We start from the raw sequence: 144179 nt of genomic DNA, 5'->3' as shown, positions 1-144179 counted from the left end.
GTTCCGTAAGAATTGATGAGTCCTTATTTGATAAAACAATAAATGGATTACAATTATATTTAGTACCTTATAAACTTATTGTCATAAACATACTTAGTTTCATTACAATATATTATTTCGTGTCCGAGCAATTAACATTAAAATTAACCCAATGCACTAATGTATAGTGCAATATATATTTAACCAAAACGGCTTAAAATATTGGGTATTTGATGAAAACGTCAGAGAATCGCGAAACTGTATACTAAGGCTATAAGCTTTAGACCAAGGTCTAGAGCAATTTCATTCAAATGTTAATTATTATCTGTAAATATTCTCCCTTAATTACAAGAATATATCTCACATATTGAACGATGTTTTCAGTAAAAAGTTAGCCATACCCACTGAGGTACACAATTGAGTATCTATGGACTTGTAAACTTAAGGACAAAGTTTATGCATATGTTAAACCTTTGTTATATCGACGAGTTTCTGAGATATATAATTTCCTAATTTTCATAAACTGTCAAATTTTGTCAAATTTTATGGATATATCTAGTACAGAAATATATGTACAGTTCCAAGTGTTTTGAGCTCATTAAATACGCTGAATAGACACTTGAGGGTGGTATGTATCGATTTCGACAACTTTTGTGTCTGATTTGCTATATCTCAAATGCACTAAATTGATTATTTTACCAATGGATGGCTTAAGTAATCTTTACCCCACGTTGTATAAGTGCGATTAGTAGGGATGGCAAAAATAATTATTAATCGATTAATGGATCAAAAGATTAATTGCAAGAACAAAAATTAACTTCATTTAATTTCAAGATATTAATCGATTAATAGCCCTTTCGATTATTCTTGTTTTTAATGTTAAAATAACGAAATAACTTCATTTAATTTTTTTATTGATTATAAACTGACATAATAAATAAATATGTTATTTGATTTCAAGTTTTCTGAGTTTTGTAGGGTAAAATGGAAATACAGATTTAAATATAAACGAGAGCAGATCTTACAAAACCATTAATGTTTCATGAACTATGATCACAAATCGATTCAAAATCGATCTTGTATCTAGGGCAACAAAACCACTGTAAGCCAGTGTAATTTATTAAAATTCCTTACCTTCTACAAACTTAAATGGCAAATTGCCCTATCATTATACTCTCGCAACCTGTTGCTACAGAGTATAATAGTTTTGTTCACCTAACGGTTGTTTGTATCACCTAAAACTAATCGAGTTAGATATAGGGTTATGTATATATAAATGATCAGGATGAAGAGACTAGTTGAAATCTGGGTGACTGTCTGTCCGTCCGTCCGTTCGTCCGTCTGTGCAAGCTGTAGCTTGAGTAAAAATTGAGATATCTTTATAAAACTTGGTACTCATGTTTTTTGGTACCGTAAGACGGTTGGTATTGCAGATGGGCGTAATCGGATCACTGCCACGCCCAAAAAACGCATATTTCCCATGTAAATTCCATTTGATTCTTTCACTTTTCGTTATGCAAATCAAGCAACATTGTTTGTATCGGGGTAAAACTTTGCGTGAATAATGCGTTTAAAGTATACCCCTTGTGACCGAAAATTTTCTAAATCCAACCAAAAGCCCCTAGGTACTGAATATGTAGACCCCAGTGCCTATAGTTGACTTTTTACCGAAAATATCGGTTAATGTGTAAGATATATAATTGAGATTCATATAATTCATATAATAAAAAAAAGGAAACTCTCAATAATAATATGTTTTTGTGTCAAAAATTAGTTAAATCGGATCAATACTTCCTTTACTATAAAATTTTGCCAGCACCTGAAGTATTTTCCCGGGCTTTGATCCTTTCAAGTTCAGAGAGTATAAGATGTTTTGTTGTTTTCATTTTTCTGTTATTCTCTCTGCTTTTATCGTATTGCTCAGGGTCTGTGGTCACGCCGAAAAATATTTCTAGTGGACGTTTTTTTGTTTCAGAATGTATTGCATAATTATACTCGCAGACAGCTCTATCCAATAGTACGTCCCATGTTCGATGTACCTGCTTTATTTTTTAGCATCTCATAATTTCTAAAAGAGTGGAATGAAATCTTTCAACTTGTTCGTTTACATAACTCTTGTAGGGCGAGTCCTTAAAAACATTTACACCTAGCTGGTCTTTCATCATAAAAGTAATAGTTGCAGAATTTCCTTATCAACTATAACGCACTTGGGTTTGCCATAATAAAACAATATGTCATACAAAGATTTTCTTATATCTTCTATTCGATTATTCTTGCTTGTGCAAGCTTTATAAATTTATCTATTGCTGTTAAGACGAATTTTTTTTAGTTGAGAATATTTTTATGTGAAGTTTATGTCCTGGGAACTCAATGTTTCCAATTATTTTCACTTAAATTTTAACATATATTTGGGAATTTGGTGTGGTCGCTCCGGTTTTTAACTCGGATTTGTCGCGTTTGCTTTCTACTAGGCGTCTTGCAACTGATGTGGACACCTTCTACCGCGTTTACCTAACAAGACTGCAATTCATCTATTGTCCAACGAAGTTGAACTTCAAAATTTTCTAACTCAATTCATTGGTTCCTGCTCGGGCGCGAGTTAATTTTAAAGAAATTATGTTTTACTTTATTGAGTACAAAATAATTTCTTAAATTTACTTTAATCTAGCAGTATGTCAACGGCAGAGGCGTCGGAATTATAGGCGGCAGAGTTGGGCGGATATTCAATAGTCAGCAGAACTTGTAGTTTATGCGTTGTTAATGTCGATTGATTCTGACTGATGAAGTGACTGTTTGTGTATACTCAATGGTCAGTAGAAATATCGAGAGATAGAGAGGAATGTTGTTGAACTTTAATAATGTTGGAATGAATATTGCTACATTGTTGCAATTAGTTGTGATACATTGTTGCAATGAATATTACAATACTATGTTAAGATAAATATTTTTTGTGTTAACTGGTATGTGTGGTCAAAAATTACAGAAGGGCATACATATATGAGGGATCAGCTATTGTCGACAGCTGCAACACATACATGTGTATATACTTATACCATATACCGTTTTTATGTAGGTATGTACTTTCATTACGTGATTAAAAGACATTTTACATAGTTTTGACTTCTGGCAGATGTGGCTGATTCGAATCTATATGGTTGTAGTCTTATAATCCCTATCATAGGATTACATTTTACACTTGAATATTATGGCCTTTATATTTGTTCATTTCACTGTTGACTCACCTTTCCAGTGTAATGTTCCCAGTGTAATGTTCCCAGATTGTTGTTTTTTTATTTTTGAGTATATTTACACAAGAATACATGCACGTATACGTACATATGTATACTATGTGTATGTCAATTAGTAAAAATATATAATATATTGTACATACGCACATACACGAATATGCACATATTTAGTTAATATTGAACAATACAATTACAATTGCAAAGGAATATCGGAAAGTATCCGCAACGCGTGGTGGACGAAATGACCAATCTGGCACGGATTAATTCACATTTTCAATTTTTAAATTGCGCTAATATTTTTTTAAAATTCGATGGACACTGCAACTGTTAACAATTTTTGCTTTGTTTTTATACTATCGCAACCTGTTGCTACAGAGTATAATAGTTTTGTTCACCTAACGGTTGTTTGTATCACCTAAAACTAATCGAGTTAGATATAGGCGTATATATATATATAAATGATCAGGATGAAGAGACGAGTTAAAATCCCGGTGACTGTCTGTCCGTCCGTCCGTCCGTGCAAGCTCTAACTTGAGAAAAAATTGAGATATCTTTATGAATCTTGGTAGACATGTTTCTTGGTACCGTGAGACGGTTGGTATTGCAGATGGGCGTAATCGGACCACTGCCACGCCCACAAAACGCCATTAATCAAAAACAAATAAATTGCCATAACTAAGCTCCGCAATAAGATACAAAACTGTTATTTGGTACACAGGATCACACTTTGGAGGGGCATATGCAGTTAAATTTTTTTTAAAAGTGGGTGTGGTCACCCCCTAATAGGTTTAATGTGCATAAACTGCTAATGCTATAATAACAAAACTCACTGGGAACAAATGTTTTTAGAACCTCTACCCACAGTGTGAAAATAGTTGAAATCGGGTGGCAATTCCGCCCACTCCCCATATAACGGTACTGTTAAAAACTACTAAGCCAGAGACATTAATTTTTTTCTCTGGGATGGTATGAGATGACTTTAAAGGAACCGCGTTCAAAATTAGACAGTGGGCGTGGCACAGCCCACTTTTTAAGGAAAACCCATATCTTGAGGTCTGTTTAACCGATTTCAACAAAATTCGGTACATAACATATTTCTATGTTATAGTGCGAAAATGGGCGAAATCGGGCTACAACCACGCCTATTTCTCATATAACACCATTTTCAATTCCATCTGATTCTTTCACTTTCCACTATGCATATCAAGGAACAATAATTATATCGGGGTAAAACTTTGCGTGAATAATACGTTTAAAGTATGCCACCTTGTGACCAAAAATTGTCTAAATCGATCCAGAACTGTTCAAGCCCCTAAATACTAAATATGTGGACCCCAGTGCCTATAGTTGACCTTCCACCGAGAATATCAGTCAACCCACAAAGAAATCCCAAACGAGTATACCATTTGACTTTGCGAGAGTATAAAAATTTCGGTCACATGCGAACTTAGCCCTTCCTTACTTGTTCTCTTTATATTCGCTGAAAGCTTTGACGTATGGCGTGGCAAGTGTATGCATATATTTTTCTGCCTTTTTTCGGTAACAAGGGTATATTTGGAAAATATATAATTATGTTAAATTTTTGGTGATATTAGTGTGATAATTAAAAGAAACAGGTGTGTATTTGCTTAATAAATTGTTTCTGTGCAATCTTCCAGACAATGTGCAATTTTTTGTGTACGTCGATCTTCCATGGCGTAAATGTTATGTTGATTTCGGCGGATGGGGCTAATTATTGTTTGTGAAGTTAGCATCATCTATTCTGAATAAAACTGTTAGAGAACAGTATTTGCAGAGCGAAACAAGGAGTGGTTGGACGGAAATTTTGTACTGCCTGACCAAAAGTAAGTATGTAATCGGGACGTCCAGCTAAGTCATTTGAAGACTGCAAGACGCACACTTAAGTATGAAAGGTTAGCGCAATTGTTGACGTAAGTCCGTGTAAAAAGTTGATGGTAGCCGGTAGTCTATACATCAGTGGAATTGTTGACGTAAGTCCGTGTAAAAAGTTGATGGTAGCCGGTAGTCTATACATCAGTGGAAAGTTAAGTGCTGGGCAATTAGTTTCTATGGTTGATTCTAATCTAGAAGTGGATACTGAAGCTTATTTTGCGCTCTATGACCAGTAAATATGCAGTGAATACGGAAACTTTTTGCACTTACACTGCAGAACCTGCAGACATATTTGTTAGCACATATTCGTGGTTCTACATACCTACATCTGTCCATAAAATTTTAATTCATGGAGCAGATATAATAGAAAACCAATCACTTCCAACTGGGATGATTTCAGAAGTTGCGCTAGAGTGGCGCACAAAATTTTTTTGTTACTTCCGGCAACATTAATGGACATCCTGAAAGATCTTTTGTACTCATGATTCGTTTCTTTAGACCCACTAATCTCATCGAAATTCACAACATCATCAAAACGTTCAAACAGAAATATTAAATTAGTCGAAGATGGGAAATTGTTACAGCTGAAAAGAACATTTCGTGCAACTGACCTTCCGATACTTCTGACTCCGAATAAGTCTTAAGTGTAAGCGTAAATTATTATTTAAAAAAATAAAACTTTTCTACAAAAAAATATTCGGCATTCATATTTTTAAAATACCTCCATACATCAGTAAAGTGAATGGACAATTGAAATGTTTCACTCCACCCTTTCAGAAACCAGCGTAGTTCAAACATAAAGCACCCACCACTCATTTCACGTACTTTTGGTGTGTGGATAGAAAATCAATATACTCCTTTGACAAAACATTTAGAAACAAACCATTACCCGCAATTTTTTATAATTAATTAATAACCCAACGATTACCCTCCTCCCGCCCAACCGCCGCGAGGGGCGCAATCCGCATACGAGCGGAATTAGCCGAGTCAGAAAAGGCAAGAGAGTTTTTAAGTGTTGAGATCTAAAACTGCTCAACTACAGAAACAAAAATTTCAACAGCCAAGATTTAAAGTTACAATATAATAAATTGTTACAATTTCATTTATTAAGAGAAAACAATAGTCTTTTTAATTTTGAAAAGTGAGTCAGGTAAGTCAAATGTTCGGGAATGAAAATTAAATTCATGACATATACGGCGGCATGGTTCGTTTAGTTCAAAATTTGATCTACAGGATTTTAACCGTAAAGGTCTAAACTGCCCCGAAAAGCGAACCGGGATATTAAATTTGATTTCAGACAGGAGAAAAGAACTGCAAACTGTTCCAATCAAAATTTTCACTAAGAATATTATGCTAAGCATTTCCCTACGACTAGAAAGTGTAGGTAGATTAATAAGTTTTAAACGACTAGTGTATGGAGGTAGACTTACCCTAGAATCCCATCGGAAATGCGCTAAGGCGAAAAGTAAAAATTGTTTTTGAACAGACTCTAACTTGTCAGAACGGATTTAAATTCTTTAGACCAACGTTTAACAAAACTGAAGACAGCTTTTGCTTTCAAGACCATGGTATCAATATGAAGACTAAAATTAAGCTAAGGGTCCATATTAACTCCCAAATCAACATAGTTAAAAACTTGCTCTAGAATATGGTGTTTTATTACATAAGAAGAGTGGTGCACAGATTTACGGGAAAAGCACATCATCTTACATTTATTGAGATTCAATGTCTTTTGCAGCCAAAAATTCATTCCATTTAAGAAGAAAAAGTTCTTAGTTTGGAAATTATGAAGGATCTTCATCTTCACAATACCAACTATTTGAAAACATTAAAAAGTAAGGATGGGCTAAGGATGTAAGCGAATATTTCATACTCTTGCAAATTCCCAGGATCAAAGCTGGTGAAATATTTTCAATAATACAAATACAAATATTTTTTTTCGAATATATTCATTGGTGCTTGACTTTAAACTGAAAAGTGTAAGAATCATATGGAAATTAAAGTTGTTGTAAAGTATATGGGAAGTAGGCGTGGTTGTAGTTCGGTTTCGCCCATTTTCGCACTGTAATATAGAAACGTCATGTTTGAAATTGATCGAATGGGTGCTTAGATATGGTTTTTCAATTTAATGTGGGCGGTGCCACGGCCATCGTTAAAACCGGCTACTTTCGGCTCCTATAAAGCCTTTTTGTTAGCAAAACCGTTATATGGAGAGTGGGTGGGGTTAATATCCTGAAATACCCACATTGAAGGGGTCAATAACCCTGTTCAGACAAATCCGGCACACAAACGGGGACGTTTATTTTTGACAACGGGGGTGTTAATATTCACAATATTTAAGTTACAGCTGACGCTAACATTGTAGTTAGCATTAACATTTCAATAATAGCTGACGTATCACATTACCTCAATTGTGGCAGAAACAGCAATGATAATTTCGACAGCAGGAAATTATCATCCTGCATAAACCACATAAAGTGTAATTTCCAGGAATTCAACAAACGCCACATGTACTCGTAGATTAAGTGAAATTAATAAACCGAAAATTTATATTATACTCATAAAATTATATTGAAAATTATACAACTAACATTGTCTTTAGAAATAGATTAAATATATTAATCAACAAGTAAGAAGAAGCTAAGTTCGGATGTAACCGAACATTTTATACTCTCGCAAAGTCAAATGGTATACTCGTTTTAGATTTATTTGTGGATCTTGTCGTCTTGTTCTATGTTGGCCGATATTTTCGGTAACAAGTCAACTATAGGCAATCGGGTCTACATATTCAGTACCTAGGGCTTCAACAGTTTTGGTTCAATTTAGATAATTTTTGGTCACAAGGTAGCATACTTTAAACGTATTATTCACGCAAAGTTTTTCGCCGATATAATCATTGTTGCTTAATTTGCATACTGGAATGTGAAAAAATCAGATGGAATTTAAAATGATGTTATATGGGAAATAGGCGTGGTTGTAATCCGATTTCGCCCATTTTCGTACTATAACATAGAAACATTATATGAGAAGAATATTATGTACCGAATTTGGTTGAAATCGGTTGGGTTTCCGTCTAAAAGTGGGCGGAGCCTCGCCCACTGTCTAATTTTGAACGCTTCCTATAAAGTTGCCTCATACCACCCCAGAGATAAAATTTTAAGTCTCTGGCGGGTATAGCGCTTGATTTATCGCGCTTTAAGTAGTTTTTAACAGTACCGTTATATGGGGAGTAGGCGGGGTTGTCATCCGATTTCATCCATTTTTACACCGTCGATAGAGATGCTAAAAAAATTTATTCCCAGCGAATTTTGTTAATATAGCTTTAGTGGTATATGAGATATGCATATTAAACTTATTATGGGGCGGGACCACGCCTACTTTAAAAATTTTTTAACTGCAGATGCCCCTTCCTAATGTGATCCCGTCTTCCCGAGTCTTGTATCTTGTTGTGAAGCTTAGTTATGGCAATTTATTATTATTTTTTGATTAATGGCGTTTTATGGGCGTGGCAGTGGTCCGATTACGCTCATCTGCAATACAAACCATCTTACGGTACCAAGAAACATGTCTACCAAGTTTCATAAAGATATCTCAATTTTTACTCAAGTTAGAGCTTGCACGGACGGACAGACGGACGGACGGACGGACGGACAGACAGTCACCCGGATTTCAACTCGTCTCTTCATCCTGATCATTTATATATATATAACCCTATATCTAACTCGATTAGTTTTAGGTGATACAAACAACCGTAGGTGAACAAAACTATTATACTCTGTAGCAACAGGTTGCGAGAGTATAAAAAGATGTATCAGCTAAACAGCTGTAGTGCCAACAAATGGCCCATTTTTCACTCAGAGATTAAATTAAAAATTTCAGACATATATAAATTTATACGCATTCTTCAAAAAACCTCAGCGGCCTATAACTTATTTGGAAGCATCTGCGGTTAAATCAAATTCTTTTTTATAATCAGTAGGTATATTGTAAAATTGTATATTTGGAAGTTTGAGTACTTTAATTTATTAAATGCTGGTTTAGCTTCATAATTTATTTGCACATATTTGAATTTTCACAGAAACGCTTTTTGATAATCTTCATTTTTTACCTGGAAGTTATAAATTGTTATGGACCAACTAATGTCGTTAGGAAAATGGCTGGTCCATTTTTTATACCGAATTGAATTCTATTGAACTTTGTTTGATGTCACATTCCTTCAAAAGAATTTGATAGAAACCCCTTTTAAAATCAATTTCATTGTCTAAGCTGTTTTTATTAATGTAGCTGTCGTTAGTAACTATTATTTTCCAAGATATGAAAAGTGGGGAGTGATGGTAATAAGAAAAATTTTAATTTTAAATACACTGGTTTACAGTAATTTTGCGACTGTGGTGTTAGAGGCTGTTTGTTGCTAATTTTGAGTTGCTAAAACCGAAAATTATAGTAAAAATATCTTAACACGGAGGATTTTTCGTGTTGTAATCAAGGGATGTAAGGGTCAAACCACAACTGTTTACTAAAATAACAAAAATAGCTGCACGTGATGCACAATTTTTGAACTCAAATTTGTAATCAGGACACCTCAAATACCCCCACAGACCTCTTAGCACATCAGTCGCAAACTTTTGCTTCAGATTTGTTGAGTAGTGTTGTTAACCCAAAACAAATTTTTTCTTGGTCCGTATGATCTTACATTATTGTGAGGTTACTTATTTACTACTGAATGCAAAAATTACTTTAATCTAAAAAGTTAACTTAATTTATATGTGCCACAGTTGGTGGATTCCTGGAAGTTCCACTTTATGTGGCGTGTGCAGGATGATCATTTCGAGTTGTCGAAATTAGTATTGCTGTGTCTGATACAATTGTACTTGTAGTAATGTGATACGTCATATTTTTATACTCTCGCAACTTGTTGCTACAGAGTATAATAGTTTTGTTCACCTAACGATTGTTTGTATCACCTAAAACTAATCGAGTTAGATATAGGGTTATATATATATAAATGATCAGGATGAAGAGACGAGTTGAAATCCGGGTGACTGTCTGTCCGTCCGTCCGTCTGTCCGTCCGTCTGTCCGTCTGTCCGTCTGTCCGTCCGTCCGTGCAAGCTCTAACTTGAGTAAAAATTGAGATATCTTTATGAAACTTGGTAGACATGTTTCATGGTACTGTGAGACGGTTGGTATTGCAGATGGGCGTAATCGGACCACTGCCACGCCCACAAAACGCCATTAATCAAAAACAAATAACTTGCCATAACTAAGCTCCGCAATAAGATACAAGACTGTTATTTGGTACACAGGATCACATTAGGGAGGGGCATCTGCAGTTAAAATTTGCTTTTAAAAAGTGGGCGTGGTCCCGCCTCTAATAGGTTTAACGTGCATATCTCCTAAACCGCTAATGCTATAATAACAAAATTCACTGGAAGCAAATGTTTTTAGCACTTCTATTGACGGTGTGAAAATAGTTGAAATCGGGTGGCAACTCCGCCCACTCCCCATATAACGGTACTGTTAAAAACTACTAAAAGCGCGATAAATCAAGCACTAAACACGCCAGAGACATTAAATTTTATCTCTGAAATGGTATAAGATGACTTTATAGGAACCGCGTTCAAAATTAGACAGCGGGCGTGGCACAGCCCACTTTTTAAGGAAAACCCATATCTTGAGGTCTGTTTAACCGATTTCAACCAAATTCGGTGCGTAACGTTCTTTTCATGTTTCTATGTCATAGTGCGAAAATGGGCGAAATCGGACTACAACCACGCTTACTTCCCATGTAACACTATTTTCAATTCCATCTGATTCTTTCACTTTCCACTATGCAAATCAGGTAACAATGATTATATCGGGGTAAAACTTTGCGTGAGTAATGCAATTATCAGTATGCCACCTTGCGGCCAAAAATTGTCTAAATCGAACCAAAACTGTTCAAACCCCTAAGTACTAAATATGTGGACCCCAGTGCCTATAGTTGACCTTCTACCGAAAATATCAGTCAATCCACAAAGAAATCTCAAACGAGTATACCATTTGACTTTGCGAGAGTATAAAATGTTCGGTTATATCCGAACTTAGCCCTTCCTTACTTGTTCATTATTGAAATGTTAATGTTAACTAAAATGTTAGCTTCAGCTATAAATGTAAATAAGATGAATGTTAACTTACATTCTAACTTGTGATTGTGTACTGCATATGTAAGTATAAAGCGAACCATAAAAAGTGAACCTGGCTGAATTTGGCTAAGTTTAACAGCTTGACCTTACGCCTGACATACACCTACATTTTTGTGTTGTAAATTGTGAATGCAGATGTGTCAATACATTTGGTTGGACAACATTATGACATTTCGACCTTCTCTTTTTTGTTTCCCATCGAATATTTGCTTTGCACCAATAGCGTTAGCGCCAACGTCAGCGCCACCCGCTGCTGAATCCAGTTGTAAGTCGTTCACAACTGGTTGCGCTGCATGTTTAATGACTGCTTACAAATCTAACACCGCACAAATACACTAATACATATTAATACATATCATGCATCTGAAGCCCTGAATGCTATACATTCTCGTCTGTAATGCAAGTGCAGCACATGGAAATGCCGTGCGGCGTGCAACGTGCAACAAACTCGTGAGTAAACATTTTGACGATTCGCAAGACTCGAACCGATTCAACAGCCTCTTCTTCATTCACCTCAGAGTCAGCACAATAACAGGGTATAAAACCAAAACGGCAATGTATTGTGGTCTTACAGTTACATGTTTTTTTTATATAAGCATCGGCGTATGTGGAAAATCTCGGTGGGTGCATACTCAGATCAAGAAATAAATGTTTGTCCTCAAAAGTTGATTGATGATCGGTAAATTTGAATTTGGGCCGGTCATTTTATTACGAAATTGTTCAGTTCATTATATAATCTGACACGCAAGAATAATTTCAAATTTCTAAATACTTTTAGAGACTTCTATATACATTTAGATATTATGATTTAAAATTAGTCCTTACTTCATTTATATAAACTTTGGAGTTTAATACTTTTAATTATTCAAAATATACGTATTTCCAATATATAAGAAAACTCACAGCGTGCGATGAATGACTGTAAAAAATATATTAAATGTATGATTATAAAATATATATTTGAATTCGTTGTATTTTACTCTTTCATATATAAGTATATTTCTTTAGCAGTTGGGTGAGAAGAATATACATACATACCATATGTATATGGTATATGTACTATTGATCTTGTAACTTAACATCTACGTATAAGTAAAATAATTTCAGATGTTCCTGAACAAGAATTGCATTTCATATCTATTGAGGGAAGAAAAATATTACTGCTCATGTAGCTTTTATAGTTTTAATACGGAATTTATTTGTTTGTAGCTAAGTATATTTGATCGACCCCTAAATCGCCGCCTATGCCTAACAGTAGGATTATTCATGTAAGTACATATATATGTATGTGCTATATCAAAGTGACAGCAACAACAGTGGCAAACGCTATTAACATTAGCATTAGCGGCAATAATTGTGAAACTGTTTTTTTATACCCTGAACAGGGTATATTAATTTTGCCACGAAGTTTGTAACACCCAGAAGGAAACGTCGGAGACCATATAAAGTATATATATAAATGATCACCGTGACGAGCTGAGTTGATTTAGCTATGTCCGTCTGTCTGTCCGTCCGTCTGTATATACGCGATCTAGTCCCTCAGTTGAGATATCGATCAGAAATTTTGCACCTGTACTTTTCTCACAAAGAAGCTGCTCATTTGTCGGAACCGCCGATATCGGATCACTATAGCATATAGCTGCCATACAAACTGAACAATCGGAATCAAGTGCCATACAAACTGAACAATCGGAATCAAGTGCTTGTATGGAAAACTCATCAAATTGTATGGATCGGATGACTATAGCATATAGCTGCCATATTAACTGAACGATCGGAGTAAAGTGTTTGCATGGAACATTTTTTTATTTGACGAGATATCTTCACGAAATTAGGCACGAGTTATTGCTTAAGGCAACAAATTATTCTCCACAAAAATTGGTCAGATCAGATCACTATATCATATAGCTGTCATACAAATTGAACGTTCGGAATCAAGTTCTTGTAAGGGGCCTTTGTTTTTGTGAAGGGTATTATAGCTTCGGCGCAACCGAAGTTAACGTTTTTTCTTGTTTAAATAATATTTTAATACTTTTTTATCTATTATTATACATATATTGTTGTCTGCATTGGTATGCTTGGTCTACTATAGGGAATATTATGCTGATACGTGAAATTGTTTTTTGTTTTAATTTTCCACTTTGACATAGCTTAAGACATCTCCACGTCATGAAAGAGAGTGGATTTGCCCAAACGTAGCGGTGACTGGCAATATTTCTACACTTGTCGCCTCGACTGCCTTTTACTTGCGGTTACCTTGGCCTGCTGTGGACCTGCGAGCACAATCTTCATCATCTTCTCAACCAATAACAACAATATCTAGTAACTACTCTACAAGTACCAGTACACAACATTTTTACAGCTCTGACCATTTCCTTAGTATGTGTACGTATAAGGTAATGCTCACATTCTAATAAAGATGAGGATAATCAATTCATTGGCAGCATATTTAAAGCGCGGGAAAAATTGTAAATCGTTTTATAAACTGTATGAGCATTTAATTTATGCCTAGTTATAAATATGAAACTTTAATAAATTTTTGAACAAAGTTAATCTTATTTAATAGCACATATTTTAAATGAGCGATGTAAAGTTTTTGACTTTATTCGAATTAGTCACATTTTGCTTTCACACAAACCCTCAAACGATTCGGCCTTTGATCAATTACAGTACGCACAGTTTCTATCAGTATTGCTCAAACTCTTCAACTCTGATAACAAAATTTAGTCCAATGATTTTAAATCTAGATTTTAAGCAGGCCAATCAACTGCAGTTATGAAACCAGCAATATTGCTCTTAAGACACTGCTGATGGTTTTTGCATTGTATGCTACAATAGAACTTTGCTGGAATATTCAATGCTCTTCATCAAAGAGATTATTGCTTAACTGTTTTACCAAGCCTTTTAAAACATTCTGTTGATACACTTTTGCCCCAGTTTTAACCAATTTTCAAGGAAGTGAAGATGTGTAACACCTTTACAAGAGACTCCCCACCAAACCGGCAGCTGGATAGTGACTAGTGAACCCTTGGAATAAGGTGGCCCCAATATGTTTCAAGCGAATATCACCAGTTGACCGACGGTAGTCTATCACAAGGAGATCATCTCGACTAAGTATTGACAGAGATCTGGTCGATATATCCATTTAATAGTGTATCGATATATATCCAGTTAATACAAAAAACGGTAACAGTTAATATGTAATGAGGTACACGCAAAAGCAACAACAAAGTTATCGAGTTTATTTAATACTAAAGATTATGTGGATACCTCATTAAATTGGTTATTCATTCTGTTTCATGCTACCACGTTTTGTTTTATACCATTTAGACCAGATACACTGTGAATTATTCATATGGCAAATCAAGTTAAAAAATAAAAAAATATTTTTCTTTAATTGTTTTTCAAAACTTCATATTTGAAATAAGTTATGGATAGATCAAGGTTCAAAACTAAGAGGATACTAAATGTTTTTTTCGCGGAAAGAATTTTTTCATCAAAGAAAGACGCGCATCACAATTTTGCTTGCGATAGAGTACATGATAGCTCAGGGTTGTAACGCAAGTGCTGCTAGTTTGTTTGAATAACTGAAGTAGTTTGTTCGATTCACTACTATTAAAAAAACGCGACATTTTAGTATTTCCACTTATGTGGTTGAAACTGTACTACTGTGTAAATCAGGCAAAATGTTTATCGACAAGGCATCAAAAGAAACACCTATGCAGGTGTACATGTACATAGTATTTACATATGTGTAACTTGCTTTTTAATGTTGTAACTTGGCATATGTTAATTTTGATAATATGCTCATATACATTCTTGATCTTATTACTTATAATCATAAATTAAGTAATTACAAGAAGGTTATTGAAATGTTGTACTATATACATTCTTACTGTTTAAGTACTTTGACTAAATGGTTTCGAAAACAAACTAACGGTGACCCTAATGTATAGAAACAGTTGTACGTATTTATGTGGATGTGTGTGTATAAATGCCGGGGCATACGATCATGACTATGCCGTTTAGTAGCACAACCTCCGTTGAAATCATCATCGTTTTTCGGGCCTATAATAGTGCACTTGCACTGTCCCAAATGACCGAGCGCTGTGTATTCATATGTACTTATGCATGTCCGTGTAGACGTATGCATGGATATTTGTACGTAAATAAGTATATGTATATGAATATATGCGCAATATCCCTATGGTAAATTAAATAATTGAGCACTGACCATGATGAGAACGTGTAATGGCTTTTATTAACTCTTATTGAAACATTCTGTTGTATACATTAATATTTTTTTCTTCACAGATAACTGTAGTTTACGATCAAAAATATAGTCCACTAAAAAGTATTTTGTAATTAGTACAAGTAAAGTCATTCAGATTAGTTTAATCCAGTTGTTAACTAGAAGGAAATGAGTTGAATTTACGTCATAAATTTCCAGACCGAATTTATTATTTCTTTGTTAAGTTCGATTTTAGTCAAGAATATCTAGTCATAGTCATGAAATTTTCTTCTTGATTTGGAGAGTTTATTGAAATGCATATGTGTGTACATATGTCTGTGTTCATTTCTGTCTGTAGCGAGGACACTATTTTGAATATTGAATTCACCAATTACTATTATTCAATATTCCTAAATATTAAGCCAAATATCTTTTGAGAAATATGCTGAAAGCGTTATGGCTAACGGATTTATAATACACAAGAATGAATGAAATAAAGATTACAACAGTTTTGTTACGTCACTTTTTTGGAAGAAGTTGTTTCCTGCCCAACTCGTTTACACTTACAATGAAACTTTGACAATCATTCTCGCTCTCATAAAGTAAGTAATTCAAATAATATTATTTACTTTTTCTGAAATTAGTCGAATTATTTTATTTGTTAATTTAATTCATTATATTGGAATAAAAGTTACTAAACATATTTTCTGTGAAAGTGTTCTATGGAAGCAACTGAGAAAACATTTCTGCAGGGATAGTTTGCTAACATATTAGCATACATACATATATAGTCGATTATATCGACATTCAACTGAACTGAAGAAGTGCTCTCGGTGAAGACTCACTAACTGACAGTGGTTTACGGTGATATGCATTTGAAGAAGCTACCAATATAGTCGTAACATAGCGAACCGACGTGCACTATTCTCGAACTCGTTGCAACAACTTACTACACTTCACAACGTGGTCATTGCAGTATGAACACAATCTTTAATGATCGTGAGTAATTTACAAGCATGTGGTCGTCACCCGTTGAAGCCACTACTGCCGATGCCATTGGGAAAGCCTAACAAATACATTTTCAGAGATTCCGCTTTTTGCGCTACATTTGTATGTACATGGGTATATACATACATACATATATCGTATATAGATATATGCATGTGTTTATAGCCATAGCTCTGCATACATATTTACATGAGTATAAGTACATATATAAATTTTGTAAGTATTTACCCATCCCAATAACATCAATAATGTTTGACATCAAAATGAATTACTGTAATAGTTTGAGTTTGTTTAGTTCTCGGAGATTTGGTACGTAAATATTAGACTATTGGTGCGCAACTAAATTCCCGCTTTTTGTCAATAGATGGTTCCAGCGGTGAGTGGTAATCGATTTTGATATATTCAAAACGTGAGAAACTTAAACTAGACATTTGAAAAAGAAACTGCGTTTCCACAGTAGTGACTTTACTTGTGTCATTTACTTTTGGTTATTCGAATTTGTCCGATTTTTTAACCAATAATCATCATTTGCGGGTAGTGTTGATTTCCTCCTTTCAGTCAACGAAATAGGCGACTGAAGCACATCGGAGGTGCTGCCCCAATTCAGGCAACGTGCCGTGATTGGTTTCGTCGCTTCAAAGACGACGATACTAATATTAACGACCATGTGCGTGAGGGAAGGGCAAAAACCTTCGAAGACGATTAATAAGAGACGGATAAAGTGATTCTGCTGCATGACAATGCTCGGCCTCACGCTGTCAAACCCGTTAAAACCTACCTAGAAACGCTTAAATGGGAAGTCCTTTCCCATATACAGCACCGTCCGTTATTACTTGTTCCGTTCGATGGCACATGATCTAGCTCAGAAGCAGTTCCATTCACAAGACGATATCGACGGCTTGATTAGCATCACGAGATGAACAGTTTTACCGTAATAGTATTCGAGCTTTGCCAGAAGGATGGGAAAAAGTTGTGACTAACGATGGGCAATACTTTGAATAATTCATTTGTAACCATTTCCAAAACAGCGAGAGCTTAGTTGCGCACCTAATAATTATAGGTATACTAAGTAAAGACACTTGAAGCATATTCATATGTGCATACCTAAGTATGTCATTTATGGTAATATTGAATGTGCGAATGTAATGCTGAACCTTTCTCTTTCACCAGTAGAAATATTTACCGATACCTTATTTATAAAGGATTTGAAATTTCGAATTATTTTATATATATATATTAGGTATTCGTCGACAAAGGTATGAGTGATGTCAATCGCATTTATAGGAGAGGAAAATTCCTGGAAAGAGAAGTCCGGAGAATTCAACATTACACATCGATGGTTCCAGAGCCAAACAGAGAGAGATAGTTTACAAGCGTCAATTATATAATGTGCCAACAAAGTTAAGATTGATTTTGTGTTGGTCTTAATGTGCAAGTTACTTATGGAACTGAACTATTTACGTGATGGTACAGTTATGAACTGTGTGTGTATCAAGTATAGGGATTCCACTTTATCTGTTGGTATACCATATGTTAGGGTGTATCACCAACTAGGAAAAGTGGAAAATTGTTAACTATTTAAGGATATGATAACTGTCTTCATTTCACAGACTCGCTTCTGCTCTCTTTTTATACTCTCGCAACCTGTTGCTACAGAGTATAATAGTTTTGTTCACCTAACGGTTGTTTGTATCACCTAAAACTAATCGAGTTAGATATAGGGTTATATATATATAAATGCCCAAGATGAAGAGACGAGTTGAAACCCGGGTGACTGTCTGTCCGTCCGTCCGTCTGTCCGTCCGTGCAAGCTCTAACTTGAGTAAAAATTGAGATATCTTTATGAAACTTTGTAGACATGTTTCTTGGTGCCGTGAGACGGTTGATATTGCAGATAGGCGTAATCGGAGCACTGCCACGCCCACAAAACGCCATTAATCAAAAACAAATAAATTGCCATAACTAGGCTCCATAACAAGATACAAGACTCTTATTTGGTACACAGGATTACATTAGGGAGGGGCATCTGCAGTTAAAATTTTTTTTTTAAAGTGGGCGTGATCCCGCCTCTAATAGGTTTAATGTACATATCTCCTAAACCGCTCACGTTCTAACAACAAAATTCACTGGAAGCAAATGTTTTTAGCGCTTCTATTGACGGTGTGAAAACAGTTGAAATAATGTGGCAACTCCGCCCACTCCCCATATAACGGTACTGTTAAAAACTACTAAAAGCGCGATAAATCAAGCACTAAACACGCCAGAGACATTAAATTTTATCTCTGGGATGGTATGAAATGACTTTCTAGGAACCGCGTGGCACAGCCCACTTTTAGGTGAAAACTCATATCTTGGGATCTGCTTAACCGATTTCAACCAAATTTGGTGCATAAGAAAAATATTAAAGGAACGATATTTCTATGTTATGGTGTGAAAATGGGCGAAATCGGACTACAACCTACGCCTATTTCCCATATAACGCCATTTTCAATTCCATCTGATTCTTTCACTTTCCACTATGCATATCAAGCAACAATGATTATATCGGGGTAAAACTTTGCGTGAATAATACGTTTAAAGTATGCCACCTTGTGACCAAAAATTGTCTAAATCGAACCAAAACTGTTCAAACCCCTAAGTACTAAATATGTCGACCCCAGTGCCTATAGTTGACCTTCTACCGAAAATATCAGCCAATCCACAAAGAAATCTCAAACGAGTATACCATTTGACTTTGCAAGAGTATAAATTGTTTGGTGACATCCGAACTTAGCCCTTCCTTACTTGTCTTCTTGTACTTTTAAAATTAAGGACATAAAATCAATTCTAGTAATTTATTCAATAGACAACAAAAACTAAGGATAACAGTAACTTTTTTTAACTCGTAAAAAATAATCTCTCCATTAAGAAAGAATTATAACACAATTGCCCCATTAAATAGTGAAAAGTATTATCTATCTTCTTACTTTTTAGCAATTCCTTTCGTCGTACATGATTTTCAAAAATAAGACAATACCAATATCTTTATAGTACGTTTAGACTTAATATAAAATTATAATTGAGTCGCATTCAAGTGTTCGCTTCAAGTCTTCATATAAGTGGATATTTGAATATCATAGATCAATTTACAGAGTAGCTAAAACTGACTTTAAATAAAAACAAGAAAAACCATTAACTTTGTTTGCACCGAACCTAGATTACCTTTCAAAAATAAAGAAGTTTCCATTCAAGAACTTGATTTTGATTGTTCAGTTTGTATGACAACTTGTGATATAGTGGTCCAATCTGGAAAATTGCATCAGATACTTAGGTATTTTCCATGCCCAATTTCGTGAAAGTATCTCATCAAATAAAAAAGTTGTATATACAACAACTTGATTTTGATCGTGCACTTTGTGTGGTAGCTATATGCTACAGTAGTCCGATCTAAAAAATTTCTTCAGGTTAACTTGGACAATATTCTATACCAAATTTCATGAAGATATTTTGTCAAGCAAAAAAGATATCGGCGCTTCTGAGAAATGAGCAGCTTTTTTGGGTAGAAAAGGACGTTTGAAAAATTTCTGAGCGATATAGACGGATAGACGGACAGACATGGCTAAATCGACTCATATCGTCATGCTGTCTCGGACGTTTCCTTCTAGCTGTTACAAACTCCGTGTCAAACTCAATATACCCTGTCCTAAACATTAATAACAAATTATCGAAATCGAATCAAAAGGCTGCATCACTAAACGTTAAAGTCATAAACACATACTTACTTTTTATAGCACTAGCAGTGTTGTTGTGAACAATGGTCAATGCCAAATAAAAAGCTGAAAAAGTTGATGGTTGCTGCTATTTACAGTGATGTCATTTATTTTGCTACAGTAGTTAACGACTTTTTTTGTTCCCCGCTGTTGAAATGGGGATAATCTATCGATCCTGCAATACGTTGAAGATTAAGATTGCACGTTGCAAAGCTCATACCATTTGAGATTTTACCTATTTCATCAAGTACAGAATTCACATACATTTTTAAAGACCAATAGAGATGAAAGCTTTCAGCAAGCCAGACACCGAGTCATACGACTACCTAATCCAGCGCATCAGTCAAATGGTCAACCATTCATTCGTAAAGCATGTTTTCAAATGCCACCTAGTTGTTGTAGCTGGGCAGTTGTGCATAGTATTGTATTGGATAATACAGAAGCTAAAAGCCAAAGGTGGGTTGAAGAAGAGACAAGCCACGAAACTAAAAATCACTGCTGACGCTTTTCAAGCCCGAGAGCGTCCATCGCATGTCCATACGACTCTCTGCCCTGAATCGCATTGCACAAACGTGCATTTAGTACACGTCGGTGCCCAGCCTAGTCGCACTGCTGCTTAGAGCGCTTTTTTTATTTTGTGCCTCATAGCGTCAGCGGTTGTAGCTACCTCCGTTGATTTGCATTTGCAACCTTACAACGTGCAATGCTGTGGCACGACATGCCGCAGTAATGTGGTGTAAGGAAGTTACAGCACACCGCAAATTGAAGTAATCCACTCCTTAAAACCGCTACCAACGACTCTTTCACAGCTAAGGTACAAACTTGCAACTGTTAAGCTCTGTAAGCGCTGTATTTTTTCACCAATTCACTAACTACAGTGGCCAGCCTGAATATTTTGATTTTTTTTGTTCAAATACTTTGTCTCTCAAAGTCTCTCGCCATTCGACGAAAATTCGTGCGCCTCATAGTTTGTTTTCAGGGTGCAATGCTGCTTAGAATGACATAACGTTGACCTCGGCTCTGCTACTTTGGTTTAGGCCAAATAGCCGTTCAAACTCATTTCAAGCAAGCCTTTGTAGGCGAGAAGATGCAAGGCCACAACTCAGTCATTTCACTTGTTTGTTAGAAACACTTGTTGCCTGCTTTACATGGATTTATGGTTTTATTGTAATATGTGTTTATAAGCACATACAAGGAATCTTATTTAATTATGAAATATTCCAGAGATTGTGGTATTAAGTAGACATATAAATAGGACACCGTTTTTTGCATTTCCATCACACATTATTGTATCATAACAAATGTATGTGAAGGTCACTTAAACAGAAAAACTCCTATTTCACAAATTCTTCTTCCGAATTAACAAAATATGTTTATTTTTTTTATTTACTTCAGGGATGGGCTGAACAAGTTTCTTCACATTTATCCAGTAATAAATATTAGTTCAATAAAAAATGTTCTTCTCTGTCATAATTTTATCAATGAGCAGCACCTATTTTGTGAAATATTGTAAGATTTTTCCATAGATCTTGCGTTGGTTAGATAAGGATAACCAAATAAACAAATACCATATTAACTAGATGAAATAACAATTCATGAGAAATATAACATCTAAACTAATGTACTAATAGCTTCCTATACTTTTTTCTCTTTGATCTATAAGAAATCTCTCAAAGTTGCAATCGATAGTGACTTGACTAATTTTTTCTGGTCGTTAGAATGTTAACAGCAACTTAACAGAAACAAAAGACTTAGGCCACATACTTTGGATTAATACACTAGCACCTACAGCGTTTCTATTGAAAAGTTCTACAATGGGCACCTGAAAATAGGTAAAAAGTGGGTGTGTCCTTTCCTAACTAATATCAGGATTTTCAAACATCTGGTTGACTTTACTGCTTATACTCGTATATTGGTGATGTTATGTGAGGTGCCTTAAGGGGTTACATGGGTTTCACGGCTTCAAAAAACCAAAAGATTTTTTATTAACTTATTTAATTCTAAAACACCTATAGAATGTTGTCCTAAATGCTCAAGTTGATGCCAGTAATAGTTTTAGAGATACAGCTTTGAAAAGTTGCGCGCTCGAGGTCAGCTGTATGGTCACTTAAAACTTTAAACGCGTTTTTCTCGAAACTGTGTTTTCAAAGTCGGTTGTCAAGATTTCTCGTGAACTACTCAACCGATCTTGATTAAATTTTATACAGGTATTTGAGATACAATTAACTCGTGCTTGGACGAAGGATTTTTTTTTTCAATTACAACTATTTTAAAAAAAGATATGTCGAGCAAATTTGATCGAAATTTTCATTTTGTTTGAAAAAGGTCTACGAAAATTCTAATTTGAACTTTTTATTTTCCTTCGTTCAAGCGCGAGTTTATGATCTTAACTAAAAACATATGTTTTTTTCATTTTAGATGATCCTGTCAGGAGTTATGCTGACAACGCGGACGAAACTTTTTTTCGTGGGGTCACCGGAAATGACGTTATAATGAGTAACGAGTCGTAATTTTTTTTTTTTTGAAAATCTTAGAAAATATTATTTAAATGTGTATCTTTAAGACAGAAAAAAGTTTGAATTAAATAAATAATTTTTTATATAAAAAAAAAAATTATTCAAAATAGGCATATTTATTACCCGACGAAACCCATGTAATCCCTTAATGAAACTCAAAGAGCATCTGTTTCTGTTAGCAATATATAGTATTGCCAATAATAGATAAAATCGGGTCAATACTACCCCTATCTTCCATATACATTTGAAGGTATTTCCCGGCTTTGATCCTTGCGAGTTGCAGGAGTATGAAATGTTCGGTTACACCCGAACTTAGCCCTTCCTTACTTGTTAAATATTATTATCGTTGAAAAAGTAATTAAATACATTTTCTTCGGTGTGATAATTAAATACTAAGCGTTGAGAAACTTAATCGAAACTATAACTTTTTTGAATTTAAAATATGTACTCGTATATAGTATGTATTTATGATAACGGTTATTTCAAAGTAATGTAATGTATGTTTATTTAAGTGCGTTACTAAAATCAGAAAATTACTTTTAATGTGATGTAAAGCATAATAATACTTATCAAAAGAAAGCGGTTAATAACTTTTTTAGGAAATCCGACCATTGATTCCTTATAATATATTTGGCATATAGTTTTAGTCAAATATGTAGTACACCGTTGAAATAAGAATATGATAAGTTTTTATCTCTTCATAAATTTACTTGCAGTAACTAAAAGTAATTTTTTGGAATAAAGGCAAATTCTAAATTCGAAAGTATTTTTATTTCGGAGACTAACTTGTTGATAATTAATTGCATATATGTTTTTAAATAGTTTAATATAAAATTATTAACGCAATAACATTAACGAATTGCAACAAAATTCCACATTTGGGATTAGGAAAAGGTGTGTATCGGTTTCTTTCATTCCAAAATAACTTTTAGTATGTATCCATACTAACTTAGTTTTTCATTTGGCAATAGCTTGAGTAGCTAAAATAATAAAATTAGTTAGCAAATTAAATCTTATTTAAAAGTATAAAGTTTAAAAATATAAATACGTATCGGATTCGTCACATACAAATCAAATAAGTTTTTAAATTAATGTGGTCCTTTGCTGAAAATGTAAAAACAAATCTGGAATATTTATTTAGTTTATGTTATGTATTTATGGAATATTGGTTGTTTTAATTTCATAAGTCTGAATGGGTATATACCAATTCTCGTTTACGAATATTGACATGACTAGAGATTATATACTGGTTTGCTTATTCCATTATAAGTACAATATGATGTTTGCAATTAAGTATACAGAAGTAGATAAAACTCATGATTTTTGGACGATAACAAATAAACGGTGCTTGGAACCTCTTCTCTAAACCACGTTGGTGCTTAACGGCTGTGTAGCGGACCTAATAGCAATAATACCTGTACAAAGTTTGTACTCTTTCATATATCTACATTCATACTCATATGTTCCATTTGAATATAAAACAACTGTGGATGTGTGTGCTATTATGTAGATGTTTGTTTGCCGTTTTATAGAAAGTGGTAGTTTACGGAGGTAGAAATAATTTGGTCTTGTACATTTATTCTCACTTGGACTTTAATTTGCCACTTAAATATCGCTCGAGCATGCACGCGCAAGTGTACAGAGCATAACGAAAACTTTTCACTCCACACCTCACCTCTGGTAATGCGTCCTCGACGCCTTCGATGCCATAAGAAGGCGACAATAATAACGCACAGTGTATACAACTCGGCTGCACCGAATCGGTGGTTCCGACATCAGAGCAGGTTCTTGGTGAGAAAAGATATCTCATAAACTGAAAGAACACGGACTAGTCGCGTATATAGAGACAGATGAACATGGCTAAATCGACTCAGCTCACAGGTTGGTCATTTATTTATTTTTTTCTATTTTTAAGTAAAAATTTAAAAAAATGTTTTTCATTATTACGACTACTCGTTTCAGGGTTTATCATCGAGATTTTGTTGAGGTACAATTTTATTTACTATAAATTAGCAACAATATGTGTATAATACCAGCGGTTATGATCAACTACAGTTATTAAATTCAGTGACTCTATTTTTAAAAGAACTCTTTTACGAGTTAAAAATGTTTCCAGTTGTGGCAATTATGTATAAATGGAATAGAAAATAAATGCGAGCACACGATATTTGTTGCATACTGAAACACTATGCATCGGCGAATCCGATTGTGACCGAAACAATTTTTAAGATAATAATCGGTGCAGTATTTGTTGTCATTTTGTGGGCAGCAAGCGTGGAAACAGTTGGAAAATCTCATGCCACATTTACTATAACTGCAAATACATATATAGATACATATGTACAATGTATGGAGCTGAGTATATGAACGGGTATACACCTGTATAAACACACATGCATCAATTTGCAAGTATGTTCACACATACTTATGTTGCGCCCAATACACGCATATATATGCATAAGCGCATATCGTGCAGATGAAAAGCATAACGCCACACATGCATTCCCACACGCCATACATACGGACATGTGTGTGGGAAGTAAAGAGCGTTAAATTTTAGTCGTTGGCGACAAAAGTCAATAAACGGCACAGAGGAGCACACTAGCGGTTGGCACAAAAATAAATCACTGAAATAATAATGCAGTAACAATGCATTCGGCTAATGAGACAAATAAGTGACTCTGTAGGAGATTGGCCAAAGTTTCCGTTTTTGTATGGAGTGACTCAAATGCGGATTTTCGATTTGTCTACATAGTACATGCATACATATTTACATATATACTCATATGTGTGCTTGTCGTTCGTATTTTCGTGCTTCTGAAGCTTTCTTTAGTTTCGTTGAAACAAAAAAGATCGGGTGCATTTAGGCGACAGTTTGACGCCTGTCGGACTTTTTAAAAGAAAGATGCAGTCAATCAAATACTTCCGAAATTTTCTAAGCTCACGAAACGAGTTGATTTTGAGCACGATTGCTTCACAGACGTTGCGATACTACAAACACATTTGAGTATGTTTATTTACAAATGCATATACATATACATATGTACATATGTGTATGCAACTAATATGACCTAGCAGTTGTACATATACAGGTTGGTTAAAAAATTGGTTGGTCTCCCCAAGAAATAGCACCATTAACTCCAAATTTTTTTTCTCAAGTTGGTACATCTGTCGTGAGAACACATGCAAAGTTACAAGTCATTCTGTCAATTAATTTTTTGTTTACAAGCCATTTGAAGTTGACGTGTCAGAGTATTTTTTTAATATGGAAAAAATTCAATATCGCACAGTGATTAGACTCTTTGTTGTTTGTTTAAAAGCAAACGAAATTTTTAATTTTTTAAACTATTGTGAGGAGTGTATAAGAAGTTCTCACCTTCAAAACACACCGTTGAATTTTGGGCTAGTTTGAAGACGTTCCACGCTAAGGACGACCAAAAACCGCAACCACACCAGAAATCATTGATCAAGTTCATAATATTGTTAGTGAAGATCCAAGAACGAGTACTTCATATTTTACATGGAGAATTACATAAGAAAAAGCTGTTTGGAAAGTTAGTGCCGCACGCGTTAACAATTCAACAAAAACTGAATCGAAAACAAATTTCTTAGCATAATTTGGAGCGTTTTAAGCAGAATAAAACCGATTTCTTGCGTCGTTTTATAACTACGGATGGGAGTTGGATCTACTATCATGATCCTAAATTGAAACAAGATCGTTTAAAGTGGACTGAAACTGTTGTTGGTTGGTGAAGTCACAACGATCAGCAAATAAGGTTATGGCATCATTTTTTTGGATCAGCTGGATGAACTTAAGTATATTTTAACTATCACAAAATTCAACGAATTAAAGTACGAACTGATTGAGCATCATCAGGTGAATACGGACCTGATTTTACTCCCAGCGACTACTACCTTTTCAGAAGCCTGAAACAATTCGTTGGTGGCAAGCGTTTTTCGTCGAATGAAGAAGCTACTACAGCCGTAGACGAGTATTTTGCAGAGCTTCCGGAAATTTGAGGATCATTGGAATAAGAGTATTGAAGTTATATTGATTGATATTGTTATATATTGAAAATATATTTCGTACCAATCTTTTCTCATTTCGAGCGCTTTGCAACCACCCTGTAAATATATGGTACATAGTACATATGTATATACTGTACATAATTTTTTTCAGATCGTGCCTTTTTAAGAGGTGATCTACTGAATGAAATGTTTAAAGTTATTCAAGTCTTGAGGAGTCAACTAAAATTTATGTTAAAGAATTTGTTGGTTGGTTAAAAGGGGAAATATAATAAATGTCTGATTATAAGTAGCGGGATTTAAGCCATAAATAGGCTCATTGTGCACCCAACTTATTATAAGCATGATTCACCAGCTTGTAAGTTTTTCGAAATCAAATTATTTGACTTAGTAGAAGACACTTTTATATGTTTCAATGTTTGCAAAAACTTTTCCGATTTTGTCTTGAAGTCTTAGTGGTGATATATCCGCTCAGCAAACTTTTACATTAAATTTCGTATCTCTCATACTGTTTGCCTTATGCCAATGCCTTCCTCACCCCCTCTTCAACATTGCTTGATAGTTTTCTATCAAGGATTAGGCCTAAGAACTTCATCCTTTCGACAGGGTGAAGTCGATAGGCCCCCAATAAGGTAGGGGTGCTTTTGAGATTTATACCTCCTCGTAAATAAAACCAATTCAGTTGTATTTGGGTTAACAGCTAAGCCGCTTCTTTCTGCCCAGCTAGCAACCACATTAAGGTACCCTTGTTTTAATTCATATCTGGTAACAGGAATTTTATTTCAACTATGAGAGCAACATCACATCCTCGTCCCTCAAGTTCTTTCAATAGGTCATTTACCACTAGAATCCAGAGTAAGGGAGACAAAATCCCACCCCGCAGAGTGCCATGATATTTCTATCGCAAAGAAGACAATATATAAGATGCTTAAGGTTCCTTTTATCCTTAGACCTATGCAGAGCACTAATGACCGCTTCCGGCTGCACATTGGTGAAAGCTCCCTCAATGTCGAAAAATGTCCTCACCGCATATTCCTTATACAAGAGGGCTCCTTTCAGCCATGACACCATGGCGTGCAGAGCAGTGTCTACCGACCTGCCTTTGCTAAAGGCGTTCTGAGCCCCCAATGTCCCTCAATATGCTGCCATTAGCCTTTCTTGCGTCTTCAACAGAAACGAAGAGAGGCTAATAGGCCTGAAATCCTTGACATTCACATGAGAGCTCTTATCGGCCTTCAGGATGAACGCCGCCTTTACCTGTCTCCAAGCCCTGAGAATATGGCCTAAGCTAATATAGTTCACGTAGATAACGGCCAACCAACTGCATTACACTATTACCGTCCGTTGAAGTTGCACAGATATGATGCCATCAGGTCCCGGAGACTTGAATGGTTTGATCGAATTTAACGCCCATAAGAGGTGGTGCTCGTCCAGAAGATCCAAGAAGGCTGTACCGTCCTCCCAGGGGCACTTCCTCTGTGGATTCGTTCCTTGAAATGCGAACGCCTAAGAGTAGTTTTAACGACTGCTCGCTGTTCAAAGTCCAGTCAACATTCTCATTTATAAGAAAACTCATAGAAGTAGGTTTTTTCTTGAGATTGCGCCTAAACCTTGAGAAATCGTGACAACCTTCTACGCATTCGAAGAAGGATCTCTATGAAAATCTCTTGGCCTTCATTATTTCCGACTTGTATATAGCAAGTCCGGTCTCATACAGCGCCCAGTCGCTGCTAGCACCGCTTTTGCGGGCTTTATAGTACAGTCTTCTACTTGAAGATCCAATCTCTGATAGTCTCGATATCCACCAAATCCAAACGCTACACTGAAGAATTTAACATACTCATCAATCGCGATGGGTGTGAGTACTGAGTCGCGACCGAGCGACTTTCTATTCGATAATAATTGCGCAAATTATTTTTCCTTATAAGTGTTAGTGCATTTTCTTCTCTCGAAACTAATATTTCAAATGCAGCGTAATGGTTTTCATTTGATTTTTCAGTAATAATTACAATGCGGGAAATAAATTTAACCTCTAACCGATTATGGTTATTCAGAGCACAACATTCAAATTACTGCAATTACCACACTAGTGAAATGTACTGATTCTTCAACAACTATAAATTACTCTACTCGTCTATACTATATGTTGCCATATTTAAAAATATGGAACACATAAGTAAACCATTGGGAAATACAAAGAACGTTTATTTTGGTAAATCCCAAGAGAAAAATCTCATGATCTGTAATTACGTACTTGTTATTAATCACAAAGCAATAACATAAACTCGATTACTATTAACTATTGTAAATCAAATGCAGAGTCAGTTAACCGCCCTGAAGACCCCTTTGTAAGGTAAACAACGACCTTGTATAAAATTTTTGTAATACCTTTTTAAATTTTCCTGCGGTGTATTTATTTTACCATCTACTTCTTTATTTTGACGAGTTGTTGAGAAAATAGTGGCAAGTAAATTGCAGTCGAAGTGACACTATACGAGTACTTCAACAGTGAGGCGAGTTGTCCACTGCGATCGCAGTGAAAACATTATACATAACATACTTGTACTTACGGACAATATTCAGCAGTCGCTATGGTCGGTGGCATCAGTTAATGATAATGTTTTTAAGTAACACACGACCGTTCCACCTTCAACAAAGTACTGCATATAAAAAAGTACGCTTTAAAGTATTGCAAGCCTTACAGTCGACTAAAGCTGGTTGTTCAGCTCCAAAGAAGGTGAGGTCACAACGATCAGAAAAATAGGTTATGGTATCAATTTTTTGGTGCCTTTAAGATGTGCCACCTAATAACCGAAAATTGTTTAAATCGAATTACCCCGAGGTACCGAATATGTGGACCACAATTCCTATAGCGATAAAATACTTTCCTGATTATACTATGCCCTATGACTCTGATCAATACTCCCCTTTGCCCCCTCTTATTGTTAATATAAAGTTTTGCCAACGTTTGAAAGTAAGTCCCCGGTTTTCTTCCTTACCAAGTTGCCAGAGTATAAAATGTTCGGTTACATCTGAACTTAGCCCTTCCTTACTTGTTTTATCTAAACTTATGACTTATTATATTAACTTAAAGCTAATTTTAATATTTTGAGTGACCTACCTTAGCATTCACTACATATTGTACGCGGTTTTTCATGGAATACACCAACTTTGGTAGGTCATATACCAATGCGATCGTATGCCACTCTTACAGTATGGCAAACTTCAGTGCTGTCAGGGCTCCTTTTTTGAAACTTTTTTCTTTAGGTAAGCCCACAAATTTTCGATGGGGTTAAGATTAGAGATCGGGGCCTGGGGTATCAATGACCTTGCCACAGTTATAAAGAAGCCAAGTCTGTACCTGAAGCTCTTTATGCTTTGAATCATTGTCGTAATAAAATTTGAGTGTTAGCTTTTGCTTGCTAAAAAATTCAAATTTCATTGGGCTTGTCTTCAAACTTGTATCCAAAATTTGGAGATACTGTGCTATATTCATAATGTTCTTTATGAACGACAAGTTTAGTACTTCTCGGCTGGAGATACAGCCCCAAATCATTCTGAGAGTTTTCCAAATTTTACTGTTTACATGTCTCAGAATGGCTTGGCGTACAGTCTCGTGTGACACAACCAAGTCACATTCTTGCTTAAGCTCCTGTGCAACAGTTCTCTTTTTTTTTTTTTTCTACGTGACATATGACATTGTAACCTATTTTTCGTGATACAGAAGAGATATCGACCAGCTCTGCTACGGATTTGCCCAACTTGTAATTGTAGAAAATAAATAGGACTACCACAAATGTTAATTTTTTATCGAGCATTTTTAAACAATAGACTTTTACGATTAATATATGCTCACAACAAAGTGTCACGATTAATACTGTATATAACTTATAGTAATCTAAATGAAATTCGGGAGCGTCTTTAAATGCTAATTGTCTGTCTTTGTGCCGAAAATTGTTATAATCTTCTCTTAGCCCCATATCTCTAACATAGTGTTTTCCGACTTTGCAGTTGACTTTAAACAGTTTTTTAAGTGCCAAACCCCAACCCCTAATATAACGGTGCCCTTGCCTCCAGTTACTTTTCCCTTGTATACACAATATTTTAAATTTCGTTCCTGTGGTTGTGTTTCTATATCATTTATCTCAATAGAAATACGAGTATATCACATTATATCATATGATAATTCAACTTATGGTATCTTCGAAAAGCACTAATATGATAAATATACAGGTTGGTTGAGAAGTTTCTGCACTCGAAATGAAAAATTACTCTTTTTAGTACGAAATAAATTTTTTTATTCAATATAATCTCCCTTAACTTCAATACACCCTTCCCAGTAATCCTCCAATAAGTTTATGCCATGCCTATAATGACTTTCCCGACTACCCGTCAATGCTCAAGCAATTCGCACTTTAATTCGTTGAATTTGTCATTGTTAAAACACTTTTGTGAGTAGGTACATTGTCGTGATGAAAAATGATTTTTTTTGTACTACTCACTCTCAAACATTTTTTCATATAGATTATCCAAAAGGCTGCAATTATATTCATATTTGATTGTTTTACTTTTCTGCAGATAATCAATTAACAAATTTCCTTTTGCATCCCATAAAACTGATGCCATAACCTTATTCGCTGTAAACGTTCTTAGTTAAATCAAGGTGGTAGATCCATTGTTATAAAACGACGCAAGAAATCGGTTTTATTCTGCTTACAACGCTCCAAATTATACTGAGAAATTTGGTTTCGATACAGTTTTTGTTGTATTGTTAACGTGTGCGGCACTAACATTGCAAACAGCTTTTTAATATGTAATTCTCCATGTAAAATATGAAGTATTCGTTGGTCTGAGATGCCTATGGCATTAGCAATTTTAAGCGTGATACTTGGATCTTCACTAACAATATTAAGAACTTGTTCAATGACTTCTGGTGTGGTTACGGTTTTTGGTTGTTCTTCGCGTGGATCATCTTAAAGCCTAGTACGACCACATTTAAATTCACCAGCCCAAAATTCAACGGTACGTTTTGAAAGTGAGGACTCCTTATACACTTCCAACATCTTTGCTTTTAAACCTTTCAAAACAAAGAATCTAATCACTGCGCGATATTAAATATTTTCCATAATAAAAAAATACTTTACAAATACAAAGAATTAATTAACAGAATGACTTGTAACTTTGCATGTGTTCTCACGACAGATTTACCAACTTGAGAAAAGAATTGGAGCTAGTAGTGCTATTTCTTGGTGAGAGAGCATAAACTTTTCAATCAACCGGTTAATGGGAAGTAGGCGAGGTTATAGAACATTTTGCCCATTTCCACATAACATAGGAATATCAAGATAATACAAGTATTACGCCGAGGTATGGGATTTTAATTCTTACACCGATTTCTTTGTGGCCTTTGAGCACCATCTTATTGTGAAATTTAATACTTTTCACGTATTTACTTAGTAAGTTATCGTTTTTATACTCTGAACAGAATTTATTTAGTTTGCGTCGAAGTTTCTAACACCCAGCAAGAAAGGCTGGAAACCCTATAAAATATAAACAAATATAAATATTCAGTGTGACGAGCTGAGTCGATTTAGCCATGTCCGTCTGTCTCTAACGGTTGATCTAAATAGAGGTACTTTTTTCAATAGCCTTTTTTGGCAGATCACGCGTGAGTCGTGTCAAGCTGTTATGTTATTTTCGTTTAGTATTGTTTGGCATTTCATCATGGAAAGACTTAGCCTAAACAACGTTTACAAATCGTTCAACTTTACGAAAATTCACGTTCTGTAAAGAATCTGTTTGGAGCCAAATATATGTAAACAAGCAAAATTGCCACATTTGGGACGAAGAACATCCTGAAGAGATTCAAGAGCTGCCATTTCACCCTAAAGAAACAACGTGGTTTGTGGGCCGGTGGAACCATCGGTCCATATTTCTTCCTGAAATTAAAGCTCGTGATCTCAGCGACAATTGGTTTCAATAAGACGGCGCGGATAATTTTCGTTTTGGACGGCCGATCAAGATCTTAGGATACCTATCACACTGTTAGACTTGTCTATGCGGACAATCTCGCTTCGATTCAGGCCTTGGAGCAAAACATCACGCGTGTCATTCGCCAGTTACCAGTCGAAATACTGGAACGTGTCATAAAAAATTAGACTCAAGGGATGGACCATCTGAGATATAGCCGCGATCTACATTTGAAAGATATAATTTTCAAAAAACCAATGTTAAAGAATGCATTTCGAATGATGATAAACATTCCCCATTAAATTTGAATTTTCTGTGTTTTTTTTCTTTAAAAAAGTAGGGAACCTCGAAATGGATCACCCTATATATAGGCAAAATTTTGCGCACGTCCATTTCTCCTCATTTTTCGGAACCGCCAATATCGGAGCACTATAGGACATACTTGCCATACCTCCTGAACGATCAAAATCAAGTTCTTGCATGGAAAACACCGAAATTTGACATGGATTTTTGTCTAAGGCAACGGTACAATCTCTGAATTGTCCAGATTTGATCACTATAGCTCCCATGAAACCGACCGATTAAAATCAAGTTCTTGTATGGAAACTTTTTTATTTGTGAAATGTATTCTAGCTTCGGTGCAACGTTAACGTGTTTTCTTGTTGTTAATAGTTTTCAACATAATGGTTACATTGGGATTGGTCGGGGGGTCGGGGTTATCTTCCGATTTTCCCATTTTCACACTATCCCAGGATGTGCTGATTGGATTTATATTCAGCATGTTTGTTTGATATAAGTTTAGGGGTTTGTGAGATATTTACATACATTAAGCCTGTTAAGCGTTGGGGCCATCCCCACTTTTTAAAAGTTTATCTCAAATTGGAGATAAGTTACAGCACTTTATAACTTTCCTATTAATGCATTTTGAGGCCATCGACAAAACCGACCTTTACTGGTGCCGTGTACTAAGTATCTTCAAAAGATCCTAATTTTTTCTCAAGTTATCGCATGCATGAACTAACGGACAGTTGAACGGACGGATAGACAATCGGAAGTTTGAAATTATTATGTGAGGTGCTTAAAGCCTAGTACGACCACATTTAAATTCACCAGCCCAAAATTAAGTTTAGGGGTTTGTGAGATATTTACATACATTAAGCCTGTTAAGCGTTGGGGCCACCCCACTTTTTAAAAGTTTATCTTAAATTGGAGATAAGTTACAGCACTTTATAACTTTCCTATTAATGCATTTTGAGGCCATCGACAAAACCGTCAAAAGACCATCAAAAAATCCTAATTTTTTCTCAAGTTATCGCATGCATGAACTAACGGACAGTTGAACGGACGGATAGACAATCGGAAGTTTGAAATTATTATGTGAGGTGCATGGATTTAAAAGTAGCATTGGTATAAGGTCAAACGAAAGTCCGAAAGCCTCTATATTAGGTATATGCGGCCTAAGAAAAGTATTGATTCGACGTTACCATTTTCGACATACGGTTATATTATTTCCGGAAAATATTCTTTGTGAATTTCCGATTTTGATCATTTTTGGACGTGGTGTGGAATACCTTGTGCACCATTTTGGTTCAAGTTTCGCTTAAAGATGGGAGTTTGAGGCGTGACACCCCTATTGTTTTACACCAATTCCTATGAAATCCTTAGGCAGTGAAATTTAATGCTTTAACGTCTGTATTAATTTATTGAGTTTTCAAACTTTTAGTAGTTTTCAGCATTTCCGTTATATGGGGAGTGAGTGCTTTGTTATATGATCCGATAGACACCGATCTTTCACAAATACAAAAGATTCCTTACAAAAACTGGATTCTGATTTTTCAGTTTGTATGACAGCTAAATACCGTAGTTATCCGATCTGAACAATTTCTTCGGACATTGCATTATTGCTTTAGAAAATAACCCTTGCCGAAATTCGTGAAGATATTTCGTCAAATGAAAATTTTTTTTATGAAAGCACTTGGTTCCGATTGTTCAGTTTGTATGGCAGGTATATGCTATAGTTATCCGATCTGAACAATTTCTTTGGCCGTTCTTTCTTAATGACTAATTCACGTATACCATATACAGACAAACGGACATGGCTAAATTGACGCAGCTCGTCACGCTGTTCATTTATACATATACTTGTATATATTTTATAGGGTCTCCGACGTTTCTGGGTGTTACAAACATCATGGCAAAGTTAATATATGTGCATATACATATATATACATATATCTTTGTTATTCTTACATATGTAAATATATACACGGGTACACAAATATGTGTTCGTTTGAAAATGGGATGGTACGAAATAGGATTGGCCTTTAAGGCCCAGTATGTGGTGATTGTTTGAAATAATAACAGTATCTTGTCAGCAAAGCAAACACCTACGTGCTGTCACTACAGCAACAAACATCTCCGGAGCCCCATTCATATCACACGCGCCAATCAACAGCTAAGCCTACTTGATATTTACTGATATTGTTTATAAATATAGCTCACAAATGATTGTAAGGGCCTTAAATACCCTGCAGTCAAATCAACTAATATTAAACTACTTTGCAACTAGTCAACCAACTAGGCGTTTTAAATACATACAAAAAGTGGTACTTTTTTTTATATATAATATAAGAGGTGACAAGAGGGACAAAAAGTGGTACTTTTTTTTTATATATAAGAGGTGAGAATTGTCATATTTTGCTCAGGTATCCGACCAATTCATTCCACTTCAAAAAAGAGGTAAACAATTCTAGTTGGATTATAGAGCAAAATAAAAGATTGCTTTAATTTTAATTTTTAGTTGCAAGTTGCAACTGGTATATTTCCCCACTTGTCTGATGCTTCAATGCTGGGTATCTAAGTTCATATCAGAATATATTATATGTATATCCATAAAGAAAATGACAGTAGGAATTTGTGCGAAAGACTTACTTTCTCAACGTGAGAAATTTTGATATGATAAGTTATCTTGTATTGAAGAAATTATAATAATTTTGGCACTTATATAGTCTTTAATATATTATTACCTATTTGTATTTTGCTTTCGTGAGTGGAGTACGCTTATACCAAGTAAAATATTTAAAAGTTATTACTTTTCATTTATACATTTTATTTACTTCTTCAATGAAATGCAATAATGAGAGGATATTTAATTTATTTTTGATTCTTTATATCATTTATTTTTTTGCATTTGTATACATATATTAATGTATAACAGCAGTTTGCCAGTTGGATACTGTCGAGTCTTACATATATGTAAAATTCTTAAGTATACATACAACAATAGTACTTGCGCATACTTACATACAAGTATGTAAGTGTATCCATGAAAATTGTGTACATTGCAATCGCAATTGTTGCCTCAAATTAGACGCACCTTGAATAATTTTTGAGCAATGTTGGACGCTATGAGGTGTGTCACATTTCGAAACTTATCTTCAATGCAAAATTATCGATCGCTTGGCATCGCCAACTGTATTCCACGTTGCTTCCGATGGTCTCTCGCAACATCTTGCAACTGGGACTACAATAGTTTTGATCTCCTAACGGATGTTTTGTAACTCCCTAAACTTATCGAGATAGATATGATCAGGATAAAAATTGAGACATCATGAAAAAAACTTGTTAAATATGATCCTTCTCACTCAAAAAAGATTAGCTTTAAATATGGGCGCAATTGGAACATTGCCACATTCACAAAATCCCGTTAATAAAAATAAAAGTGCTATAATTAAGCTGCAAATTAGGAAACAAAACTAACATACATACAAGTATATGTCGGGTTTTCCAATTGAAACGATATGATTTTTAAGTGTCGTCTCCGTCATTTTAAATACGTGAAGATCTGTAATTTTCTTTCATTGTAGTCAGTAATGTTTACATTTTTACATGGAAAGATATACGCAAGAACAACGTTTACAAATTATTAAATTTTATTATCAACATAATCGTTCTCTAATTGCAATTATTTTAAGAAAATCATCTTCTCGGATGAGGCTCACTTTCATCTGAGTGGTGCGGTAAATAAACAAAACTGACGATTCTGGTGCGAAGAAAATCCATATATTATTCATGAACAACTATTACATTTACCTAAATTGATTGTTTGGTGTGGTTATTGGTCCGGTGGAATCATCGGTCTGTATTTCGCAATGAAGCTAGTGACACCGTTACTGTCAATGGAGAGCGGTATAGATCGATGATAACCAACTTTTTATGGCCGCAATTGGAAGAAGTTGATCTTGACAACATCTGGTTCCAACAAGACGGGGCATCTACCGAATTATTACGAGAAAAGTTTGGAGATTTGATAAGTAGCTGAGAAGCATTAAATTTTATAGTACGAAACGGTTGCAGAGGCCTCATTTTGGAAATTGGTCAGTGAGCGTGGCACCAACTACTTGTAAATTAAATTTAATATCGCAGGAGCTATTTAAAGTTTTGTGTATAACATGGTTCCGACATTTTTCATAAATTCCATATGAATCTTTCAATAAAGAGATCGGAATAAAACTTTGCAAAAATATAGCGTTTAAGATACACTATCTCTCAATCAAAAATCATCTCAACAAAATCGGAGTATACATTTTAAAATCTCCAAATATCGAATAAGTCAACTTCAGTACCTATATCTGACTTAATGCTAAAAATAGCGGTCAACCTTTGAGACATATTATTGAAATTCAGAGATCGTCTTTTCCTGATAATGAATAGTTCCTCTGGCCCTCAGAAACCTAAAATAAACATTTTCTACGGCTTTGATACAAATTGGAATTATAGGAAATTTTAATATTTCTCCAATCACTAAAGGTTCAAGGGGTGTATTTTAGCTCTTTGTAGACTTTTTTTCTTGTCGGTGCCGACTATGTCCAGTAATCTTAAAGCGTCTTCGTCCGATTCATTCCGATTGAACAAAGCAGGCTTGTTTAACTTTTTTAGTCTTAAATCCATTTTGTCTCTGTGAAAATATCTTAATTTATTGAACCTGCTTGTTTCAACCCTAACAATAAGGAGATACGTTCCTCTATATAAGTCTGTTAGATCTTTTGTTTTAAAGCGGCAAGGCATTATCTAGTGGATTTGTACGATTACAGAGTTTAAGTTCGTATTTATTTCTTGTGCTCTCTACTTCTTGCTTTACCATAAAAATCCCCAGATCTTTGTGAATATTTTCATTACGAATGTACCATGGTAAACTAACATTGATATAATAAAGAGGTTCCAGTTTAAAATTCTGAGAGCTATATCGGTTTCACCAATGCTAAGTTAAGAATTTTTATTTAAAAGCCAGTACAAATTTGCTGCTCTTATTTTCATGGTAATTATTTTTATGGATATATGTTTTTTTCATGTGAGCCTTCTATTTAAGTGAATGCCTAGATAAATTACATCACTTGCTTGTGGTACTAATCAGTGGCGTAGCTACCTTAGTGGCACCCGGTGCGGAAATTGATGATGTCACCTCAAGGAAAGTAAAAAGCAATAAATGTTATATGATAAAGGACATGGATCATTTATTATTTATAAAATTGTAGAAATAACAAAACACAATAATTACTAACACAGAAAAGGGATTGTTATAAAATTAAAATTTCTTCTTTCTAGCTTTAAATTTTGTATTGCCTCGTGTACGATGGCTAATATACCAAGACTGCTATGGTGCGATTGGGTCATTGTTGCCCGCAAATAGTTATACCCTGAACAGGGTATATTAAGTTTGCCACGAAGTTTGTAACACCCAGAAGGAAACGTCGGAGACCCTATAAAATGTATACATAAATGATCAGCATGATGAGCTGAGTTGATTTAGCCATGTCCGTCTGTCCGTCTATCCGTCTGTCTGTATATATACAAACTAGTCCCTCAGTTTTTATGCTATCGATCTGAAATTTTGCACCTGTCCTTTTCTAACAAAGAAACTCTTTCATTTGGCGAGGTATCTTCATGAAATTTAGCGTGTATTATTTAAGGCATTAATCCAATCCCCGAAGAAATTGTATAGATCGGATGACTATAGCATATAGCTGCCATACAAACTGAACAATCGGAATCAAGTGCTTGTATGGGAAACACTTTCATTTGACGAGATATCTTCATGAAATTTGACACGGATTATTATTTGAGGCAACAATGTAATCTCCGAAGAAATTATTCAGATCGGATGACTACATGGATTATTATTTAAGGTAACAATGGAATCTCCGAAGAAATTGTATAGATCGGATGACTATAGCAAATAGCTGCTATACAAACTGAACGATCGGAATCAAGTGCTTGTATGGAAAACTTGACGAAATTTGGCATGACGAAATTTGGCATGAGTTATTTTCTAAAGCAAGAATATAATCTCCGAAAAAATTGTTTAGATCGGATCGCTATGTCATATAGCTATCATATAAACTGAACGATCGGAGTAAAGTGCCTGCATGGAAAATTTTTATATTTTTTTTGCCGATTCACGAAAATAGATCTGAATCAAGTTATTTGAAGGAACCTTTGTATCTGTATTTTAAATAAGATTATAATGATTTATTTAATTGGAAAGATAATAATGTTTTAATTTTATACAAAAGGCCTTCATGTCACACCTTATCGAATGCCTGAGCTACATCGAGGAATTTTGCTGAACAATACCCTCTGTACTCGAATGACTTTCTTATTTCGATAGTAATTCTATTTACTTGTCTTTTTGTTGAACTATTCTAAAAACTACGATTAATTTGTTTGCTATTTACTATAGTTTCAAAAGTTTTGCTATACCAAAGGATTTAAAAGAATTTTTAATGCCATAATTTAAAAAACTTGACTTTCTTATTTCGATAGTAATTCTATTTACTTGTCTTTTTGTTGAACTATTCTAAAAACTACGATTAATTTGTTTGCTATTTACTATAGTTTCAAAAGTTTTGCTATATCAAAGGATTTAAAAGAATTTTTAATGCCATAATTTAAAAAACTGGCATTTATGTATTATTATGTTAGGTAACACCAGGGTCATTATGTGATAAAGATCTAGCACCTAAGTTAAACTTACTAAAGCCAAATTAGAGTATTCAAATAAGAAACCTACATAAGAATAGGAATATCTCAAATAGATTGCTAGTTAGCATATTTGCTACATAATGAAGATAACCCTTGGTGCGAAAAGCAATAGTACTTGTCTCTAATTTAGTAGTGGTAACCCCATCAACCCACTATGTACGTGCCCTCAGGGCGATATGAACACTAGCCACGCAATGAAGGAGCGTGAGTTTGCTGGCCGGCTTTGCAGGCATTACATGATAACTGCAGTCTGTTAATCAAAGTAACTGCAATAAACCAACGCTTCTTTCCAGATATCCACTGTCCGCTGCCAGTCACGAGTCAAACGCGCGAGCATTGACTGTTATTTGTATGGTATTTATAGGTTTAATGCGATCACAAGTGCATGACGTGATTGGCCGCTAATTTCGCAACAATTTTGGAAGCTGCTATTATCTCCACAGCTGCTGTTTTGTTCCTGCTTCTAAGCTACTTCGCCAATAAGTCTAAATATGTTTTTGTTTTACTAATGTATGGCGGTATGTGCAATTTATAGTCGTGTGTGAGCTTATAACCTCGTTTGGAGCGGAAGTTTTCGGCTGATTATTTGTAACTCACCTCACGTATAGTAATTGTCTCAATCAGTTTTGTTAGATCGATTATACACGAGCGCAATGCCCGTTGATTGTCGTCGCTTAGTGCGATATTCTCGTAGTTTTAGCTGGCGGATGGTTACTAAGAATACTTTCACGAAAGGGAATGCTCCGTTTATTAATGATGACAATCACACATATAAATATATGTTTGTATATGTATATATATGTATAGATATGTACATGTGTATAAAAATCAGCACACTTTTCTGATAAAAATCGATTAAACTTGTACCATCCACATATATGTATACATGTATACATTTATATATTTATACCCTGAACAAGTTTGCCACGAAGTTTGTAACACCCAGAAGGAAACGTCGGAGACAATAAAAAACAAACAAAATTGATCAGCATGATGAGCTGTGTTGATTTAGCCATGTCCGTCTGTCTGTATGTATATATACGAAATAGTCCCTCATTTTTTTAACTATTGATCTGAAATTTTTCACCTGTCCTTTCCTCACTTAGAAGCTGCTCATTTGTCGGAACCGCCGATATCGGATCACTATAATATAAAGCTGCCATACAATCTGAACAATCGGAATCAAGCGAAATTTGGCATGGATCATTATTTAAGGCAGAAATGGAATGACCAAAGAAATTGATTAGATCAGGTCACTATAGCATTTAGCTGCCATATTAACTGAACAATCGGAATAAAGTGCTTGCATGGAAAGCCTTTTCATTTGATGAGATATTTTCACGAAATTTGCCATGCTAAGGCAATAATGTAATCTCCGAAGAAATTGTTCAGATCAGATCACTATATCATATAGCTGCCATACAAACTGAACGATCGAAATCAAGTTCTTGGAAGGACCTTTTGTATTTGTGATATATGGTATACGTTAACAAGATTAAGAAAGCATGTTTTATTTTACCGAATTTGGTTTGGGAATTTTGAGCAAAACGTAAAATTCGAAAGCTCAATAAAGCTCATTCTTGAGCTCATGCTGGTATCAAAAATTAATGAAAACGTCACGCCTTGTATTTCATTTTTGTGAGGTCTGATAGCAGGAAAGAAAAGTATGGAGCGATATCTGGCGTATTCCATTTGATATATGTACAATTTGGAGAACCAACTATCTCAGTGAACTTCATTTTATGCTCATCCAAAATCATGTTGAGGAACTCTCATGTTATCATCCCTAACATCCTTGGATGTCCACTCGTTCATCCTCTTCGGTAAATGTTAAAAACATCTTTCACACTTTCATCGAATAATGAATGTTGAATTCTTTCGCAATATTTTTATACTCTTGCAACATGTTGCTACAGAGTGTAGTAGCTTTGTTCTCCTAACGGTTGTTTGTATCACCTAAAACTATTCGAGTTAGATATAGGGTTATGTATATTAAATGATCATGATGACAAGACGAGTTCAAATCTGGGTGACTGTTTGTCTGTCCATCTGCCTTGCGTAAAAATTAAGATATTTTAATGAAACCTGGTGCACATATTCCTTGCCACCCAAGGAAGATTGGTATTGCAAATGGCCGGAATCGGACCATTGCCACGCCCGCAGAACTCAATCAAACGGAATATTTTAAAGTGCCATAACCAAGCCGCAAATTAAGACGCAAAACTGTAATTTGGTACAAGAGATCGCAGTAGCCAGGGACACCTGTTGGCTCCGCCCCTTAAATGGTTTAATGTTCATATTCAAACCGCTTAAGATATATCAACTTTACTTACTGAGAAGAAGTGATTTTATCACCCCTTTAAACTCGGTGAAAATGGGAAAAATCAGAAAGTAACCACGGCCACTCCGCATATAACAGTTATGTTGAAAACTACTATTGATAATAATAATAATAAATGAGCCACAAACATTAAATTTCACTACCAGGATGGTAGAGAAAGGCTCTTTAGGATCTGTTATGAAAATTGGACAATTAGCGTGGCACCGTCCGCCTTAGTTGAAATCCTATATCTCAGGAACTACTCAACTGATTTCAGCCAACTTTGATGTGTCTGGTAACCCCAATATTCCTATTATCAAAATAAAACTCTGCAGAATAGTGCCTTCAAGATATTTCATCTTACGCCCAAAAATTGTAAAATTCCCACTATAACTTGTGCCAAAAATGGGTAAAAGCAGTTCAGCACTTCCCTTAGCCCTCATATACCTAACCTAAATTTTCGAACCTCCTTCACTTTATGTCGCAGCTATCGGTCAATATGTAAGAAATCTGAATGAAATTAAGAAATAATCTATTTTTAATAACAGAGTATCCTCTTTCCTTATACTTTCCTTAGTTTGATATAACATAAAGTTTGGCCAAAATCTGAAGGTGTTCCTCCGCCTTTGTTCCTTGCAAGTTGCAATAGTAAAAAATGTTCGGTTACACCCAAACTTAGCCCTTTTTACTTCTTAAATACAAGTATAAAGTTTTGTCAATACCTGACAATATTTCACTGTCTTGGAGACACATAAATTTCAGGAATATAGCCCTTCCTTACTTGTTTTTTTTTTGTTATTTTATTATTGAGATCGCATTGGAAAAACATGTTGACGGATTTTGGGAATTTATGTTGATAAAACTCAAGTGAGTTGTTTGTATGATAGTTCGAACTATTACGTCTCGTTAAAAAATAGTTCCTACGAAGGTTATTGGCCCTCGAATGTTAAAAAGATGAAGTTAGCGGGCTAATAGCAATAGGTTGTAAGTTTTTTGGTTTAGTTCCATGAACGTATAGAATCAACATGCTCAATAAAGCTTTTAATGCTTTATACAAGTATAAGATAAATTGTATAATGTTTTTGTTCTTGGATGGAAATTAGCTGGACCATCTTGTCTTTCAGCCTTGATTCAAAACTTCACATGGCTTAACGGTAAAATGAGTCAGAACGCAGTATGTTAGGACTACATGTAGCCGTACCACTGTGGCCACATGCAAACTAAGGAACCAGACCTCTTTGTTCTCCGAAGTGATATTTTAAGTTAAAGTAATATCCCAACAAACAACCTATGAAAGGAAATCTAAAAAAATTAGTTTTTAAGGAGAAACATACATAGATACATTTCCTATAACCTTAGTTATATGCAAAGTTATGCTTTTGTATACGCAGCACACTCGTAGCTTAGTGGTGGAATACACGCGTTTTAAGTGCTTTCATATTGTTGAATTTGAAAACAAAAATATTACTCTTATGCAGTTTTGTGATAATTAACACTCTGCATTTTGCAACTGCCGAAGCACACTCGAATTTGGTTGCAATGCTTTGTGATATGCCGCGTTATGTACAAAAATATATGTGTGTACTCGTACTTACATTTATTCTTAATAACATAGCTGTACCGAAGTCCCCTTTGAAAATAGCCGATATATTTTTATACTCTCGGAACATGTTGCTACAGAGTATAATAGTTTTGCTCGCCTAACGGATATCAATAGAGTTATGTATGTATAAATTATCAAGAGGGTGAGACAAGTTGAATTCTGGTGGCTTTCTGTCTATCCATTAGCCCGTGCAAGCGATAACTTGAGTAATAATTGAGATTTCCTAACAAAACTTAATACATGTATCATTGGCATCAAAGATGGGCCGAATCGGACCATTGCCACGCCATTAACCCAAAATCTAAAAAGTATTGTAACTAAGGTCCACCTTAAGATAAAAAATTGTAATTTGACATTATACATCGAAGTGTGGAGAGGTATCTATAGATTGGAAGCTTTTTAAAAGTAAGTGTTACGCTTAAAGTACATATCTGCATCCACCAGACTTGCTGAGGATAATTCTCGCAAGCATCTCTTCGGGCTATGAGAAAATGGGTGAAATCGGGTAATAACCACGCCTCCTAACCATACTAAAAGTGCGATAACTCACTAAATAAATATGTCGAAAGCATTAAAAGTTAACCCAATATCGTATGGAAAGGTTTCACGGTAGCCGGTATAAAAATTGGATAATGGGGTGAAAATCGTATACCAATTTATTTGAGCTGTTTATTATACGTTATAAAAATGGGCTAAATCGGGATAACACCACGCCTATATATAGGAATATCCAAATTTTATATATTCATACGATCTTTCACTATGTACTATATAAATCGAGATTCAAAGACGTTATCGAAATAAAACTTTTAAGGTATGCGATCTCACGTCCAAAAATTGTCGCAATCGAACAATAACTTTTTACATACCACTTCTTTAATACCGATCATGTGGACCCCAGTGGTTCTGGCTGACGTTTTATCGAAAATATCAGTTCATCTATGAGGTACCTTATTGAGTAGTGTTGAATATGAATCGAATTAGTTTGGACCTTGTCTTAAACCACATATTCCTAATATAATAACTTCCGATTATTCGGTTGACGTTTTCCTTATATACCCAAATTTGTATGTATGTATATAATTTAGCCCTTTTGCTTAACTTTATATCACATACATACATATATAACATTTGAGTTAATTACATTGATTTTAACAAAAATATTTTGGGCACGAAGCAAAAGATAGTAATGAAAGTTAATAAGTCTACGACTTAACATATAACACAATTTACATAAGTTAATAAGATACCAAGTTTGATTGTTTGTTATCTACTCCGTTTCTACGAATAATGAATGTAAAATTCTTAAGCAATAATTTTTATACTCTTGCAATATGTTGCTACAAAGTATAACAGTTTTGTTCACCTAACAGTTGTTTGTATCACCTAAAAATAATATATATAGATTTGGGGGTACATACATATGTTATATATAAGTGATCAGGATGACGGGATGAGTAGGAAACTGTCTATCTGTCCGTTCGACCGTCTGTGCAAGCGATAACTAGAGTAAAAGTTGAGATATCTTAATGAAACTTGCTACACGTGTTCCTTAGCAAAAAAGTGAGAACGAATTTGTAGATGGACATAATCGGACCACTGTCACGCTCCCAAAACGTCATTAATCGAAAACTTATACGTTTTATGTGCATCCTCCTCCTAAACCACTAAAGCTACTATAACTAAATTCGCTAATAGCAAATTCTATAGGAACCCTTATCGACTGTAGGAAAAGGGATGAAATCGGATTATAATCCTGTCCTCTCTCCATATAACAATTTTGTTAAAAACTACTAAAAGCGCGATAAATCAATAATTAAAGTGCCAGAGAAATTAAATTTTAAACCTGGGATGATATATGAGGGCTTTAGAGGTATCAATGTTATATTAATTTAATAGACGTGGCGTCGCCCACATTTAAGTCAAAACCCATACCTCGGGACCTACGGTACTGATTTCAAATTCAAATTTGGCAGGTCTGGTGGTTATCCTGACCTTCCTACATTTCACTATGAAATCGGACTATAATCACGCTACTTCCCATATAACTCGATTGAACATTCCATCTGATTATTTAACATTCGAGTATACAAATTAAAAACCAAGCAATGTATCCAGAATAGACTTTACACAAATAATGCCTTTAAGGTGTCATACCTTATGATCCAAAATTGTCAAAATCATGCCACAACTGTTCAAGCCCCCAGCTACCGAAAGATGGACCTCAGTTCCTATTGCGAACTTTTTATCGAAAATGTTGGTCAATCAGTGAAATACGTTATTATAATTCGGAAAAAGTATTTTCCTGATAATATTATGCTTGTATGTCAAAAAGGGATTGAACCGGATAAATACATCCTTTAGCTCCCATATTCCTAATATAAAGATTTTCACACATCCGTCTGACTTTACTCCTTATATATTGGTTATGGTAAGTGAGGTACGGCAATGAAACTCAGAGAGCATTGTCGTAAAGCCAAAAATTTATCAAATTAGGTCAAGACTACCGCTATCTCCCATATACGTAATACGTAACGTAAGTTGCAAGAGTATGAAATGTTCGGTAACATCCTAACGTAGCCCTTACTTAACGCTTCTTTACTAGTTCTTGTTGCATATTTTCACCAATAAAGTATTTAATGAATATTATACTTATAAATCTGATGTTTGGTATCGTCCTGCACAACTATGAACCGCTAAAACTCGATTCGCTAAAATTAGAGAGTAGCAAATCGAACAAACTTCATCCGCTGTTTAATAGATTGGCAGCACTTGCAGTGCACTCTTTCGGTAATATGTCTTTTGACGCATGTGCGATGATGTTTCGCTTATTTCTTTGTTGGAGATATGATTTTTTCCACATTAAACAATAATTTAGTAACCCTTTGGTAGATGCTTCACGGTTCTTTTACAATTATATTTCACTTGAACTATTAAATTTTGATTTTGAAATTCACGCACTTTGTTCACCTGAAAGTAAAGAAGGTAAGCAGTTACGTACAAGTATATCAAAATTATGTTTATTTTAAATAATCTGAAGCTGCTATAACCAATAAGAGTAGCATTGTACATTTCCCTCAGTTCCTAAATACCGATTATGAGGATATCTGCACTTCTTGTGTCCAATATATTTATTTAATATAATGTTAATGTCTCAATAATTAATTCATCAAACTAGGATCTTTTGTTCAAATTTGTTTTGAAATGTTAGGTTTGGTTAAAAGGTCGATCATTTCAAAAAAGTAGACTAATGTTCCCACTTGAACCAATAAAAACGCCAATACGTTTTTATGTCTAAAAACTCCTAAGTATCATGAAAAACCTCATAAATTGAAAAAGTGCATGTCTGACAATATGACAATGTCCTTTAAAAACTCTTATAATAGTTGCAAGATGATAAGAGCAAATTGTTCAGTGGGCATCTCGCGTTGTCCTATAGGCCAGAGGTATCTCGCAGATTGAACACTAGATCGCAAAAGGACAACGGAGTTCGTTGACAATCCGATGCAATTGGAAAATGGATGCCCTTACTTTCTCATCGTTAGCACAGTTACAATTCCAGCCATTATTAATGGTGTTTCCTTTCGCAGTGAATGCTCGTCTCTCCAAAAGAGGCTGGCCCCTCTACTTGAAAAACTCTACAGTGATTTGGTAACCTGAAATTATGCTTCAAGAAGAGCTCTTTAGAGATAAACCCGCTTTCAATCATTCCTCTTAGTTTCGATCGATCTGTGAAAAAGAACCCCACGTCTACTTCCCATATAACACTCTAAATGCTCTTAGTGCATTTTCATTCACAAGAATCTAACATCGATAGTGTCACTGGTATGCAGGGTTGCCAGAACTTTTTGACAAAAAAGGGTAACGAGCAAGAAAAAATGGCAAAACAGGTTAAATCAATATATTATATTTAAGGCTAAAAGTCTTACCATAAAAGGACGGTACCATATATGTTTAAGGAGCAAGTTAAAACTAATGTAATACTAGCAAAAGGATTTACGCCTAGTACAATTTTGAAATCTCGAACATCTGCCCAAAATTCCATTGTTGAGTTTACGTATGAATGTACCATACATGTGTTGGCAAAATTAATATATTACTCCATTGCAATTCTATCGCAGTTATTTCGTCAGCCTCAGTTTTCAAAATTTTCTTGTTCTATGTAAATAAATATTCGAAAATGAATATTTCGCTTAACAGCATCTGATGCACTATCGATTGAAAAAAATTGTATATTTGTTAAAGTGGCAATGTTAATCGGTAAAAGTTGGCGTAATTGTTCTATTAAATAATAGAAAATTGCAAAAAAATTTTCATTTTTAATTTTTTTCCGTTTTTATGTCAATACCATTTTCACATTTTGTTGTTTTAATAAAATTTTCAAAAACTAGTGAAAATTTAATGCAAATTTATTTGTGTGGTTAATTATTTTTTTATAAAACTCGCTTCTATTTTTTCTTTTAAGTTTCCTAAAAGGTCCAAAGAAGGTAAAAGAGGCTAGATAATTTGAAGTAGTAGCAATAATAAACGCGGAATTTTTCTGGCTAAACCCAAAAAATAAAAGCTAAATCTAGCCATAAATAGGCTAACAAGGCAACCCTGCTGATATGTTATGCAACTCTTCCCTAAATATGTAGTCGAAGTCGGTTCATCTAGACTGGTCTTATATCTTATACATCGTTCATTATATGAGTTAATTGATGGGAATTAATGATTTTTGTGAATGTTATGGCATTTCTTGGTTGCAATGTGTCCGAAGTACATATAACATAAATTTTTTGGAAATGCGATAGTAGACGGACAGCCAGACTGATAAGTCTAGACTCTAGAGCGATTCGTCTCATGTTTTTTTTTTCTTACCATTTACTGTATACTAAGCAATGTATATGTGAACAAAAAAGGCGTTTGCGGAAGCTCTCCATTTTAAACTTTTCAATAACAAAAAAAACCGAAAATTTTTCAATTTGGGCTTATTGACAACTACTGGATGATAACCGTTATAGAAGTAAGTTTCTTCTCTCAACAACACATTCTGTTGCAAATTTCTACTAATAGGAAGTTCCAGTACGTTATGCTTACAGAATTGTATGTTTGTATTACTGCCAAATGACATTTTAAAGGGTAAACTTTCCAGATTCATGCTCTCTGAATCAACCATACCAATGGTTATAAGTAGGTATATACAACATATCAACAACTTTATGCAAATAGATGTATACGTTATTACTCTTTTATGGACCGATTTTCAAACCCTACACATAAGAGAAAACTATGAAGAGAAAATTTTAATTTGAAAATGAATATCTCTCGTAAGTTCATCAGTTTATTTTACCGGAAACGGAAACTCAAAGGCACAGCTTCACCCAACCCATGAAGCACCCAGGCTGCTCTCGGGCAGACAAAACGGGGTAGTTCAATTGATACCTGGTAAGGGGCGCAATGGCTTGTTGAGTGGGTAGAGTGTGGGTCCAGCGGGTTGTTGCAAGCTGTGGTCACTATTTGTACATTTGGTATGTGTTAGTTGTATATTATTCGTTGAGATGTAGAGAAAGAGGTGAGAAAACAGAGAGAACGCGTTATAAAAAAGAGTAAAGAGTCGCAACTGTTCTTAAACATGTGTTATGAGCAACGTAAGCTAAGTAAGTATTCACGTTTGCTTACTTTTTTAGATTGAATGTCACATTCAGTTAACTTAGGCTTATACATATATACATATGTATATGTTAATATGAATGAATATGTGTTTTTATGTACATATGAATATTGTGTGTATGAAATGAGAAATTCAAGCGTGTGAAGTGGAAGAATGTGGCTGGCACTCTCATTTAAACGTTCTCTTGTACTTTCTTTCAATTCTGCCGTCTTTCAGTCGGCTTTGAGAAACTTGATAAATCTTATAGGAGTAGGTTAGCTAAATTACGCCGTAGAACATATCCCACATATACGAGCATGAGCATTCATATGTGTGTAAGGAGATTTTGGAAGCTGCATTCTCGGAGATAGAGCAAGTCGAAAGAACATAAGCATATACGTGAATACATACATGACAACTTTTGCGTACTCAGCAATATCCACACATATATGTATGTATACCTGTATATATGTATACATGCCATATGTACATAAATATATTCATATATATTTGATTACCAACATGTAGGTTTGTATTTGTTGTTTAGCGGAGAGGCTTATTTATATCAATTTGCCGGACAGTTGGGAATAAGTTACTTATGTAAAATTTGAATCCGTTCTATTTGTATGTGTTTAATATTAATATTTTTATACACATATATACGTACATGCCTTACATAATAAATATACAGGTATCGACATTTAATCTACATACATATTTGTTTATAATTGTTGTATGTAGACATGGAAAATAATTTAAAGCTATTTAAATTAAATCGAAGCAGCAAAATTGTTTTAGCATCGCCAAGTGAAAGAGGTAATCAAATATAGCGCTAAATATGGAGAATTTTACATAATTTTTACAACTGTATATTAACAGGAATATATACATACCTCCAACTACAACATGGATACCAAAGGTTATACATATGCTCTTAAAATTAATTTACAATTTTCGTTCAACGCATGTAAATTTTATCACAACATACATATGTGTGCACATGGTATGTTAATTAGTACACTTATGTACTTTTATAGTCTTGCAACATGATGCTACAGAGTATAATAGCTTTGTTCAGCTAACGGTTGTTTGTACCACCTAAAACTAATCGAGATAGATATAGGGTTATGTATATATTGTATAAATGATCAGGATTGCGAGACGAAATGAATTCCAAGTGATTGTCTGTCTGTCCGTCGCCAGTGCAAGCTGTAACTTGAGTGAAAATTGAGATATCGTAATGAAACTGGGTACATGAGTTCCTTGAAATAAAGAATGGATGAGCTCGCAGATGGGTGTAATCGGACTACTGAGACGCCCACAAAACACCACTAAACGAAAACCCATAAAGGATATAACTAAGCACTAGATTAAGATACAAAACTCTAATTTGGCACGGGTGATCGCAGTAGCAAGAAGCACCTGTGAGCTAAGCATCTCCCTCTAAGAGATCTAGTGCACATATCTCCTAAACCACTTAAGATACAATAACCAAATTCGCTTCGGATAAATTGCTAAAGCTATTCTACCGACATTTTAAAAATGGATGTAATCAGATGATAACCCCGCCCACTTTCCATATAACGATTTTGTTAAAAACCTACAAACGTTTGATAAAATAATAAATATATACCTCAGAAAGCTTTAGAGCTACCGTGCAATCTTTATGAAACTTGGTAGACATGTTTCTTGGTACCGTGAGACGGGCGTAATCGGACCACTGCCATGCCCACAAAATGCCATTAATCAAAAACAAATAAATTGCCATAACTAAGCTCCCTAATAAGATACTAGACTGTTACTTGGTACACAGAAACACATTAGGGAGGGGCATCTGCAGTTAAAATCTGTTTTTTAAAGTGGGCGTGGTCCCACCCTTAAAAGGTTTAATGTGCATATCTCCTAAGCCGCTAATGCTATAATAACAAAATTTACTGGAAGTAAATGTTTTTAGAACTTCTACCTACAGTGTGAAAATAGTTGAAATCGGGAGGCAACTCCGCCCACTCCCCATATAACGGTACTGTTAAAAACTCCTAAAAGTGCGATAAATCAAGCACTAAACACGTCAGAGACATTAAATTTTATCTCTGGGATGGTATGAGATGACTTTATAGGAACCGCGTTCAAAATTAGACAGCGTTCAAATTTCAACTAAATTCGGTGCATAACGTTCTTTTCATATTTCTATGTTAAAGTGCGAAAATGGGCGAAATCGGACAACAACCACGCCTATTTCCCATATAACACCATTTTCAATTCCATCTGATTCTTTAACTTTCCACTATGCATATCAAGCAACAATGATTATATCGGGGTAAAACTTTGCGTGAATAATACGTTTAAAGTATGCCATCTTGTGACTAAAAATTGTCTAAATCGAACCAAAACTGTTCAAGCCCCTAAGTACTAAATATGTGGACCCCAGTGCCTATAGTTGACCTTCTACCGAAAATATCAGTCAATCCACAATGAAATCTCAAACGAGTATACCATTTGACTTTGCGAGAGTATAAAATTTTCGGTTACATCCGTACTTAGTCCTTCCTTACTTGTTATATATATGCACGTACATATTTTTATATTTCTGTATATACCAATATATGTATATTAAGATGTCTCACATTTGCATGCATTTCTTGATGCGTTCATATATAATACTTGAGAATATATATGTATATGTACATATATATGTATGTAAATATCCTCAAAGTGCAATAACAACCAGCTAACGTATCCATGTGTGTACGATTGTTGTTGCTAGTGTCATTGGCAAAGTTGAGGTCAGACCTGCTACGCAAGGTGCGGCAATCGTAAAAGAGCATTGTCAAAGCAATAAGTAAACAAGCTACGCTAGAAACGAAATATTGAACGATCATACATTTATGTATGTATATATCTATTATGTACCCTTCTAACATACTGTTCATTCATACATGTATATATATACATATTTAGATCTACATGCGAGGGATTTAAACGCATATATAACAACATCAATAACTACAACTCTGCGGCCTTTTGTTGCCAACAACACCGTTTGCCACATGCATAGCCTCTTGTGCACGTTCGTAAAGTACATACATACATTTCCATATATAGTACATGTGTACATATATATATGCATACATCCGAAGACGTACTACCACAAAGCACGCCTGTAGATTTGTTTGAACTCGTACATGTGTTGCTGAGCAGACGACACAAATCGTCCTCCGCTTTCCGTTCTCCGGACGCCGACTGACGAACACTTACGCACACAAATAGTCCATTTACTCACTCCAGTCAAAAGTAACAACGCATCCACAATATAGATTGTGTGGTGGCGCAACCGAACGCTTATACTCCACACCTCTTTATTTCATTCTTGTTTTTGTTGTTTCCGTGAACAACACATCCCCCTCATACACCAAATAGCTCTAACCATAACGCACCAGTCCGCTCTTTATCTTACCACTACACTCCTTCGCATCTTACTCCAATGTTACCGAAACGAAACGCAACTGTGCTCATGAGAAACCCCTGTTGCTGCCTTTGCTGCTGCCCAAGTGCTTTTACCAACTCCGTTGTTATAGGCATCGTTGCCGTTGTCGTCGACGTCGTAGTTGTCGTCATCGCCACCGTCACCGTCACCATCTCCACCAACACAACACAATTGTTGACGCCGCCGCGCCACTTTATCACGGTGTTTGTGGTGAGCGTGAGTGAGCAAGCAAGTATGGCCAAGCAGTCAGTCAGCCCTAAGTACATATGTGCATACTCACATACATACATACAAATGTATGTATGTCTGTTATTATTTAACTCGTGAGTGGCGAGTGGCGACTTTCGAGTCAAGTCGATTTCAACCGAGCTGAAAGGTCGGCCGGTTGGCTAGTCGACGATGGAGGAGAAGTGAGCAAAGCTAAAACTAACAAAGAAAGCCAAGCGCGACAGAATGACAGAGCCAGTAGCCGTATGAATGGTAAATGGTAAATGGACGGATGCGACTAATGTGAGTTTATTAGTTAGACGCACACGGACTGTCGCGTTGTGAGGACGTGCTTTCTTGCAAAATAGTTCTGATTAGTGAAGTTTTTTATATATTTGTGTATTTTTGCAATAACGTGTATTTCAATGTTACTGTCACATACACATTTGTACGTACAAATCAAAAAAGGGTTGTTATCAGTGAATAAGTGTTGCCTCAGTTATTCCACATACCTTCGGAAAATTTTCAATAAATTATGCTTACAAATTGAACACAAACAAGTCAAACGTCGCATCAAAAATTAAAAAAAAAGTAAATAAACAATTTGCGCTCTAAAACCGCCGCGAGAACTAATTGAGCATTTATCTACCTGTAGCGGAAATGTTTACACTGTTATCAGTTATTTCTTTGTCCAGTTGTGTATAAAAGTCTTAATAACTTTAGCGGCAGAAATAAACAAACATATTACACACCGCATATGAATCGGACACAGAGAGGCGGCAATTGAACAAATTAGTGGTGCGACTGAATAGTGACATAAATCCACCCACTAAGAATACAAAAATACTCGTTTGTTTATGTATGTAAGTATGTATGTACATACATATGAACGTAACTTGAGCTACTGTACACATGGATACCTACAAACATATGAGCACAAATACCTTCTTATGGGACAATGTGGCGGTAAATAACGTACCACCCTTATCCCGCCGCATCTAACTAACTGAGCGACAAAGTCGTCAATCAGCTGCTTATCCATTCCCGTCGCTAAAGCAGTGGCACTGTCTGCATACTACCATCAGTCCTAAAGTCGACTTCACCACCAACGTCACCTCCATCCGCCAGCATACGGGGGCCGTTACCGCCGTCGCCGATGACACAAACAACGTAACCAATAAACCAAAATCGAATTTTTAAATTGGCATCAAAGTGTAAAAACCGTTAGATAAAATTGAATTATCCCAATGTGTGTGGCCACAGTCACTCGCAGGACATCGGCGCGCAAGGACGCACTCATACTCGCACTTGCACGCAGGAAGTGCAAAAGCGAAAGGCATACGAGTTTGTAGTAGTGTTCTCTTCAACATTAGCAATCAGTGACCGGTAACTGTTTTATTTAACTCTCTCACTCGTTCGCTCCCTTACAAGTGATTCAGGGAAGTATTCTAATTGGAATCCAATTGTCGAATTAGAAAAGACGAACACCTAAATGTGTGACAAAAAATATATATTGAAATCAACAACATACCAAACCATAAAAAAGTGTAATGAAAACACACATACAAAAGTTAATGCGCGTTAATACAAAATTACAATAACAAAATTACTGAAAAACTGAAACAGAAATGGAGTTTCCAGAGCTGCAATAACATTCCGCAAATGTCGACATCTCCAGGATGAAACATATGTATATAAAACAAATTGCATTTGCTCTATTTTGTTAAAAAGTGTATAAGGTTCCTATCGTTAATTAAAAATATTTAAAAAATTATTGTGATTATTTACATACAAGTATATGTGCGTATGTACATAAAGCTGAGCAAGTGCATGTTTTAACGAAAATCAAAATATTAACACTGTGGGTATGTTAAGTTCTTAAAAAATATCAAATAAAGTATAAATCAGCTCTTTATTACGAAAAGCTGAAAGTCAAGTGTTGGTGTGTTAAATCCGAATGTGGATCGGTACAACAAAGGTCTACGAATGAACTTAACGCGGCACATAGCTAATATTGTAGACTGATTCCTTTTAATATATTTACATATCACGTCGTGCATATGTGAGTTGAAAAACGCATCGCAGAAACTAAAATATTGTAGCCGCGGCCGAAGTGCCTCTTGATGTGGATAAACTCCTCGTCAGGCTTCCATAAACCCTACTAATTGCTAACTCAGGAAAGATGAGAATTAAAATGCCCGCCGTCAGAATTGCCCAAGGTGAGTGAATAACGACTGTAAGACTTTCTCTTTTCACATTTTATCCTCGTGAAATTATTCTCGTAACGCTTTACTAATTAGTTGGCCAAAATATCCGTTTTTATGCCCACGGTTTTTATTATATAATGTTGATTGTTGAAAAAGTATATTGTTATTCTTGAATGAATTCTGTAAAGCTTATGCATATAACCATCACTCTAATATTAACATCCATGCCATTAATATGTTAATGACATTAATATTAATTACATAATCAAAAATAATAATAATTAAATAAATTAAAGTGTTTTGTATGCCATGCCGCAATTTAACAGGTGTTGCTTTTAACAGACTTTTTATTTTTGATCATTAATAATTAGAATTAATGAAACAGTGTGACCGATCCATTGAAACCCTTATTTTCCTTCATAAATCTATAAACTTTTCCCAAAAATTTAAATTAATGATTCTGTATTATTAGCACCGATACTCCAAATATGAATCCTCTCAATCATCAATAGACTTACATATGGACGCATTTTTGAAAAATATAAGTGTTTGCCAAAAATTTTAACGCCAGGTTATTATTGTACCTGGTAATTTGTTTTTAGTTATGAAGCGATAAGATTTGCAAAAAGTAATTGCTATAGTATAATTGTCAAAATACAATAAATGTTATCATTTATTTACTTAAGAATTTCTCACTATGTTAATAAAGATTTATTTGAACAAGTAATAATACATACTTAAACATACATATATATTAGGGTGGGTAAAAAATCCGAATGTCATTATTTAGCTTCATTCTCTATAAGATTGGCTCAATGAAAAAACATCATTTTATATCGCAAAGTTCATAGTCTTGTAGGAAATTTACTGCTCTACAAAAATGGTATTTTTTTCTCTTTTTTGTAATTTCCTTTGATAAGCATTGATCTTTGACGATGAATATCTCGTAACCGCTTAACTTAATCAAAAAATTATCCAGATAATATTTGTAGAGTAGAAAATTTCCTACAAGAATATGAGCTTGCAATTTAAAATAATTCCTTTTTCATTGAGAAATTCAAAATAGAGAAAGAAATTTTCTTCAAAATAGTCAAACTTCAACCATTAATATCTCTTAAACGGTTAAGGTACTGAAAAACCGTTAGAGAAAACCCGTTTGTAGAGCATTTAATATCCTTAAAAATCTATGAACCGAGATCTTTTTTCGAGAAGTTTTAAGCGAAATATGCAATCTTCTGTCTGATAATAAAAAAAGTGGAAACTGTTTGGAGAAGGTTACAATTAAAAGCTCATGCTTTGATAGTCTTTAGATGCGTCTATCAACTTGTTTTTCAGAGTACGCAGTTAAAAGTTCATCGATGTATACTTCCCATTTCAATATTTTAGTTTTTAGAATATTTGAGATCTCGAAAATAAATCTTATACCAAAGGAAAGTATCTGAAAATCACGAAAAGTCTCATAACTATCAAAATTTTACCTCATTATGTTCTATAGCTTTTTAAAATAAACCCTCGCCCTTTTTCTGTCCTCATACATAATGATAACGTACTTTATGAAGTATTGAAAGCAGTCGGTAAGGGTTCAAATAAAAAATCACATCAGTAAATTCATAAAATGCACACGATAAATTTGTAAATACTACGGACAAACGTAACTACAAGCAAATTAAAGCATGATTAACAATTTTAATAGAAAATTTGGAAGTGTTTATTAAGTAAATATATACTTTTTGAAACGTTCACTACTTATCAATACTTATCACTGGCATTGCTTATCATATATCTTGCAGTCATTCTCGTAAGTAAGTATACACTTCAATTTGGACGTTGTAGGGAAGTTTTTTTCTAATGCACAGCTTACGTGCCACGTTTTGTCCGGAGTATACTTCTATTGTGTTCAGCCTGATCCACCTTAAAAGATGATATTGTTTATATATTTCAATAATGTTAAAAGTCAAAACAGTTCATTAATAAAAATATATATTTCTAAACATAATCATATTATTTTGGGTAAAATTCTAAGTGCAAAATTCATAATTTTTTCCATTGACAAATTTTTGTATCAATCATTTTCAAAATTAGACCTCAAGTTTACAATCCTTTGGATTCTTATACCAACAATATCGTTTTCGCCTTTATTCGTTAATTTTATTTGATTATTTATTATAATAGTATTTCATGTTCACCTTAGCCACAGCAACGCGTGGCCCGATCTACTTATACATACATACATATATATTTTTGATACTATATTGTTCGATATACATATAAGCCCATTACTCTCCATTTCTTGAATTAAGTCTAAAAAGTCCTTAAAATGAGGTATTTACTATTAATTAAAATTCAAAGAAATAATTCGGAGCTATGGTTCAAAAGAAATCGACAACAAGTATTTGAACTGAATTATTGTTCGCACGAACATATTAGCCAAATTTAACCAATTCTCAAAAATTAGGCAATATATGTACGTTATACCGACCGAAGGCCTCATTAATATGACACATTAAAAGCTAGCATTGATTCTTTAATTCTATTTATAAAATATTATATATATGACGATTTTTTAAAATAATCAAAATTATTTATTGCAGTCATTTTTAATTTAAATACATACTTACCAGTACTTAAAATTTAATTTCAAATGTTAAAATTAATTAAGTATATTTAACGGCTCGTTCTAATTTGAAAGGCTAAAACAGCTAACGAAGGCAACCCTAATACTTTACGTAGGACCTTTAACATATCTTAACACATATTGTACATATATGTAAGTATGTATGTACTCGTATTCATATACAAACACACACTCATACACATATATAAATATATATAACTCTCGAACTCTTTCTTTTATATATATATGCATATGATATTTACCGGTTCGGAGACCCAGGTTTCGAAAATAATTATTATGTTACATTATTAATTCTTGTCTTCTGAACGCACTTGTCCATTTAATTGAACGCCTTATCAGGTTGTGTTATTCTTTGATTGCTTTTGTACGTTTTAAAAAAACGTGTTAACATATCGACTAAGAACCGAAAATTGATATCGGAAACGGTGTTCTGAAAATATTAACTACCAAAAAGTGTCGAAATTTCCAAAACGATCAATAAACAACATACACACAACATATTACTTTTTTAAAATCATCATCAGAGTCTCAAAAATTAAGCTATTAAAGTTTCATAGGTTTGTTAGTAGATTTTAAAATCTTCTCAGTTTAAACTTAGGAATTCTCGCTATTCTCCATCCGGTATAAAAAATATATATATTATAAATTTCTTACATTGTTTTTGATTTAGTTTGTTTATAAAATTCTAAGTGACTAAACATTTCTGAAAAAAACCTTTTAAAACCTTAACACAAGTTTATACAAATTATTGCTTTATCGAACGCTCCTATGTATGGTATGTATGTCGCTTGCTTCTGTGCAACTGTTCTTGCCCATGCCAATTTTTGTAAACATGATTAAAAGTAAAAAATTATGAGAAAGTAAAAAATGGACTTTGAACCTTTATCTAAGAAAGTGCCGCTTTTTCGAAATTAAAATTAAAGGTATTTTAGCTCGAATCTTTGGAACGGATGCTTCGTACGATATCGGTTGCTTTAGATATGATTGAATCTACAAGTTACAAAAACATGGACTTTGAACAAAAACATAAAAATGTCCAGTTTTTTCAATTGTCTGTAATCATATGCGAATTTACTTTAGTAAAGTTCTTAAATAAAAGAATTTTAATATTTATGAATTTCATAACTAGATAATCTTGAAAACGCGCATATGAGAGCATTAATCATAGAGAAACTTAATACCCATAACTAAACCCAGCGATATAATTAAAGTACCAACGACTTTGCAAGTCATAATTTTAATTATATAAGAGTGCACCTCACGGTCTCGAACTCTTTCTTATTTATGCTTTGTCCTCATAAAGCATATATCCTCACAAATCGGCTACAGCTGATTCGGCTTAAATATTATATTATTACCTATTCATTAACATAAATGTGTGTGTACTTACATACATACATACTTGTAAGCACAGGTGCAATCGGAAATTTTGCGAAATATAAGACAATATTATAAGTACGTTTGTATGTAAGTTTGGATATTTTTGTATTGACAAGAAATTACAAATTTAATTTGATTATCGACCAAACCGTGGTCATTAGCATGTAGTAATATTTTGAGTCCTGAAAATTTATTTCCATTCAATAAGGATATCACCATGGAAACTCGGCTGTTTATTGATTAAGTATAACACTGCGGAAAGCCGCAAGGATAAAAACAGCAATGATACGATTGTAGCTATTGACCCAAGGTTGCTTTGGAAATTGCCAACAGCTGGAAAATGTTCTAATTGTTTGTAAAAAATAACAACACTACTCATAACAACCACAGCCAATACATAAGTACGTGTAAACAGACTAAGAAGGAAGCTACCCTACAAGAACAGTGACTGACTGATCATATGACAGCCACAGCTGAAAAAATTTAGTCAGCGCGCAGAATAAAGTTTCTATCATTTTCTTAAGAGCCTTGTGCAAAAACTGATGTAATCAAACGTATGTGTGTGAGTTTGCTTCTCTCTTTAACGCATGGGTATTCGGAATTGATTCTCTATATATCTATACTGCTCACTCTCATGTCTTTTTCTGAGTCATTGCTGACTATAAATCCATCATAGCTGAAAATTGTCAGTTATGACTGAAACGCAATCATAACTGCAATTTCTCAGTTATGACTGTATATCTATCACAAGTGAAAAATTCTTTTGCGCAGTAGATAATAGAGTTTTTATTGCATGAATAAATTCAAAATTTTAATTAAAATTAGTTATAATAATATACATAAATATAAAAAAGGAGTGTAACAAAAGTATAATTAAATAATAAATTATGAAAAGAAATTTTCACTTAATTCCATGCTTGCTCCTCTCAAAAGATCTGCTGTACATGTTTTTCCAGTTCATGAATATTTCGAACTGTTTAAAAATGCCTAAATAAAAATGAAAATTAACAAAAAATATAATTTTATTGTAAACTTAATAATAACTTACGTATATTATATTTGAGAACTCCTTAGTTATTTATTTATTTTTAATATAACAAAAATTGTTATTGCACAGAAGCACACAACACTTTTGGTTTATCGCACGAAATTACAGCTACATAAGTATTTCTCAACTTCTAGAAACTTGTATGGAAATGTATGTTGTCTCCTTTCGAAGTATACAGAATTTGCTTTTGGAAAAATTGTAAACATTGACAGTCATTTTACTGTTCATTTGACTGTCAGCACTGACATAATAAATGTGAAAATGAACCCATCAGCAATTTCTTGTAGGGTAAAGACTCCCATCAAATTCAGGCACACATTTCGGACTAGGTTTTTGCGCTTATTTATATACAGCCCTACATGCATACATAATTCTACTATTTCATCCGAAATCACGGATGTGTCTGTATATGTAAATATTAAGCACTGTGAAATTTGTATGGGTAAATGCATTATGCGATAAATAATAAACTTACGAAAAATACAAGCCTGTCTTAAAAGCGCACCAACAGTGTCTATCAAACTAAGCCAACAGTCAGCAGGCAGCAAAAGCAAAGATTTTGGCGGTACGATCCTGAAGGATGCATACGGGTAAAAATGGACAAAGCCAAATAATCATATGCCAGAAACGAAAAAATTTACATAAAAAACTCACCGGGAGAGACATTTTCAATTTAATTTAGTTTTTTCGTACAAAAACCATAAAGAGTTTATTTGTAGAAAAAATTTGTATGAATTTCAATATGTGCAAGCACACATATTAAGTACATATGGATGTATGTATTTGTCATAATACATGACACGTAATATTCACAAATACGCACACAGTTTGATATGACGATGCAATAATGGGCAAGGATGACATCCATTCGCAGCCTGCTCTCCACCCCGGCGTTATTCGCAATACTCCAAGTAGTGGTGGCAATGGTGTCTGCTTCTGCTTCTGGCAGCATAATCAGCCACAATAGCGCAAAGGGAATTACTTCCGCTGCGGCGACGCGGTGGCTCGCTGGGCTGGCAGGCTGGTTGGCTGGCTGGCAACCCAGCACCAAGTCAACAACTGCATTTACGAGAGTTAGGCTGCGATTGTTTTTTACTTTCCTTTGTTTTAAGCATCCCTTTTGTTAAAGTTTAGTATATGTTTTTGGTGAGCAGCTGAGTACAATCTTTTTGTTTACACATTATTTTATTTCAAGCTACCGCAACGTACATCTCATATCCCATATGTACGCGCTAAATTATAGAAGAGTATTTGTTAATCCACTCCTACCGAAAGCTACATACAAATTCATACAATTAAAATTCCACAAGTATCGAGATTACGTATAAAATTAAAAATTACAAAAGTTAAACCCGTATTAGACAAAAATCGAAAGAATATATATAGTGATAATTTATATATTTAAAATAACATTTATAGTAAGAAAATTATAGTAATTTATAAGTTCACATTTTATTTAAAACACATATTTTTATGTTTAATATAATCAAATATGTGTATATCCATATGGTTTTTACCTTGAATTTGTGATCTAGGTAGGTAGGTAGAGTCGCTGTCTAACGACGCACCTAGGCCTTTAGGAGGCCCATTGTGATACCACCGGGACTAATGTTCCCTCACTTTATCGTCTCCTCTCTGAACCAACCTGTGCTCCTGATGAAGTACAAATAATTTTATATTAGCAACTTCTGATACGTCGTCAAGGAATCCACGACCGATAGTTGCGATTCTTTTCCTGTATAGAGCTTTACATTCGCATAGAAGATGTTTTACAGTCTCCTCTTCTTCTATTTCTTGACAGCTTATATAATAGTCGTTGCATGGTACACCTAGCCTACTGGCATGTCTACCAATTAGACAGTGACCTGTTAGTACTCCTACCAGAGTTCTTATATCATTAATTATGTATTTTAATAGTCGGTTTGTGCGACTCACGCTCTATTCCTGCCACGTTAGTCTGCTGGTTGAGCAGTTAATTGATTGTCTCCACCGAGACTCTGCTATATTTATAGTATGTTCGCTGATTAAGTGTTTGCAAGTTGCCAGAGGCATAAAAATAACCTCTTTTTCAAGGGTTAGTTGCAAAGTGGTACCTGTTCTGGCTAGTTCATCTGCTTCGCAGTTCCCAGGGATATCACTATGTCCTGGAACCCATTGCAGGTTTATTGTGAAGTAGCATGTCAGATCCTCTAATATTGGCTTGGATGAGACCATTGGAGACTTGAGTGATTTCAGGACCGCTTGGCTATCCGATAGCGTCAATTCTATGACTAAATTAAAAGTGTTTCATTGTTGAAACATGCAGCAGAATTTCAACACAAAACGATTAAAATTTGTCTCAGAAAATTTTTCATACATGCATATGTATATTTTACAATTAATTAATTTTTTGATTTTGATTAAAATCTTTTTTTATCTGAACATATATCGACCGAAACAAACAACAACAACAAAAATAATCTATACTATAATATATATATATAATATTATAAGTGCGAAAGTCCGTTTGTTTGTTAAGCTTTCACGCAAAAACTACTTAACAGATCATCATGAAATTTTGTACATATACTCTTAGAGGTGTCAGAATGAACATAGGATACTTTTTATTACAAAATTTATAAATTTTTTACGGATTATTAAAAAAATTATTTTGGAAGATTATATATGTTTGGAAAATAAATTTGAAAATTTTGAAATTGAAAAAAAAAAGTTTGGCAGAAATGATTGTTTGTCGAAAAAATTAAAAATGAAAGAAAACATAAATGTATACAAAACGTAAATCAGAGAAATAACACAAATATTATTAGTATACCAATGAAATATATCTTTGTTGTATTGATTCAATAAAGTATATTTTAAATTTGAAAATTCATTGCATTTAGTAATCCAAGCCAAGCAATAAAATATATTCTTTATATGGATCCATATCTACTATAATGATTTGATATATATATATAATATATATTTGATGGATTCGATGAGAGCGAAGCCGCGGGTAAAAGCTAGTACAATTATAAAATTTAGTGTGTTTACATATGTAATGGTTAATTTGAATAAAGACGTCATTTTATCGGAAATTGTTGGTACATCAATTTAAAAACTTTTGCTAAATTAAAGTTAGGTCATATGATGCTCTTCTGATTTTACGGAAAACATCTCAAGGTAAAAGATAAACCTGCGAGCAAATTAGTTCATATTATTATATTATATATACCATGTGCATATAGCACAATGACTATTTTCACGGTTGGATATCAAAATATGCGTACATATGTAACACATTGTATGTACGTATATACAACCAAAAGAGAATCATGAACTTGCGTTAAAAGTTTATTCGCGGATTCTTTTAGTGTTGCAATTTTCACTTTCAACTGGAAATATTTTCTCACCCCATCCACGCTATGCGCCGCAGAGTGGGAGAACGTCTGTAAAACTACTTCTTCACTTATATACGACCTTAATAACTTTGTATAGTGACAAATATACATACATTTATTCTCTGTATGTATATACACTGTAAAAATTTAAAAGTACATAATATTTTGAGCGTTGTAAATAAACCGTTGGCCAAATGTTCTAGTTCCTCAAAGGGGTTGCTTGTTGGGTTACTTGCAGTTTCTCGCAGCAGCAGGAGTACCAGTACGAATTTGACAAATCGACAAATGAGATATGAAGGTGTGAAAGCTTGAGCTGAGAATTTTTAAAGCGCAGTTTACATAAATATATACGTAAAAACTACTGTAATTTACTACATACATATTTGTAATGTGCTAACCTTTCTGGCTCCAATTTTTGTCAACGGCTCAGGTCTAAGCAAATATTGGTGTAGATTGTTGAGGTGTAGACATAAATCTTTATAAGAAAATCTTGAAATCAATTTTATTTTTAATTGGAAATGTGTATATTTGATATCACAAATCGATAAACTACATTTGTTCTAATTATACTCATACATGTTGCTACAGAGTATAATAGTTTTGTTTGCCTAACGGTTGTTTGTTATGGTTATATATACATATACAAATGACCAGGATAAAGAGACGAGTTAAAATCCGGGTGACCGTCTGTGCATGCTGTAACTTGAGTAAAAATTGAGATATCTCTATGAAACTTGTTCTTGGTACCGTAAGACGGTTGGTATTGCGGATGAGCATAATCGGACCACTACCACGCCCACAAATCGCCATTTTTCAAAAACAAATAAATTACCATAACTAAGCTCCACAATAAAATACAAGACTGTTTTTTAGTATACAGGATCACATCAGGGAGGGACGCGTATGTCAGGTTGCGAGAGTATAAAAAACTAAATTAGAAGCTGTACAACAAAAATACGGACTGGACTTCGTTCAAACAAATACTGCAGACTAAAATAAACTGTCCAATAATCACATCAATCGAACAACTAGAGCTCGAGTTGGCAGATTTACCAAAAATATTCAACAAGCTACTTGTGATAGTTTTCCGGAGATAAAGTGTAAAATTATACGTTCAAATTACCCTAAAGAAATAAAATCTTTCTAACCAGAAAAAGAAAGTTACGACGGAAATGGTAACAAACATGCTTACCACTTGACAAAACCAACCTTAATAGGGCAACATCTGAATTAAAACAGAAATCACCCATATTAAACTATCGGCTGACAAAAATATTATTACTCGCTCTGGGTAAGTACCAGATATCTTAAACGTCTAACATGCCACATGGCGCCATTGAATATTAACAGTAATGCATGGTCTAGAAATGATTGTGATAAAGCAAATTTATTCGCAAAACACCTGCTGAAACTTTTCGTCAAAAAATTGCGTTCACGGTAACATTCAACCAGATCATCCAACAATCCCAGCAAACTTCATTTGCGAACTTAAAAATTAAATTAAAAGGCTTAAAGGCAAGAAAGCACCAGGATTCGATCTAATTTCAGCTGAAGTACTAAAGCAGTTCCATACAAAAGTTTACTAAAGCTCACCTTATGGTTCATGGTATCATCAATGCAAACATCAAACAGAATAAAACATTCAACAATAAAAAAGGGCCCGTATGCTGTGTAAGCAGCTGAACACTTTTATGAAAAACTGAATTTCGTGAATGAAATATCAATGAAAAATCGGGTTTGTTAAAAATGACAGTTCTATCCACTCAATCTTGTAGTTTGCTAATAAATAAATACATAGGAAAACGTGTAGGAAAATATTGTAAAGAGGCAATTTTCAATTTCAATTTTCCCGATATTAGCGGAAATTTTCGCCTTCTGCTGGATCTTTTTTCTACCTACTTGGATTTCCAGACTATTATCGACGTATTCGCTACCGCTATAGCTCGAAAGTTCTAAGTTCTAAATAATTGAAAGTAGGAGGATTTTAAACCGCTTAAACCGAAAAAACCTCATAATTTAGTTGATAGTTTAGTTAGAATACCAAGGAAATACGAATTTCTTCGTTACCTTTGTAAGCTATTAAAAGCAAAATTGTCGTTTGTTATATAAAACCAGTCGTGCTGCTATCAAATATTGTTATAGTTTTAAAAATATTTGAAATAAAAATATAAAAACAAAAAAAAAATGGACTACTGATGAATGTATAACCCTAAATAAGAAGAACTGTGACATTTAATAAATTTATTTCATTCATCTTAGAATTACCTTTTAATTTAGCGACACTTATGAAACTGAACTAGTATAGCCTATTATCACAGGAATATCTAAATATCTGGATCGATTCGCAAACTATATACAAATGCATTCGTATGTACGTACGTATTGTACGTACATATGTGCATTGGATTTGAACCCAAAACTGCAAAATCGAAAAATGAAACAGACAACAGCACGATCTAAAAGATTTAAAATCCAACCCACGCAACAGCTTTGGAGATGGTCCCGCAATCAGTCTTCAGCACGCGTTGGAAGTCCGGCCGAGCCCGTGGCAGACTAACCGCAAGTCTGTTTGTAGCTGAAGATAATCATAGCGTCACTTTTCCGAGGACAAGAGAAAGACGTAGGCAGGAAGCAGAATTGGCTGGTGATGATCACTTGCAGTTCGTTTACGCGGTGATCGTTCAATAGAGCACAACAAAAGCCTACATACATGTATATGAACATATTTAACTAGCACGAGTACGTTTGTCATATCTACCTCTACCTACTTGTACTCGCTGTGAAGGCGAGTATGTAGCGTGACACGCGCGCTAAGACTAGCCCTTTGTCAGGCCAAAAAAGGAGGGCCTCAGCATCAATGATGAGGCAAACCCAGATCGGTGTGGCAACGCAATTCTTTGGGTATGTGCTATGGTTGTGGCATTTTATGCGATTGTGTATATTGTTATGATCACTTCGTTTGTTGATTTGCTGTGTAGGTGTGGGTGCGGCCGGATGGACGCCAAATCTCATTTCATAATTATTCATTTAAAATAAGACGTAGTATGAAAATAAATCAATCACAGGGGCACAATCCATACGTACTTGCATGCAAGCAAAGATGCAATACACCCATTTTAATATATACGTATGTATGTATGTATGTGTATATATGTATTTGAATCAATACTTATGTGCTATATATAATATGCAAATTTATCAGGTTTTAGCTTTTTACAAGGAAAGACAAAATTAAATTAATCAATTGACGCTTTGGAAATATACTTTACTATATTACGGGCTTACGTGTAACCCCAACAGACGACAGTATTAGCCTAAAAATTCAAGAAGCAAGTAAAACATTTCGAAAATATAGTTGTCGGGGTTTTCTTAGGAAATAGGAAATTAATACCACGAACTTAATATGTCCTTGTGGTACTAAAGCTGGAGCTCAAGGAATTCTTCAAGGTCTAGGTGGTGTCTAAGATAGTGGTTTTGCCAATAGGAAATATTCAAATTTGTGTTCTTAAGATTGTTAATTCTTATAACTTTCCCAGCTTAAAAAGTTACCACACTTTTAGTTTTCTAGAAGCTTGAATTTTTTTTTCTTCAGATTTTTAGCTTACGGTATGCAACGTAGAGCAGAAGCCATAAATAAATAAATAAATTTTCAGAGTTTCAACAGTGCATTCGGGAGTTACCAGGTTCTTAATTTATAATAGTAAAATGGACGTTTTCTTGGTTTTTTCGTATGATTATTATCAGTGAGTATTTCAGATTCAACGCAATAATTGTAAGAGGCTTCTTATGTCACAAGAATCGCATTCATTAAAATATATGCGAAATGGGCAAGTGTAAATAGGAATAATAAAATTATTCTTCCGCATGATTTGTACTACAAATACATTTTTATCTACGTTCTGACCGGTTCGTTAGACAACGTTATTACTGCAGAATATATTCCCATTCGAAAAAACAACATTCAAACATAAAAAAGAAAAAAATTTGGGAATATTTTGCCATATGTTGCATCAACAATACAAGCATAGCTGTAGGCGGAGTTATATCGCATCTAGTGGTCAATGATGCGCACATACATATGGCAAAAGTATGTAAGTAATTTCCAACACTTATTTATACCGGACGGTCGCCACAAAGCTTTTTTCCACCCTAGTTGCTTGATTCCGACTCGTCATCGTTATGATTTCAAGGGTGTTAAAAACCCACTTCCCCAACCTGACCTCAGCAATACCCCAACTCAACTCTTGTAAGTAAATATAAAACTGTTTGTATGTGTACACACTCGAGTTCTCATCCACACATACGAATGTATGTATGTCTGAGTTTCAGTGGGACCACTCTCTCGACTGCTGTTAGCTACACGCAACTGGATCGGAATGTGCATGTTTATCCTATGTTCATAATGTACAAACTTTTTTATATGTATAAACTTATGCACATATACATATGTAAATGAATAAGGCACATCAATATACATATGTACATATACATATGCGTATGCGAATAGAAACGATCGTATATACATATCATACATACATATACCAAAGGATAGCATTCGATATTAAAGTTCCAATTGTCCTTTGCAATACAAAATGTTACAAACCAATATCCGAAACTGATACCGGTATGCCCAGTTTCGGGCGCCATGCGGGTATTTGTACAATACATATATACATACATATGTTGCTAGTGCCAACTGCCCAACATACTTTTTGACAGTACTTCGGTTGATGGTAACTGCATACCCACACTTAGCTACGGCCACGTTGCGAGTTGAATCTTGCTCTGAAAGATGCTAAGATAGAACACGAAGCTTAGCCAGCCAACAACTACTTGCAAACCGAAAACTTAGAGGAAACAAAGTCAAACGGCATTCGTTGGAAGTACATATGTGTGTTCTACCTTGGCACACACGTAAATAAATTTACTGCATGTGTGGAAGATAAAAAATACATACGAAACCCACTAGATGAGAGGAGACCCATTCAAGCGTATGCTAGTATCCTTAGAAGTAAAAGTATATCAACATGAAAAACAAGCTTAAATTGTACATACATACACGCAGATAAACGGAGAGAAAGTAGGCGAGTCAGAAAACGCATACGTGGTCAATATGTTGCTTTGGCATCAAGTTAAATCGTGGACCTGCAAGAGTTGAATCTGAACAAATACACACATGTATGTAAATCTAAGTATATATAAATATACATTTGTATGGAACATACTTACAACATATACAAATAAAAAGACAATTTAACACCATACCGCAAGCAAGAACTACCACACGAAACAGATGTGTCCTTAGAGTATAAAAATGGCAAAGGATCCCAAAACTTCAAGCAGACTAATGTTTAGCACTATGAAGAGATAACTCGTACCGTTTAGACTTGGCATATGGTTTTTAGATACACAATAATTAGATACACAATTATCTGTTTGTAACCGCGAACTTTAAAAGTACGTTTATGTTTAGTTCGGATATCTTTGTCGCGAAATTCCCTCATTGTTATCGAGATATAGCAAATTTTGATGTTTTCAAGTGTCGAATTTATTCATGATAGTATTGAATGAGCTCTTATTTATATGATTATCGCAGTTCTTTTTTTTGGATAACATATCGGTTTGTGAGTAAAAAAAAAATATTTTTTCAGTCATGATTAAGGTTTTTCGCACTTTTTTGCTTATACAAAATCATGTCATTCCCACCTTCAGGCTCTGTACCGAAAATATGCGAAAGATTATGCTAAAGGCTTAAATCAAACGTGTATGTGGATATCTACATTTGCAGTTTACAAATTGTCCTGTTTTACTCAATGAAAACCTCGAATTTGTTTCCAAAGTATTTCGCATGGACTACTCAAAAGCAATGATGTCGCCAAAGCCCCATCTATGCCAAAGACATTTTCTCAAAATAAACTCAGAGATTTTATAGGTGATTAAGTTATGATAAAGCAATTTTCAATACAGTGCAATGGAAAATTTCCGAAGCTTAGTATGAAAAAGTAAGGTAGCAAGATATTGATGGGATCGTCATTTGATGGCAGATTACTACTGGTTCTTTAAAGAAGATTGTTAACTGGAAAGTTATAAAAGAAGTGCTCATTAAATATAACATATGTTTTGGACATTTGCCTCTCTGTTGAATATATACTCTTTTTTAAAACAAATCTGACATTATAAACAAACATGGGTTGTTTAATGTTTTCAGATTTTTGTGATGTAAAATTGGAATAAGAATTTTAAAATAAACGAGAACAAATCTTACAAAACCATTGAAAGTTTCAACATTTGTGAGCTTAAATATAACAAAAACACATCTTATATCTAGGGCAACAAAACCACTGAAGAGCAATGTTATGAATCTGATAGAACGGATCCAGTGGAAGTGGACCCAGGCGGCTGAACCAAATGTACACAATACTTACAATGAATAGTAAAGTATCAGAAATCAATACATATTCCTTGGTATCATTCAATGAAAATTCTGCCCAAAACAGCATTAGATTGGGCAAAGAGAATGGCCATATTACCACCGGATTATAGTGTCATCTGATCAGATAATGATAAGAGTTTCTGGTAGAGAAAGGTTCGAAGAATGTTTATAAAATATTCTACATAACAATGCTATTTAAATCGCTTTAAATCAAAAAAGATATTTAACTGCACTTTGGAGGTATGATCATTTGGAAGTACACCACATATTACATGAAATAAAGACCTCTTCATATTTGTCTGTACCAACAAATAAAATTAGAAATCAAGGAAACTTTAAGAATAATTTCCTATTGAAATAGATTCAGGTCACAGAGAAATGGGGTAGGTGAATATTTAGTATATGCTAAGTACCAGTGAATGGTATATACATTGGTATAAAACAGATCGAACATAAATTTTGTGTTTTTTTTACAAAGGTGAGTTTTAATAGCTTGGCTACCATCAATAATCTTAATGGTCTATGAGTCCTCGAGTATTCACTTACAAGTAAGCCGGCTGTAACGGGCTAAGTAAATTATTTCGAAATTCAACTCCCTAAAAATAATAGATATCTTACGTTAAAGAATTTTTAGTGGTGTCCAATAGGAAGGTAAGCTTAGCTTTTCGCTGTCTCTTGTTTTCGAATAATATAAATTTTCTTAGCATATAGTACGTTTAATGGAGGAATCTGACCAGACTATTGGAAAAGTTTATGCACTGATATATAGTTTCGATATTTCTTATTCGATATACTTTTTCTACTTAGAAGTCAAGATATTATTGTTGATATATTCAATTATCTGCGATCAATTTTGCTGGTTGGATATATGTTTAGCACACAAATATTTCGATTCATGCAAATGCTTAAATGTGTGCCTACATGCGCATATTGCGAATTAATACATATAGGTATATTCATATGTAGGTAAACAAAACACAGATTAAAGATCACAGCTTTTCTGTGCCTGTGTGTATATACTTCAGATTCGGTCTCGGACACCTCCCCTTTTTCGTTTCCATTATAATTGATGGCAATGTGGTTGTTATTGTATTTTATTAACTGTTTCGTTATTTACTTTGGAGCAGTTAGCCACTCGCCTGCCTATTCGTTCATTTCAAGATTACAAGTCAACATCGATCGGACAAGCTCGTTTTTTCATTCGCTCACAACTAGAGAGCGAGAGAGTTGAACGAATCAGGTTTATTATCGTTGGCGTCGGACCTTTTCTGTTCTTTAAACACATATGTCTATGTATGTGTATCCAGATGTATAGCTATGTGTTTAGTGTGGAAGAATGCATATATGAATATAGCCACTAAATACACGCACAAATTTTCACCTACTAAACGACAAGATTTTGTCCGTAATCAAAAAAATTACATTACACTAGGACTTTGGATAGGTTATTTATGCTTTTAACGTTCGGTTGCAGTCAGTTTTGGAATTTCGATGCAATTCAATAAAATAAATACAACTGTGTTCATTGAAATAGCAGTGCACAGAAGCGAAAATATATACATTTTTTTTTATATTCTCTTTCGTAAATTGATCGCTTGCACAAAGTTTTTGTAGAATTGAATATTGAGATAGAAAAAACCAAAAACCTCATTACATTTGCTTAATTTGTATGCTTTTTTTTGATATTTTTGCGCAAGTTCACGCATTTTCGGAAATAGCAGTTTTTGATTTTTCTTCAAAAAGGGTCGAAAAAGTTTGTAAATTTGCACAGTGAGCTTGATTAAGTATATTATTATAATTTAAATTACAATGCACTATATGCCAGCTTAATTTCCTGGCTTACATTTCGTTGGAAATGTCTAAGGAGATATCATGTAATATGTTTTCGGAAAAATACAGTCTGTATAAAAACTTTTTATGGAATGTAGAACGACAATCAGTCAGTGTCAGAGGTCCCTGGGATTAATTGAAACTATGCTGCGAAATTGTGCCTTCGATATCCGGAACAAAGCCTACTCGCCTACTACAAATATTACATAATCCCATATTTCATACACTTCCCACTTTTCTCCAATAAAGGGTTAAAATATAAGTTTGTATATACGTATATATGTATATACGCATAGTATCAATATCTTCATTTGTAATATCTTACAACTCGAAATCTACGAGTATTACTTATATTAACTCCAGTAGATAAAACAAATCTTACGGTTTAGTATTAGTATCAATTTTTGAGATCATTGAACTTTTTGTGGTTTTCTGTCACACTGATCCATCCAATCCATGTATCGTGATGCTTTTTGCAGTTTAAAATTACTCTGACTCTGGTTGCAAACGGACAGTTTTGTGGTTTACCAAAGCCGTTCATAAATCATAAACGTGTCTTACGATTTGAACGGTCTAAGAAATTGTAGATATGTAATATAATATAAATAAGTTAGACTTCATTGGGAATAGACTACATTGTATTAATGAATTGGAGCACCATATAAACTAATTAACATTTCATATATTATATTATTTATTTTTGTTAGATACTGCCACACACATTCAGTTTTGCGTTTTTTAATTTATTAGACGATAGAACTACGAAAACTTATTTAATGCTATAAGCTGCCGCACCAAAGCAGAAATTGACTAATTGATAAAAATGACAATACATAAACAAGTAAAGAAGGGCTAAGTTCGGGTGTAACCCGCACTCTCGCAATTTACAAGGATCAAAGCCGGGAAATATATACAGGTATTACAAAACTTTATATTAAAAATAGAATCATAGAATAACTTAGTTTTATTACTATAAAATCAACATAGATTCCTCAAATGAGATAAGTGATATAAACTCAACCAAAGAGGCTAAATTTAATGCTTTGGGTATATGAAGAAAACTCCTCCAGTTAATCGGGAATAATTATAATAAGGATATGAGACTTAGACCATTATGTTTGGAAATAATGTCCATCTAATTTTATTAAAATACTACATGGGGTAGTTGGAAATAATTATATTACATATGTACATATCATGTCATGCTGATCATTTACATAAATATTTTATAGGGTATCCGACGCACTACATGCACTATTCAAAGAAACCGAAGAATGGTATCTTGTTAACTTATGTATATTTTATGTCGTAGATTCACTTAGTTTCAATACTACATTTTGCTTGGTGTCCGAAATATTTATGTTGAAATTAACCTAATTAACTCAAATGAGATATAATGTGCTAAATTTAATATTAATAGGTATATGAATGAAGTAAAAGTAAACCAAATAATTGGAAGTAATTTTATTTGGGATATGAAGTTTAGTTAAGCGCTAAACCACATTATGGTTAAAAACTCCTCTCAATTTAATTATTAATGTCTGTTCATTCGGCAAGTGAGAGTAGCGAATTTGACAACACATATGGTTTGAGATGAAGAGCCAAAATTGATGGAAATCTCTATATCGGGTATGCTCGGGCTAGGGTAGATCTAGATTGATTGCAACAACTCCGGACATTACTCAAGTATACTGGAAAACATGTCTCCAAGCAATTTTGTGAATATAACTTACGTACTCGCCCCAACATATTCGGCATAAAATCTGCTAGAATAATGAAAATCATTAAATGTGCTAGCTAGGCTTTTTGGCATTAAGGTGAAGTGTTTCCCATAATATTCGTTCTCTTAATTTTAATAAAATATCTTACATATTGATCATATATAAGGGTTGTATTTTATCCACTTTTGTCATTTAAAATAGCACAAAAAATTACCAGAAAAAAAACGATCTCTGAATTTCTTTAAGATAACTTACATATTGTCCGATATATGGTATAAAGCCAACCAGTAAGTTCGAAATCTTTATAGATAGATAGGATAGATTATCTCTATATTTCAATATATATCTCAGAGTTTTACTGATATTTATAGCTTTAAGGTTCACATATTGGATATCTAGAGACTTGAAAAGTTATAGTCCATCATTTTCGAAATGTACATAAGTGTGGTGTGAACAAAATTTGATTGAAATGGGTAGGGTAGTTCTAAGATATAGGATTTCACGTAAAAATAGAAATAGTCAGAAAGTCTTATCCGCCAATTTTGCTGAGTCAGTTTTAGGCATTTGTAATAAATGTAAGTACTTTAAAATAGGTAGGGGTTAGGACTACTCCCACTTCTTATAAATATTTTAAACCACAGATGTCCTATACTAAATTACAGTTTTGCATCTTAATTTGTGGCTTAGCCCTTTATAATTTTTGCTCCAACTGCATTTTGTGGGCCTGGCTATGGTCCGACTTCTCTGGGGTACCAATAAACTAAGTTTTATCGCTATATCTTAATTATTACTCAAGACTTCGCATGCTCGGACGCACAGACGGACAAATAGACAGACAGTTACTCAGAATTGAACTCGTGTCGTAATCTAGATCATTTATATACATATATAACTCTATATATTATCTATCTCGGAATCAAGCGCTTGTATGGAAAACTCTTTCATTTGACGTGGTATCTTCACAAAATTTGGCATAGATTATTATTTAAGGCAATAGTGCAATCTCCGAAGAAATTGTACAGATCGGATGGCTATAACATACTTGTATAGCTGTCATATTAATTGAACGATCAGAGTAAAGTGCCTGCATGGAAAACTTTTTTATTTGACGAGGCATCTTCGCGAAATTAGATCCGAATCAAGTTATTGTAAGGAACATTTGTATCTGTGAAGGATATTATAGCTTCAGTGCAACCAAAGTTAAAGTTTTTTCTTGTTATAGTTATAGTTCGGGTGTAGAAAACTTTTAATACCTTCACTATTTGCGAGACTTAAAGGTGATATTTTCACGGGTTGACAGAACTCAAATTAAAACGAGTAATGCAGCGCTAAGTTCGGGTGTAACCGAACAATCCATACTCCTGCAACTTGCAAGGATCAAGGCCAGGGAAATACCTTCAGGTGTTGACAAAACTTCGCATTAAAATGTTGAAATCGTGAATGAATTACGATAAAATTGATTATTTTGTTAAATTATATTATAGGTCAAAGACTCAATCAGTTTTATATTTATATTTTACTTCCTCCCAGCGAAAATTATATTAAAATCATCCTCAAATGAGACATATCCGACATAAACTTAACCGAAAAGGTTAAATTTAATATATTGAGTTGATGTGCTAAACGTCAACCAGAAGATCAGAATTGGTGATATTATGAATATGAGATTAAGATAAGATTGATCTAAACCAATTCCATTCACGTTCAGCGCTAAACCATTAATATAATAAGGAATGTTAGAATAATGGAAACTATTACATGTAGTACTATAATATAATATCACTTATTTTCGGTACGTTCAGTTAAGTTTGCTGAAATATCATACATATTGACCGATATATACGGTATAAGGCCAACCGGAAGTTTGAAAATATTTTAGTAGTTATATGGGAGATGGGGTACTATTGACCCGATTTTATCTATTTTTGGGTATTACTGCATATTATTAATAGAAACAGATACCCTAACAATATATAGGGAGTAAAGTGAACCGGATGTTTGAAAATCCTGATATTAGGAATATGGGGGCTAGGGCAAGGTTTCATTTTTATCCATTTTAGGCACAAGGTCCACCGTTAGGAGAAAAAACGCTCACTCAATTTATTGAAGATAACTCACTTATTGGACGATACATGGTGTATAAACTCAACTGGAATTTCGAAAATATTTCAATAAGGTATATGGGGACTAAGTGAAATATTAACCTGATTTGACTCATTTTTGACAATCAGACATTTTATTACCAGGAAAGGATTCTCTCCTAATTTCAATAACATATCTCACACATTGATAAGTCAGCCAAAGGCTCTCCGATTTTGACAATTTTGAGACCTGAGATGGCATACCTTAAAGTCAATAATCGTGTTTTTATCCCGATATATCAATTAGTGCTTGATTTGTATACTGGAAAGTGAACAAATCAAATTCTTTTTAAAGTTTTGTTATATGGGAAGTAGGTGTAGTTTCAGTCTGATTTAACTAATTTTCGGACTGTTACATTGAAATTTCAAAATAATTATCTGTACCTAGTTTTGTTGAAATAAGTGAAGTCAAAATTTGCCCTTTACTCCTATAAAGGTCCTTTGTGCCATCCTGATTTATCATAGTTTTAGTAGTTTTTAACAAACCCGTGATATGGGGAGTGGGCGTCGTTTTCACCCGATTTCACCCATATAGGTTGAATAATTTGGGAGATATATACATTAAACTTATTTGCCAAGGAACACCTATACCAATTTTCATCAATATATCTTAATTTTTCCTCAAATTACAGCTTGCATAGACGGACAGACAATAACCGGATCTCAACTCGTCTCTTCATTCTGATCATTTATATATATATAACTCTATATCCATCTCGATTGGTTTTAGGTGATACAAACAACCGTTAGGTGAACAAAACTATTATACTCTGTAGCAAACTTGTTGCAAGAGTATCAAAAGTTGGAAGCAACTAATCTAAAGACAAGTTATATTGAAATAAACCCAAATCATCAATATCTTCATCATATTAGTGCCGTTGGTATTAGTTAATCGCATTATTATCGCTTAATTTCATTGATACACATTCTCATTATGAAATATAAGGATAACAAACAGGGGCCAAATTTTATATACATATATGTTATGAAAAAAAAATTAACCAATGAATCTGAAATCATTTTATTAAAGTATGTATGTTTATGTAAAAGGTATGGACCGTTTTTATTCTCATCACATTTTGATATATATATAACAAGAAAAAACGTTAACTTCGGCTGTGCCGAAGCTATAATACCCTTCACAGGTGCATTTATTTTAGTAACTACTATATGTATGACTACATTTGAAAGCGTAACCGGCCAACGGTATGCATCCAACGGAAAACATTTTCTTTCTAACCAGGTTATTTAATATAAAGAATCTTCTATTCGAATTAATTCTAGTATTCATACTAAATTAATGGAAAACAAAAACAAATTGTTATATTAATAGAAAATAGAAAATATATAACATATAATAATATTTATTATTCTATAATACTTTTTTATATAATATGCAAGTTACAATAATGGCATCTATGACTTACACTTTATATTATAATACAAACTTATATTTAATAACATTGAATCTAACATATATCTATATATATAATATATCTATTTTCTAAAGCTTAAAAATATTCCGTCATGATCACTATATGGTGTTTCATATGTGATAAATGAGGTCATTGCAAGATCCATGTTTGTCCATACCCAATCTATTTCTGTTTCTTGTTTTGTTGTGGCGACCTTAGTCAATGAAGAATGAAATCCTAACTGTTGTAATCGAGCCTCCAAATCGTCAGTTGCTGTTAGGCGACATATGTTAAAGTCACCAAGGACTACTGACGGTCCCTTACACTGTTCAGTTATATGACTGATATTATTTTCCACTTGGTTTCTAATTTCCGAAAGTCTATAGCGGGGGTTCCTGTACACAAGTTATATGGAAACTGTTGATTTTTTTACGTTTAACAGTTGATAAACGATTGTTGAACCGGTGTCGTTCCTTGAAAATTATCCTTCTGATAGACCTGGGCACCTATCTTGCTTGTACTATATTATAAGGCCGTTGGCAGGGGATGACCTTGTTTCTCCATCAAGGCGAGCAATAACATTGTAGCCTTCTACTGGGAATTCTTCATGTCGTCAATGCTCCTTCTGTCTTTAACCTTTTAAGTTGAGTTTTAATTTGATACTGCGGTCCAAATGGGTTCGGGGGAGAAAATGTCCCGATTATATATAATCCATTGGCATTTGTGGCTCTGCTACATCCTACATATAAAGCTGATCTGCTTACTCTACCCTCTAGATGAACAGCAACTTGTGTGTATCCTTCCACATTGACTTTTATGTATCGTGATGGCTTCAGCTGGAATGACGGAGAACTGTCTACGTTTTATGGTTATTTGCTCATTTCGCTTGTATTGGAATGATCGGACCACGCACATGGTTATTTTCCAATCTGCATTGCGACGGTGAGTCTGCTTGTAACGTACAAAGCTTCCAACTCTTGATTCTGCGAATTTTATCCATACATTGAAATCATTTGCTCAAGCATTTGAATTAAATAGATGAATGGCTTCGTTCGGTATCTCATTAGAGGTCTTTTCCCTGCTTTTTATTAATTGGATGTCAGCGTCTGTCATATTTCCCTCTACGATGTTATTTAAAGCGATGACAAATGCTGGTTGGTTCCTGGTACACTATTAGCTCGCAATGTGAACGACTGATATATAGTCGTTATAAGCCGATTCTTGCCCACTCCAGCACCGCCTCCGACATATTCGAAGAAGATTTTCTTTTTACTGACATTATGCATTACATGAGCAAAGTATTCCCTCTGTTTGATGTTAAGTGACTGCACCATTGCCAGTAAATCGTCTTCTAATATTAAAGGAGGGAGTTTAATTAATCGAACCGCCTCTTTCTCTGTAATGTTGTGCTCTTGAAAAACATAAATGTCTCCTGTTTGCTCTGGAACGGCTAGAGCTCTGAATTCGGGATCTAAAAGTTGTGAGGCAGCTCGATCATCAGCTGTTTCTTCCGCTGTAACATGAAGGTTTTCCACACTCCGTTCAAGTTCGTTCGATGAAAATTTGTCATATTTGAGTTTATTCTGCTCAATTTGCTCCTTGTGTGCATTGCAAACACTCTCGACGTAATTATTCAATACGTCTGTTTCCTCATTTCTGGGGGATGAGTGAAACATCATGGCGGTTTTTCTGAAGAAATCGGCTCTTGAAGTTTCAACGCTAAAACGTTTCCAGCGAAGAATGAGGGCTTGCTTCCTTTTCCTTAAAAATCCTGCTCCATTCTTTATTGCCATTGGAGGTACAGCTATCATGTCATCCTCGTTTTCTAATTCCTTGTAGTCTTCGTTATTATCAGAAACATTTCTGCTTGTTTTGCAAAATCTGAACCATGCTGCAAAATCTGCTAAGCATAGTTCTTCCAATTGATCGGGTCTTTGAGAGTAGTGCTCCAGCACACTCGGCACATATATAATATATCCGTAGAGTCCTCCTGTATAGCATGATACCAACTGAAGAAAGGTGTCTGTTGCAAACAGACTTAAACAATTTGGTTGCATGGGGTGATATAAATGATTTGCCATTGAATCTCAATAAATGTAAGATGATGTGCTTTTCCCGTAGATCTGTGCACCACTCTTCTTATGTAATAAAACACCATACTCTAGAGAAAGTTTTTAACTATGTTGATTTGGGAGTTAATATGGACCTAAGCTTAATTTTAGTCTTCATATTGATACCATGGTCTTGAAAGCAGAAGCCGTCCTCAGTTTTGTTAAACGTTGGTCTAAAGAATTTAGAGATCCGTATATTACTAAAACACTTTATACAACTTTGGTTAGACCTATATTGGAATATGGCTCTGTTGTATGGAACCCTAGCTACCAAATCCATTCTGACAAGTTAGAGTCTGTTCAAAAACAATTTTTCGCCTTAGCGCATTTCCGATGGGACTCTAGGGTAAGTCTACCTCCATGCACTAGTCGTTTAAAACTTATTAATCTACCTACACTTTCTAGTCGTAGGGAAATGCTTGGCATAATATTCTTAGTGAAAATTTTGAATGGAACTGTTTGCAGTTCTTTTCTCCTGTCTGAAATTAAATTTAATATCCCGGTTCGCCTTTAGAGGCAGCTTAGGCCTTTACTGCTAAAATCCTGTAGATCAAATTTTGAACTAAACGAGCCATTCCGCCGTATATGTCATGATTTGAATTCTCATTCCAGAACATTTGACTTATCTGACTAACTTTTCAAAATTAAAAAGACTTTATTGTTTTCTCTTAATAAATGAAAATGTAACAATTTATTATATTGTAACTTTAAATTTTGGCTGTTGAAATTTTTGTTTCTGGAGCTGAGCAGTTTTAGATCTCAACACTTAAAAAACTCTCTTGCCTTTTCTGACTCGGCTAATTCCGCACGTATGCGGATTGCGCCCCTCGCGCCGGTTGGGCGGGAGGAGGGTAATCGTTGGGTTATTACTATTACTGGCTAGATGCATTTCCGATCCATTTACAAATTTGTTTCCGATGTGCTGCAATAGAAAAATTCCCTGCATTTATTTCCTCCATGGCTTGTCTCAGTAGTGTTGATACTCCTCTATTGGATTTATTTATATAATTAATGATATAGCTGCAGCATGCGTATGCGTCCAGAATGAATTGAATATCCATATTTTCTCTATGCAATTTAAGGATATTTTTATTATAGGAATTTAGAAGTCGGTCTGAAAATTTTCTTTTTAGTAAAATGTGTGGCTTTTGTACAGATGAGCGGAGAGCAAGCTTGTATCCTTCATAATCAGTGTTGATTCGCTCATCCGCCAAAAAATTTTCGAAGTAGTTCAACCGTGTTATTTCTTCCTCTGGGAGATCCGTTAGAGTTAATAGTTCCTGTATTTTTTGGAATTGAACTTTGTGTTGCCCAAAACCTTCCTCATTCTCCAAGGGGAAAAGTATTTCTGTCCGTGGCATCGGCGGATATGGCATGTTGAATCGGCACACTTCCTTTCCATGTAGGTATCTTAGGCAAGCTCGACATTGTCTGTGTTTTTGATACTGAATGCATTCCAGTAAGTCCAAATCATCCCAATCGGTTGTGATTTGTCGGTCGATGAATGTTTCAACTTCATTTGTGTTGATGATTCCATCACTTTCCAATTGTGGTGCGTCACTTAGCCAGTACATGCCATGACAATGTGGTGATCCACTATGCTGGAATTCAATTCTGTAATAGTAACGGACTACTAAATGCTCTCCAAAAAGTCCGTTTTGTAATAATTTTAGCATTTGGCGGAATCGATTGTCGAAATATCTGGAACATGTAACTGGATCTGTCCTTATCAGCCTCGCCTTTTCAGAGCAACAGCTCAGACCATTTTGTTTCTGCAGCAGACATTGTAATAAAAAATTTTGGCAAACCAAACTGATGGATCATGGCTAAAACTTTTTTTTTTCAGTCTCCTGGATAAGGTTGCTGACAAAATTTTCATCCCTCACATTTGCAACAGTTATATTTATTGATCCAGACTTTTTACGCAGGCAAATGGAAATTGCATTTTTAATGCGCTCTAACTCGTAGAACTTATAAATATACAGGAGCACGTCCACGCGCACACAACGCCGATCGGACCACGCGTCGAATTTCAGAACGTGCAATTTTACTGTAAGTTGTTGTGGATGTCCTCAATCCGTTCAATGCATCTATTTTCAACGGGTTCATTTAGCAGGTCTCTAACTTCTGCGTGATCTGCAGGATCCGCAATAAATGGCACAGTTTCCTCGTTTCCAACATTCGCTAGCCAATCACTTGACATTTGTATTTTCTGATTGACGTAGAGCACTGTACCCAGCAGATAGTTTAGTGTCTCCAATATCTTTGCTGGTCGCACTGTCTCCGTCATAAAATTTTGCTCATATTCCAAACGACGTTTCACGTGCACTTGAATAATATGGCTGTTGTCAAATCTTCGTGCCAGCATGGACACAGAAATCGGAATATTCACCAATGCTCCACGAATAGCATATTATCGTTCATATCCTAGGGAGATGATGCGCATAAATGGGATCCTCGGTAATATCAGTCTTCCGAGAGACAGATATTTGGAGATATTTGGTATCTTGCCTGCATGCAAGCACTTGATTCAGATCGTTCAGTTTGTATAGCAACTATATACTATAGTGACCCGATCTATACAATTTCTTCGAAGATTAAAGTTTTGCTTTAGAAAATAACTCATGCCAAATTTCGATATGCTATAGTGGTCCGATATCGGCCGTTCCAACAAATGAGCAGCTTCTTAGTGAGAAAAGGACAGGTGCAAAGTTTTAGATCGATAGCTTAAAACTGAGGGACTAGTTTGTATATATATAGACAGACGGACAGACAGACGGTCATGGCTAAGTCAACTCAGCTCATCATACTGATCATTTATGTATATATTTTATAGGGTCTCCGACGTTTACTTCTGGGTGTTACAAACTTCGTGGCAAACTTAATATACCCTGCTCAGGGTATAAATATATAGGACCCACTAGTATCAGAAAAATATTTTCTCTAAATTTCATTAAGAAGGTCCATAAATTCGGTATTGGCTTGAGAAGATAGACCGATTTCGATTATTTTCACAAAAGAGATGCCACACCTTGAGGACACTATTTGTACAAAGTTTTGTTCCGATCATTTACTGGTGCTTTATTTATACATGGTTAAATAAAATAGATGTATGATGATTAACTGTATTTTAAAATTGTTATATATGGGAAGTAGGCGTGGTTGTATTCCCATTTTACACCGTAATCTTATTATGTTCATAAAAAAGTAAACCTAATGAAAAATTTTCACATATGGACTTAATTAAAATTTGTATGAATATGGATAAAATCTATTGGATAAAATTTATTTGAAATAATAAATTTTGTTTAAATTTATGTACTACCGTGACAAATTACGCAAAGTAACAAAATGTTTTAGCAAAGTCCACTATCCCACATATTGACCGATATACAGGATAAAATTATTCAAAATTACAAATTCAGTTATAGAGATTTTACGGATATATTGAAATATATCATACAAAAACGGATATACTTATTTATGAACACATTCAAAAATCAAACGAAAAAATTAAGTCTTTCGAATTCAGTATAAAATATAAAAAAACATAAATAAATATGAATAAAAAATGAAATATTTAAAATTTCGGTTATGATGTAAACTAATAAGGCAATTAATTATTTGGCACACTAGAAATAGTGGGACCGTTATCTAGATATCTCGTTTAATTATGAGTGTATATTTACCTATATGTATGTGGGCCAATTATTTCCGTATTGAAATTGAATTGAATTATTATCATTATATTCAGTGGTTCGACTAGACAATTGTTGAATAAAATGTGCACACAACTTTAATATTTTAAATTTTTATAATGCGCCAGTGCGGAATGAATTGAATTGATTTGCAATCACCTTGTAAAATTTAAAACTCAATAGGCTTCAAATTTTCTCACAGGTAGACAAATGCATTTCCCCATTGAGAGTTTGACAGCTGGATTTCGCATGACAAAGATTGACTTGTACGTGTGTGTGTATATATATTTTTATGCTGCGAAGTTGTTTCTGACACATCTCTAAACAAAAGCAAAGAAACATGTTTGCACTAATTGATAACCTGTGAGCGCATATTTAATCTAGGTTGATCACTTCTTAAGTTTTTAATCATATACAATATAAAATTCAAATTCATAGACCAAATTAATCATTGCAAGGAAACACAACATTATTTTGTTAATTTTATTTTATATCTACATACTAGTATGCATATAAGTATTTCAATTTCGGACTTTGTTTACCGAATTTTTCTTTTGAATAATGTTTTAAACTCGTTTATGTTCTGATTTGCCGATATCGCGTTTTACATACATATTAATAAATTAGACCCTTTTAGGCGGAACAAATGCCAAAACAGACTTTCAACTTAAATATTTACCCTATGGATTTACATTATTTAATTACCAAAGATAAAAAAATATAGTTTATAAAGCAATGTTTCAAGTATATTGTAGTACGTAAACAATTGAGTTAGCGCCCCATTTTTAGAGGATTTTAAGAACCTCTATTGGAAGGCAGCACAATACTCCAGTACAGTTAGTTTGAAAATACTATCACACTTGTTGAGCTTAAATTAATTTGACGCAGTAGACATGATATATATAGATCATAGCATAAGATTATACAGTGCAGATTGTCATAAAGGTTATGTTAATACCTTAAGACCATAAGAAACATATTTGAAATTTGTTGATTAAAACACACTTGTATTTTATCGATATCTCGCCGAGTTATGAGAAAAATAGCACGAAATGCGAACACTTGAAACGAAAGCTTTTTTATTCAATGGCAGTTCCAAACAAGTTAGGGCTCTATATTATGAAAGGTCTTTGGAGTGTTAACTTTCTGTCAACTAGCAATTTTCTGCCAGGACTTGGGCCCGTCCCGAAACTAAATCCTAGCTATGGGCTATTGTGTATTTATATTATGAGTTCCTTTTATATTATACATTTCTTATCTAACCAAAGCAGTGTTGTTGCTTGATAATGTACTGTTTTTGTATATTTCAAAGTATTTTGGGGAGTTACGTTACTACATATCTTTATTTAATTTAATTTTGTTACAAAACTTTCTTATAATTAAAACTGAAACTGAAAACTTAACTCTAAATTTAAAAGTTCGAATGACTACGCATTGTTGCGCTCCATGACTTTAATATCGTGTGACCGTTTAACTATAAGAATTTAACAGTTGTAACAGTTGGAATATTCCCTCAAATGCTGATGTGAAGAGAAAACGAAGAATTATGGAATATAAAAAAGGCTGCCAGATGTGTTAGGGCCCCACAGTATATTTCTTATTCGAAGTCTGACAATCGTTATCTCGTATGATGTATCGAAAAAATGTATTCGGCTGGCTACGAGGCTTCCAGTTCATTCTAATTGTAAATTAGTTTATAACTAGTTCATTTCCCTGCACGACACGTACATACATATGTACATATATTACAAGTCGTATATTGAACGTCCTGCAGGTGGATGAATGTCTCAAAATGTACAGGAAATTTCATATTGAACTTATGGTAAGTATTTGTTAATGTTTAAGGTAAAATTTGATTTTCCATTTCATAGGTAAAGCTTTTACGTCGGGCCTAAATTATTCCGCGGGAAATTGCCTTGCACCAATGAATTAATACATATCTCTATATACATACATATGTACATAAGTTCACACATTCAATTATTGCAAGTCGGACTCTATTAGACATACATACATATGGATTTACACTAACGGCTGCTACACACTAAATAACCTTTGCTTACAACTTTTCAATGAACGAACTTATCCACACTCATATATTTCACATATTATATTTACTCATGTGTGTGCCAAGTGTGCATAAGCAAATTATTTGCACATTGAACGATTGAATGGATGCACATAAAGATGCATGTCGAAAGCTACTGTACGTTGCATACATGCATGTGCATGTAACATTTTATATTTATAACGTTGTGTATATGCATTTTTGTTGTTACATTCCCATTAGGTTTGTACTTTACAGTTTCTCCTCTTGTAACGACGTTGCGGTTTCTGTTAGCTTTTGATTCTTATTTCTTTTTTTCAATCAAACCGTCTAGCCAAGTATCTTGAACTGTTGTCTGGCGCTACAAGTTTTGGGCCGTTCCTTTTAGACACGACAATCGAGTTGGTCAGAGCCAAGCACAACACCTACTAGCCCTTGGCGCTGCTGTGTTGGCGAACCTGCTTACCTGTTTGCGGCATTTCTATCTGCACTTTAATGCAATCGCGATTTTATAATATGAGAAAGTTCTCACTATTGTTTGCTGTGCTGTTAGCAAGAAGCTGCCCGCGGCGTCATCACCCATGAAAAGCAATGGGTCGCATTTGTGCTCCAAATGCACTTAGCTGATGAGCCAATACCTAACACAATTGCACCGAGAAACTCTTGCGAATTGTGTGGACATCAGTGGTCGTGATGACCTGATCCCGTCGTTTTTCGTACAATGCCATGTACAGATTTGCACTTGAGGCAACATCGGCTCTGCGCTCGCAACCATTCCCTGTCCCCCCTGTCCCATTTCAATCATTTCTGCCCCACTATAACTCCGCTGCTACTTCAATGCATCCATATGTTCGTATATGAATGTGTTGCTGTAATTTTTCGCTTTGCAGAACATGCGAATAAGACTTTCTAAGCATAATAGTTCGGCATTGGTGGTGTGAAACTAGCTCTATTATTGTACTAAGTATTTATTGTTACGGGTGTGAATTCGCAATACACCTGGCGATTTATATTCAGTTAATGAAATGAGGGTAGCCGTTAACTTAAATACTTAAGAAGTTCCGCTAGCTAACAGTGAGAAGTTTTTCAGATATCTTTTGAACATATCTACACACATTTGGGAAAAAAGTTGCCGTAGGAGAGGTTATTTTTTCCTGGACTATTATAATATGGAACATGGTCACTCAAATCTAAAATGAAATTCCAGATTTGATTTTTCTGACTTCATTTTCAAAATTAAAAAGACTATATTGTCGATTGGGTTATAATTATTATTAAAGCGGTTGATACAAAATATTTTTAATTAAACATCTGACATACTTTTAACTCCAGTTTTCTAACATCATGATTTATTTTCTAATGGTTTCTGTCCAAAGTTGAGCTAAGTGCATTATATATATTTAAAAGTGGTTACATTGAAGGGGACAAAATAGATATTCATGAATAAATAAACACTTTCTTAGGAAACACAAAATTCACGATACGTTTTGAACAAACCTCATATATGAATGTGAATAATTAAGACCTCTTATTAATGTTAGACTTATTCCATACGATCACGCTTAGCTATAAATAATGGTTGTGCAGTTTGAATTATATGCCAAATTAAAACTCCAATTTGAAGGAAGGTTATTCGAGAGTGTAAAGTTACTCGCTGCAGAAAGGTGTGCAAGTGCACTTGGCTGTTTTTGCCACCTTGCTCTAGTTACCACGCCTCATTTCGCCTTGTAGGACAATGTTATACGTATTTCGTATTGCTATAAACCTCCTGAGCACACATAAATCCGATCGCATAAAAGGACAATGGAATTTCAGTGTCATTGTTCCCATCATGGTAGGCACTCATTGGAATCCATTCATACATATGTATGAACATTATGTGTCCGACGGGATGATGGGAAAATCGGACAGGTGCGTTTGCTCCCGGTCTTGGAAGTGCTGTGAACTCCTTTACTTTCACCTTTTACACGCTCACTACCTACAATCCATGTGAATGTATGTATGTGTATACATATGACATTTTTGCTCATGCACTCACTCTTAAAATCAATCAGTGAACAATGCAATTTCTTCTTTATGCACATCATCATGATCTTGATCCGTAGCAGTCCAGCAGCATTATTATTATCATCAACGCTCTTCTTTGTATGTGTGCCTTGAAGCAAGTAAAATAATGCTCGTGTATGTGAAAACCTTGTATGTATGCGTTTTTAAAAGTGAAATATCCTTCAAAATAGAAGATTGTGATCTGTCATACACAATCGGGTAAATCTGTTCACCAATTCGCAAATGCAATTTGGTACACAGTTGAAACAAGAGGGCTATTTGGGTTTACCTGAATTTTGAAATTTTTTAAAAAGACGTTTCTTTTTTTTACACGATTAGATATGTAAAGATGCTTAAAATTTATATCAGCAATTTTGTCTACATATAGTTTTTTGCAATGCTATATTTTGTGGTACATACATATGTACAAATATATCATCTAAACAGAAATAATATAGAATTTCAGTCAGACAATTTCTACTATTTGAGATGAGGCCGCAAAATTAAGATAAGTTCTAAAAAAAGTACATACTTAGTGAGTAACGATAAAAGCCCGAGAGATATTGAGCCTATCTAATTGTTGACATTGGAATTGAGAAATATTGAATATAATTGAAAGTCTTTTTTTATTTATAACAAGCTGACCCGGCGAACTTCGTACTGCCATAGCGTAGCTTTGATGCACTACTTTATTTTGTATAGCTGACAGTTGTCCTATCTTAGGTACGAGTACCTATTTAATTTAAACTGGAATCTATAATATACTCCATTTAAAAATGAATCCCTATTTCCCTGGTCTCGCCATAACTGAGAAGGACTTTACAAAATTTCATAATTTTATTAAATAAAAAAAAATATAATTTTTCATAATAGTGTTTATTCCATAGGGTTTCCTAATTCCACTTATATTTTTACCACGCGCGCTCCAGAAAACATCTAATAACTTTATTTGAATTGATGTTAGTTTTGCACATACATATATGGAGTTCTCACGGTTACGCCCACATGGTGCCTCTATACCCTTCTCTGCTCTGAGGTTTATTCTAATTCTTTTTGATAAACAATATTTTTAGTTATATGTTTTATTAATATTACCGTCAATGTCGGTACATTTAATTGTGGCGAGTAATTTTCAAAAGTTAGTAAATTAGTGCAAAATTAAATGTGTTTTTTCAATCTTTCTCAGACATTTTCTTAATATTTTTTTTCGTAAGAACCTTCTACAACGTATTAGAAAATTACAAAAAAAACAGCCAAATCGGTCTAGCCGTTCTCAAGTTATGGCGTGACAACGGTAAACGGGTTTCATTTTTATATATATAGATCTTTTTAGGGATGGAATATAATAGTGATTCATCATGTCATACAATATACAATTTCGTTATAAATGTTTTTTGTTTGTTTTTGTAATTAATCAATAATCTATCTGTAAATATATTTGAATTACTTAAAATTTAATCCAGAAAATAAGCGAATAAAAATAAACTTAGAAACAGTTCTACATATGTATAAGTATATAACTACATACATTTGTTTGTGGTTACCGAGCAATATATTTTGAAACTTATGAAATTTGGTATCAACAATTAGCAAACATTATTTGTAGGCGACTCATACCATATAAATTTACAAATATACATACAAGTACATACACGATACACACATATAGCCCCCGCACCAAAGGACAAAAGTCATGCAAGTGTTGTAGTGGAAACGGCGTTCTTGACTTGAACAAACTTCAAAGCAAGCAACGATAATCATCGAGTTCTCACGAACTTTTATTGCGATGGACGAATGTGGCTGGTCGCTGCACTATTTCCATGCCATATTAATCTACCTACTGTACAAAACCTTATTTTATGGGAATTGTTGCTTTTATTATTATCTTCGCTACTGTTGATAGTATTGTTGCAACTGCCTTTCTGATGCCGTCATTATAGTATTATATATAGCATGTAGCTATGTAGCTCTAATCCCGACTTGTCCTACAGAGAAGTGAGCATCTTCACTAAAAGCAAAACTAGAATGCTCAGACGATCGCCAAAAATATGTACATACATAAGTTCGTATGAATGTAGATATTCTTATTTATTTCTATTCGCAAACTGTAGCTTAACCTATTTGTCTGTGTTTGTGTATGTCAACTTAAAGCCACCGCTTTCTTGTCTAAACTTGTGGAGGCGCTGAAGCAACCGTCGCCAACTAAGTGGACATCAGCAAAGAATTGCACATGAAAAGCAGTCGACATTTAAAGCAATTAATGCCAATTTTCGATTGGGCTTCGGGGTGTTTTTATTCTTCATTGTCGCCGTTTAAATCTATTTCCGCAAATGAGTGGGAAAATCGTCTATCACCGTCTACATACATATTAAATCGTACATATATATATATTGTATTGTTGCTTAGGTGTACACTTTGTCACAGTTTTCTGTGAATCTATGTCAGGAATGTATGTCAAATCCAAAATACTACCATCAAATGAGATTTCAGAGAAAAGATCCTTTCAGAAAGCAAACTCATGCGTCCAAATACATTTGTGGCTTAAACAAGTGATCAATAATAAATGGTCAATAGACCAGAGGAGTTTTAAAACTTTCGTGATAACAATAGTTATCAAGATGTTAACATATTTTTTATAAGAGTATGCAATATGCACGTCAATATGGCATTAAATTTATATATATTATATATATGTATGTACATATGTACATGTGTATGTTTTGGTAAATATACATCATGTGTACCGCGCCTTGTGCAGGCACTCATTATGTAATGCCAAAGAATATACATACATGTTATATGTACACATGCATGCAACTAAGCCGCTATGAAAAATATCTGCGCAATCGCCGACAATCTGCTCTGTCTGAGATGTAACAATCACGTCATGTATTCAGTATCGGTGCCCATATGGGATAGCCAACAACATCGTGGCAAGTGACAAGCCCAACATATAACGAGGAGAAAAGATAAAAATTAAAAACAAAACTCCTACACATCTCGTGATCACATATACATACAAATGTATAAATATTCCAAACGCACCTGTATATATGTACACATGCATGACTACATGCAAGTGTATGGATGTTTGTACAATTGTAGTAAGTTTTGTTTTCGGACGTGAGGTGTTTTGTAATGGAAAACACTGACACGAAAAACTGACCGGATCGTGGGATTATGCGGCTGAGCGATCGCAGTGAAGGTGGCTGTGACACAAGATTGTCACCTTAAGTGGATATTCATGACAATAACTGTCATAAATTTTTGATGAGCATATGTTCCTGTATGTATGCATTAGTATTGAGAACGGAAAAGACTAGCTAAAAACTCGTTTGAAGCTAATTTGATAAATATCCAATGGACGTGTGCATACACCGACATAAATTATTTGTGGTTTGACCACGGTGAAACTCCGAAGCGAAAACATCCAATGTGCGTTCACATAATTTGATGTATCTTTCAAAGAAAATATAATATACAAAATTAACTGAGCAAATTAAATCCATTATAAAATCACATTAATGCTCACATTGTATACCCCATAATCAACACGCAATTTTTATCTTGGTTTTTACCTACAAATCACACAAATACCCGAATTTCGTTATACATTTTCAGTTAAATAGCCAATAACTCAATTCTGGCTTATGAAGTTTTACACACAAAAAATATAAATTAAAAATTAAAAAACAAATTTTGAATTTACATATTCAAAATGAGTGGAAAAGCGCGCCAAAAAATGTATTTAAACAACTGTCGTACTTTGGGTGATAGAAAAAACTGCGAATACAAAAAATAGAAGATATCTGCAAGAACGGGAGGTTACTTTGTCTTTTGTTAATTTGGTCTGTGGATAATGAGCAATCATCCTTTACCTTTTTTTCTGCATTAATGCAATCACTTCGCTTTTGATAGGTGCTCTTATAATAGCAATCGCGGACTCAACGTATTTTTTTCTTCAAATGTCCTGGGAAATTCTTACCCTACCAAAAGAAAAAACCTATACTGCACCAAAAACAAATATAATGACACATTTGTGTTTTTGCTATATTTTTTATATTTTGCTTCCGCCCTTCCGAGTTTTCTTCCTGGTGTCGCAAAGATAAATGTATATATGTGTATGTTAGTGCGTATATCTCCAAAGTGACGGAAGCAGCTTGGTACCAGAGCAAACACTGTCCCGATAAAAAAATTAATATGAGGACAAAAATTTGCATAAAAAATGCCGTTACAATACGCCAGCCCCTGGCTTACCTAAGGATAACGTAAGGAGCACAATAAGAATGCACAGAACACGTAATAATTTTCGTTGCTCGTCACCTTCCCTCCATCCCTCTTTCACGTTATTCGTTCACTCGTAATCACATATCCCGAAAAAAATTCCGCGCGCGCATACACATAAAAAATCACACACAAAACTCTACACCCAGCCGGCTTCTAAAGTCTTCCCATCATCTTTAAACTCGCCTCGTGTGATGCAGTGTGAGGGGTGAAAGACCCTTGCCGTATCCGTACGAGCCAACTGTAAAAATGCCCTCCCGTATTTGTAATTCTACGTGTGTTTTTCTTGAAGATGTGGTAAAAAACCGCTACATAAAAAACATTACACAGAAAAACAATGCTTTATATGGTAAACAAGCAACGAATTTTTCACATAAATGCTTACGTGGAGTGAAACAGTGCCAACGTACGTGGCATGTAGGTGTGTGCGTGCATTATGTTCTAACCCCGACAATGCTGGGTATGGAGATAGTCGGTCGTCAGCCTGCAACCGGATTTCTTATCCTTGCGCAACACTCGGCATTCGTAAATACCCATATGTGTCTGTAACCCATATTGGCCATACCAAAGAATGAATGCTGCTAAGTATCACAAAAATGAAAGGGATAATGAAATGTGCTTTTGTTTGACGGACTTTTGTAGAGACATTAGCAGCATCCTTTTTCGCTCATAGCTCATGTCCACCGTGAGCGTTGTCTTCATGCCCATGCAGGGTTTCCGCTTGTTCGTTATTAATTTAAAATCTTAATAAAAAATCACGGACACATTTTTTACCTCAAGTAAGTGGGAAGTAGATGAACAATCGGTAAGAAGGGAAACGAAAAACGTTACGCGCATGCGCGCATGGTTTCACATTGCAGTTTTTACAAGTCCACATTTAGACTGAGATCCAAAACTAGGGTGTACTCAATGTAAGTTTGTGCGAAGGTGCACCATTGCCACTGAACTAATCTAAATCTATTTACATCATGTAGATATAATGAAGGCACGGCATCAAGCTGCTTGAAATTAAGAAAAACCCGTATATTTACATACTATGTGTTATATACATACTACGTATGTATGTAGGTGGTTTTTAATTTCATATATTTACATATTTAGCGGAAAAAATTGTATATACGAATAAAGACAAAAACGTTATTGCTCCCTTAAGAATCCAAGTGATTGCATTTGAGGTTTAATTTTGAAACTGATTAATACAAATATTTATTAATGGGAAAAATAATGAAATTTTTAATTTGGAATTTTACTCAATATTATCACAATAATAATTTTTTTTTTATACTCTCGCAACCTGTTGCTACAGAGTATAATAGTTTTGTTCACCGAACGGTTGTTTGTATCACCTAAAACTAATCGAGTTAGATATAGGGTTATATATATATAAATGATCAGGATGAAGAGACGAGTTGAAATCCGGGTGACTGTCTGTCCGTCCGTCCGTCTGTCCGTCCGTGCAAGCTCTAACTTGAGTAAAAATTGAGATATCTTTATGAAACTTGGTAGACATGTTTCTTGGTACCGTGAGATGGTTGGTATTGCAGATGGGCGTAATCAGACCACTGCCACGCCCACAAAACGCCATAAATCAAAAACAAATAACTTGCCATAACTAAGCTCCGCAATAAGATACAAGACTGTTATTTGGTACACAGGATCACATTAGGGAGGGGCATCTGCAGTTAAAACTTTTTTTTAAAAAGTGGGCGTGGTCCCGCCTCTAATAGGTTTAATGTGTATACCTCCTAAACCGCTAATGCTATAATAACAAAAATCACCAGAAGCAAATGTTTTTAGCACTTCTATTGACGGTGTGAAAATAGTTGAAATCGGGTGGCAACTCCGCCCACTCCCCATATAACGGTACTGTCAAAAACTACTAAAAGCGCGATAAATCAAGCACTAAACACGCCAGAGACATTAAATCTTCTCTCTGAGATGGTTTAAATTGGCTTTATAGGAACCGCGTTCAAAATTAGTCAGTGGGCGTGGCACAGCCCACTTTTAGGTGAAAACCCATATCTTGAGATCTGCTCAACCGATTTCAACCAAATTTGGTGCATAACGTTCTTTTCATGTTTCTATGTCATAGTGTGAAAATGAGCGAAATCGGACTACAACCACGCTTACTTCCCATGTAACACCATTTTCAATTCCATCTGATTCTTTCACTTTCCACTATGCAAATCAGGTAACAATGATTATATCGGGGTAAAACTTTGCGTGAATAATGCAATTAAAGTATGCCACCTTGCGGCCAAAAATTGTCTAAATCGAACCAAAACTGTTCAAACCCCTAAGTACTAAATATGTGGACCCCAGTGCCTATAGTTGACCTTCTACCGAAAATATCAGTCAATCCACAAAGAAATCTCAAACGAGTATACCATTTGACTTTGCGAGAGTATAAAATGTTCGGTTACATCCGAACTTAGCCCTTCCTTACTTGTTTAATTATGAATACATGCATATGATATGTTTAGAAATATATTATTATTTATGAATTGTTGTGACTTTTAACATATTTGAGATATAAACTATTCTATCTTTTAAGTTGGTACAAACTGGACACAGTATGCTAAATTGTACTAAAATCAGTAGCTTACGAGTTTACCCCGGAAAAAAATGACACGTAATTTTATATATATAGATAAGTAGATATAGTCCGCCCATACTACAAAGAAATTTTTGTAGGGTACATATAATACATACATATGCATATATTTAAAACAAAATAACTCTTGTTTTATTTAAGTAATATAACATATTTTCGAAAGCTTACATTATATATTTCATTTATAGTTTTGCGGAAAATTGTAAGCTTGTGTTTGCATGGAATTCGAGATATATCCTGTTTGAATGTTATTTAACAATTTTATAAGCGTCAAAAAAACTTGAACGCCCTCAGCGCAAATGACTTTACCAACAATACATTGTGGACAACAATTAGGAAGTTTCCTTTTCGCTCTTATCGTCTTTTCATTTTTATACTCTCGCAACCTATTGCTACAGAGTATAATAGTTTTGTTCACCTAACTGTTGTTTGTATAACCTAAAACTAATCGAGTTAGATATAGGGTTATGTATACATAAATGATCAGGATGAAGAGACGAGTTGAAATCAGGGTGACTGTCTGTCCGTCCGTGCAAGCTCTAACTTGAGCAAAAATTGAGATATCTTTATGAAACTTGGTAGACATGTTTCTTGGTACCGGGAGACGGTTGGTATTGCAGATGAGCGTAATCGGACCACTGCCACGCCCACAAAAACGCTATTCATCAAAAACAAATAAATTGCCATAACTAAGCTCCGCAATAAGATAGAAGACTGTTATTTGGTACACAGGATCACATTAGGCACCTGCAGTTAAATTTAATTTTTTTAAGTGGGCGTGGTCCCGCCCCTAATAGGTTTAACGTGCATATCTCCTCAACCGCTAAAGCTATAATAACAAAGATCACTGGAAGCAAATTTTTTAGCACCTCTACCTACAGTGTGAAAATATTTGGAATCGGGTGTCAATTCCGCCCACTCCCATATAACAGTGCTGTTAAAAACTACTAAAAGCGCGATAAATCAAGCACGAAACACGCCAGAGACATTAAATTTTATCTCTTGGATGGTATGAGATAACTTTATAGGAGCTGCGTTCAAAATTAGACAGTGGGCGTGGCACCGCCCAATTTTAGGTGAAAACCCATATCTTTGGATCTGCGGTGTATAACGTTCTTTTTATATTTCTATGTCATAGTGCGAAAATGGGCGAAATCAGACTACAACCACGCCTATTTCCCATATAACCATTTTCAATTCCATCTGATTCCTTCACTTTCCACTATGCATATCAAGCAACAATGATTATATTGGGGTAAAACTTTGCGTGAATAATACGTTTAAAGTATGCCACCTTGTGACCAAAAATTGTCTAAATCGATCCAGAACTGTTCAAGCCCCTAAATACTAAATATGTGGACCCCAGTGCCTATAGTTGACCTTCTACCGAAAATATCAGTCAATCCACAAAGAAATCGAGTATACCATTTGACTTTGCGAGAGTATAAAATGTTCGGTTACATCCGAACTTGCTACGTAAAGTGTGTAAAGTAATGGTTATTAGTCTAGCGAACATCTAAATTTAATATGAGACTAGATAAATACGCGTACGTATGTATACGTCTACATGTACGTGTATATGCAAGAATTTATAAATATTTACTTATGTATGTTCTTATATACAATACATAAGTATATACTCGTAAAATAACTTTTGCAAGCATGTTGGACACGCTCGATATTAACGGTCTTTTTTTGCGCGCTCTCGTTTTCATTGAATGTATCGAATGCAGCGATCTTTTTCAAAAATAAGCACGATTTCTATAGAGACTTTCTCTGTGTTCCCTGGGAATTATCAGTGTCGATATAAAACTCTTTTAAGCAGCACTTCTGACCACTCTTCGCTCATCATCCCTTAATTTGTTGATATGACCGCAACTACACACATGCACAAGTATGTACATATGTACAAATACCTCTATATGGAACTATGCCGGATCATACCATAGAAAAGAGATAGCCAGACTCACTCACCCTAACAAGATTCTTAGTTGGGCTACGACGTTTTTTATTCACTTTTTGTACAATACTCACCCCGATGCAAGAACACAGAATCCCTGTGTGACCGTCAGCAATACTCTCAACTAGGTGAGCATCTGGGGGACTATGCGAGAGTGGACATAGTAACTTACAATCAGTTCACTTGAAGATTCTGCGGAATCAACATGCTCGCGACTTTAGCACAGCTAATAAAATAACTTTGATACTACATAGTTTTCAAATCGGATCGCATAGTGAGCTTTATAAATTGTGACATTAACTTCAACAAAAATTCCTACATTGAATAAATTGTGAAAATAAAGAATTTTCAGAACACTATTTGTAGATACCGCATAGTTTTTCAATTTTCAATCAAAAATAGCGATTTTTAATTTGAAAGAAGCAACGAATAGAAATGTGATATCTTCAAAATTGCAAGGACAATAATAATGAAGAAAGAACAAATCATTCAAGAAGAAAAGATGCTGTCAGTTAGTGAAGATCACGGATTTGGTTCGATGAGTCGTAAGTTTCGTGAAAGCTCTCAAATTTTTACTTATAGAGTGATTTTGTAATTATTAAGAGATAATAAATAACACAAATGTTTACATATACATATGCCTGTATGCATGGGCCACAACTAACACAAATTATTAACAATAGTATAAACCTGAAAATTTCCTATTTAAGGAATAATTAAAACAAATACGGCAAAATAATATCGTTATTGTGATCGCTTGTTTGAAACAAGTGATGTTTAATCAACTGTCATTTCCATACACTAAATAAACTAATTATAAGGTACTTTACAACTTATATGAGCTAAGGCTAAGTCCACTGGGCTTTCTTTTTATTTATGTCCCACAAAACGATAATTGTTAGATCTTATTTAGAAGTCTGTTTAGTTCATATCATTCTAAACAATATACGTATGTATATCCACATTTCTAGTCAAATTATGAAGCAGAACCACTGATATAATAAAATAACTCAATAAAAACTAGAAGAACACCGTACTTATATATTTTAGTCTAGTTGGATCTCAGACAGAAACTTCTAGTTGTTATAACTGGTTTGATGCTAGGCTACAGGTATATCACGAATTTAAAGAATTTGAGGTTAAATTCCAAGGTAACAGACCTGGACATGACTTCAAGCTAAAAATATTTGAGATGTTTCTGTTTAAGTGAAATCATTTTGTATAGTATTTGAAAAATGTAATTTGTTTGTAGTATATATTTTAAACCACAGTTATGTACCTCTGTGTCAAGATTATGAGATAGTAAACAGTTAAGTAGTTAATTGTTTTTCATTGCCAAAGATGGCCACACATAACCGTTACAAATACAGATCTCGCTACATACTTTCTTTAACTCGCCGTGTGTTTATTCATCGCATACGTCTGCATGTATCACCCCTCCAATATTACTTAAAGTTCTTTAGTTTTAAATAATGATACATCTATTTACATATGGTATATTGTATTACCTTACGCCGAAAAGGTCTTGTGCTGGTTTCTTGTCTATGTTTGGGTTTTTTTCATTTCAATAATATTACTGTGCTACAAAACGGACTCGGTGTACGTATGTAAATATATAGACAGACATTCGGCGAATGATACATATCCGGGTGTATGCGCATACATACACATTAAAATATGCGTATATGTATGCTTGCCACGTAAACACCATGCGGGTGTTATCAGTCTGCTTTCACTAGCTCCACGGCCATAAACAAGCAAAGGTGTTTTGCTGCTCCACCTGGCTACGTTCGCGGCCTGACTCGTTGTCGCTACTAAAACCATCCCCCTGCCTGCGCCCTATCTGGGAACATTGTTGTTCCTGCTTTTGTTATAACTGTGGCGCTGATAAGAACAGTTCAGTGTTGTGACTGCGGCCTTTACACACCAGAATAAATAATACGCGACGCAGAGGGGTTTTAAATGTCCCTGCCTCTTATTTTTGTTGCTATTGCTTCTTTCCTTCTCTATTTACACATGCAGTTTTGCTTATTTCCACATAACATTCTATGAATTTACGTAGCTAAATATATCTAAATGTACACATGTACGTAAGTCTATATGCATGTTAATTGTTGTGGGTGTTCTTGTTATTTGTACTATTTTTTATAATGTTAACGCGAGCAACAGTTTTTCGACCGTTTCACCAAACCACATAAATACATGGAGTATACACATAATATGTACATATACCATATATTTCTATAAAAGACCACAAAATAGTAAGTTTTTAAGTACACAATCGCAAATGAGTGCTCACATACTTAGTATGTGCCTGTGAATATGCAACCATATGTGAATGTATATCCATATGTGGCTAAGAATATTTAAATGTGTGTGTGGATGTCCGCATAATGATGATTGCACACGGTTGACACGACTTGCGGCCACCGATGCGATAAGTACGAGCAGAACTAGGCCCATAACGCCTTCAACATTTATCGTTATTCAAACTTAATTTATTTAACATTTTTCCATGAAATGTTGGATATGTTTAAGGTGGTGATAAAACAAAAAATACACACCTATATACATACATAATATCGTTATAAACACGAATAAAGCTGTATTGCCTTTTCAGCAAATATTTGCACAGCATTTTTTACTTTTCGGGTAGACGAATAATCCAAATGTTATATATTGTATATATATATAATCATACAATGAATTTTTTGTGCACATGTTTAAATCGTAATGTATATATCTGCACCATGAGAATATGAACACACATCTTGTAAAATAAAAATGGAGATGGTTTTATAAATATTTTAAGAATTTATATATTAAATTAAAATTTAAAAACTCGGAAATAATCAATTTAAGATCTCTTAGCATATTGCCTCTTAAAATCAAGAAACCCCTACTGACTGATAAAGTTGCACCGCCTGTAAATAAATATTTTATTTAGGCAGGCATACATAGGCATATTTGCATATACAAACATCCATATATACAACCCTATGTACATTATATTTGTTACTTTTCGTAATTCATATGCATACAAACGTAGGTATACATATTTGCAGTCAAATATAATTAATCGATTACATCATATGAAAAGTCACAGAACTTAATTTGTTATTCGTTTATCCAAAACTCTTATATTTGGTGAAATTACTTTAAGAAGCCAAAATATATTCCTCACACTAATAACTATTCGTATTCATCAGATGTCCAATTGTCAGATAATACAATACAAATGTACATTATTCAGAAAAATTGGAATAAATTAAGAGTTTTAGTAGCTTGGTTTCGACTATTTCACCCGGCATATTCACAATTAGTTTTGCTTAGTGTACGCATGGGTAATAAAGCACAGAAACTACTTCGCATCTAATATGTATGTGTGCATTATGCAAATTATCTTCCACAACTAAATGGACTATTTATAAAATTGATTTATAAAAATGGTATGCATGGTTTATTTGCACGGAGCCGTAAAAACGGTAAAATCGCGTATGCGGGAAATATTCTACGATTCATTCGGAACCACTTTCTCTAAAAGAATATTGGTCTAAAACCGGTTTCGAGCCAGCGATTTTTTAGGTGAAGTTTAATTTTTAGGGATTCAGCCACGAACTGCATTGAAGAAAATCGTAGATATTCTAAAAAAAAATATAAAAGATATCAATCACAATTAAAAAAAAAAATTATCAATAATAAAAAAGAACATGTAGAAGAAAATAGAAAGCAATAGAAATTGAATTATAAAAAATTAAAGTGAAATTATAAGAACAACGTGACTTTTAATGCCGATTACCAAAAATAATAAAATTGGAGGATAAAATGAATTTTGAATTTTTATATTTGTTAAACGAATTGATTTTTTTATATGTATCAAACTTTTAAAAACATGAAATACAATTGAAACAACAACCAAAAAGGTATGTTATAATTCATATTAAGTCCAATATCATCTCTTATTGTATTGTATTAACCAAATGCACAAATGCCCTCATTTTCATAGATATCATTCATTATTCATGACCTGGGCCTACAAGCGTCTACATTATTATGAAATAATCACATCTCTTTTAATGAAATCATGAGTAATTTGAATATATATACAACAAATTAACTTATAATCATAGTATTGATACTATAGTAACCCTTCCTATTATAAAATAGTTTCCATTCTTTATGAAGTTTTAATAATCTGACACATTAATACAACCCACCAATCCAGGTATACCAAAATGACATTTTGTTATGTCATTTTCATGTATTGCAATTTAATCCAATCCCGGCACAATGTCGACTCTAAAACTTCTATTAGTTTCCATTTGGAAACCTCTCTGCAAGAAATTGTAACAGTGATCCCAGTTGCAGATGTAGTGGAATTCTTGATGACTATATGTATGGAGTTACTTTATGGATAAGCATTTTAAATACATCTTTGCTTACTCGATAATATGCTACAAAACCAATTTCAAATGTAAAATAGTAATTAAAGGTATTCAAACTATTTTCAGTGTATCAGGAACTTAAAATGGATTTGATGAATGGTTTCTTAAATGCCTTCTTCTAATATTTTGCAACGCGAAGTCATTATTTTACAGAACTCTCACAGCAGCTATGAATATAGCACTCATTTTAGATAGGGAAATTTAAAATTTGGGAAAATAAAATATTTACATATCAAATGTCATTTGCTGCAAACAACTTTTTTGATGTGAAAAGAAAAACCTTCGAAATAATTTAAATCATTCGGTTTGGAAAAACGAAATAACATCAATTTCATTTCATTTCTGGAACATGCCTGATTATAGAAATTTATTCTTCAGTTTTTGATATATCCGAATGAAAGTTAATACATACATAGGTGCGTTTTGACATTCTATTCATCATTTGTCGGAATCGGCCAGATTGCACAACTATATCTCATATCTCCCATACAACCGATTATTCAGTTATTTTATTTTCCGGTTGCCTGCCTTCAAATAAAAAGCTGAGAGCACGTAATTTTGCAGATCTGTTCTCTAATACCTACATACTTAACAATGACAGCGAAAATAAAGGAATTCGAACAACTATAAAATATACCGGTTGGTTAAAAGTGTCTGCGCTCGAAATGAAAAAATACTGTTTTTGGTACGAAATATATTCTTTTATTTAATATAATCCCGTCAATACACTAATTCTAATGATCATCCAATAATTTTATGCCATACGGATGTAAAGCTCCTTCATTCGACAAAAAACGCTTTCCACGAAAGAATTGTTTCAGTTTGCTGAAGAGGTAGTAGCCGTTGGGAGTCAAATCTGGTAAACACGGTGGATGCTAATGCTATTCGTACTTTAATTCGTTGAAATTGTCATTGTTAAAACAGCTTTGTGAGCAGGTGTATTGTCGTGATGAAAAATAATTTTTTTGTGTTGCAAGCCAGGTCTTCTCCCACAAATTTTTTCATCAAGCTTTTCCAAAAGGCTGCAATTATATTCAGAGTTGATTGTTTAACCTTTCTGCAGATAATCAATTAACAAAATTCCTTTTGCATCCTAAAAAATTGATGTCATAGCTTTTTTTTGCTGATCGTTGTGATTTCAGATGCTTTGGAGCTGAACATAATTTGCTTTCGATCCAGTTTTTATTGAATTGTTAATGTGCGGCACTAACTTTCCAAACAGCTTTTTCATATGTAATTCTACATGTAAAATATGAAGTAATCCTTGGTCTGAGATGCCTATGACATTAGCAATTTCACGCTTAGTCAAACTTGGATCTTTACTAACAATGTTATGAACTTTTTCAATGATTTCTGGTGTGGTTGCGGTTTTTGGTCGTCCTTCACGTGGATCGTCTTCAAGCCTAGTATGACCATGTTTAAATTAATAGATTCATTCAACGGTGCGTTTTCAAGGTGAGGACTCCTTATACATTTCAAACAATTGTACATAAATTTCCTTTGCTTTTAAACCTTTCAAAACAAAGAGTTTAGTCACTGTGTGATATTTAATTTTTTCCATATTAAAAAAATAAGTTGACACGTCAACTTCAAATGGCTTGTAAACAAAGAATTAATTGACATAATGATTTGTAACATTGCATGTGTTCTCAAGGGAGATGTACCAACTTGAGAAAAAAAATTGGAAATAGCACTACTAGGCTATTTCTTGGTGAGACTTGCATATCCGCTGTATGGAAATCGGTTTTAGACCCGTAGTCCCTTAAGCAAAGTTGTTGATCGACCCGCTTTAATATATGTAAGTACTTATACATATGTATGTATATATACATATTATTCAACATTAAGTTGTAGATATATCCTTCGAGAGACAAGGCATTTTCAGGGCATATGTAGCCACTGACACAGCTGCGCTAGGACGCGAACCAGAACGAGAATAGGTTGATGGAGATCGAACTTACTTCACCAGCGTATCTGGGGCAACTGCTGTCTAGGATAGATGGACCTCTCACCCCCTCCCGACTCAGATGGACATGCGCGCACCGCCTAGATGGTTGAAAGTGTCATATATGACACGGCCTTGTCTCTCGAAGGATATATATATTAAGTACTTATATATATGTATGTATATATATATATATTACAACACCAAGTTGTAGATACATAGGTATGTATGGGTCTAAACTGGTGTGGTTGCGATTTTTAAATGAAAAAATCAATAACTTTGAATCGACAAACAAAAATACAGATAACGCAAGTTAGTCCGTTTTGGACGACATTTTTTAAACAAAAATTTGATGTTTCGGATCCTATAGCGATAAAATTTTCAATAGTAATGCAAACCGGGACATACCTATGTATATCCTCTGTTTAAAAATTGCAGGTCCTAGCTTGATGTTCTAATTGGCGGAGAATTGAACATACATGTGTAGGTATCTGCAAACACATACATGAATTTAGTAGACCGAGTACGTATGATATTATATATCCTTCATACAATCATACCAGTATATTCTGAAATCCTTTTTCAAACAATGAGGTTGGTCTGGCCTGCCCAAAAGAAAATAATCTCATCAAAGTGAAGGTATTAGGAGGTAATTTTTGCAACATATGAATGCCAATAAAAGGATATGCATACACCCTCTAAATGGAAAAATCCCTATTTATTGTATTAGACCACTCATCAAATGATGCGTTAAAAGCTATAAGTTACGCGCCACTTGGAAAGCATTGATCAAACACAATACACGGCGATGATTCAGCTTACAGTCTTCGTACAATAGCAATAATCAATGTTGTCATAATCACAGTTAATATCGGGCGTTAAAATCAGTGTGACGAATCTTTGGCGTATTTCATGCTGGATAGAGGACACAGTTGAAATAGAAAGGGTTAAACAAAGTGTGAAAGCAAGAGTCCGCATGTAATGCGGGTCAAAGATTATACAATGAGTCAATTCCTTTTTCCAATGGCACACTTTACTTAGATAAGTCCCGCAGTTGCTGCTTTACTTATACATCGATTGCCACACAAACTCAATTCATGCATGCAAATTGCATTGCATTTTGTACATATATGTTTGAAATGGCTATGTGAATATATACTATGTTATATATTTGGTTCATATTGGTTGTCATCATTCGCCATAAGTTGGTGACAACTTTCAGCACCCTCACGAAATTCTATTGAATCATGCTAAATGAACATGCACATAGCGCCGCCATACTACGCACTCACGTTATGTCAATTTTTAGTAAGGATTTTAGGCAGCGGCTTATTTTATTGAAGACAACAGATGCCATCAGCCCGTCAGTCATCAGCTGCTGTTCCACTGTTTATAATCTGGCGATAAACCAACCCATTGCCCCGAGCTCACGCAGCAAACGCAATATTGAGCCAATATTTACAACTGACTATGACACATCTTCGCCCTTCTTGCCGCTCCTCCTGCCGTTCAACCACACAAACTAACACGATTTATCACATAAATAAATATAAACAAATTGGATAGTTGTGGGTGTAAACCTTCTACCTGCTAGCTTCCGTAATCCACAACATTTGTCTACAATACAAACATGCAACCATGTGCCACTAAGCACACAATATATACATATATAATATAAATATAGGTGTATTGGCGCGTACTTGTATGGTAGGTAATTCATTATATGTATTAGTATCGGCAGTAGAATTACCTGTGCATTGGTATGTATGTATAAACGTTCTTACTGACTTAAGGTAGTAATTTTGGTGCCACAAAGAAATACCAGCACATGGAAATTTTACTACCACCAATAGATTGAACCAACCAACCAATCATAGAAAGTTAGGATACTTCGGTTTATTTGAATCCAAAACAAAACAGGCATACGCACCAACTCATTCCAAGGTACCTTACATCCTTTCTACAGCCAGTTTTGTACAAACGTATAAAATTGGAAACTATTGACCAATGGGCGTTACATTTCATGTGCATATATGGTATACAACGGCATGGATGCAGATTTATGTACTTGTGTGGGCGTACAAACACAGTAAAAAATTAAAGTCGTTAGTATACAAAATTCATGTTTTCATAATAATAATAGCTTTTTAGTCACACAATAAAGAAGATACTGTGAGACTAGACAACCCCTCCACTTTTAATTTGTGATTGCACAAATTGACTTGCAATATGTAGTACTTTTCTATTGATTAATATTGTAATCATAGTGACTTCAATGTAACTACAATTTTCCGCTTTAATCTGAGTCAATAATGTTTTGAGCTAATAAAAAATAAGGAAAACATATTTTTGTTCTTTCACATATTATCGTCACCGCCCTTGTCGTTATTGTTGTTTTACCCAATTTAGTCAATCAATCGTTAACCAACGGGCAGGAACATTCGGAATAATATTTTCCTTCATATCAATGACCTTTTTTTATCACCCTCGGCAATAAAGAATAGGGAACAGAAAGCACGCTCGCCACCCTCCCACAAGTGTCAGTAACTCATAACATATCATTAGAAATATACGGAATGTGTAAATATGAATGCTTGTTTGGAAGAAGTGTTAATATAAACGTGTGTGATGCAATTGATTTCTTGACATCCTTACCGGAATCGATTTTGTTATTACTTTATCAGCCAATGAAACCCAATCAGTCAACGGAACTCCGTAGCCAACTTCATAAATAATTAAGTGTTCATCAACACACCATACATATCGTAATTGACAAGTTAGCATTATCTCTTCGAAAATGGGCTTTCGTTCAAGTGCGTATTAGTGTATGGAATACAACTGCACTTTTAAAGCAATGCGCTGTCCTGAATCGACTATGTTTAACACCCTGACTCGTAGTTTTTGTTTTGTTTGTATGACAAATGAATGGACAATCCCGTGGTCACAGAATACAGACCGAGGCAAACATATTGTCCCATTCTTGCGATACACTCATGCTTACATATGTTCAATATACGTACTCAGATATACATACCATAATACTAGTATAGTATTTTGCCAAATGGATATTTTTTACGAGACGATAACAGCGTGCAGCCTGCAGCTAAATGAAATAGAAGTAACCCCTACGTTGGGTTTTGTAGCTTGTGGAAATTGAAACCTTTAATAAATACCTCATTGTAGCATGTGTCAAAACGCTCGCATTTACTTGAGCGAGAAACAACATCTAATAACTAAACCATCTCGCCTGTATTTTTTATTTAATATGAAATGGCTAGATAATCTATGCTTCAACTCAAAAACAAATATTTGTCAATATCGAAAAGCCGTTTTAGCAGCAAATAAAAGAAGTTTTAAGAAATGACTACGCTATATGTTTTTAGTGAATAATTAAGAGGTCTATATCAAAATGAATGATAATTGCAAAACTGTACAACATAATATGGGCATACATACATACATCTGGATAGACTTAGCTAAAACTTAAATACTAAGAGTGAATAGTTCTATAATTTAGAATAATGTTGCGGATTAAAGTAGCCTCATCCGAGCATATACTAAAATAAAAATACTAATTAATCGTAGCCACCACTGCTGCAATCACGCATATAGTTTTACATCTAACAAACGGAGAAAAAAATATTCAAACATACTTGCTTATATTTGCAAATGTATTAACATCCCCATATATGTATGGCATTTTATCACCCATATGAACATATGTATGTATCTACCAATTTACCTACTTAGCATTTTGCTTATTAAGAATGGGTGGAAGTCATCCTACGAGAGATCGTGCACGTTTTTGGCAAATTAATTGTTTGAGATCTTATGAATTTATTACCATGCGAGATATCCAATCCCTGGTACTCGCATCGCTTTGAACTCATACATATGTATCTACGAATGGGCGCGTACAAATTATTTCCGAACAGTAAGGGGGTGAGTTCGTGAATAATAAATTTTTGCAAGTCTTAACTAAGTTACTTCTGCGACTATTCCTCCTTTAAACCCTATATAAGCTTTTATTATACCTAAGATACGCATCTAAGGCTATTACTTGCAAGCCTAACGAATATTTTGCTTAGTCGCCGGATGTTTTGTTACTCTCTACATATTTAGCCCATTCATCTGCTTACGAAGAGCAAATCAGGACACATTTTATTGGCATTGGCGAATTTCCATGTCATTACTTACATACTAGTAATTAACTCATTCACGTATTACGTCGCCCATATAGATTAATTGAAATAAAACGTTGATACACATTTTTTTTCTTATAGACTCAGATGCCATGGAAACAGACCCGTCGGCACAGGATATGCTTACGTGTGGATCCTGCCAAAAGACTTTTGCTCTTTCTGATATAGTTAAATTTATTCAACATAAAGTGCTGCAATGCAATAAAGAGAACTATGGACAGTGCTCGACTCAGGGTATGTAATACATAATCTACCAATATAAAGTAACATAATATAAAATAATACAGTATGTACAGTAGTACAATCAGCACATATTAATGTTTATGAAAGTTATGTAATAAAGAAATTTAATTTTGTATCTTTTTGGTTAGCTTCTTCGACCGATAGGGATACGGATGATGGCCGACCTTTAAGCTTAGTCAACAGAAGACCCTCGATATCGGCGCCAATAATTAGTCGAAAAACATCTAGGTCTGGATCACGAATACATACACCGCCTCCAAGCCCTGCGGACCTTTTAGCTGATGGCGCGTGCAGTACGCCTAAGCGCTTAGTGGACGGTAAGTTAAAAGATTTTCATCAACACTAAATTTAGATTTATTCCCCTGCTATTCATTACCAGAAAATGATAACACAGCGCCCAGAAATGAAGGATCGGTAGAGAAGAGCGCATCCTTGGAAATCGCAAACAATAACTTAACCGAATCGTATGTAGCAGGTGATTCAGAAAAAGCAAATACTATTACGATAAAGCAGGAACAAGAGCAATGTGCTGAAGTAAGCATAAATATTGCATTGCATGCAAATGATTACAACCAGGACAATAACGATGGGCAGCCGTTGCCTAAACGCCCTAAAATAGAAGTGGTTGACTCAGAGTCCAACACATTACACACAGGTAAGTAAGCTTAACGCTACCATCCGAAATTATATGTAAAAATGTGTATATATGCACATAATTTAATTACAATTATCCAGCTAAAATAATGCAATCGGTTATGCCACAATCACTTTGGCATATAAGAGAGAGAGAGAGAGGTAGGGAAAGCATATCAGAATTTAATAGTTAAAATTTTTCTGTTCGAACTGGCATCCACTAGACAATAGCATATTCAGCGATTGACTGACAGCGCAATGTATAATTTAGAAAGAATTCCTGACAAAAATGTTTTTGATGTTAAAGATTTATTTGAAATGTCAGCGCAAGAAAAAAGCCATATTCATGTAATATGTCAACCGTAAAACAATAGCCACACATACGAACAAATGCATAGAGGTATGTATGTAGATATAAAAGCACTTCACTCTTGACCTTCGGTTTTCACCCCTCAAAAATGCAGTCAGCATCGAGATCCTGCCAAATAAAAACAGGTAAGCCTGACATCAAAAGCTAATCTGAACTTTTAGGTATGAGTTCAAAACAGATAAGAATTATCTGTAATGGTTATGCCCTCATTGATGACAAAGGGCAGAATTTCGTGGCTTTACTACACGCATTTATGTGTATATGCTTTTATTTGTACTTCTCAATTTGAGTAACCTTTTTCTTTAATTAGTTTTATCTTCGTTTATACAAAGTACAAAAACTTAATTTTTATTCAATATACATACAAATATGCATCAAAATGAATCAGTATGTTTGTAATATATTTATTAATGATTAAAAGTTTATAATACATTGAAGAACATCAGAGTGGAAGCAAGTCAGTTGTTTATTTCAAATATCATTTTATTTTACTTAATGTAACTATTTGAACTTCCTTAGTCATTTCTAGCTGACCCGCGCAATATAGTAGTGGTCAAATCTTTAAACATTTTATTCTCATAATTTAAATTCACAATTGTACACGCATAAACAATTACATAATAAAAGTGGATCCTTTAAGACTTGTTTATTAACAATAGAAGCCAAATTGTTCAAGCGATTCAACAATCTCAATCGTCAAGAAATAAATACATACATATAAGGGTACATACATTGTATTTTCGGGCAATTGGAGTCAAAAGAGCTTATTGCTTACACAAATTGTACAAACATGTGTAAATCAAAAGCCACACATGTTAGCCCTAGCCCTGCCACAGAGTGAATGTGGGTAATTGTACGTGAAAGCATGACGAGTACGCACTGCCGGCCAAAAACAATTTCTGCTTTGTACAAAACACTTGCATATGCATTTACAATGACTTGGTCTTGAGTTTGAGACGAAAGTACAATAGAAGTTCCTTTGTTTTTCCTTACGAAGGACATACTGTTATATTAAAAAGTGGGAAAAGAGTAAGTGTTACTCTTGTTGCTTAAGAATATAAGCAGTCCTAGAGGACCCAAAGATTTTGCTCACAATATGGAGTTGTAAATTTTTGCATTGTTAACCCTCAGTATTCCATTTTTTATATAAGCTGTCTGCAACTTTGCGATGAAACCTTATTACAAGTATTTTATTGCGATGTGTTTTGCAGAAAAAAATATAACTGTGAATATGAATTTAAACCTATCTGAAAATTATAAAACATATCAATATATATCTAATGTCCCCGACGGCGAAAGAAGTTTTCCACTTTGCACATTAAATGTTGCATAATTTCCAAATTTAAAACTATTATGATTCATTAAGTATGTATTATTATCGTTTAGCTATTGTTATCACAATAATATTTTACCAGATGTCAGTTAAAAATGAATTATGCAGGGATGAGCATTTTGCACTATTTATATTTTTAAATATTCATTCCATCCCATTGACATACAATTTTTCATAGAGAGAAATCCAAACAAAATTTCTGCAGTTTTTATTATAAATTTGAAATTATTCAATATTAACTTGAAGTATCAAATGCAATGAACCATAAATCGACATTGAAATAAAAAACAATGAGCTGTGTCCATAAAACATGACGAAATGTTGAATTCGAACCATGCTAAATGATAATGTCCCAAAATTGTAAGCTAAAAAAGCAGTTCATAACCCGTTGATGAAGAGATAAAAGAGCAACAGCACATTTAATCACTGAGTCAAATTTTTTATTAGTATTAGATACTAGTAATATTTGTACGGGTTGAAGTTAATGGAAACATTATTTAGTATTTTTATTGTAGTGAAGAGATTATTACACTAGGTATTTTCATGTTTATTATTATCTGCATGTAGATCCATTTGTTTATATTCTGTCCATTATAAGATCGATAGAATACACAATGAATATGCAATACTCACATCGCTAACAAGAGATATATGAAGCACATATGAAAAATTCGACTAACCCAGTATGTGTCGTGCGCATGCATGTATTTATATACTTACGTATATATATACATATGTTCTATAGTACCAACAACAGGCTTAGCAACATAAGGCACCATAAACAATTATCGCATCATGTGGGGGTATAACCCATTCACCAGTTTTTATTCGATTTGCTCGTTGTTCTGCACTGTTATCAAAACTGCAGGCGGTCGGTTGGTCTGTCAATTTGGCATTTCCGTTGCTACTTGCTCTTGAGATGCTTACAATTGAACCGCAGTGACCCCGCTGTTATTGGAATATGGATTAAAGGAGGTAGTTAAGGATATTTTTGTACCATGCATATTCGAAGCCAAATAAGTAAAATTTTGCGATTGTTTTATATTGATAATATACACACGTGTGTATATGACCGGAGAGTATAATAAAACTGTTGACAATTTTTGACAATGCAAAACTAACAAAGAAAACATTATTTTAAAAAAATATTAAAAAGAAAGAGAAAGTTGCGACCATTAATTGTTCGATATTATTATTAAATTAATTTAAAGTACATATATTTATGACGTTCAAACCTAACAAAAATCATTCCAGCATCTTCTATATATGTACATACAGCATCTTCTATACCTATTTCTGTATTACACATCTCACATTTCACATTTTCATTTATTCAGTTGTTATTGCAATAATTTTATTAAACAAAATTATAATCCAGTACAAAAAGTTATTTTTGATGTGTTTAATATGCACCTACATACATACATACTAAATACATACATTTGTGTTTTCATATGAAATATTCAGTTTGAAACCGTATTAACTGATATTTATTCATAGGAATAATGTAGGCGCGTGACACGCTCGCGACTGACAACATACTCAACAATGACTTCGAAGTATAAACAAAAACACGCAAATAAGGGCATACTCAACCACATTAATCTATTTGATAGAAACTTCACCTTTTTCTATATATATTTCCATTTTCGACGAATATGTCGACCTTTTCAAACACTCTTTTTCTTGTAATTTATGCAAAATAAAAAGTGGAAGTGAAGGATTCCCTATAAAAATGAATTTATGTATGTACATTAACATATACACTTAAATGTACATGTGTATATCCAGAAAGGATTCATGCAACCCTTTTTAATTATTGGCGCGGCTGCCGCTCACACTTGTGCAACGACACCTAAACATACTACATACATAAATACCTACCACGAACAGTGTGCGCTCGTATGAACTAGTGCACATTCCCTTCATCATGACATGCGCTCGTTACATTCGATACTCGCGCGATTATGTTTTAGCTGCGATCCGCAGCAATTGTCATCGCTGCAGCCTCATTTGCATTCTGCTACTGCTGTCACTTAAACATACATACGTCTTTTCGTCCATATGTGCATACACTCGAGCCCTAATAAAAGGGGTTTCTGTTAATAAACTAAAGTTACCCGTGTAGGGTACAGAGGGGCTTCGGGTTTATACCATCATCTCCGGAGATCATGTAACACATTTTTCACCTTTGACATTGTTTATTCATATGATAGCGAAGAATGCCAGAGGATGTCATCTGTAAGAGGAAAAGGAATATTGCCACATTTATGCAAAGGATGCACACATAATTCAAAATATACGTGTAGTACTCTCGCAAACGATGAATGTGATACTTACTATAAACCATTCGAGATGAAAGTATGCATTATTTATACGAATACCTATATGAAACCGCTATTCCCCTTCATGCTTTAGCTATTAGCTAGGAAGTGAATTTTTCACGTGCTTTTGTTTGAATAAAAGTGCTGCGAACAGTTTTATTCCGAAAGGTGATTGGAGATCAATAATTGCTGGGTATGGTCAGTGGCTTTTCGTCGAATTGTCGTTGAGTTATCTGTATGCACAGACCACAAGCGGCTTGACATTTTTTCTTATTATTTCACTATCAGTATAAATGGATAATTTACTTTTTATGTAGCTACACGCATTCTTCAATGGTAGTAGTGCTTCATAGGGATGCTACATAACACTGTAACAAAAAAAACCACAACCGCAAGCACATGTACTAAATAGATTCCGCACAGAGGTGATTTAGCTTAAGACCAAGGGTGAAAATTTTGTGGCATCGCAAATGTGTTACACATGTGAAATTGTCCATTTAATTTTAAACTTCTCCACAGAAGTTTCCTACGGCTGTTATTTCTTACGGAAAACCTTACAGGATGGATTTCCTTCGCCTTTGACATTATACAGTTGAATTTACAATTATTCATTTTTAAGGAACATCTGGCACTGTCATCACCGTTGTGAATTTTAAAAGCATCGATATTACAAAACACATATACACATATTGTCTTGTATTGGTCTTCAGATGAATGTGTGTTGACAATGGATGATGTACACTTGCAAACCAATGGATACCGCAATGTGTCGCACTGATATACCGAAAAAATGCCTCTCGACACACATACACACGCTTCCACAACCACATACACCTATTATGTCTACATACGTGCTTGAGGATATGGCTAACCCATAAAAAGTGAAATAAAAAATTGGAGCAGCCGCAACTAACTGCGGAAAATGTTTTACAAACCGCTCGATTCATCCACTACTTTGTGGTTCGATAACACATTGTACTCTCCTTTGCTAAGAATATATACACATAGTACGTATCTAGATAAGAGGAGTGGATGACATCCGATGAAAAAATACGAGTATCCGATACGTAACATTCGTAATTGGTGATCATTTGTATGCAACAAGCGAGCCACTCTTCTTTGTATGTATTAGAACCGTTGTTTGATAAAAAGTACGGGAGGCTGGCCGCAACTACATACCTAAAACCTCGTTTGCATTTAATATATACTAACAATGCATATATTCACTATGTGCTTACTTATTTCTAATGAATGGTAGGGAAAAACAGAATTTAGAAAATATTGTTTGCAGATATAGATTGCGAAATAAAGCTTATTAGATATAGATGTAAAAGTATGTTGCAATTTCATAACCAAGTTTTAAATACTCTCGTCATGATTAACTACTTTTAGAAAAAATCTTTCCTTCTTTTAATGTAATTTATAATGCTTCAGAAACAGGGTTTTTACTTAAAACCTACACAGTCAGTCTACATATGTAATAAAAAACTCATTGTATTATTTAAAATCTTTTTACTTTGTCTTTTCAGAACCCAGCAATTATACATGTTCCACATGCAAGACTCGTTTCACATCTGCTTGGCGATTAATTCAGCATGTGCAATATTCGCATGACGTTAAGATATATGTAGAACTTCCCACCTCTCTATCTCCCCATTCCGATTCAGTGTCGGATCCTGCGTTGTCAAATTTGCCTTTATCAGCATCTGTGCCTGTATCGGCACCAACAATAATATCAGCGATATCAACTGCACAGCCTTTATCGACTTTACCCTCCGCCACTTCTTCTTTATATCCGCCCGTCAGTCATCAATCACACAAAACTGATAACTCGAGTACAAACTGCAACATTAGTAGCAATAGCAGCGGTAGTGGAACTAACAACGCCTCTACCGGCATACCAGCCCCTACTTGTAGTGGTCATTCAAATGCTGTCCAACAGCAACATCAGCAAATCCAGCAACAGCTTCAACAACATCGAGCAGCAGTTGCTGCTGCTGCAGCAGTTGAACAACATAAGCAACAGCAACAAAGCAATCTTACAACAGCAATGCAGAATGCGCAAAATTTAGCTGCCGCTGCAGCTGCGGGCATTCGGCATCATACGCTGTTGCCACCACCTGACATGCACGCAAATCCATTTAATTTGCTGCGGATGCCTTTACCACCTTCATTGGCACAAAACCCTGCAGTTCCTACTGTCACACCTCTATTTTCGCGACCCCATCCCGACCATTACAGAATGGAACAACTTGTGTCGGAGCAGTTTAGACATCATGGTTTAAATTTAGCAGCAGCTGCTGTAGCGGCAGCAAGTTCACTCTCCACGCCACACTCTGGAGTTTCTCAATTCAGTCAGGGTACTAATGCATCTTCGAGCAACTCTATGGAATCACGACCTCCTTCAAACAGTAATAACCACCGTGGCTCAGGGCCGTCCACACCACTACCACCTCCACCAATAATTATTCCACAACAGAACACCGCTAATCAGGTGGGGTCCCAGACTGGTATAAATCTTGAGCCTCAGATGGATTTTTACTCGCAGCGATTGCGTCAGCTTGCAGGAACAACAAGTCCTGGGGCTGGAAATATTGTTAACTCGAGCTCGCCGAGTCCACGACAAAAGCAATCGCCTCATTTTGCGAGCCCATCACCATCCCAACTACCTCCTACTCCTGTGACAAACAATACGAGACCACATTCACTAACTCCTCCACAAAACAGTGATTCTCTGAAGCAGGAAATCGAAAACATCAATTCTACTCCTCGATCAGCTTCTACACCGCCTTCAAAGCCCAGCCAAGAGAATGCTGCTGTGTTTGCATGCCCGTATTGTGAAAAGAAATTTAGATTTGAAAATAACTTAATAATTCATCAGAGAATACACACCGGAGAAAAGCCATACAAATGCACAGCCTGCGAATTTGAATGTTCTCATATCAATAAACTGATGAAGCATATGAGAATTCATCGCGGCCCAGAAGATAGCGCAAGTAATGCAGGCTCTATAGATTCCAACGATGCTGGTGATTCAGAAGCTGATGCCGATGCTGACGGAGAGGCTGAAGGTGAAGGAGATGCGGAAATCGATGGGGAGGAGGAGAACATTGACGACGACGGGTTGGAAGATGACGAGGAGGACGATGTCGAAGATGGAGAAGATATTGATTATGAAGCGGAAGACCTAAGCGTTAGTAATAGGATCGATATACAGAGTGAAAGCCCAAAGACTAGAAGTACTCGTCCTACATCGCTGGTAGGAGAACTAATGGACAAATTTGGTTTGTCAAATATAGCACAATACTCTGAAGCTTACAAGCAAGCGTTGCAAGAATCTGGAAAATTCAAATATTTAACAAATAAGGATAGAGACAATAACAACTCAAGTAATTCAGCAATATCGCACGTATCCGATAAATTGAATGGCTTCCCAACGGCATTACGCCTGCGAGATGAGCTCTCGAAGAACATGTTTCAGCAATCACCTCAATCTGATGGCCAGAATCAAGTACCGCTATTTAATCCATTTCAAAACCCATTCGAACTATCTAAACGAGTTAAAATGGATGGGAATGACTGGTGGAATATGTCAGCTTTGCATCGGAATGATTCGATTTTCGAGAATCTTAAAATTAAACCATTGGGTCTTGGTACTGCTAACTCGATGCTCCACAATCAAATGTTAAAAAAAGATAATCGACAACGTAATGACACTTGTGAATTCTGTGGTAAAGTTTTTAAAAACTGCTCCAACCTCACCGTTCACCGTCGAAGTCATACGGGAGAAAAACCCTACAAGTGTGAATTGTGTTCCTATGCCTGTGCGCAAAGTTCAAAATTAACACGCCACATGAAAACGCACGGACGCACTGGTAAAGACGTTTATCGTTGTCGTTTCTGTGATATGCCTTTTAGTGTGCCGTCAACACTAGAAAAGCATATGCGCAAATGTGTTGTCAACCAAGGTAAAGCAGCAGCAGCTGCAGCAAACGCTGCCAACGCTGTGGCAGCAGCACAAGCGGCAGCGGCGGCTCAACATCTTCAATCACAATTACCAGCGCAATTATCACCTGCAAACTCACTCTCATCCTTTCCATCACAATATGTTGGCATCACTGGCAGCAACACTGGCAACAATATCTCACTGCCTGGTAGCATTAGTGGCGATAACGATACCAATCTGCCCACAAATCTACCAACACACCACATCTCATTAAAGGAAGAGGCATGACTTTTTCCACCTTGGATTAGAAACACAAGTAGCGGTCCGGATAACTCTATGAACTATAGTTTACATCACCAGCACATACCATCTCGGTTATTACCACCCCTGCCACCAACACAGCAGCATCAACATCTTCCATTCGATTCCCGCCTTCACCCCTATCATACGCAACATGCCATGCCCCCAAACAGCCAGTCTCATCAGTTAACGACGGCAAATCGTATGATGTCCCGCATTTTCTAAAGAGTCTTCAATTGCTTCGATTTCCTTTACATCGAAGCGGCACTGAACTTTTTTGCTTTACGACCACATAGAGTTTTTTCTGAGATACAACCAGAGGCATTCGATACCAAAGCAATAATCTAAATATATGTATATAAATTAAGTATGCAATAAGTCTTTCACATATTTTCATACATACATTCGCTCATATGATCATGCCTAATGCTTACATATGGTATGTATATGGATGTTATCCATTGATTTTTTTGGCCTTACTTGCCTTATCGACTTACTTACATTTAATTTAATTAATATGTGAAATACATTGAAATTATAATAGTTTCTTTTTCCCCAGTGTAAATTTTTTTTCATGCCCAGTGACTTGTACACATTTTTTCCACATGTACATAAATGTATATTTAAAACTAAAAAGAAAATTAAGTAATAAGTTATATTAAAACTATGGCATTTTCTGTTTTTGTTTTTAGAATAATCTACGCAACCTTATACTACCCGAACTATAAAAATTCTTACTTGAAGTTGAATAGATTTTAACAAATTGTGTACTTGTTAATATTTTATTGTGAATTATTAGAAAATATAAATGTATATGAATTTTAAAAATATATAGCACTAAATACAATATGTTCGACTATGAGTTTTCTGTTTTTGATGTCATGAACAATACAAAGCAAATGAAAGACAATGTTCTATAAGTATATCCAAGACTGAAATAATTGCGTGAATATTATAATTTAATAATTTCTTTTCATTATGTGTACAAGTAAGCTCGCCTAAAAATTCGTGTTAAGAAATTACAACTACAAGTATGTACGAATGTATGGTATGTAGCGAATAAGTGACACAATTTTTTTTATATATTTTTATAAAAATTTGTTTTAATCTGCTGATATAATGTTAATTGTTTTATAACCTTTTCCGTTGAAAATTTTTGTTATTGTCGATGATAACACTAGCGGTGTTCTAAATATTGCTTCCGAGCAGATGGTAACATTTTGTGCGCTAATGCTCAGTGGCAAGTTTTTATGGACGAAAGGGATGGATTGAAATCAGCGGTGAATACCACTGTGCTCAATACGCATATGTTCGTGCTTCACCGTTGTTTTAAATGCATCCGAAAATGTTGAAATTGTAACGATTTATATACTTTAAAATGTAGTTCTCTAAATATGTTTCAAGTAATCACTTTTATATTTAATTCTTTTAAATTAATTAGCTAAAGATATTAATTTTAAAACTGATTTCTTGTTCTATCATTTCATAAATAGCCTTTGTTTATGAAAAGCAACATATTTAGATACCACAATATTAATTGAGATCCAGCCCGATTTTTATACTATAATATCCTTCCCAATTCAGATCAGGCATTAAGAAAAAAAAAATTAATTAAATGTTATGTTCTTTTATAGTAATTATAATAAATACGAGTGTTTGTTGCGCGCAAGGGTGTTCATAATATCATATAAAGTATTTATAAAAAAGTAACTTATGCATGTGTCTGTATATGAGTGTATGTGTGCATGTTGAAAAAAGTGCGCACATTTTAGCTAATTATCAATGTCAAATATTTAATACATAATACGATTATGATTTAAAGAAAGTATATTTTATATTTTGCATTAAAAATTATTTCTATTTAATAAATAATAAAACCAAAATAAAAAACTATATAATTTTTACTTATAAATCAATGAGCAAAACAAAAAAAAAAAAAATTAAATCACAATAAACAATTGTATACAGATGAACGTTTATATATAAAAATTAATGTAAATATAATATTTCAAATATTTTATATGTGTGTGCAAGGATAAGTTATAGAATTATGTAACGCAGATTGTAAGTTAAAATGAAAATAAAGGTAAAATTGGTAAGATCAAACTTCTACAAACTACTTATATACATTGTGTTCATTCATCCGGTGTTATAATTGATCGAAATAGAGATCGATTTAGACCAGGGTAGATAATTCTTGAAAACAAAAAAAAAATCATAGTAGGACCCAACGTTCTTCAAAATTCTTTATTGTTGTTTTGCGCAGAAGAGAATAAAATTAAATACTAACACTATATACACGTAGATATGTTGAACATTTTTTAACATTTAATGAGGAATTGTTCACAGAGCATTGGACATTTATGAGCTCTTTTACTATCATTTTCGGTTTGAGCAACCCAAAATTAGCTAGAAACAGCTTCTAACATCACAGTCGCAAAGTGGCTGTAAACTAGTGTAGTTAGTGCATTTGACATGATTCTGCTTTCATTTTAAGCTACATACGTTTATTAATTCTAATTTGTTCGGGTTTCTATTAAGTTAAGTTAATAAAATTTTTAGAAGTCAAAAAAATGGAAAAAAAATAATTATCCATGCGGATGGATTGATCATGTGAGAACACTCTGTGCCTATATAAAATTCTGTTCCCAGTAGGACTTACAGGGTGGTGTAATTGTGCCTTCGTTAGATATTGGAATTCTCTGCTATAATGAACGGCGATCTTCGGAACGCCTAAAAGTATGCTATAATTGTATTATAAGCTATAAATATTATATTCAGAGAATGTTAATAAATAGAGAAGGCGCAAATTATAAAAAATACTAATTTGAGATTTTTACAAGAGGGAACATTGAAAAATACAACTTCGACTCGTTTGAAAACCACCACGCAAGGATCGAAACGTGAAAAAGGCTATAATAAATAGACACAAAGAATATTCTTAAATGAAATATGCGCATGCTGATTTACATTTGCATATTACCAAAAAATTATAATTTTTGTAATTTAAAATAATCCCTGTTATTATGAATACACCCGGATAATGTTAATGACTAGAGACAGAGAATGATAATAAATGTTAGTTGTAGTTTTCACAAGAGGGAACATCGAAAAATACCAATTCGAAAAGAAAACTACACTACGCAATGAGGGAAACGGGAAATAGGCTATACATAGACTCAAAGATGAATTATCGATGCGCATGCTTATTTAGGTTTGTGTTTTCAATTTCGATGATATGACAAAATTAATAATTCTTTTGAATTAAAAAGGAGGATTATGGGTAAAACATCAGAATTTATAATAAAATAAACATTTAATGGACAAATTTGTCAACACATGCAAATGCGTATGTACATATGTGCATTCCGTGAACAATATCTAATATGCAAAGAATAACAATAAAAGAGTGGCTAAAGCGGCTGCGTTCCAACTTTTGAGGTGGCTTAGGTCGTAAGCGTGAAGGAGTTAAGCGCAATGCGAATACGAGCATTTACGTTCGAATTCAGAAAGTCATGAATCTTAAATATAAATTTTCTCTTTATTTTATTAATAAGCAGGTTTCAATTCAATTACTTTACTAACATATCTTACTTACATCGATTTATTTACTTTAATATCATATTTTATTTACTAATATAATTAAAATATTTCAAAAAATTATGGTCATATCTTTATTAAATGTTTCCTTATTTATGCGTATGTACACAAAAAAGACAATCACACATTCATTCATAAATACATGTACGGCAGACGACCGTTATTTAGACAATAGCATGACTTCGCGGCAGCAGGCTTGCAGTTGTCGCTGTCGCCAAATTAAAAATATTTCTAATTTTGCCAACGATAATGGACAGCTCTAATGATGCCACTAATATGTGAAATGTAAACTTATTTAAAGCTCTAACAAGTTTAACGTTATTTTACCAACAGAAACTTAAAATAGTTTTGACAGCAAATAAAAATAAGAACCTACATAAATAATTATTATTATTTGCACAAAAAATTTCACTTTGAACAAAAAAAAAGTGATAAGTTTTAGTTCGGCAACAACGAAGTTGTGTACATCAGCTGTATGATATGTCGCGTGCGGGTCGGAGCTACATTGTGTTGTTGGTAAAAAAAATTAAGTTCTGACAAAACGCTGAAAAAAACATAAATGACAACTTTTCCGGCAAACATACAAGTTAACACAAAAAATATTAATCTTAACATAGTAATATTTATTGCAATAATGTATCAGGATTAATTGCAACAATATAGCAATATTCATTGCTACATTATTAAAGTTCAACAACATTCCGCTCTAACTCACGGAATCGATTTTTCTGCTGACCGTTGAGTATACACAAGCTCTCAGAATCGATCGATATCAACAACGCATAAACTGCAAGTTCTGCTGACTATTGATTATCCGCTCAACTCTGCCGCCAATAATTCCAACCGCTGCCGTTGACCACTGCTAGTTTAGGTCACAATTTTGTACTCAATAAAGGAAACACACGATTTCTTTAAAATTAACTGCCGCCCGACTATAATAGATATGTGGAACAATTTCCCAGCCCCACGCACTAGCCCTTGCCATTTTCCGACCCCCAATAATCTACATTTTCAGGCTAGACCATTCCTTCCACCACACTGCCAAATCCAATTATGAATCTCAGACAACCAAATAACTTTCTCAAACAGCCACAACAAAGGCCTTAGGCGCCATTATTGACACCGACGAAGGAGTAATGTTTCTGAGAAATGGAAAGAAAATTCCAATAAAAAATAAAAAATTCGATTCGGTAAACATAATTTTACCAAGAGTCGATAGCCTTATCCAAATTTAGCTAACAAAACTAAACCAATTACTAAAACAATCCTTCAACCTTTTCACGGAACCCAATGAAAAACTGACCTGACAAATATTAAAAAATACAGAATGGTCATTGATTATAGAAAATTGAATAGTGTTCTAGACATTACGAACATACCATTACAATCTATAAAGTAATAGGGAAATTACAGACGTCATCCATAAAATTAATTCACTTAATAGATTTTCAGCAAATAAAAATCGAACTCCTAAAAATCCGTGAGCACGCCATTAAAGATCTTAAAACAAGTTATCTCTTTCATACTCTAACTCATGAATTAGTACAATCTGTCTCTCCATTAAACACACTCACTTTCCAAGACCGCCAAATAGATCAATAAATTGTCAACCTGGAAATACGTTGCAGGAAATGTAGGTTATGATGATCTGTTAGTGATACAAAACAATCTCAATTCTTATTACAAACAATAATGATCAGGTCATTATAAATAAACAACTACAGAACATAATTAACGATATAACTACAATCTAAAATATGTTAAAAAAATACGGTCAGGAAAGATAATTTATTGAATAATGAAATAGCAACAAGTCTCCAAAATCAAGTATGACTAATAAAAAAGAACTAAATATAATAAATACTTTATTTTCAAACAAAATAAAACTACAAGAAGTCCGTAAAATTAAAAAAAAAATATATATAACAACTATATCATTTGAAATAATGTTAGAGCTTGTTAGAACATGAAATATTTTTGTCCAAAGATTCCATGTTACACATGCTGACTATTTAATATCCGCTCAACTCTGTCGCCAATAATTTCGACGCCGCTGTCATTCGTCCACAGCTAATTTAGGATAAATTTAAGAAACCGTTTTGCACTCAATAAAGGAAAACACATTTCCTTTAAAATTAACTTAAATACGAGCTCGCATACATATTGACGCCGAAATGTGCACATCGTCGCGGATTTGACAAAATTTGCTTTAATCGACAATCTGGCGACCTTGACGTCTATATTGTCACGTTTGTCCTTTTTGCAGTACTTTTTTGATCGAAAAATTACTTATGCTGCTTTTGAAGTAATGCGTTTATCGATTGGGCTGCATTTTCATAGCGTCGAATTTAGATAAAATGGGCTAAGCCGAAAATCTATGACATTATGATAAAAAGTGAACATACAAATCTTATGTGGAGTGTGCTTAGAACTTATAGAGGTAATTAGAGATTTTATATGAAAAATTAAAATCAATATGTTGTGAGTCGGCATGGGCTACGTTGCCACTTTTCTTTACTGAAGTGAACATCAGAAAACTCTTCAATTTTTTATTTCTAGCAGCAGCTTATGAGCAACATGAAAATGCGTTGAATGTAGGATTGTCAGTTGTTCTAGAATAGAAATTACGACTGGTATGTTCAGGTTTACTGAAATCCTAGATGTACCTATATTTACTGAGCTATAATCAGAGAATGTTAATGAATAGAGAAGGTGCAAATGTTTGCTGTACTAAAACGTAAATTATTATAATATAAGGGTACATCGAAAATGGGCAATTCGATTATAAAGAAATTTTAATAACGAAGCACTGCAAAAAAGACAAACCGCAGAACATAACCGAAGTGGTCGAAAATTGGGGAGTAAAACAAAATTTGTCAACTTTATGTTTCCCGCAAAGCTAATATTTGGGTTTTTTACAACGTTTATACTATTAACACTAGCGATTGATTTCTACGGTTGAATACAAACAAGCATTTAAAAACACACTAATTCATACTAATTTAAAACTTTTTCCACATAAAATTAATTAATAAAAGAAATTTCTGAAACAATTTTGTGTCAATGGACCTTTTGAGCACTTCTTACTGGCGATAATTAAACTTGTTTCGTTCTAGCATAAAAGCAAAGAAGCTTGCAACATTGGCCTTTTTCGGTAATACAGTAAATACTGTCAGCACTGCTGATTTTGTGCTGGCTGATGTCCTTGCATGAAACTGTTAAAAAGTGCGCATTTGAAAATTTGCATTTTCAAATATACAAATGTGCGAAATATTTCTAAATAATACTCTCACTAACGAGTTAGACAGCAAAAACTATTGATTTTTATTAGAAAGTTACAAAAAGAGAATGAATCGTGTAAAAAAAAGGAATTTACTAATTACGAATAGCTTTAAAGTCAACCGTATTATTCCAAAAGTGATAGCTTTAGTGCACTTGACGCAATCTCTTTCTCCTATATACTATAAAATTTAAAACAAGAAAAAACGATAACTTCGGTTGTACCGAAGCTATTATTCCCTTCAAAAATACAAAGGTTCCTTACAAGAACTTGATTTCGATCATTCAATTTGTATGTGTGTATGTAACATAGTGATCTGATCTGAACAATTTCATTGGAGAATACATTGTTGCCTTAAACAATAACACTTTACTCTAATCGTTCAGTTAATATGGCAGCTATACGCTATAGTCATCCGATCTATATAATTTCTTCGGAGATTCAATTATTGCCTTAAATAATAATCCATACCAAATTATGTGAATATATCTAGTCAAATGAAAATGTTTTCGATACAAGCACTTGATTCCGATCGTTCAGGTTGTATGGCAGTTATATGCTTTAGTGATCCAACTAAAGCACAGGTGCAAAATCTCAGATCGATAGCTCAAAACCTGAGGCTAGTGGCTTTGTATATATACAGACAGACAAACTTCGTGGCAAATGGGTTGCCCAAATTTCGAATGGGTTGCATCATGCATAAGCACATTGTTAGCGCGGACCAAGAAGAAGTAGGCATCAGCGTACGCGTATTTATGAAGGTAAGTGTGATTGTCATACTTGTGCAAATACGCGTAAATAAGAACACATTCAATAATAATAATGATTATCTCAGTAATAAAAGATGAGATCCTCTAATATCCCAATTAATAAAATAAAATTTAACTTTCATGGGTTTCAGTGTTCGAACGTAAATGTCGTATTCGCATTAAGTTTAACTCATACAACCTTACGACCGAAGCCACCTCAAAAGTGGGAACACGGCCGCTTTAGGCACAGTTTTATTATTATTCTTTGCTCAATAAGCATAGGTATTGCTCGCGCAACGTACATACATGAGTTGAAAAAAAATCTATTAACTGTTTATTTTATTATAAACTCTAGGGTTTTTACCAGTAATCTTCCTTTTTAATTCAAAAGGCTTTTTATAATTATAAATTTTGTCATATCACAATTTTGTCAAACACAAATCTAAGTACATATGTATATATGTAGGTATGCGCATCGATAATTCATTTAAGAACATTCGTTGTGTTTATTTATAGCCTTTTCATCGTTTCCTACACCACGCAAGCATTTTTCTTCTCGAAGTTATATTTTTCGATGTTCCCTCATGTGAAAACTACAAATTAGAACTCAAAATGATTTGATTTAACAAATGCGTCTACTCTATTTATTAAGATTCTCTGCTTTGGGAAAATTCAAATAAGTGTGGCCTAGTCGTGTCAGCCCCGAGGTGAAAAAGTTATTGAATTAATGATAAACGGGGTGTTTTGCTTTGTAAATTTTAAATACATTTGGCTATTTGGCAGACGATATAACTTTTTCGAACTTTTTTTGGCTAATGGCAATTGTAAAAAAATTATTGTCGATACATTAAACAAATTATTATTTTTGGAAATTTTCGTTTCTTGAGTATGTCGTACAGTTTCAATACTAAAGTTTTTTGAGGACATTTTTAATTCTTATGATAATCACTAAAAACCAATTCATTCGTCGCTTTAAGGCCAATGAGACAGTAGTATTCCGAAATAACGAATATATACGAAAACCGCTTATAACGAACAAGCAAATTTTTTACATTGAATACCTTACATAACTAACAACGATGATTTGTCAGTACTCGGTTTAAGGAACAACATACATATATGTAGAAAAAGTTGGATATAAGAAAATAGTTCCAAACGAAACATATTCTATATTAATTTTTCTTTATGTTTATGTATTTATTTCCTTTTAAACTAAGTGTGAAAGCAGAGTAATTCTGTTAAAGAGGATGCTATTCCTTTTCATGCAAGATGAGGATACTTTGGCAATGAGGAATGGAGTTAAATTGTCGTTTATTGTATTGACTGAACTTAGGAAGAAAACATCAATTTTTTAGATCTCATGCATTTTCTATTTAAGTACATTACTTCCTTTAAGGTAAAATGCATAAGCGCTTTTTTCTTTTTTAAAAAATAACTCAATAAACAATGTACATATTAAACTACAATTTTCGGATTTTTTACTTATTTTTATTGAAAACCACACCTATGAACTGAGTACTTGAATTTTAATGTGTTCGTTATTGCGGAATACGTGCAAGTGTCCTTGTGAACTCTGTATTTCGATACGATAATTTAATATTAATGAAAACTTGATTCACTGATGTTGCTACAGAGTATAATAGTTTTGTTCACCTAACGATTGTTTGTAACACCAAAAACTAAGCGAAATAGATATGGAGCTATGTATATATAAATGATCAGGACAATGACACGAGTAGAAATCCGAGTGGCTGTCGGTCTATCCGTCCGTCCATCTGTGCAAGCGATAACTTGAGTAAAAATTAAGATATCTTAATGAAACTTAGTACACGTGCTCCTCGGCCTGTGGTTTGAAAGTTTTTTAAAAGTAGACGAAGCCCTAATAGACAAGGCGCCCTAATAAGTTTAATGAATATATTTCCTACACCATTCAAGCTATATCACCCAAATTTGTAGAGTTCATATCGTTTCGATAACGGGATAAAAATTTTCATCGAAAAATTGTCAAAATCGGATCATAATCATTCAAACTTCAGATAACGGAAGTGTGGGACCTCGAGCCTATGGCTGAATTTTTGCCGAAAATATCGGTCAATATAATTGAAATTCGGGGAAAATGTTTTTTTGATAATACTCGTAATATACCCTTGCGTCAAAAATGGGTTAAATCAGATCAATACTTCCCTTAGACCCCATATAACTAATATAAATATTTTCGAACTTGTAGTAGACTTTATACCACATATGTATATCGGCCAATGTGCTAGTTATGTTAATAAAATTGAGTAAGCGTGTTTTTCTAATAACAGTGTATCTTTCTGTCTAAAATGGATAAAATCCTTCGAAAACTTGCTTTAGCCCCCATATAACTGATATTCGTGATTTCGAAACGTCCGGCTCACTTTACTCCATATATATGTTTATATTTATATATTTATAAAATTGCTTGAAAATAGGTTCTCAAGTATACCTGAGCAATGTCAAAAACTAATGCAATCAACCTATTTTCTATGCCCCAATGATTTTAATATAATTTTCGCTGACGGGAAGTAAAATATAGTAACAAAACTGAGTGAGTCTATGACCTTCAAAATAAGTTAATATGATAACAAATTTGATTGTAATCTATTCACCATTACGTCAAACAATGAAGTTGAAGCTTTTACAGTTCCTAACTTTTGTTAATACCCTTCACGGAAATTTTAAAATACCAATTTAAATTGATAGAATTCAGACAAAATGCTCCGAGTTTATCAAATGTATCCGTACCATTGAAAAATGTTAATAAATCAATGATACATTAAAACATAAATATTTATCAATTTCAAGAAAAATAGTGTGTTCAGATATTATATTAAAATGCATAATATTTCGAAAAATTTTCCATAATTTTCCTATGAAAATATTTGTATGTATGCACAGTCATGTAATCAGATTTTCCAAAAGGGCTTGAAAAGGCCAGTTTAGCTTTTAAATTATATAACTTTTTTCAATTGTTTATAGTCTTTCTCCTATATTGCAAAGCCATTAGTTTATTTGCATATTTTCTTAAAATTAATTCTTCACGAAGTTATGACTACTATACATATGTGCACTTACTTATATTTAAGAGCATCCTATATGGACATTACCTATATTTACTCACTTACACTTATACATTTGTAATTATATAATATTATATGAACGAATATACATATTTAAATATGTATGAACATGTTTCTTTACGTATTGAGACTCTTTCTCCTTTCTATTTTGTTGAAAGGAAACTTGCCTCAAACTGCCCGAAGTCCACCCGTACATTCTCAATTCCTAAAATGTGAGAAACATTGTACAAATATATTCGCATAGGTTCATATTAATGTGTATCTTGGATGTAGAGAGTACACATATGAGAGTCCATTTATACACATACTCAAGACCATTCACATTCGTGTAAAGCTACTCAGTTTCCATAGAATTTGTAAAGCACAACAAGCTATTCACTTTTCAAAAGGGTCCATTGGCTCACAAGAACATTCTGCCGGGCAGGAAGAGAAAGCATTTCTCTGCAAGGGAAAACAAGCAATGGCCACACGTTGACTATTGTCCATTTGTCGACATTTGACCAATCCAATGTCATGTTGCCACCCAACAAAGCCATTCATATACATATGTATGTTTCTACTCCTTCATATGTACATATGTACGTGCACAAAATGTATACGATCTGTTTCACACTCATATACAAATACTTATATCTATATACATATATACATACAGACATACATATACCCACTCTAAAAAGTTCAACAAGAGCTTACTCGCGTATATAATATGTATGTTTGCATTTATGGGTGGTATAAGGGAGAGTGGGGCAAATATATTGAACAGTAGTGGGAGTATTTTTTGTTTGTGTTAGTAAGGGAAAACCCAGTGAGAAATTGTACTGGTAGCATTTAAAATTATATCTACATATAATCGACACTTTATTGAATAGCACATGTTTATTCTTCACTAATATTTTCACATATTACTCATAGCACTTAATAACTTTCTTGTAATAGGATTTTACTTTTAACCAAATTCTACGTTTCGCGGCCGAAGATATTTAGTTCAGTTTCAGTTAATATTGTACCAAGCTTATATATTTACTCTTTTACAATTTAACTTCGCTAGTTCTAAATTGAGCACTTCTTCAAAATTCATATGTGTGACTTTGTATTTTTACATTGCATTGTACTTTTAGTTAAATAAAAACTTTTACCTTCTTTCGTGCATTACGTCACGGCCATGCACCACCAAAATTATAAAATTTCTAGGTGATTTATAATACATATGTACGCAACTTTAAGTATAATGTAAATGATTTGTATAACAATTGTGTTCCTCGGGGTATTATACATTTAGTTTTCTGTGTAGTGCGTAATAGCATAAGGAAATATGTATTGACGAGGGACAGGATTCAAGAGAAGACAGGAGATATTATTGTTTTCGGATGATTGTGTATACAATAAAATATTTTTTGTTCAGTTAGTATTATTATTATGCGATTCCTTAATTTTTCTATTATGGAGTCTGGAGACAACTTCTCTTGTGTTACCTCCACAACGTATGAAGTTGATTAGGCTATTGACAAATCTCGAGCTTTTCCGATGAGAACAAACTATTTTGTTGAATATATTGTATATATGTACATATGTACATACATACATATATACATATATGTATAAGAAAAGGAAACATTTATAATTATACACGGATTTTCCTATAACTAGGTTATACCAGTTAAATGTATTCCCGGGTTGATAAAGTTGGATAAGAACATTACTAATTTTTTAGAATTGCAGCTGTATATATAGACTTAATATTTAATAAGATATATAGTACTTAAAAAATTATTAAGCAGAACCGGCTTTGGACAATTTTCCTATAGTTGTACGATCTTTTGTTATGGAAATACTTACACAACATGTGTCCTGATCATCTTAAGCTCAACCTTGCCTCCTTTCATCGTTTTTAGTTTAAAATTTTCCGTAACGTATCTACCGTGTTATTCGAGGGTTACCTGTATAATAAAGTTTATCTCATTACCCCTTTGCACTTTTGCGTCAAAAATTCTTACTGAAAACCGTTTTTCACAGAACAGGTTTATTCATAATCAACCCTATGGTACAAGTTCTCTTTTTAATTATTGAACAGCTGCCATAAAGGCCAGTCAAGGTTGAGAAGACCTCTTTGGTTGCCATTGTATAAATATTTTGAATGGACGTGTGCTTAATATTTTCACAGATGAATTGTCTTTGTGTGCAGAAATATGCAAATATATTACACACTTTATCTATAGTAACCTTAAAAATAAATGATTACCACCATGCAAGTCTTCCATCCAAGGACTTGGGTAAAATAATACTAATACTGCAACCGCTCATCGGCAAAGCAGACCTATACATGAACACCTTTTAATAAAAACCAATATTTTAAAAGTGATTTTATAGACTCCGTCCCATCATTTCTTCAACGTTTTTATGTTAAGCGTGAAATAAAGTGTAGAAATCCTATCTATATGGTCAAGCTTCAAAAAATATGTAAAATAAAGCTTTGCACAAACGGCGCTTCCCTGCTGTAGAAATCGGACTAATTTTCAAGCTCCCGATATCGAATATGAGGATTTCAGTGCCAATAGCTGACTTATCTTAATGAAAACACTTTTTTTTTGTTGGTAAAAGGCTCAGCTGGTGCTAAAAATGCATCAAATCGGTTCAGTACTACTCTTAGTCTTCATATATACATACTTGTATATGAACCTAACATAATAATTTTAGAACTTCATTTTGACTCTATACCGTATACATGGACATTAGGTAATATATCTTAATAAAATTAAATGAATCTATTTTTTTAGTTTGATGCCGAAAATCGATCAATTTGGTCGTTGGGTGCTATCCATATAGATGTACATATAATAATTTTGGTTATTTGCCATATACTAATGTCCTCACTGCCTATGACCATAGATCGGCTTCGGCAGCGTCACTCCACATTACCCTCCTTTTTATACTCTCGCAACCTGTTGCTTCAGAGTATAATATAATATACAATCACGCCTATTTCCCATATAACACCATTTTAAATTCCGTCTGATTCTTTCACTTTCCACTATGCAAATCAAGCAAAATATATAATATAAAGAAATCTCAAACGAGTATACCGTTTGACTTTGCGAGAATATAAAATGTTCGGTTGCATCCGAACTTAGCCCTTCCTTACTTGTTTGATGCTATTTTCTGCCATTTTTACTTATTTACTTGATATTTCTTTAATTTTATTTTATTTGCTTGTTGAATTTTATTTACACTTTGACAGTTTGTAGTGTTAAATCAGCTGTGATAACATTTTGTGATAAATTTCCCTACTGACAAACAGATGGCGCTAAATCAGAGTGGCACAGGGAGATTTCAAGTAGATTAACTTCAAACCTCCTCAGTGACGAGATTGACAAGTGTCATTGTTGTACGGCGAAATCTTGCTAAATCTAATAGATTAGTGAAATAATCTACTCAACAGCCTAAATCTCGGATTAAATAGTATTAGTTATCTTAATAAAATTTAATGCCAAAAGTAAATCAAATCGGTCCAACCTTCACTACCTCAGTATATCTCATATTGGTGATCAATCCTTCTCCTCATATCCATATATACGGATTTTTCAACGTCGATTGATTTTATACCGTATACATCGGTCAATATGTGAGAAGTCTTAGCAAAATAACGAGTAAGTTTTAGTCGAACATCAGTTCACGAACTATCCCAGCTCAAATACGTATAATAAATTTACTATATAATAAATTTCGTTATTTTAGCAGACTTTATGCCGAATTATTGTCATAAATAACTTTACTAGTACCCTTCCGCCCCTATACTCCAGTGGGAGATACAGGAAATGTTAAATGATGAATGAATACTTGAGTATTCATTCCGTGTTTTCCCTAGCCCCGATATATCCTACATACTATTGTAGTTTCCGACTTTGTACACGATATACAGTTTTCCGACTTTCCACCAGACTTTAAACCGTTTTTATTGGTAAAATATGTGATATTTTGCTGAAATTTAGTGAATATTTTTTTAAACATAATGTGGCTTATCGTCCAAACCTTATAAGCTTAACCCGATCATTTGGTTGATGTTTTCCTCATATGTATATAACATTTAGCCTCTTTTGCTGAGTCATATCATATCTGTCTCATTTGAGTTAATTAGGTTGATTTTAGTATAAAGATTACGGATACGAAACAAATTGTAGTAATGAAACTAAATGAGGCTACTACCAATAATATATCTTAATAAGATGCCAAAAGTGATTGTAATACATTTACGGTTTCGTCGAATAATGAATTTTAACTAAACATATTATATTCTTCTTATTCCCCATTGTTCTACATAGTATAATAGTTTTATTCACCTAACGATTGTTTGTATCACCTAAAACTAATCGAGATAGATATAGGTATATATCTATATATATGACGAGACGAGTTGAAATCCGGATGTATGTCTGTCCGTCCGTCCGTCTGCGTCTGTCTGTGCAAGCTGTAACTTGAGTAAATATTAAAATATCGTGATGAAACTTGGTACACGTGTTCCTTCGCAAATAAGGGAGGCTGAAATCGTAATCGGACCACTGCCACGCCCACAAAACGTCATTAATCGAAAACCAATGAATTGCCTTTACTAAGCCGCAAATTAAGACAAAATACTGTAATTTGGTGCAACGAATTTCAAGAGCGAGGGGCACCTATGGATTGAAAAAAAAAGTGGGTATGGCCCAGCTCTCTAATAGGTTGATTGTAATAATCTCCCAAACCATTCCAACTATATCACCCATTCAAGCTATATTACCCGAATTTGCACGGGACAAATCATTTCGGCACCTCTTGCGATAGCGTGAAAATTGGCCTTAAAATTGTTAAAATCGATCCTAAACTATTCAAGCCCTTAGATATCGGAAATGTGGATCTCAGAGCCTATAGCTGACCTTCTAAAGAAAATATCGGTGCGTATCTTGATAAAATCCGGTGAAAACTTGCCCTAGACATATCTAAAATCAGAAATTTTAAACATTCGAATGACTTTACTTCTTATATAATATATTGTTGATGATGTGTGGTTGTGGTTCTGTCAATAATATGTAGGTAGGTACTTGTAGGTAGGTAGGTAAGAGTGCTGCCCTTTCGGGCACAATTAGCGCCAGAAGCGCCATTTTGATACACTATCGTAAGACCTTGTATCTTGATATCACGTTCCATTGTTGTGTTCAAACCATTTGGTGCCCTCAATGAAACTACTTATCTTCGTTATGCTTTTTATTTATAGACATTCGGGGTTTGGTAACTTATGGATTCCTAAAGTTCGATGTCTGATTTGTGATAGAGCTGGGCACTCACAGAGGAAGTCTAGAGTCGTTTCCTTGCTCTCTTCGAGTTTGTAGCTACGACAAGTGCTATTATAGGGCATACTCATTTTTAACGCATGGTCTCCAAATGGCCAGTGCCCTGTTATGGTTGCTGTAAGTCTATATATACTCTTCCTGGACATATGTTATAAGTCCATAGTTTGTGTCTTGTCATAATTTCGCCATATGTGTTTCGCTATTCTACATTTTGTTGTGGATTTCCATCTATTTTGCGCTATATTTCGAATTGCGTATTGAGCTCTCTCTTGATGGCCTCCTGCCTCGGATTCGTCTAGAGAGGCTCCTGACTTAGCCAATCGAAAATGTTACTGTGACCGGAATCCCAAATTAAGGACAATTCGAGTAAGCTGAAATCTTTCCTCGCTTTGTTTACATCTATTGAATCCATCTACACACCGTGTCGTCTATGCCGTTCTGTGTCAGAGACTCAGTGATTGTGCTTACTTCTACTTGTATGTTGTTAAAAGGTCTTTCTATATCAAGAGAGGCAGCCATTGTAAATTGCGTGTAATGACGTTTCTATTACATTTACTACCTCGTGTAGGGCAGTTTATGTTGATCGACCTTTAATGTATGCATTTTATGCTGTCAATAAGTTATCCGCTATGATTGATCTGATGTGTATATCCATTAGCCTTTCAAGTACCTTCAGCATGAAAGAGGTGAGTCTCTTGGTCTAAATTCGTTAGCAGTATCGTGTGTGCTTCTGTCTGGTTTTGGTAGGAACACCACCTTGACTCTTTTCCAGCTTCTTGGGATATAAAATAGCCAGATACTGGCCTTATAGATCCTTTCAAGCCTTAGAACTATTGGTTCTTTTAGCTTCTGCAGCATTATGGGAGTAATCCCATCTGGACCTGCCGCTTTAAATGGTAAGAAGCTGTTAAGAGCGTATTTTATTTTCTCCTTGTTGATCGGACATGTATATTGTAATTGCATGTATACTGTAATTGCACCTTGTTCTTGTTGACCATCCCTTGCCGAGTATTGCTAACTACCAGGGAAGTGCGTGTTCATTAGAACCTCAAGTGAATTTCCAGCAGAGAAGGCCCAAGCACCTTCCTCCCTCTTTAAAATTGGTATGTTCTTTGGACAGTATCTTACTCAGTCTGGCAGATTCTCTGCAACTTTCTATTGATGGACAGAAAGACTGTCATGAGTCTGACTTAGGTTTCCTGACGGCTTCTTTGTATACTTTCATAATTTCTTTATAAGGCTGCTGAATTTTAGTCTAATAACTTTCATTAAAAGCTTTCCTTAGTTGTTCTTATATTCTGAAGATCATTGTTCCACCAAGGAGGTGACTTCCGCTTCTTCAGAACAGTTAAGGGTGTGGATTTCTTAAAACAGCATCTACATTAAGCTCTTGAATATTTCTGATGTTATTGCTATTTCCGCTTATTGCCTCTAGTGGCCATCCTCGTAAATTTATCCCATACTGTTCTCCTCGGCTTTTGATATTATTCCAGTACTCCCCGGATTTCTCGCGAATGCATAAAAGTATACAGGAGTTATCTGACATAGAGGTCCTCAGAGATCCTCCAGTCATCAACGACCAATCTACATATTTGTCTCCGTGTGAGATCCAGGACTTCCTCCTACCCCGAGAATCTATCCGAACTTGGAAATATAAATGGTGGCTTATCATCTCTTCTACATATACTTAAACTGCTATTTAGTATGTATTGTAAGTGTGACTCACCTCTTATATTCGTACTGAAGCTTCCTCTTTAGGATGTGTCTTGCGTTTGCGTTACATCCTATTAGGATGTCTCCGCTTTTGTTGTAAGTTTATTGACCGTTTCAGGTGGTACGTCCATGTCGTGGGCCATTAAGGCTAAAACCGAAAAGAAACTACTTCTTTTTTGTTTCACCTTTACCACTATGATGTCTGCTGTGCTCTAGTTAGAACAAAGAAATGTATTTAAAACTTAGCAGAGGAGTCGTTGCTCAGAACTAGACTCAAAAATCTGACGTCGATCTCCAACCATCTCTCCTGTATGTTGTTCGGCGAAGATGAGGATTCGTCTTATATAGACACCTGGCGGCTGTCCCTGACCACATCGCTGAAGTGTCTTTCTGCTGTGTTCAGCTCGGCTCCCCCCGCTTTAGCCTTTTTGGCAGAGTATCCAACGACGATTCGTTGTGGGATCGATCCCTCTTCTGGGAGCTGCTTGTTTTAACGGCTTCAGTGGGAGGTTATGATGGCTTCCTTTTCAGGAAACTCTCGTATTCTTCCACTATTTACTTTAGTCGTTTCATCTCTTCGACATCAACCGAGGTACCAGCAGCTTGACCTTTGGCTATCTTCCCGAGTACGAAGACTGCCCTCTGATACCGGCTTTTTCTCAGTTGGTTCTGAGCTTTTTGCGATTTTTGCGTTGTACCTCACCTTTGGCAGCCAGTGTACTCAAGTTGGCACTCATGGTACCATATTTTGTATGGGTACTTTACTTTGTACCTTCTGTTTTTACTGCTGTCACTACTTTAGCTGGTACACGCAGTAGTTCTCTTTATTGGCTTCTGACTGGAGGTGAGAATTTAGCCCTCATCGGATTCCGTTACAGATATTCGATACTTAGTAGTGTCTGTCATTGGCCTTGTCGACGCGTTAGCCGTCGAAGTCTCATTTGTTATTGATGTTTGGTTGTTTGTATTCATGTTTGGTCCCACGAGTCAGCCGTAAAGAGTTGGTCACTCGTCCGCAGAGCCGGTATGCGTTGAGAAGGCGTTTATTACCTCCGACCTCGCCTGGACATCGGAGGGGACCGTTCGTGATGATCTATGACCATTCAATTAATGACATGGATATCTCGACACCTTGGCTTAGGGTGCTAGTGCGGCTATCCTCATACTTCCCACAGTAGGTGATATGCGTAAAACCGAGGTATTATTTTACCATATCCCCATATTTTGTGAATTATGAGCTTAGCTCGTAAGAGTAAAGAGCCTACCCATTTGGGATACGCCGTTTACTATTACTTGAGCCCTTTCGCCACCGCAAGGCGGCGAACGTTGAAGGGGAATAATAATATGCAGTAATGCAAAATCTCCCATATACCTAATAAAAGATTTTTAAATTCCGGTTGGGCGTATACCGTAAATCTCGGTCAATATTTAAGTTATTTTAGCACAATTAACTGAATGTATAATATTGGATATATAATACATACTTTAGTTTAATGCCGCAAATATGTGAAATTATTTTATGGTACATATAATATTATATAATAATTTCTATTATTCTAACAGGCCTTCTTATATTAATGGTTTAGCGCTGAACATGAATGGAATTGGTTTAGATCACTCTTATCTTAATCTCATGTTCATGATATCATCAATTCCGATCATCTGGTTGAAGTTTTGCACATCAACTCAATATATTAAATTTAGCCTCTTCGGTTAAGTTTATGTCAAATGTCTCATTTGAAGATAATTTAAATATCATTTTCCCTGACGGAAAGTAAAATAATATTTTTGAATATGAGGTTTTGCCAACACCTTCAAATATGCGTTAATGCTTGAAAATTGCGAGAGTGAAAAATGGTAGGTTACACCCCGACGTAACCCTTCCTTTCTTGTTTCGAATAACGACGTTTAATGAGCGTGGTCCGGACATGCAACACCAATATCCTCAGGTTGTCAAGGAACATGCCCATCAGGTTTCGTCAAGAAACATTTAATATGTATAACATTGATATAGGGTCATTTAGGCTTAAACACGTTTTAGATGAATAAAACTACCACAGGACTAACAATTAAAATAAAGTGTTATGAAATATTAGTGAGGAGTGGCAGCACGATCTCGGCAGCACTCGATCTGACAAAAAGTCAAACAAGCGTTTACAAACAAACATATTTGATAACAATTAGATGAATAGTTATACCAATTTTTGGAGGGTACTTTCCGCTCTGTTGACCTACCATAAATATCTACATATAAATATAACACATATTCATGCCCACAATATATGTTTACGTACCAACGACAATAGGTGGTAATTGACCATATACCCAGCGGGTCATCGTATAGATCAAATGTCATCCTAAACAACAGCATCCATGCAACTTATAAAGACAAGTCAATGATCATATAATAGCTATGGAAAACGAGCAAGCAGCCCAAGAATCGGGTAAAACTACCCCAAATGATGTTTTGAGTACTTAAAAAGCTTGGATGCTGTAGGGGTAACATTTCATTACGTTCATATACAAACAATTGAAAACACCTATAAATATATATACACATACGTACGTACACACATATTTACAAAGTCGTTTTTTACTCCAAAACTACTGTTAATACGCATCAATGTGTTGGAAATGGCTATAATAGTTACTTGTATTATTACTTATGTTATTATATTTGTGCTAGACATATCAAATGTTTTTTTGAAGATATGTTAAAATATTGGACTATGGTAGTTTTGACAAACAATACAACTCTCGATCTTACTACGAATGAACCCGAGATGATTTTGCGGACATAGGACGCAGAGGCATAAAAAACAGCCGGAAAAAAATCAAACGTTTGCATTAATGGATATTGTATACATAAAAAAGTTACTTAAAAGTTCATCCTAAAATGAGAATTAACTTGAAAACTACATAATCAAAAGCAAAATAACAATGCTCACAGTGAAACAAAACAGAAGTACTAATTTAATTAATTTCACAAATATTTTTATGCATACAAAATCGAAATATTAAGCAGAATAAAACTGTAGCAAATACCGTGAGCGAAATATTCTGGCAGTATACTTGTATTTCCGAGACAACAGTTGTGCACCTCGAAAACATAAAGAAACCAAAAGGAAACACTCGACCATAGTCAAAGCTATCATCATACATAACTGTCCGTTCTGTAGAAAGATAATAAGTATTGGTTTCAATAAACATGAAGAATCAAAATCACACTTGAGGATCTATTACATAGTATATAGTTTAATCTATCTTAAATTGTTCGAAAATGTGTTTATTTCTAGATTATATGTAAATCAAAAGTAGATATTCATATATGAAATTGAAAAGTAATCCGGAAAGGAAACACAAGGTAAGTGAATACTGGCAGTGAGCTTAATACATTTATATATACATATGTATGTATATATTCGCTGATGCATTTTAAGTACCTTCAAGTTATCTCCATAAACTCACCTGATGTCCAAGCAAAACCACATTAATATGCACAAGCAAGCATACAGAAAAAACTAACTACTTTCATATGTACATATGAACGTATTGATGTATACAAACGAAAACGAAAGGCTTGAATCAATCAAATTATACCAGCCAACATTCCTGTAGGCCATTTTGGCAAATTATCAATGTACAATACTATATACATATATATTATAGTATACAAATCTCCACATATCGCAAGCACACTTAATATTATGGTATGCATGATAGTATGGTATAAAATTAACGAGTAAAATGTATTAGTTGGTTTGACTGGTTGGCAGATTGAAAAATAAGCTTTGGCCTTTTCGGCATACCGCCGTCCGTTGCGCAGGCCCCAAAAATAACCAACAAATGTTTTAAGGCGAAACCGACCACAACCCCCAACCCCAACCTCGGGCCATGTAAATATTTGCGGTCTTCGAAAGGATACGTCGTCCAAAATATTTACACTTAAAAAGGCGAATCTCGTAATATAGTATACATATGTATGTACATTTATATGTATGTGTGTATAAAGTTGCCAAGCCAACAGTTGCAGCGTTGAATATCTTTGCAATTCATTCTCAACTTTGTAATGGGAAAAAGTGGACGAAGATTCCAAAATATTATAGATATGGAGGACTCGTGCAAACATCTATAAAATCATTACTGTATCCCCTGGCGTTGCTCTAAGGAAATAAATAACAGGCATGCAAACATAGAATACTCTAATACGTACAGTTCTGGCTGGCCAATGTAAATAAAAAGTGTGAAGTTAACGCTCATATACACAAGACTAACCACTACTGTACAAATAGATATGTGTATAGGAATACATATACCCCACAATGTAATCAACTAGATACAATTAGTATGAACTGCTGTCGGAACTAGTTGGCGCAGTTGTTATCCCAATAAGCAACTGGTATTTCTTTTATGACCAGCTATCAATTGTCATATTCCGGCAACAATATCAGTCTCATACCAGTTTCAAATAGACACAAAATATATAGTTCAATTATGAAACAAAATCATAGTTTGGGTGCCTAAGAAATGAATGGCGGTTTGCCTGTCGCAAACACATCCTAAAAACATTTGAACTAATGGTTATATAAAATATATAAAATAAGTAGAGAAGTGATATGAATAACAAGTTAATTATCGAGTAATTACAATTACTGAATATACAAGCTGACCGACATATTAAATAATATTTAATGACATGGTCGAAAGTTGTCGTATTAGGTTTATAGAAACTCGGGAGAGAACCGATTAGGGGTATTTGTTAACGTTTTTAGGAGTTAATATAAAGGCGTAAATACATACATTTTTTGCAATTGTCATTATAATTTTTCGTCAAAAATTAATTCCACAAATCGAAGATTTAAATTTGTCATTTACAGCTTCTTAAAAACAGCAGTTGAAAACTCTTGAGTGCATAAACATACATACATACATATAATAAGTGCATACGGGCACACGAAAAATGGAATCAAAATGTTTATTGATTATCAACCCTTACTAGCATACTCGTGTTTTGAGTTTTCACCCGCCAATTTGTCGAAAGAGAAGAAACAAATAAATTAATTAATGCATGGACAACATAGTCTAGTAATGGTTAAAATTAGGTGAGTTTAAGGAATGGGCTAATAAGAACAAAACTAAAAATCCAGGAGAAGTTATATAATATAAGGATTAAGAAAGGGAAACCGCTACATGAATGTATTCTTGGCTGAGAAAGTTGATGACAGATTTAATTAAAAAAACAAATTCAAAACTCAAAACTACACAAGCAAGCATAATAGTTCCTGTACGTTTTTAGAAGGCTGGGAAGTATACATGACTTTATCGGTTTCATTAAAAATCTACTTACTTTATTAAATTTCAGTTAAAAACAACTGCGGAGGAAGTATAGATACAATAAACCAAAGTTAAACTAGAAATATACAATTTAGATAATATCGTTAATTGAGAAAACTACAGTGGTGTTCAGTTTTTTGTATTATAAAATGATCAAGATATGAACTTCTCTCTATGAAAATGTCTCGTTAAAAACATTCAAGTAATTTATTTAACTAAAAAGTCCATATTTATAATAATGGATTTATTTGACACATGATAAAACGTTAACTTCGGTTGCACCGAAGCTATAATACCCTTCACAAATACAAAATATTCCTTACAAGAACTTGATTTTTCGGTCAGTTTGTATGGCAGCTATATGCTATAGTGACTCGATCTGCCCAATTTCGTCTAAGATTGCACCATTGCCATTATTTGGTGAAGATATCCAGTGAGATGAAAAAGGTTTTCATACAAGAAATTGATTTCGAACGTTCAGTTTGTATGGCAACTATATATTAGGTTAGCCGTTATTTCCCTTCCGCTTTTTTGTCTTTTGAATTTCGCGGCTATGTACAAAGCGCTACAGAGCTCGTATCTGGCAACACTATACATAATTTGAAAGGTCTTGACATAACCTACAAAACAACGCTATGCATGATTAGTCTGAATCGTCGAAACCATTCCTCCGCGGTTCGAAGTGATAGAGTACCATCCCCCAAAACACCATTAATCTCACGGAATGTTTCTCTAACGGATTTGCCTTTAACGAAAGAAAACTTTAACGTTCATCAGTTATAGACGTGTAAACATGGAGTTCACTAACGCCGAAATTCGCGCTATTTTAAAGTTTTCTTTCGTTAAAGGCAAATCCGTTAGAGAAACATTCCGTGAGATTAATGGTGTTTTGGGGGATGGTACTCTATCACTTCGAACCTCGGAGGAATGGTTTCGACGATTCAGAGCCGGTGAAAACGACACCATGGATAAGCCAGCCGGCGGAAGACCTGTGACGACAAATACCGATCAAATCATGGAATACATCGAGTTAGACCGGCATATGGCATCTCGTGACATCGCCCAGGAGATGGGAGTTAGTCACCAAACCATTTTGAACCATCTGCAGAAGGCTGGATACAAAAAAAAGTTTGATGTTTGGGTGCCGCATAATTTGACGCAAAAAAACCTTCTGGACCGAATCAACGCCTGCGATATGCTGCTGAAACGGAACGAACTCGTCCCATTCTTGAAGCGGATGGTGACTGGCGACGAAAAATGGATCACATACGACAATATCAAGCGAAAACGATCGTGGTCGAAGGCCGGTGAATCGTCCCAAACAGTGGCCAAGCCGGGATTGACGTCCAGGAAGGTTTTGCTGTGTGTTTGGTGGGATTGGAAGGGAATCATCCACTATGAGCTGCTCCCATATAGCCAGACGCTTAATTCTACCATCTACTGCGAACAACTGGATCGCTTGAAGCAGGCGATCGACCAGAAGCGTCCAGAATTGGCCAACAGGAAGGGTGTAGTGTTCCACCAGGACAACGCCAGACCACACACTTCGTTGATGACTCGTCAGAAGCTACGGGAGCTCGGATGGGAGGTTTTATCGCATCCACCATATAGCCCGGACGTAGCGCCAAGTGATTACCACCTGTTCCTGTCCATGGCGAATGCCCTTGGTGGTGTGAAGTTGAACTCAAAAGAGGCTTGTGAAAAGTGGCTGTCCGAATTCTTCGCAAATAAGGAGGGGGGCTTCTACGAGGAAGGTATTATGAAGTTGCCGTCTAGATGGAAACAGATCATCGAACAAAACGGCGCATATTTTAACTAAATCCGATCACTGTAACACTTTTTATAAAGCATTGAATGAAGAGCAAAAAAGCGGAAGGGAGATACCTTCCACTATAGTCGTACGGTATCGGCGGTTCAGACAAATGAGCAGCTTCTTGGTGCGAAAAAAGAAGTGTGCAAAATTTCATTATTCGATAAGGGTATACAAATAATTAACGACACTGCTTGGCACAATTTTTTAATTTCAACAGTATTTTTTAACAACGAATAATTCTTAATATTTTGTTGTTTTTAACGGTGAGAAAGCGTTTGGTGAAGCAGAGCCTACGCATAATTCAATTTCAAAAAAATATCAGTTGACACGCTATGTACAAAATAGACATTACATAGTTTCGAACAAGCATAGAGAAGTTCAAAACGTCTATGGATGAATTAAAAAGAAAATACAGTGCGTTCAAAAATAACGTTTTTCCTTTGCATTATCAAAACTGTTTTAATTTTTGCGCAAATTAACACATGTGCAATCGTGATCACTGACGCATACAATTCGGTCAGCTTTTTCGGTCTTCTTAATGTATTCTCCTATTTGAGAGGAAACCGCTGCTCAGTCTAGGAAATGATAAAAAAAATTGTTTAAACGGGGATTAGATATATCACTAAATACAATACAAAATAGACTTCAGAGATCTGTCATCAAACGCAGCAGTACTGTAATCAAACCCCTACTTTCAAAAACACACATTAAACAAGTAAGGAAGGGCTAAGTTCGGATGTAACCGAACATTTTATACTCTCGCAAAGTCAAATGGTATACTCGTTTGAGATTTCTTTGTGGATTGACTGATATTTTCGGTAGAAGGTCAACTATAGGCACTGGGGTCCACATATTTAGTAGATGCCCCTCCCTTATGTGATCCTGTGTACCAAATAACAGTCTTGTATCTTATTGCGGAGCTTAGTTATGGCAATTTATTTGTTTTTGATTAATGGCGTTTTGTGTGCGTGGCAGTAGTCCAATTACGCCCATCTGCAATATCAACCGTCTCACGGTACCAAGAAACATGTCCACCAAGTTTCATAAAGATATCTCAATTTTTACTCAAGTTAGAGCTTGCACGGACGGACGGCCAGACAGTCACCCGGATTTCAACTCGTCTCTTCGTCCTAATCATTAATATATATATAACCCTATATCTAACTCGATTAGTTTTAGGTGATACAAACAACCGTTAGGTGAACAAAACTATTATACTCTGTAGCAACAAGTTGCGAGAGTATAAAAAAAGCTTGCAATGGGCACTGGAAAGCATTAACAGTGATTAGAGTAATGTAATATTTACAGATGAGTCAACTTTTGTATTGTTCAACCGCTCAAAACGTATTTGTCTTGGCTTTTGAGGTGCTTCACAGAAAACCCGAACGGCGTTTTAATTATAAAATTTTATAAAAAGAGTCAGCTGAAATGCCTTACGGCAAAACTAACCATGGTTGGATACTACAAGGAGACAATGTTACGAAACATAAGACCAGACTCTGTACTCAATGGAAACAAGAAAACCATATTGTTACTTTAAATTGGCCATCACAGCCAAAGTTTGGAATTTAATGAAAGTCAAAATATCAAGAAAATATTTAACGTCACCAAAAGATTTCATTTGGCTACTTTAAAATACCTCGATGTCGCTTCCTTTATTCCGCCATTAAAGATGTCACAATATAATAGACAACGCGGGCGATTGCAGTCGAACATATAATATAAACTAAATTATAAACAAATAAGGAAAGACAAATTATGTTTAAGAAAATATGTCCATTTAACATAACACATAACATAACACATTTTGACCGACATGAAAGGTTTAAAGTCAAGTGGAAAATCAGTATATCGGGTATATTGGTGTTAGGGAAGTTCTAGACTGATCACTAATTTTTGACATTACTTACGTATTCTCGAGAACATGTTTCCACACAGTTTTATGAAGATAACTCACACACTGACCGGCATATTCAGTATAAATTCTTCTAGAATATCGAAAATCATTAAATTGTTCATGGGAGCTGAGGTAATTCGTGGACCAATTTCACACAATTTCTGCATTGGACTATAGTTTCTCCAATATTACACTTTCACTTAATTTTGTTAGGATTGACCGACGGTATAAATGCATACATATCGACTGAGGTTTGCGGTATGAAATCAACAGGAGGGTCGAAAGTAATTATATTAGGTGTATAGGGTGGATTCAGGTGGATGGATTTCATTTATTTTTTATATGCTAATCTTTATTGCGGTCCCTTAATTTTGTTTTTATTGCTTACCTACTACCGATATATACTTGTAATGTCAGTCACACGGTTGTTATATTTCATCCATTAATTGAATATTGACCTGTGCGACCGAATCACTTGCACCGCTTCTTCTGTACCAAACTTGAATTTGCTAACTTGAGATTCGGGAACTCCATAGTATGCACTTTAATGAGTTGATTTGAAACTGCAAATATATATAGAACAATGTAAACGATTTAAGGTTCTTTAATTTTCACAAACGCTTGAAGTTGGTTGTGTTTATGCAACTTTTTTGCATATTCAGTCTTTTGCCCGTTGGTTGTGTCGGCTTGCATAGGCTTTGGAGTACATTTCTTAAAAACAACTGTACTCCACTCATTTGCCTACTCATTTGTCAAACAAGGAATCCGATAGGCCAAAAATAAACTAAAAAGTAAGGAAGGTCTAAGTTCGCATGTAACCAAACACTTCATACTCTTGCAACTTACAATGACCAAAACCGAAATACTTTCAGGTCAATCGGAAGTTAGAAAAAATATTTCTAGTCCGTATATAGGCGAAAAGGGAGGTATTGACCTGATTTTATCCATTTTTGGCACAAGGGCATGCTGTCAATACAACAATGTTCTCCTCGAATTTCAATATTCTAATTCAAAGATTGACCGATATGTTTAGTAAAAAATCAGCCAAATGCACTCGGGTCTAGATATTTGGTGTTCGGGTCCTTGAAAAGTTATAGCATACGATTAAATACCTTAAGGGCAATGTTGGTGCAAAGTTTTATTCCGATATATTCATTGGTGTTTGATTTGTAACCTGGAAGTGAAATAATCAGATGGAATTTAAATTGCTGGCTAACCACGCACCAACTTTGAACATGAACTTGAAATTGGTCAAGTAGTACCTGAGATATAAGATTCCTCCTAAAGGTGGGCGGTGCCACGCCCATTCTCCAATTTTTGCACCCGCTCCTATAAATCTCTCCCCACGGTCTTGGTTATGAAATTTAATGCCTGTTGCGAAATTTATTCATAGGTGATCGCACTTCAAGTAGTTTTCAACAAAACCGCTACATGGGGAGTGGGCGTTGTTATTATTTAATTTTATATTTCAGCGTATGAAGAAGTGCTCTTTCAACAAGTTTTATTGAATAAGCTTTAGCGGTTTTAGAGATGCATATGTATATTAATCCATTAAGGGGCAATTGCACGACCACTTTTAAAAA

The 144179-nt window shown here is 34.5% G+C and overlaps 1 protein-coding gene and 1 long non-coding RNA gene across 4 annotated transcripts; one reads left to right on the top strand and one right to left on the bottom strand.

The window, feature by feature from the left end:
- The first annotated feature begins 53393 nt into the window (after positions 1 to 53393).
- Cph (BCL11 transcription factor chronophage) lies at positions 53394 to 115902 on the top strand. Of its 3 annotated transcripts, XM_070109540.1 has the most exons (6): positions 53394 to 55310; positions 72755 to 72920; positions 106715 to 106867; positions 107005 to 107193; positions 107256 to 107531; positions 113066 to 115902. In XM_070109540.1, exons 3-6 carry the CDS (start codon positions 106726 to 106728, stop codon positions 115768 to 115770), a joined length of 3312 nt encoding a protein of 1103 aa, XP_069965641.1. In that variant the 5' UTR covers positions 53394 to 55310; positions 72755 to 72920; positions 106715 to 106725; the 3' UTR covers positions 115771 to 115902. The 3 variants fall into 3 exon arrangements, with proteins under 3 accessions (XP_069965641.1, XP_036215636.2, XP_014091896.2); XM_036359743.2 differs by lacking the exon at positions 72755 to 72920; XM_014236421.3 differs by lacking the exons at positions 53394 to 55310; positions 72755 to 72920 and adding an exon at positions 96377 to 96586.
- Positions 89311 to 90906, bottom strand: LOC118680369 (uncharacterized). Its single transcript, XR_004975893.2, has 3 exons — positions 90716 to 90906; positions 90229 to 90642; positions 89311 to 90049 (listed from the first exon to the last, which is right to left on the bottom strand). It is a non-coding gene; the product is annotated as an uncharacterized lncRNA (long non-coding RNA).
- Positions 115903 to 144179: the final 28277 nt, after the last annotated feature.

This window comes from Bactrocera oleae, chromosome 5, assembly GCF_042242935.1.
Source record: "Bactrocera oleae isolate idBacOlea1 chromosome 5, idBacOlea1, whole genome shotgun sequence".
NCBI lineage: Eukaryota > Metazoa > Arthropoda > Insecta > Diptera > Tephritidae > Bactrocera > Bactrocera oleae.
The sequence above is the reverse complement of the archived record's forward strand: the minus strand, read 5'-3'. Positions and strand labels throughout refer to the sequence as shown.

What these genes read in the sequence shown, in the direction of transcription:
- Cph (XM_014236421.3), top strand. Translation starts at nt 96,511, where the DNA reads ATGAAGAAAGAACAAATCATTCAAGAAGAAAAGATGCTGTCAGTTAGT. An exon ending in CGGATTTGGTTCGATGAGTC is followed by an intron (nt 96,587 to 106,714) that starts GTAAGTTTCGTG and finishes TTTTTCTTATAG; the next exon opens with ACTCAGATGCCATGGAAACA. An exon ending in GTCCAACACATTACACACAG is followed by an intron (nt 107,532 to 113,065) that starts GTAAGTAAGCTT and finishes TTGTCTTTTCAG; the next exon opens with AACCCAGCAATTATACATGT.